Source organism: Ochotona princeps, chromosome 6, assembly GCF_030435755.1.
Source record: "Ochotona princeps isolate mOchPri1 chromosome 6, mOchPri1.hap1, whole genome shotgun sequence".
Taxonomy (NCBI): domain Eukaryota; kingdom Metazoa; phylum Chordata; class Mammalia; order Lagomorpha; family Ochotonidae; genus Ochotona; species Ochotona princeps.
The window spans coordinates 32,423,571-32,567,749 of NC_080837.1; the positions used below are offsets into that span (position 1 = coordinate 32,423,571).

The 144,179-nt window shown below is 39.4% G+C and overlaps 1 protein-coding gene and 1 pseudogene across 1 annotated transcript; both read left to right on the plus strand.

Moving 5' to 3' along the window:
- The first annotated feature begins 17,284 nt into the window (after positions 1–17,284).
- On the plus strand, positions 17,285–39,507 carry LOC101516884 (large ribosomal subunit protein eL8-like; annotated as a pseudogene).
- A 266-nt stretch (positions 39,508–39,773) lies between these two features.
- LOC131480443 (basic salivary proline-rich protein 1-like) lies at positions 39,774–103,475 on the plus strand. The gene is made up of 3 exons (XM_058665285.1): positions 39,774–39,916; positions 101,624–102,783; positions 103,414–103,475. Exons 1-3 carry the CDS (start codon positions 39,774–39,776, stop codon positions 103,473–103,475), a joined length of 1,365 nt encoding a protein of 454 aa, XP_058521268.1.
- Positions 103,476–144,179: the final 40,704 nt, after the last annotated feature.

The window sequence follows — 144,179 nt, forward strand, 5'->3', positions numbered from 1 at the left end:
AACATTTGGGGATTGTGTGCAGAAAAAGCCAGTGAGTGACCAGAGGAAGAGCAAGCAAACATATTCCTTCAACTTCTCTAAAAAATGAATCCATAATTTCCACATTCGCATTCACTTCTCACTGATTAATAAAGTAAAATCTGCAGGTGTCAGCAGCAGTAAAAGACATCCTCTGAAAAGTCAACTCTGTTATGTTAAAGAAGCACCGACACAAGAAGAAAAAGAAAGGCTGTAGCGTACAAGCATGTGTACAGTTCACTGGCAGATTGTGCTTTATTCAAAATTTCACTTTTTCTTTTTGTCATCGCATGCCTCCCCAGATACCCACCAGCACGCAGTACTGTGAAGCACACATAACAGGGCACTCAATAAATGTTTTAGCTTGACGAATTCTTTTATACCTACCTAAAATAAGCAAAACTCTCAATTTCCTTTGCACATAATTTTTCAAGTGTGCCAGGTTCACATGGCACTATAGACAATGCAAGTACAATCAGCCAAGAATGGAATGCCCAAAAGATTGGAAAAGCAGACATTAGCAACACCTGCTCGAGGAACGCCTCCACCACAGCAGTGGGCCAGTGCTATAGCTGAGTGGCGGAGGGCACCAGCGAGGCAGAACACATCTGCTCCCATGGGTCTGATGGTCCCACTGTTCTCCAAGTTGGCACAGATTAATCAAAACCTCCAAATCTGCTGAGGCCCCCTAACACTCAACTAATTGCTACATCAAGGATGAAATTTTGCTAATCTGTTCATGTGTACAGCCACAGTCATTAGTGGAGGAGACCGGCTCCTCTGTACAACTGCTAAGAGTGTCTTACACAGAGAACGGACGGATGTGCCTCTATAATTCTCCACACTCACTCTGCTGCTTTTAGTGCTCACATGTGTGTGCCTGCAATTTTTCATCACCTATCAACAATCTTATTATTCTGCAAGTTGGTTTCTGGTAGAAAGTCATTTTAAGGGGAGAAACAGCATTTTGATGGATGTAGATTACTCAAGAGTATTTAACAGATTCCACAGAGTGTAATTTGTCATAAACATAACAATACAAATATTTTGATTTATGTTGTGCTCATTAATTATTTCCTTGCCAGGCCATATTTGGAGAGGCTTCATGTCTGCTAACTTTATTCTTTAACTTTTCTGAAAGCCCTCCTGTGGTCCCAGATGAAACAACTGTTCAGTGGCCATGCAGATTAGCTTTATTTTCCCTGCCAAAGGTAAATATCCAAAAGGAATCCAAATTCACACTGAGCGAAAATTTGGAAGAGTACCATTAGTGTTTTAATGTGAGTAAAAATAGTCTTCAAAGGTTACTTAGTGTGAGAGAGCTTTGACTAATTAAGTAGGCTGGATATTCCCAACAAAACAGAGCTATTCCAAGCAGTCTGGGTTTCATCTCAAACTGGAAATTTAAGTGGTTAGGTGGAAAACAATGTTGTACCGGGCTTGTTTAATCTACATGAATCATATGATTTCCTTATTACTATAAGTGCCATGGTGGCTAGACTGTCTCATTCACTTGAAACATACCCAACAAGTAAGCATTTTGACACCTGCCACCCCAACCATCCCCGTGCACCTTCCATGAACCTGAGGGCTCCACACAGCCATAGGATGGATGACAGGCACTGCAGTCCTTTTCTGACACTGGCCTGTGTATGTGCTGAGTCCATCCCTGTGAAGCACCTCCCATCCCCTGTCTCTTCTCTGGACTTCCATGTTTCCTTATCTATGCTATCTAACTACTTTGTCCATGGACAAGTCACAACCTCACTGATAAAACAGAGCACTGCATTGACATAATGCACCATTTTACCACTGGGCAAATAAGAACACAATGACTCCTATGAAAGGGTGAATCTACTATCAGGTGGATACAGTCCAGTTCCTCTGGCTACACTGCTGGGCACTCTGCATCCCATCTTATCCTACATCAAAGAGTCATTTCCTGTAGGTGGACTCATGCTGCAAGCTGTCCTAAATGATTTTGGTATATTTAACTCCCCTTTTATTGGTGTTTCAAGTACATATGCCCAGTGAGAAGAGAAACAGAAACACACACACACACACACACACACACACACACACACACTCTCTCTCTCTCTCTCTCTCTCTCTCTCTCTCTCTCTCTCTCTCTGTGTGTGTGAAGCTAAGTTTTGGAAGCTGCAGCTCTATCCCTGAAGCCTACAAGCCTGAGGGCTCCACACAGGCATGGGATGGAAGACCACCACTACAGGCTTCCTCTTCCTGGCCCCCATGGGAGCTGAATCCATCCTAATTCTCCTTAAAGATCGATGTGGCCTTACCCATGAACTGATCCTCTTTTTATAAGATTTATTTTATTTTTATTTGAGTCAGATATACAGAGAGGAGGAGAGACAGAAAGGAGGATTTGTCCATTGATTCACTCCCCAAGTGGCTGCAACAGTCTAAGCTAATCCAAAGCCAGGAGCCAGGGGCATGTTCCAGGTCTCACATGCGAGTGCAGGGACCCAAGGCCTTAGGTCATCCTTGACTGCTTTCTCAGGCCACAAGCAGAGAGCTGGATGGGAAGCGAAGCTGCCAGGACTAGCACCAGTGCCCGTATGGGATCCTGCCATATTCGAGGTGAGGACTTTGGCCACTAAGCCACCGTGCCAGGCCCTGATCCTTTTTTTAACATTTATTTTTTGTTTTAGCAAAAAGCAGCAAATTCCTCCATTGAGGAATCATCCACTCACTGGTTCACTCTCTGAATGCTCACAATAGCCAAGGCAGGACAGAAGCCTAGAATTCAATCTGAATCTCTATATGGGTGGCTGGGACCCAAGTATCTGCTACCTCCAGGGTATGCAATAGCAGGAAGTTGGATCAAAAGCAGAGATGTCTGAACTTCAACCAGGTACTCTGATCAGGAAACAGCTTCCCAAACAATATCTGCACTGCTATGCCAAAAACCCATCCCTAACTGTTCCTCTTTAAAGTGATGTTAGAGCATACATTATATCAGGTTAATTTTCTTACAGAGAACCACTATTAAGAATTAAGCCTGACATTTCTTTTAGCAACTACAAATATCAGTGATCTGATGCTCCTTCACATCTCTAAGCTCACCTAATACTTCTCCTTCCATTCCCTCCAGTGATGTATCTTTTGTTCTTGCAACCTGCCAGCCTCTTTCCTATCACAGGTACACGGACTTCTTTCTTGGAGTAGAACTATCTCTACATCCCTTTCTCTGCTTCCAAACATCACCTTCTCAAGTGGTTCACTGTCTAACAGAATCCGTGGCTAAAATCCCTCACAGTCCTTGATCTTATCACTGTGTTTATTAACTTAAAAGCACTCCTCCCAATAGATATTCTTGTGTGTATTTTTCCATTTACTTTTTTGGTAATAATTGTAATTGCTTTTGAGGAAGAACCTATAAATCACTGCTGTAGCCGCAGCACCCAGGCCAATGCTTGGAATCTGGCGGGCACAAATTAGGTATGTAAGGAGGGACAAATTAATGCTTCCTTCACAACTTCACCTTTGATGCACAAGGGTATGACATGTTATAATTAGATTTACACTCTATTTAGGAAAATTTCTGGGGGATGAGGGCAGAAATGGTATCACACACATCAAAGTGAGATGAATTTTTTTAAAAAACAGGTTGTACAGAAAAGCCATGGAATGAATCATTTATTAGGTACAGCGATATCAACTGATGACAATGGCTTAAAACAAACTTTCTGGAATCACGGATAAGAAACAAAATGGAAAAGTAAAATTTATATTTGAAATGTTTGCTGTATAAAGCAATTGAGAAATCATAAACATGTCCTCTACCTTTAGGGCCAAAATATTTTCAACACATATATTTTTAAATATGTTATTTATTCCTTTGATAAAAACTTGATTCGGAAGTATTGCACTGCATAACACTAATAGTAATCTATTTGCCAAACTGTCTTGCAATAGGGAATTCTGGTTGAGATTTGTGTGCCCTTGAACAAGGTAAACTATACTCTTTCTGATGATTCATTTTGAAAATGGAAAGGAATTCTCAAAACATGAAAAGTGTTTGGAGCTGTCGGGCGGGGCGGAAAGGAGGAAAGACTGTGTTATAATTGCAGACATATTATTTTCCTTTTTTACAGAAAAAAATAATGATAATTTTTAGAATTCTATTTGCTTCTCTCCATTTCCACTCAGCCATGTGTCTACCAAGTCCCATTTCTGAACAGTATGCTTTAGAGGGACGCAGGTGGTAAAGCATATTCGTAAGGAAAATATTCCTCAAACAGGCCAAAATTATGCTTGGTGATAAATTGTGTGCATATTTAAGGAAGATTTCACTCAACCGTTAAAGGAAAAGGTATTTTTCCATTATAAGTCTTTGATCTTGATAAAACACTTAGTGTGTTACCTGTTAAAACAGTATATCTGATTCTTCATCTATGATTTGTTATAAAATATGCTTAAACACATGAGTTGCTTTTCAGTTGGCACTATGTCCTACTTTATTCTCTGGTTCACCTACACAGGCTTCAGTGAATAAGAAAATGTAAAAATGTCAGGTGGTTATCGGGACAGGCTCAATTGCACACACAGCCATAGGTTTTCATGACTATTTAATTTGCAGCACGCTAAAGTAAAACTGTATCTATTTTTCATAGTGTCATAAAGCAAATATCTGTTGAAAAGAGGGTACTATGATAGCAAGCACTATTTCTAAAGGCAGCCATAGCTTGGAGATGTTGGCCTAATTGCTGCGCATATATCCTCATACTCAGCTTTATATTTACCACTCTAAACATCTTTCTTGTCTGTAGCTACTGTCATCTTTCACACTAGATAACAAGTCTTCCTCTCCCTTAGCAGCCAGAAAATAAAAGCAGTCATCTCATGGTAGTCAGAGTAGGGGTGGTGCAGGGACGGAGCTACATTTGAAATGCAAGCCCTTCATTAAATCAGAAACACAATATGTGACTCCCACCTCTACCATTTTAAGGTAGATACTTGGTTCAATCAGAAAAGTAATGCCCATGCCCTTCGAGGGTCAAAGCTGTTTGGTGAAACCTACCCAAGGGTACGCACCACCAAACCCTGGCTATGAAGTCTGGCAGTGTGGCACATGAGTCAGAGTCTACAGGGTGGAGCTAAAGCAGAGCCCGTTTGTGTAGGTGTCCGAAAAGCTGAAAAAAAAAAAGTTTTCAATGAAATCAGCAGAAATAATGTGTCCCATCATTTGGTTTTACCCCAACTAAATGACTTACTATGGTTCAAAACACAAAGGAAGTTTAAGAAAATCAGGGAAAAGCAAATTTAAAAGGTAAATTTATTTTGGTGTAAAAACAAAGTATGAAATATACCCATTTTATTTTTTATATAATGGATTCTCTGTGAACTCTCTAAAGAACCCGTGTACGATAAATTTTCTGCAGAGACCAGAGCGTTTCCAGCTAGAATGAGTGACTGGGCCTTTAAATCCAATCTTCTATCTCCCAGTCTGCCTTCTCTCTGCATCTCTTGGCTTCCTCTACTTTACTAGCAGCCTAAAATAAGCTAAGGCTGAAAGGGCCTTAATGATTCCTTTCAGAGGTTGTAAAAGACAAAGGAACTTTTGCACAAGAGAATGCAATGTTCCAGATTTTGTTTCCATACTGGGAAGAAAAGAAGAATCAAACAACCTCAGATATTGAAATTGAAATACTAATATTGCTGCTTCCCATCCCTGGCTTTTTTTTCACGGTTGGCATAGCTGAGAAGCAAAGAACAAAAACATAAGGAAAACACAACTTCCCACCTATGAGGAGTCATTCAGCCAGAGGCAGAGAAAACCCAAGGCCTCTGCAAGCTCCCAGGGAACATCTTACAGCAGGAGACCCACAGGCGTTTTGCCAACAGTACACTGGGTTGATTTTTTCTTTTCCTTTCTTTTCTTTTCTTTTCCTTTTTTTTTCTGACCAAGAGAGAATCATTTCATTATTCATAAGAGTTTTTTTCCCCAGAAAATTAAAAATAACCCAGAAACTCATTTTGTAGGATTTCTAATTTCATTTCTTAATTTTGAGAAAAAGAGCTTTAGAAGGAACTAGCAATGCCACAAAATTGGGAGAAGGAGAAAGATTTCCCACAGTCCTTTGGTCCTTTAGAACCCTACTACAAGGTTTTTAACTTCTCCACTGGTGCAGGGCTCTGAAAAGCAATGTAAGAACACAGTTCCGACATTTCCTTTCAGCCAGCTCTTAAGAATGTTGGAATGTGAACCAAAGAAAGTTATTTCAAATGCTGTCTTCACAGCCTGCTGTTGGCCCGGAAGCACTGCTGATGCTGCAGAATAAATACTGGCACAAGTGACACCACAGTGACTCAAAACAAAAATTTTGTTTTGGACTGGAAGAGTGAACATTTTGCAAGGCTTAAGTGAATACATTCTTGACCAAAAGAAACAGCACAGTGGGCACAGGGCAATTGCCAATGAGCTGAATGCACCAAGCATGTTGACCACCAGTGGATGTCCTTAAAATGGTTGCTTGTAATATCTACAGATAATTGCTGTATTAAACCAGTCCAGAGTTTAGGATCAAAGTAAGCTAGATCTCCTACTCCTTGCAGTCATTGAAAGCTAAACAATTACTGGTAATTGATAAAACATCCAGGTGAAAAACAAACCATTGCTCCTCTCAAAGATACATGGCAGAGGCCCATATACGTCATGAGAATGATGTCACTATCCCTCATGGGAAGAAACAGAGTGCCACCAGCTCTATCAGTCTTGAGTCCAAAAGGCTAGCTCTCAGCAGAGCAAGGTCTTCTCACCAAAGCAGAATGTAAACTAAGGACAATTTGATCCCAGATGTGAAAAATCACAACTATAAGAGCAAAAAGCCCAATAAAGAATTTCTAGGATGCGTAAAGAATCAGGAAGATGAATCAAGGGTGGAAGCAAGGCCTAGGACCCTGGTATAGCCCAGTACGTGTTAGAGCATCTTCTGGAGGAGGCTGCTGGCTTTGCAAACAAAAGGACCAGCTGGGTAATGAAGCATCTGCTCTGCTCTCCCTAGAGACGCTTCCATGCAGCTTTGATCCTGTGACAGGAAAAGATCAGCCACCCCCACTCCCAAATTAGACCATCTTTTTTTTTTTCCTAAAAATTGAGTCATTCTACTCCATGATCACATCCAGTAATCTCAGAAAGAGATGCAAGAAAATCAATTTCCTGATAGAAGGGGGAAAATACAATCTTATCAAGCGTACTCTTGAGAGAGAGACTGCGGACCGAGGCAAAGGAGTTCCAATGCAGGGATGACAAAGACTGCCCGGCAACATGAAATGAAGAGCAAATATTTAAATGTGTTTACCTATTCACTCCTGAGATGATCAGAACTGATGATTAATATTTTCTCCATTTAAGTCATTGTTCATCCTGTACACAGGATCCAGGACCCAGACTCTGGGCTTGACGGGCCACTCTTCCCACAGCTCCACAGTGAGCACTGTGGTTCCACACGCAAGCAGTGCAAGGCTGACGTTATTTCCACATCTTTCTTTTTGTTAATTATCTGCATGGAAATTACAGACCGCATAGCACCTTCAGTATGTACACCAGCCCAGCTCAGATTTCAGATCTCAGGATTCAGCTCATCAAATCCATAGTTTAGCTAGCTTTTTTTTTTTTTTGAGTCTCTAAATGCAATCATTGTTTTTAAAAAACTCATTCACTTAAAATAAAAAAAAGAATGTATTGCCAGAAACTGCTTAAAGGAAAACAGAATTTCATTTGACTTTAAAAAAAAAACTTTACCCATCAGCTGCCATGTAAACTTATTAAGTCTTTGTTTTATGAGGAATCATGAAACTGGTCCAAAAGCAATTTTATATAGCCAGTAGGTACTAACCAAATACACTGCTGTTCACATTCACAGTTCTTTTTTCCTTTGTATTCCACTATAAACTCCTAAAACGAAAGTACCACCTACTTTTATTTTCCTTTAGTTTCTGTCACAAGGTTCTCTGAACCTTAGAGTCTTTCAACCAAAATGTCTAATCAATATTTCAAGGAATGAAATAGTGCATATTCTATTCACACATTTATTTTTCCCTCTTCTGAGTTATTTACCTATTTTAATGTGTTCTTCCTATTGAGATTAAAAAAATATTTCCTGAGAATCAAGAAACAGAAAATTCTGCATATCTGCCTTAATGCATGATATCTTTTACAAACACGTCAACAAGCGGAGCACAGTAACTTGATGCCTCAGACAACTACATCCCAAAAGTCTGCTTGTTGTTCCACACTTTGTTTTGATTCAACAGAGGAAGTCAGAGACAGAGAGTTAAAACAGCTAAAGACAGACGTGGCTGTTACAGACATATCAAACATAGCAAGAAGCCTGCTGGAGTGCTAAGACGTTATCAAAACTAATAATGATAAAAATAACTTTCTATAATACTACTAAATGAGTGAGTACGGAAGAAACATAATGAGAAGCCAGGAGAGCTCTACACAGCTGCGCGATAAGAAGGTAGCATGTGTAAGGTAGCCTGAAGAAATATTTCAGAGTAGTGGCAGGTGTTTGATGAAGTGGTTAAAACATCATGTGGGACACAAACATACAATATTAGAATGTCTGGGTTTGAGCCCCAGCTCCATTCCTGACCCCAGCTTCCTGCAATGCCAAGTGTTTAGATCCATGCCACCCACATGGGAGACACACACTCAGCTCCAGATTCACGTTAAGTCTGGTCAGTCCTGGCTCTGGGGGATATTTAGGGAGTGTCAAAGCAAACAGAAGATCTCTCTCTCTCAAAGAAATACAAATACAAATATAATTTTTAATTTTAAAAAGGTAATTAGTTGGGAGTAATGCTAATATCATTTTAAAAATGAGAAGTCTAGGGCCCAGTGCAGTATCCTAGGCAATAAACTCCTCGCCTTACACACACCGGGATCCCATATGGGTGCCGGTTCTAATCCTGGCAGCCCTGCTTCCCAATCAGCTCCTTGCCTGTGTCCTGGGAATGCTTTCCCAGGACATAAAAACAGAGATGAATTAGAAGTGGAGCAGCCAGGACTTGAGTCACCAACCATTTGGGATACCAGCACCTCAAATGGAAATTTTATCTGCTATGCCATAGTGCTGGTTCCAATTTTATTAAAAAAAAAAAAGGTGATTACCCTGACCTCATAGCATCTAGGACCTTCAAACATGATAATACAAATGTTCATGGTCCTTCAAACAGTTCTTACATTGGATTTGGGTCTTTCTCATTGATTCACAAGTAAAGGGTCCAAGTTAGGTACAAACAATATTATGATGTTGCAGTCCTGTCTTCCAAGGCTCTTAAGGAAGACCTGAAACACAGGAGCTTCTGGATAGACTGGGTATGCCTCACTGAAATATGGTATTTTCTAAAACAGAAAAATACATTATAAAGAAATGATACTATCTAAACAATTCTACATAAGAGGGCTATTTTCCCATCCTTACAAAGGATCCATGAAAATACAGTTCTCTTCATCTGGCTACAAATCTCTTAAAATAAGTCAACTCATACAACAGATGGGTTTTTTTTATCCTGTGAAAATGTGAACATGTGAACATGAAAGGTGTTGTTTCCTTGGACATGTGGATTGGGTGGATTGTATCAGAGAGAAGGCTACTAATGGAAAATACTAACTCATGAAGCTGTTGTCATTTTCCTTGCTATATCTTAATGCCTCAGTTATTGTCCAAATTACATGATACATGCATGGTAAGAAACTTATACAGTCCAAACTTAAATACATATGTGCCTCTATGTTAAATAAGTAGCTACTATCAGGGCTGCAGTGTAGCCATTAAAGCTGCCCTGTGCAACACTGGCATCCTCTATAGTGTCAGTTTTAGTCCTGGCTATTCCACTTGCAGTCTTGCTCCCTGCTAATGTGCCTGGGACAGCAATGAAAGATGTCCAAGTGCTCGGGCCCCAGCCATGTAGGAGGACCCAGAAGAAGTTGTTGGTCTTGCTTCACCCTGTCTCAGCCACGCCACTACAGTCACTCAGAGAACAAACCAGTAGATGGCTCTCCCTCCTTCTTGCTCTCTTTCCTTTTCTTTCTCGCTCTGTAACTCTGCCTTTCAAATAAATGAAACAAGTCTTTAAAAATCTTCTTGAAATAGGTATTATATTTGTATTAATTCAGTACAAATCATTTTCAGCATTTCCAACTGAGATTTAAGAATATTTCAATTACTAGTATTTCAATAAAAGACATTTGATGGCTACATTTCAGCCATTTCATTCTTCTGTTTCCAGAGAAGCAGGCAATTTTCAGTCTCCCAGTTTCTCAACCTCTTTCTTCCTTTTTCATTTTAGTTATATTCCCATGAAGCAAGCAGAATTTTTCCTTTCAGAATGTGGGGCTATGAGTTAAATGAAACATTCTCATCTTGTTTTCAGGAAAAAATAATGTTATATTGCCTTCAAATCTGGGTGTGCATTTGACAAGTCAATGGTGACATAATAACCATGGAAGGATTTGGGATTTTAGCTTTAGCTGAAATCTTTGCAGCAATTCCTGCAATTTCTGTTATGGATAGGTCTTATCCACAGACATGAATGTCCTCTTGTGTTTGTTAGGCAAAAAATACATCTGTCAAATAGGCCCTATGTTGAAGAAGTATTGCAGAACTCTAAAAGAAAGCTGTTTCAGATGCTGGATCACCTGGAGGTTTCTGTTATTGAATAGTGAAATTTCCCTCCCTTTTACATGTAGCCAGTGTACTGGAGAGAGGCCTTTCTTCCCCCAGCAAAGTCTTGGTCCTTCTAGATGATGCCATAGTGGTGTGGCACCTCCTGGTGACAGAATCAGCCACCACCAGGACAACGTGGGAAGAGTAGCACACTTAGAAAGCACAGGACTGGGGCTGGAGTCCACTCATTCTATCTCCTCTGATCTGCAATGTCTGTGTATAATCCTATGATATGTCCCCCCTGAGAATTTCTTTTTTTTTCTTTCTAAAACATTAGTTTTCCCATAAGGTTGCACCCCCTGCTTTGTACTTCTGAAGTTTCCACAGGATTGAATGCACTCAGTTGTTTAATCCACTTCTATTGAAACAACACAGTCTTCCCAGAGGATCGCTGCCATTTCATAACCACTCTTGCTTTCCCCGAAGACACACTTTTTCTCTTTCATTCAAAATCGAATCTCTTCAGCTCTTGCCATACTAATTTTTCAGGAGAAAAATCAGATTACATTAAGCATTTGAATACTGAAAACAAATGTTCTGAACTGAATTCAGCTCACCTTGCTCACATTCATTTTGTAATCATCTGTAGGTACCCTAAAAGAAATCCTCTCTGACATTTGATTCTCATTTAATCTTCACTTTGGTTGAAGGTTCTAGGCCTCCATCTCGCTCATGCCCGCCAACTCTGTGTTGCCCGGGCAACCTTAAACAGCTGGTTGCCCTAACAGGAACAGTCAATGGGATTAACTCTGGAGGAAACTAATTGAAGAAAGCATTAGTGGGCTCCCAATCAGAATTCTTTCAATACTAGCTGATTAAGTTATATCATGCTGTCCTAAGTGAGAGTGTGGACTGTGGTGTGTACAGGTGGAAAACCTGTCAGAAGCTTGAAGACTGAATATACACAGCAGTGGTGACAGCAGCTACCACACCCTGCTTACAGGAAGATGCAAACTCAAAACCGAAGTCTTTTGTACACTATTACTCAGGTCTTCACACAAGAAATCATGCATTCATTTACTCACTCCCTTAAACATTCCATAGGTATTCACTGAAAGACAACAGGTCATTACAGAAATTGCATTCTAAGATGAATGAGACTTTTAAACTCTAGCTTCTTAGCTCCAATAGTTCCTGGCTATATGTTACTGGAGTTTTCTTTAACTTTCTAAGTGTTAAATTCAACATTGGTGTAATCAGTTATCAAGGCCTACCATAAAGAGATGTGATGTTTAAGCAAGACAGAATATACAGAGAGACCTTCTGTTAACCCACTTCCCCTTCTATCACATTGGTGGATTCTGGCAAAAAAAAAAAAAAAAAAAAAAAAAAAAAAAGAAAACCTAGAGTTGAATCAGCAAACTTGAAACTTGTGATTAGACTTCTAACATGATCCAAGATGAAAACGAAGTTTTAACATTGGTAAAAAAGAAAGTGACAAACAATAGGTGAAAAAAAGAGTGGAGTGAATGATGAATCAGGAAACTCTCAAAAGTATCTCTGAGGTCTTGAACCTGAACGACCTCAGAGAGTGGAAAAGTCACTGAGGAATTAGCACCCACACAAAGGAAGGTACTTTGTAAGGGTAGTAGTGTACTTTACGTTTAAGTACTGGAGGAAGAGTTGATTCTAGGGTGTGACAATGAAGACTACACTGCATTTTCTTATTTCTACTGTGATCTCAGGTCCCACAGCTGAAATGAAGAAAAGGCAGGTGAAGAAATAAGTGTAACCAGCTGCAGTTATAAATCTAAACTAGGGGCAGGACTTTGGTGCAAAGGTTAGAATACCACTTGGGGCACCTAAACCCTGTATCAAAGTGCCTAGGACAATGACTAAGCTCTTCCCTCACCTTCCTGATACTGTATGTTTTGCAAGGCAGCAGATAATGTCACAGCCATTTCTGTCCCTATGAACCACAAAGGAGACCTGCACTGTGGCCCTGTCTCCCGGGTTTGACCTTGCCCAGCACTGGTAATTCTAGGCATTTGGGGAGTAAACCAGTGGATGGCCAATCTCAGTCTGTCTCTGCTTTTGTTTCTCTTTGTCTTTCATATAGTCTTAAAAAAAAAAAAAAAGAATTAGGCTGTTCACACGAGCTAGAAAGCTGATATCCAAACATCTAACACTGACATTTTATGTTTTTAAAAATACAAGCTATGCTTTACTGCGGTAACAAATTACCTATCATAGACCAAGGCTGTGGACTAAGAAAAAGTTACATCTTGCACTCACTATATACCTAGTACAGGTTGGGAAGCTCTGTCCAACATGACACTCAAAGATCCAAGTAATGAGGACTCCACCATCCTGAGACACAATCTTTTATTCTTCCCAGAATAGGAAAAAAAGACATTTGAACTTCCATTGCCTCAGTCCCAAATGTTTCCACGGAGCATTTTGATCAGATCAAGCCCACATGATTCAACCCACTATAAGAAAGCTAAGAACTACATTTATTCATGTTTGGAAGAGGGTATGAAACAGGCATCAAAGATCACTAGCAATCTTCTATAAAAAGATTTATTTATTTATTTCAAAGGCAGAGTTAGGGGGAGGGGAGAGACAAGGAGATTTCTTTCCCCAAATAGCTACAACAGAAAATTGGGCTGGTCCAAAGCCAGAAGCCAGGAGCTTTTCCAGGTTCAGGAATCCAAGTACTTTTCTAGTTCCATTAGTAGGGAGCTGGGTGGGAAGTACAGCAGCCAGGAGTTTAACCAGTGCCCTATCAGATGCCAGAATTATTGGCAGCAGCTTTACCCTTTGCCACAGCATCACTACCATGAGTAATCTTGCACTAAGCACCACGGTGTGTTTTGAAACGCTTCATTTCTGACAGAAGTGGTTTAACTCTATCAAGTTGTACTGGTTGAGTCGGAAAGTATGGCATCACTGCTCTTACTGGTTAGAACAGATAATTTATGAGGGGACTAAAAAAATGGAGAGGTAAATTGAATTGTTGAGAGACAGAGGCTATGTGCTTTAATAGCAGCCTCAAAGCATGGGTCAAGCACCATTGGAGAGCTCTAAGACCATATCATGACATACACAATGTCTTCCTTTTTCAAAATACAGCTGTGGGATGGGCCCGGCGGCGTGGCCTAGCGGCTAAAGTCCTCGCCTTGAACGCACCAGGATCCCATATGGGTGCCGGTTCTAATCCCGGCAGCTCCACTTCCCATCCAGCTCCCTGCTTGTGGCCTGGGAAAGCAGTCGAGGACGGCCCAAAGCTTTGGGACCCTGCACCTACGTGGGAGACCTGGAGGAAGTTTCTGGTTCCCGGCTTCGGATCGGCACAGCACTGGCCGTTGTGCTTACTTGGGGAGTGAATCATCGGACGGAAGATCTTCCTCTCTGTCTCTCCTCCTCTCTGTATATCTGACTTTGTAGTAAAATTAATAAATCTTTAAAAAAATACAGCTGTGGGAGATTAAATTTGTATATGGTGGCATTTGAATTGCAGAACTAGTCATGAGAATATACCAGTCTTCTGGTAGATATTAAAGATATTTCATTCAGATGTTTAAGATATCTGAAAAGAATATAAAATACTATCAACTCTTCACACCAAAAACCCTTTCTGAAAATACAGCGATTTTTCACAAGAGCTTGCTATTTTTAACACCAATATGCATTATTATTTTTAAAAAGTATTTAATAGAAAGGTAATATAACAAAAAGAAAGAGAGCATGGGGAGACAGAGACATACAGACATACAGGCCTTCCTTCCTCTGGTACACTCTCCAGAATCCAGGCAACAGCCTATCCCCAGCCAGGCTGCGAGCAGGGGCCAAGAACTACAACCAGATCTTCCCTGCGGGTGGCAGAAATTCAAGTATGTGGACTGTGATCGGCTGCCACCCAGCTGAATTAGCAGAAAGTTAGACCCTAAGTGCAGAGTAACTCAGGCTTAACCAAGCATTGTGCCATGGGATGCAAGAGTCTCAAGCAGTAGCCAACTTGGGGCACCACATGTCTTCCCCATTATCATCTATAAATGAACAAATATTTTCATTTCATCAATTTTGGTGTCTAGTGTACTAAGCTTTGTAGACAAAACTTTTTTTAATATATTTTCTTAAGAACCTAAAAACATATTGAGAATAAATACTTAGGAATCTCTTTACACCAATTTTGAGGGTCATACACTTTTAACCACTTCTGTCAACCGAGCAAATGCATGTGAGGGGTTGGGGAGCTACAAAATTTCTATACTCCCTTACAGGTCAGACCAAGGAATTCAGGGACTGAGTCTTCAGGAAAGCTCCACTGCTCGACTGCTGAGTTCTCAAATTCAGAAGAATCTTCCTAGCGATCTACGTTTTGGATGAGCCATAGAACCAATGTCTGAAAGGGAATGCTTTGGCTGGTGAATAAGCCTTGTTTGTTCTTTGTTCATTCTATCTCATAAAATTGATCATAACATCTTTGCTTTAAAAATTGGTCATCCAGTATGCTACAACATGTTAGTAAAAGTTCAAGAGGCTGCTAACAGAAGACAGACTAGAAATGAGATTGAAGAAGAAAGCGGAAGCCTGGACCATAATTTTCTCATTTGCAAACCTGGAGATGCTTGAAGGACTTCTGAAAGTGTGCTAAGGCATTACAGGAGCAGCCGTCTGGCAATTTCATTCCTCAGATGAATGATGCTTTTTACAATTCTCCTTCCTTTATTTGCCCTTCACGAATGCCCTTGTTCAGTCCATCCCCATTGAATCTGAATAATAATTGTATAACAGCGCAATTAGAAGAAGTGATAAAGACAATACATAGCATGGCTTTTGAGGGATCAGCACAGTTGTGGTCTTGAGGTAGGGTACCACATTACTTTCCCTCCTTTTTCTTCTTTATTTCCATGTCTGTATTCTCCCAACTGCTTTCTTCTATCAGGGAAACACACACACACACACACACACACACACACAAACTCCTCTGTTATAAGGTATATCTTCTTACTTTTCATTTCTCCAAGAAAGAGCCCATTTTTATAATCAATCCTAAATGGATAGTCTATATTTCTTCCATTCTGATTTTAGATTTTCGTCACTAGAAAGGTTAACAAAAAGGGAGGGGAGTATGGGGGAAGGTAGAAAATAAGAATGTTTAAACTCTACAGGATAAATAAATAATTCAGTGATATTAACCTCTCAACTACCTGCATTCTTTGTAACTCAAATGGCGAGCTGGCCTTGTGGGAGAAATGGTGTTTATCATTTATTTAATACACATGGCTGCAGCCTAAGGAAGAAAAGTTTAAAAGTAATGTCAACAGGCAAAGGATCACACTGGGAGTCACCGAGCTCACCTTGCGTTTCTCCCAGAGGCCAAGCTGACGTGAATTCATTCAGGGGCATTCTATTATTCATGCAAGGAACTGTCTATCACAAATGCAATAAGAAAAGGAGGCGCGCCCCATGTGAGGCATGAAATATCATCTCTAATAACTGGCAGTTTAATTTCGAGATTTCAGGACTGCTCATTTAAAAGTACCTCAAGCAAAGTTCTAAAGCACAGAATGATAAAGGAAATCATTGTTACACTTTAAGAAATCTTGTACCATTTCTGCTTGAAAGTACAAGAAACCGGGTCAAAAAGAAGATATGAAAAATAATACAAAAATTGACGATAGAATGTCATGACAGTGCCTCAGAACTTTTCATGACTCCTTAGTGCATTCACTATGACATAGTTTTGTATTTACCTTTGAAAACTGGTACCATTCTTTTCTAAGAAAATGAGAAGAAATTTCACAAAATTTACTGTAGAATCTCAAGTTAACAGGGAATCTAGATCCTAAGCCACAATCCTTTTTTTTTGGGGGGGGGGGGTCTGTGGATAAGCTGTTGTAATTGCTCGTTATAACAGACTTAAATAAGTGACTAAAACTTGAGACCAGAAGCAGACACAGAACCAGTCACAGACTGTAACCCAGTAATTTCACCTGCATCTTTTGGCAGGTGCTCACATCACATCTATAAAACTATATGCTCTGCTTGGTAGTGCTTTTACTCCAAAATTCCATGCATTGTGCAGATGGATGGTGGTTTGCTGGCAACTGATAGCTTAATGGTACTCCTAGGGTCTAAGCTCCACAAAAGCACCAAAACGAGAAGAGTGGGACTAGAGGGGCTGGCATCCCATGACGTAGCAACTAAAGGAGCTGCCTGTGGCACCAGAATCCCAAATGGGCACTAGTTCAAATTCTATCTACTCCACCTCCAGTACAACTTCCTGCTAAGGTGTGTGGGAAAGCAATAATGCTTGGGCCTGTGCACCTGAGACCCAGAAGAGACTCCTGGCTTTGGCTTGGCACAGCCCCAAGCATTGTTGCCATTTAGGCAGCAAACCTGAAGATAAAGAGTGTCTCTCTCTTTCTCTTTCTCTCTCTCTCTCTCTCGCTCTCGCTCTCGCTCTCACTCTCTCTCCCCCCATCTCTTCCCCTTCCTCATATCATTCCTAACTCTACCTTTAAAATAAATAAAACTAATCTAAAAAATTAAAAATGGAGTTGATGCCCATTCAATCAAGAAAGGGAGGTAAAAGAGGGCAAATACAGATAGCGATAATGGGCCCAGCACAGGATGCCCCAGGGAGGAGAGCTGCAGTTGCAATCAGTATTCTGTCTGAGGCATGGTCTAGAGCAAAAGTTGTTTGTGAACAATCTGCCTGTGCCAGCTGTGGCAGGGTGAGTAGGTGGGGTGGCTATGATTATACACAGGCCTGAGATGGACTCACACATACGGGAAGTGTAAAGCTGCTTGTCCTATTTATTTCTGGTCTAACCCTGAATTAACTCCAGCTGGGCTCTTATCCTTCTAGCATGTGGGGAAGTAGAATAACCAGAGCCTCTACCCAGCACATACTGACAAGGTTTGGCTGTCTTCTTAGGGTCGTGCAGTCCCAAGTACTCCTCTGGCCAATTCCAGTACAATGTGGAAGTCATGAAAGTAAGGGATTTGTAGGCAAAGAAAATGGGAATATGGGAAGAAAAGTGGCATGGACTGTAAGTAAACAAGAAAGCTTCCAACTGAAAGTCAAAGAAAAATTAAAGCAATTAATCAGTCTTGGCCTAGATGCCACAGTGCCAAACAGATGACATTCTTGGTGTAAAGTCTCCATGGGTATTCAATTCAGTTGTTCCAGTCAAGTCATGTTCTTAAATGAGAAAGCTGGCCAGACATGCACACACAAACACATGCAAACATACACACGTACAGTTTTCTCTCTGCTAGTTCTGCTCAGGGCATTACCCAACCAATCACACTCTAGTTCCTACACCATCTCAGGATTTGGAGAGTTTCAGAATTCAAGAAATACAAAACAGAGATGAGCTAGAAGAAGGAATACTGCTGTGCCTAAACTGAGAGAAAAGCAATGACTATGCATGATTTTCTAACAGTTTGGTCTCTGAAAAACCAGGAATAAGCATTTCTTCAGAGTCTTGGGTCTTGAAATCCCAGGTCTCATTATGCTCAATATCAGGCATTCACAGTGAAAAACTAGAGATGACAGAAAAGATGTAGAAGGTATGAAATCTACTGGAAAGAGGAAACAGAGAAATGAGTGAAACTGTATGAGTGGCTGGGAGAAAGATGACGAAACATTGGATATATTGTGAAAATTTAAAGAAACAACAAATAAGTACAGTGACCGTTAATCATACCAACCTTATAGTGAATTTCTCCATCTGCTTATTTTGTCATTCTGATGTGATAACTGTCTTTTTTATGATTATGTCATCCCGTGATCACACATGCACACGCCCAAACACAGAGCATACATGTAAGTAATTCTTCAACTAAATATGATACCTGCCTCTGCAATGCAAAATTTGTGTTATTTCCTCTCACTGGGCAATCTCTGCCACTGTTTCTGAGTTGGATGTCGATAGATTCTGTTTCCTTTGCCTATTCCAGCATTTGTAGCCTTCTTCATTCTCGTTCTCTGCAAAGCATACCTCCGTCCCTCATAAATCTAAATTTCAATTTCAGTGCGGGTGGCTAGAACACATTGCAAGCCTATAGTCAGACATGCTCCCTGCCAGAAATTAGGTATAGTTCATGTAACCAATGATTCCTTGTCTTCGTAGAAAAAGTCACCTGCTGGAAGACTGAACATCTTCAAATTTCCTGATTGACATCAATGCCCCTGGAAACGGAGGGGGAAAAGCTCTGGGGAGGGTGTGATGAGCCCTGAGGATACTGCAGAGTAGATGAGGCAGGGCGGAAAGGGGAAGGCACAGACTGAGACCAACAACCAACCTCTGATGGTTTACATTCCATTTCCAAAATATATACCGCAGTTCCATTCCCGACTTGTTTATCTGTGTTCTTTTCCCACGTTTTACATACTGTCCCTGCCTAATTCTCCTGCTTCTTTACAATTTTTCTCAGTTTCCTGTTTCTATTTCTCTGTCAATCCAGATTTGTTATTATGTATTTATTAAGCTTATAAATAGAACCATGCCATGGAGGAACATCCTGAAAAATTAAATACATTGTGCTCAATTTATTTTGAAATTAATACTACAGCAAGTGAACCAAAATTCCATTTCTTTATATACTGATTAATGAACCTACATTTTGGCAGACATAAAAGCTTCTTTCAGAGCTTCCCCTACCCCTTCTTTTAAGCTCTTTTGAAAAAGTAGCTTTACAGACAAGTTTCCGTGTGTGTTGGTGGGAGGTGGGGGGGTGCTGCAAGTTTGATCATTCAAGCCTTCCCTTTTCTCTCAAATCTCAAGCTTCCCTTCTTTTACTGAGCATCTTAAACAAGCAGGCGGATGTTTTTCCTCTTTTATTTTTTAATTGCTTATGTTGATGTGCAAGACAACATTTTCAATGAGACGCAAAGGGAGCTGCCCACACAGCCATAAAGGGGGCTTTGTGGAGTGCTCAGCGTGTGCTGTGTCTCTCTGAAGCCTGTAGGTCCCTTCCCCAGCTCCACAAAGGGGTCAGTACATTTCAGTCTCTCTCTTGCCCATACCAAAGAGATGCTCTGACTGTGAGAAAAGCAGCAGGTAGAATAGCCAGACAGAAGCTTCCTCTTCCCCTCACGGCCCGTATCCCTGCTTTTTACTCACAGTTGATTATTACACTTTAAGTAACATTTGTGTTTTATGAGGCTTTAATAAAATGCTGGCAGGATGTGGGAGACCAGAGCTATCGCGCTCAAAGATTTTGCTATTCAATTAGCTCTCTCTGTTAATACAGTCTGACAGCAACTCTGATTAGAAAAAACAACATACACTGATTTACACCTGAATGACATGAGAAAGGTTGCTAAGTGCTTGGGAAGTAGACTTCTTTTTGATGTAGTCAGTAATGCAGTTTTGGCAAAGATGGAATTCTAGCTGAAGTCCACAGACACATAGAAAATACCTATGCTGATATAGACTCATTCTCAAGAGGAACTGTTCATTTAAGTAAAGATTTTCCAGGCTTCAATATATCTATTAGCATGCTCAAAGGCCTTAATTCAACAAGAGTAGCAGAGACTATTGATTCCTATCTTTTTTCAGGTCCTCTTATCATGAGTTGTAAGCATCCAAACCCAGATAGTCTCCATTAAGATGAATGCTGTCTGGAAGGAACAGAGATGATGATGTCTGTACTTACAGGAGAACTGTGGTCCTCCTCTTTTAAAGCGAGACAACAGAAGATGCCCACTTCACATGGTGAGCTCACTGTTGAGGCATAAAATTGAAAACAATGAGTGACACTGCAGCACATACTGAATTTTGTAGGACTGGTGCATCCTCCAAATATTGGACACATAATGATACAGATAACAACCAACTTGGATGCTTCCCAACCTTACAGATGAATGAGGAAGGGTATAGCATGGAAGACCAATTGAACATAGGACATTGTGGCAGACATGAGGAGAAAGGAAGTTACCTCAATTTATAAGTATTACAAAAGTCAGGCCGTGAGTTCTTACATTGACCTTCTACACGTCAAACACTTAAAAGCTCAATCAGAGATTCCTAATTAAAATCTCCAGAAAACAAAATGTTATAAACTAGAATTGAGTAAACCAGAATAAACCAGGCATGAGTAATAAACCAGAATTCTTGCTGCAACTATGTAAGCCATTCAGGCCAAATATAATGTGATCAGTATTATTTTGTGATCAACAATAACTGTTCTTTGAAATTCTCTTTGATCAAAAGAAATACCATTGTAGGGCCAGGCACGAAGGCTCAATGGTTAAATCCTCACCTTTCAAGTGCCAGGATCTCGTATGGGCATCAGTTTATGTCCTAGTTGCTCTACTTCCCATCCAGCTCCTTGCTCACAGCCCGGGAAAGCAGTAAAGCATGGCCAAATGCCAAGAAACCCTGCACCCGCCTGGGGGACCTGGCAGAAGCTCCTGGCTCCTGACTGGATCAGCACAGCCATTGTGGCCATTTGGGGAGTGAACCACTGGACAGATTTTTGTCTCCTTCTCTCCATAAAACATCTTTGTCTTTGCAATAAAATAAATAAGTCATTTTTAAATGAAGCAATAAGTTAAAACTCATAATAAACTCTTCAAATAAATGTCTAGAGAATAATGCTTTATTTCATTTTGAAAAGCTTTATTTATTCACTTATACATTTCAATAGCAGAGCGAAAAAGAGAGTAGGAGATGGAAAAGAAGACACAGGTTCTACTTACATGTTCACGCCCCAAGTGTCCAAAACAGCAGGACTGATAGGATGAAATCAGAAACCAGGAACTCTACCTGGGTTTCCCATGTGGGTGTCAGAAACTTAAGTATGTGTGCCATCATTTGCTGCCTCCAAGGGTGTATTTGCAGGAAGCTGGATCAGAAGCAGTGTAGCCAGAACACAAACAAGAGCTCCAATGGGATGGCAGACATCCCAAGAGGAGGCTTAGTCCACTGCATCAAAGTGCATCACTGCATCACCAGCCCCCAGTCCTTTATGTCAGTGAAAACCCATGCATCGTTATTACACTGTTACGGGAGTTTAGCCCTGTTCAAAATCTTTGAGGTAATTTGCATCTTCTTTAAGTTGCAGGCAATTGCTAAATTTGCAGAGTCCATCTTGTGTGATAGTGATTTAATTGTCCTTCACTACAGAAAAAGAAAAATTCATTTCGTTTGTACATTACTTGTATTACTGAACAAATTAACAAACCACTCAAGATTTTCAATCCTATTTCCTTAAATATCTGACTACAATTATCCAATTTTTTTCACATTTTTTTCTCCTTCCTGGTTGACTCAACATCAAAGAGACCTAAAATCAAACTGCTCAGATGCCTAAATTCTCTTTTTCATTTCAAGCATTCATCATTTGAAATGCCTGATCTCTAGAAGTATTAATCAACTGACCTTTGCCACCAACTCTCTGAAGATGGGAAGGTGGTTTAACTGATGGCATGGGAACAAAGGCAACAAGAGTCCTTGACAGACTATTCCTTAAGTCCTTCTCTGCCTTACTCAGGATACTTACTTTTTTTCGGTTGCACAGCAACAGGTGACTGTCTTTTTAAAGAACTGATAACTCTGAAATTTACCTAAGCCCAGACCTCCAAAATGCAGAGATATTTAAGAAATCATTCTACACTTTATTTTATATGGAATCCTCTAACCGTCTACGGCTATTCAGCCCTTACATATTCTGGATAAAATGCATCTCTACACTTTCTTGTGACTCCAATTAGACTGATAATTCCTTTAATTACCCACCTTTGTAAAATCCTAGGACAGCCATCTTTCCTTTCAAATGTGCCTCATTAGTTAAGGCTGTCCCTATTGCAATAGTCTGAATAAAGTCATCTCCTCAATCATCCCATGAAATTTATCTTTCAGAAAAGGGATTGGGATACAAAAATATATGCAGTTGTCAAAAAATGATAAGATGATGCCCATTGGGATTATGTATTACATTAGATATAACTTCCACCTCAAAAAATAGGTAACATGAATAAGTAATTAATTATGGTTAATGATGTTTAGGGGTAAAGTACATGGGTGTTTGCAATACACAGGTGAGATGTGTATTGAATAAATTGAAGAATGGATGACTAAATAGCCAAAATAATCCACAAGGCTTAGTGGAATGAAGGAGAAATAGATCATTGGACAATGGGTAGAGATTCAATACATAGTGTTCAGTAATAAATAGGAGCTAAGCATAGAAGTTCAGCTGCCTGTAGCTGCAGGTTCTCACATGGACACCAGTTCATCCCCAGCTGTTCCACTTCTGATCCACCTCCCTGCTGACGCTGCAGGAGAGCAGCGGAGGATGGCCAAGTATTACGGCCCTTGTACCCACGTAGGAGACCCAAAAGAAACCCCTGTTTCCTGGCTCCGCATAGGGCTTGCTCCAGTCATCACAGCCTTTTGGGGAATGAACCAGTGGACACACTCTGTGGGTCTCTGCTTTTCTCTGTTGTAACTCAGCTTTCTGACCAAAAATAAATAAATCTTTTGAAAAGGAATAAGCAGCTAAAATATCAATGAAAAATTAGAAGGAATGATTAACACAACATGCCAATTATGCATATTGACATCCACAGAACTTTCTCAACTACACACAGTGTTTTCCAATACATAGCATACACAGGAGTGTAAAGCAAATATCAACATTTTAAAAGGTAAAAATCATAGAAAGTATATTCCCTAACAACAAAGGAATAGAATTAAAAATAAATAACAAATAAATCTTATAAATATGTGAAAAATAAGGGAAATACTGTTTAAGCACCAACAGATCAGAGAAGAAATCAAAATGGAAAGACTAATGGCATGCAGTTAAGGCAAGGATGAGAAGTAAGTTTAAAGTTGTAAAATTTGTGTTAAAATGAGAAAGACCTAAAATCCATAATCTATATTTCCTCTTTAAAGCAAGGAGGGGGGATAGAAAATTAAACCTAAAACAAGTAGCTGTCAGAGCAAAAACTGTAAAACTCCCAGAAGGAAACACTGGGATGAATCTTTAACACCATGTATTTGGCAACATTTTCTTATATGACAACATAAATATAAGCCACAAGTGAGAAAACAACACATTAGACTTCCACAAAAATTAAACTCTGTGTGCTTCATGGCTCACCATTAAGAGTGAAAAGATAACCTCGCTGATGGGAGAATGCTTTCCAAATAATATATATGACAAGAACTTGTACATATCTAGAACATATATTTTTTCAATTCTTAGAATCCCATAACAAAATAATGCACAACTCAAGGTATAGAAACAGGCATTTCTCCAAAACAAGTAAACAGTAAACAATGGAATTGTGTCATGTGGCATGAGCCACTGGAGAAATCTAAGTCAAAACAGCAGTGGGGGCCGTCATTATCGTCCCAAGGCTACAGCATCACCTGGGATGCCAACACCTCAGATCAACCTGCTTGGGTTTGATTCCAAAATGTGCTTCTCATCCAGCTTCCTACATACTCTGAGAGGCACCAGGTGACAGCTAAAGCACATGGATCCCTGCCATCCATGTGGGAGCCCCACACTGATTTCCATGTGGCCCAGCCCTGAATTTAGTGGGCATCTGAGAAGTGAATTAGAAGATGGAAGATCATTCTCTTTCTCTTTCTGTTGCCCTGTGTTACAAATGAGTAAAACTGAATAAATACAACTTAAAAGACAAAGATGTAGCACTTGCTAGCATGGCTATGATAGAATACACACTTAATAAATCTTGAAAAGGTTGCACAGAGGTCAAATCCTCATACATCATTCATGGAAATGGAAGGTGGTACTTTGAGAATCATTCTTTTAGCTTTTCAATGGTTAAAGACAGTTTGCCTATAACTCAGAAATTCCATTCTCAAGTATATACCCGGGAGAAATGAAAACATATGTTCACAAAATGTATACAAGAGTCTTTGAAACAGTATTATTCAGAACAGAAAAGTGATGAAAAATCTCAAATGTCTATTAATTAATAAAATGACAAAATACCAAAATGTGGTAAATACATACAAGGAAATATTCAGACACGAAAATGAATAAGGTGTTGCTAACATACTTCATCATGGATTAACTTCAAAAGCATCAAGTAAAACAAGCTCACCAGAAAAATTACTATTATCTGATTTTGCTCATAACAAATACCAAACGGGGTAAATCTATAGAGGCAGGATGCTAGTTCGGGTTTCTTAGAACTGGGCAGTAGGAGACAAGAGCTAGACAGGCAACAGCCAAACAGTGACGGATCTCTTTCTGGAGGTGATGAAACTGTTCTAAAATTGATCGCAGTGATAGTTGAGTTGTTAAAAGTTAAAAAGAAATGAAGCTGAAACCAAATACATTAAAATCACAAAAAAATCAAAAATAATTCAGAAAAATCCGTTTCTGAAGAAAGTTAAAGACGAAAAACTGATGCAAGACTTTTAAATAGGGAGTAAGAAGAACAAACCAGGAGAAAAGCCAGTAGAGAGTTTTGTAGAATGAGATTTACTTCACCTGCCATGCAGTGTTGCATGTGCTACCAAAGCAACAGCAAAGTAGACTTTGTTCCCCCAGTTCAGGTTTTCATGAAATTGGGGGGAGTCACAGAACAAGTAATCAAATACACCAATAAAAAAAGACCAAAAAAAATCAAAAATAAAATGAGCCAGGCAGCAAATTAAATATAGCACTGTAGATTTCTGGCTTAGACACATCTCTCCCTGTTCCTCTCTACTATAGACTCTGAAAATAAAATAAAAGGTCACCAAAGGACAGCTCTGAAAACCTGTGAAGGCAACCAACACACGGGGGACACTAACACGGAAAGCAAAGCCAAGTCAGAGGGTATCTCAGGTTCCCTCTTTCAGAAGCAGAAACATATTCAAGCCCAGCATTTCCCAACACCAAGTCTGAACCAGAAGGCAGCCAGCTCAGCTCATTCCTACAATGGATCGGACAGGCGTCACTTGAACAACACCAGGTTGGTAAGATTGGCAGAACTGGGAAGAGGTATCTGTCAGGAGCCATCCTAATCGTGCCCAGAGGAAGAACCAGCTTTCTCTCCTGGGTTTGGATTTCTCACAGTTCCACCCCAGTCACAAGTGAACACAAACAAGTACATTTCTACCAGGAGCAAATAGTATCCACTGGTCATCAGGGGTCTCAGGTCGCTCTCCTCTGAACAGCGATTCTGTGATGACAGAACAACACAGGTAAGTGGATTCCACCACATCAAACATTCAGCAGAGAAAATCTCTTCATCTCCCCAGACCTGAGACTTCTGCACAATGGGAGGCATCAGAATGTCTGGAGGGGAAAGAACATCCTCCTCCTCAAGCAGGACCAGCACATATAAGTGAAAAATATAAGCTACATATGCCTCGATTAGATGTCGCTGGAACCCAATCCGCAATAGTAAGCAAGGACCTAAACCGGCCAAATGTCTGCTAAATAAATAAAAATTAAATAAAATACAGAGACTTCTAACACTGAAGAGAAAACATCCAGGACACACTAGAATACCACTCATCATGCTAAGGACTAGGAAATTCCAGTCCAAATGAGAGACAATCACCAATAAAACATCGACAGGAATCAGATGTTGGGATCACCTGACAATGATTTTAAAGCAGCTACCATGACACAGTTCTAAAGATCAATTATCTTGAAACAAACAAAAGATGGCAAATTTTAGCAAAGAAATAGAAGCTTTGGGCCCAGCATCAGTAGCCTATGGCTAAAATTTCACCTTGCAATGCACCAGTTTCCCATATGGGCACCAGTTTGTGTCCTAGCTGTTCCACTTCCCATCCAGCTCCCTACCTGGGGCCTGGGAAATCAGTAAAGGATGGCCCAAAGATTGGGACTCTGCACCCACATGGGAGACCCAGAAGAAGCTGCTGGTTCCTGGCTTCACCTCGGCTCAGCTCTGGCCATTGCAGATACTTGGGGAATGAACCAGCAGACAGATCTTTCTCTCTGTATTTCCTTCTCTCTGTAAATTTGACTTTCCAATAAAAATAACTAAAATCTTTTTACAAAAAAGTAACAGAAGCTTTATAAAAAGAACCAAATACAAATTACAGAACTGAAAGAAGAACATGTTGGATGGGCTCAGCACTACTACAGAAACAACAAAGTAGAATCAGTAAGATTGAGGACAGAACAATATAATTTACCCAATGTGAGAAACAACGAAATCTATAGAAAAAAAAAGGCGATGCAATCACAGTTTCTTAGACCCAATGGACAATCAAAAAGAGTTAACATTCATATGACCAGTGTCACAGAAAAGAATGAAAGCCTGAAAAAATATTTACATAAATGATGGCTGAAAGCTTCCTAAATGTGAGTAAAGAAACCAGTCTGCACATTCATGATTCTGTCAAACTGTAAATATGGTAAAGAGACACATCTCAAAAAATATTATTAAGCTTCTGAAACTAAAGAAATAGGATGACTTTTGGAAGCAGTAAGGAAGAACTGAATAAATTATCTATAGGTGAAAAACATTCTGAATGACACTGAGCTTTCTAATCATAAAACACAGAAGCCAAAATAAGTGAAACATTTTTTAAATGCTAGAAGAAGACAACGCTCAACTGTGAATTTTATAACCAGCAAAATTATCCCTTAGAAATACATCCTTGGACATTAAAGACAACTATAGGGGAAAAAAAAATCCACCTGTCATGATCAGGCATACCCTTAAAGACAGCTACAGGAACCTCTTTAAACAAGAGGAAACCATTAGGAAATCTTAAAACAGAGGTCTGGAAGGTAGAATGAACAATGGAAAGAACAGAAATATGGAAACATTCAATAAATAATCTCTCATTGCTTTTATGAATTGTATTTGAAGATCATAACTCCATCTGAATTGCAAGTAACTGATATTAAAGTGCAAAACCAAATGTAAAAATGTAATGTAAAAAACAAAATGAAAGCTCATCCCTACATTTCACTTAAAAGCCGTAAGATGCTGATGTCTTTACAGTGGAACAAATAACACCTAGAATTATAATACTTATTGCTGCCCCTATAGCTATTTATACAAGCCAATGTATCAAATAAATACAGATGGACTCCTAAAACATGCTAAGTAACGTACAGGAAGATAGCAAAAGAGAAAGAAGAATGGTAAGTTGAAACAAACAGAAAACAAAGAACAAAGCTTCTAAGTCTATAAATACAGGCATCCAGAAAAAAAAAAGAATCAGTAGGATAGGATAGGATAGGATAGGATAGGATAGGATAGGATAGGATAGGATAGATAGATAGATTTAGATTTTGCTTTAAATATAAAGTAAACATACATATTACATACATATCTTAAAGACATAAACATATACATATGTCTTCAAAGAGTTAACAGAAAATGTTCTTTATGTATTAAAAAACTATGCAGGAATTTTAAAAAGATTTGTACCAAAATAAGCTTATCTGTCAATTCCATCTTTCCACAAACTTTTTGGATTACCAAACATTTATTATGGGACTTGGCTCACACAGTTATGGAGGCTGAAAAAATCCCACCATCTGTCATCTATAAACTGGAGAACCAGTAAATCTTGATGGTACAACTCAGTCCAAGTCTAAAAGACTGAGAATCCCAGGAGTCTAAAATTCTTAGAAACCAGAGATGTGGGAGCTGGTGGTGGTCTAGTAGAAATCCAAACATCCAAGTTCTACAGATCAGGAGATCTGAGGTCAGGGCATGAGAAGATAGCCATCCTAGCATAAGAACAGGATGAAAATCCACCCTTTTATTCCATCCATCAACAGACTGGATGAAAGCTGACCATATTGGTGAGAATCGGCTTTATTTTATTCATGAAGTCCACTGGTCAAAATGCTAACTTCTTTACAAAAACCTTCAAGGTCTCAATATGATACATAATGTTTACCAAATACCTTGGCATTCCTTCCCGCAAGTCCAGTTGACACACACAAAAAATAATCACCATAATATCCTAAGAGTTCTCAAAAACTTGATGGAAAAATAGAATTAAAAGAGTTTGGGGCCAACATTCTGGTTTAACAACTGTCCTCAACAATGACATCCCATATGGTCACTGGTCTGATCCCAGATGCTCCACTTCCCATTCAGCTCCTTGTATATGCCTGTGAAAGAGTGGATGATGGTACAAGTGCTTGAGCCCCTGCAACACACATGGGAGACGAGATGAAGCTCCTGTGTTGCAGGGTTTTGGCTTTGGCTTGGCCTAGCCCAAACACTGCAGCCATTTGAGTATGAAACTTCAAACTAATATTCCTATGAAAGTCATATAGAATAGCCCAGTACTTGAGTTCTTACCAACCATTGGGAAACCAGGATGCAGCTTTGTGATTCCAAGTTTGGTCATTTCAGGGAGTTAATTAGTGAATGGAAGATTCTCTCTCTCTCTCTCTCTCTCTCTTTTTCTCTCTCTCTCCCTCTCTCCCTCTTTCTCAATCTTTCTCTTTCAATGTCTCTAACAATGACCCCCCTCCCCACGTTTCAATGAACAAACAAATCTTAAAAAAAAAACAGTGGATTACAAGTCAGACATACTCACTTCAATATAGGATGTAGTTATACTAAATGTTCTGCCAAACACATGCTCTTGAACAGCACAAACATGAGGTCAAGGAAGTTGAGGAAAATGTTACACAGAAAATAGCAACATTGAAATGATATCAAACTGAATTGTTAGAAATGAAAAATTTAAAACAGAAAATTAAAAATTCAGTGGAAAGACTAAATAATAGCATGAGTGAGGCAGAAGAAAGAATATCAGAATTGAGACATCTCCTCCAATAATGCTAAAAAATCAAAAAGCCGAAACAGGAGCTGAATAAAACTAAAGCAAAAAGCGCCCAAAACTTAAGGGACACCATCAACAGGCAAAATATGAGTTATAGGAGTTTCTAATGGCATAGAAAAAGATTTGCAGCTAAAAGAGGTGTTCAATGAAATAATCATTGAGAACTTCCTTAACATGAAGAAAGAATTGGGAAACAAAATAAAGGAGCAGCACAGAACTCCAAATCAAGCGATCCTTTCCACAATACAGTATAATCAAGCTCTTCTCAATTGAAAATAAAAATATTTAACTATGCTCGTGAAAAGTCAGCTAAACTTACAGAGGAACCCAAATCAGCCTCATAGTTACCTCTCAGACAATACCCTAAGGCTAGGAGAGAATGGAGTGATACATTCCAGGCCTAAAATTAACAAAAAAAAAAAAAAAGTCATCCCAGAATAACATACCCAACAAAGTTTTCTTTTGCATTAGCAAAAAAGGAATAAAATACTTCTAAAGCACACACACAAAAAAAAACACTAAAAGACTTCGCCTGTGTCAAACCAGCCGTCATACCAGCCCAACAAATGCTGATTAAAGATGTGCTACAGAGAGCAAGAATAGCACCTGTCAATTCTGAAGCCAAAACATGGAAAACATCTCAATAAAACAATAGAAGAAACCTAAATCAACCAAGGAGAAACCCATTTCTAAAATGACAGGACACCCCCTGCAACCATCTGCTATACACACTGCCTAGGTTCTTTGTACCTAGGCAAGTGTTACACTACTGGAAGAAAAGGGCAGGCACAGTGGGCTGTGCTAATTACAGCAGTGTGCCCGCATAATTGCCTATTATACTTTTCCCTTTCTTTTTAAGACAGGTGTGGGAGTAGGCACTGGCATGCCAGGAGACAAGGTCTAGGGATCTACGTTGAGCATATGTGAGCCCCAGAGCAGGTGAGCAGGGCTCCAGGGAAGCATGACATACCAACAGAGGACTGGGCTTGGGGTTCTGCACACTGGCAGGCATGGAATGCTGTGGAAATGGGGTCTGGAGACATGTGGGAGCAAAAACTGCTGAGTGACTTCTGGGGGACTTACACTAACTAGGCTATTGCACTTGCAATTAAGTGAGGAGGCTGTGATCAGGTGACATGGAGGTAGGGAACTGGAGGACCTTTCAGGGAAAAATCATTACACCTGTCCACAGGGGAGACCTGAGCTGGGCTTATTGGTATCAAACATCATCTACCAGTGCACACAAAAGCCATGGCTGGGGGCCTGCCAGGCAAGGCTTGAACATGGTACGTGCCAGTGACTGCTGGGGCAAGGGGTGGACCACATCAAACTGGGCCATGACACCAATCAGCATGTGTTTTGTCAGCACATGGAAACTTCTCCAGGATTGATCCTCAAAACAAGCTTCAGCAAATTAAAAAAACAAAAATCATATCTTCTCAGATTATCAAGGAATGGAACTGGTGACCAACAAGCTAAAGTATTCCAGAAAACAAGCAAATGCCTGGAAACTGAATAATGTACTAAATGAACAATGGGTCACAGAAGAAATCAAAGAGGAAATAAAAGTAAAACAGAAATGAATGAAGGCATTAACACAACATGTCAAAATTTGTGGGACACAGTCAAGGCAATGCTAACAGGAAAGTTTATTGCAATTAGTGCTTATGCCAAGAAACTAGAACGCCACCAGGCAAACAGACTAACCATATGTCTGAAGGAGCTAGAAAAACAACAGCAAAATAATCCCATGATTAGCAAAAAACAAGAAAAAATCAAAATAAGGGAGAAAATAAACCAAATAGATACCAAAAGAACCAAACATAAGATCAACAAAGAGCTGATTCATTGAGAAAGTCAATAAAATAGATTCCCTACTAGTGCAACTAATCAATGAAAGGATTGAGAAGATACAAGTCAATAGAATCAGACAAAAAAAGGAAATATATCAACAGACACCTCAGACATACATAGAATAATCAGGAACGTTGACAAGCAACTGTATGCCAACAAATCATAAGCTCTAGAAGAAATTAATAGATAGCTTCACACATTCCATTTACAAAAACTAAATCATGAGATAACTGAAAACCCAAATAGACTTATAACCAGGACAGAGACTCAATAATTAAATTCCTCCCATCAAAGAAAAGCCCACAAATAACTCCATGACTGAGAAAGAATTCGTAAATACAGTCCCCTTTAACATAGCAAAGAGGCTTAAATACCTTGGAATAAAACTAACCAAAGATGCATAAGAACTCTACAAAGAAAACTATATAACATTTTAAAAAAGAAATAGAAGACATTCAAGGATAGAGCAATTTACCAAGTTCCTGAATTGACAGATTCAACAACATCAAAAAGTCCATATTAATGTAAATAATATACAGAATCGATGTGATTATCAAAATCCCAAGGACATTCTTCTCAGAACTGGAAAGGATGATTAAAATATTCATCTGGGAACACAAGAGACCACGAACAACTAAAGCTATCCTGAAGAATAAAAATCAAGCTGGAAGAATCACAAGTCCAGACCTCATGGTATACTACAGGACAGTGGTAACCAAAACAGTCTAGTACTGGTGCACAAACAGAGAGAAAGAACAATGGGACAGAATAGAAAGCTCAGAAGTGAACCCACACATGTACAATCAACTATTCCTTGACAAGAGAACTGAAAATAATCTCGGCATAATTTGGTCTCTTCAACAAAAGCTGTTGGGACAACTGGACAGCAGCCTGCAGAAATAAGAAACAAGACCCCACCTAACACCTTACACAAACATCAGTCCAAATGGATCAAGGATCTAAATCTGAACCCAGAAAACATCAAACTATAAGAAAAAAGCAAAGAAGTACTGTATAAGATACAGGCTTTGGTAAAAACTTCTTAGAAAAATCACTAAAAGCATAGGCAGTCAAAGCCAAATAAACAAATGGGACTATGTCAAACTAAGAAGCTTCTGTAGAGCTAAGGAAACCATTAACAAAGTGTAGAAGCAACTAACAGAATGGGCAAATAAATAAATAAATCTTTGCACACTCTACAACCAATAGGGGACTAACATCCAGGCTATACAAAGAGATTCTGCATTAGTGATTCAGCCATATTTGTTTTTTTTTTTTTTCTAGACCAGAAAAAGGAATCTCCACAGATCACTTTCCCGCCTCTTTAAAAACTGCAAAATTTCTAAGGCAAAAACTGGCATCCATTCACTCTAAAGTTCTGAAGCTGTATGCAGTAGCACCTGGCATATGACAAGAGACAGCCTGCACCATGGCGTTCACCCCTATAACCTCAGGTTTCGCCTGGATCAGTTCACACTACATTCTATAGTCTGTAGCAGATCTTTAGGTCATGAGGAAACGTTCCTTAAAGAGAACATTCAAACTGAGGGGTGATGAGAGCAGTTACTATTCAAAGGAACTGTCACTCATTTTCACTCATTTTACAAAATTTCCAAAAGGTTTGTGAATTTATGCAAAGAAAGTTTTGAAACAAATATGTATATAAGATGGCCATTCCTCCACAGCAGCATTAGAAAGTATTTTCTGTAAGTTTCTGGGTAAGTTTTTTTTTTTTTCTGTTGTACTATTTACAGACATCTTGTTTAGTTAGGCATTCTGGGTTATCCGTGTAATCCACTTCTGTGCTGCTAGTGTGTCCTGTATATGCTTTGACTCATATGCAAGTCATATTGTACATTCATTTACCTGTAAAACAAAGGAAGTAATTCCTATCCTGCAAGCTTATGGTGCACATTAGCAAAACTGCCCGTAAAAAGTCTGATAGAATGAACTGCCTCATTTTACAGTAGTTATCTTTCTAGAGTGTAGGCTTATTTAGGGCAAAATCCATGTCCTCCTCATTTGTAATTAACCTAACTCTCCAGTCCACAAAATATGACTTTGTTAATGTTTTAACATCCAATTAAATCTTGTTGCAAACCTACACTACCTGCCTGCCACCGACGGAATACCGTTCCATAGACCCTGAATGATTAGATGGCCCAGAAACATGTGGCAGGATCTGTTTCACTATTTGAACTTGTGCAGAGACTTGTTGAGTCAATTTCAGGTGGTCCCGAAAGGCAAGAACACCCTCTCTGCTGGCAGAAATCTTGCCTTGTGTTTCATTTGGCTGAGGACCTCCAGCACTGGTGTCTCTCCCATGAACAGCTCCCCCAAACCCCTTTTCCCAGAAGCTGTTTTCCTGTTTTCCCACTCTAGGAGCACAGATGCCGTAGACTGTGTGGCTTCGAAGCCACACCCTCTAAACCTTCATCTCTCTGAATCTAAAGTTTCTAAATCCTAAGTCTTTTTAACCCTTTCCTAGAATAAAGGAAGGTCTAGAACCCAGGGATCGCCACCCAACCTACCCACCTCCTCGGAGTACTCATTGGTGGAAAGGGTAGCTTGTAAGGATCCCAAGAAAGAATAAAATAGTTTTTTAAGTCCCACCATACACTCTATATTTCCAGTGCCTAATACACAGCCTGACATAAAATAAGCACTTATGAATATTAATGACCATGCAAATGAAAACTGGACATTGCTAACTCTCATGAATATCTATTTAATAAATATGGAAATGAAACACAGGCAACACTGCTGAATTGTCACTTGGTGTGTCAAATGTAAGGTCTTAGAACACATTCCACTGTTAACAGAAGGTTTAGAACTTATTGATTATTATTAAGCACACATGAGAAACTTGCCAAATTCCTCGGCAGTGCCATTTGAGTCCCATGCCTTAAAGCTAAGCTTACACAAACTTCTCCAAGCAAGATACCCTGCCAACCAGAACTTGGAGGCCATGATTATTTTATACTCCACTCTTTAAATACACACCTGCTGGAGAGTCAGATGATTATATGTGATATACTATGATGAATTAATGACAATAATATAATAAAATTTCAGCTATCTGAAAGCTAAGCTTCCCAAACAACACTTGAAATATCACAATGCCATTATAACCTTGACCATTTTGAATAGATAACATTTGAGAATATATTGCACATATCCCTGCTGTCTTGAGAAAATTACAGTAAACATAATTTAACCTTTCTGTGACAATTTAATATGATCATAATAAACATCCATTATTCTAGCCCACATAAACAGTGGTGGCTTCAGGGCATGTTGGGGTGAACTTGGCTTTTTGTTTGACAGGAAATGACCCTGGCTACAGAGTTTTCCTAAACCCACAAACATCTGTCTCTAATTTCTTTCATGTTTTCTTTGAAAACATGATCCTCACTCATTCCTTGATAATAGTGCATAATGCATTATGGGATTTTAGCTGCTGTTTTCCATAGTACTACTTTTTGCTTCTAAATTGCTATCATTTACAATATGGGAAATTTAACTTCTTTTTTTATTTATGAAGAAATAGGAACAAATAGGATCCGATGATTTTTGGATTGGCATTTTGACATCTAATATTGGTAAAAACAAATTATGATGCTTAACTAAATTTTTCCTCCTGTGAAATCTGTGGTCGTGCTGAGGCCATGATCCTTGAGCCACCTGACTAACATGCTTTTACATGCCATTCTGTCATTTTCAGGCAAGGTGACAACTTTGAACCATTTGCTTTTCATATCAATTCAATATCTTTTTGTTTTGTTTTTGCATGAAGATTGTCTTCTATCAGGGAGAATGTATGAGAGCTGTCTTTCTGGGATTGGCTTGTTTCACTGAACATAATGATTTCTAATTGGGACCATTTTGTTGTAAATGGTGGAATTTCATTCTTTTTATTGGCTGAATACTAGATGCACCACAGTATCCAATCCTCTTTGGATGGACATGTAGTTTTTTCCATGTCTTTGCTATTGTGGATTGAGCTGCTGTCAATACAGGGATGCAGGTTGCTTTTTCATATATAGATTTCACTTCTTTTGGATATACTCCCAGAGTGGGATTGCTGGGTCATATGGTAGACCAATTTTAAGTTGCCTAAGAACTCTCCATACTGATTTCCATAGTGGCTGCGTAATTCCACAATCCCATCAGCAATGGAGTATAGTACATTTTCCCCAACATCATTACCAGCAGGTGTTATTTGTGTATGTAGGCCATTCTCATTTGAATTAAGTGTAACCTCAATATGGTTTTTATTTGTATTTTCCTTATTGCTGGGGAGCTTAAGCATCTGTTAAGCATGAGCTCATTATATTTCTAATGTCAGCTGAAGTAAATATTAAACATAATTCCTCAGGAATTAAGTTAAAACAATGAACCCAACGATACTTTGCAGACACTACATATTTATATGGATTTGACTTCATCTTCTGAGTGACATTCCTTTTTCATTCTTGGTAGCCAGGAGGAATTATATATACATATATACCCTATTTTCATCCTAGCTTTCCTTTTCCTTATTGTTGGAATGCTTCTCCTTTTTAAAAACTGATTCCTGGGCCCGGTGCCATAGCCTAATGGCTAAAGTCCTCACCTTGCATGTGCCGGGATCCTTGGGTTCTGATAATACTAGTCCTCTTCAGTCCTTTACCCTAAAAGGAACCAGAACATCTCTATCCCTTTATAATACTATTCCTCGCCTGCGTTTTACCCTTAAAAATAGCAAAAATCTCTCTCCTTTTTTAATACTGCCCCCATCTCTACTAACAATCCTCTAACATACATCTTTCATCCAAATAGTCTGGAGTAAATTCCTGTTCCACCCAAACTGGGGCAGTGTTGCTTCCTTAAAGCATTATGAAATATTATTAAAAGTTCATATATACTTGTGAACAGAATTTACAGAAGAGAGAGATGCAAGAAGGGTTATGAAAAACCAAAGGATCACCAAAATCAACTTGTTTCTATGAGTTTTTCATTATCACAGGCTTTCAGTAATTTTTTCCTTACTCTGTAACATACCTCTGGCCTTGCATCTCAACTCTCGCCACCAGCTTCTGCCATCTATACACAAATAGTCCTTCTTGATGGATATTTGCCTTCTGTGTTTGTAATTCTTACGCTTAGAATTTTCTTTCACCTTTCTGTGTATAATGTGCAGAAACACAAACATCCCTGAAAACAAGGGGATCAAGTTCTCAGATTAAGTATCACAAAGACCACATTTATCTAAGCCAATCTACATTCCGTGTTCAGCACAGGCAAAGTTGACACAGTCACAAAGAAAAGACGGTGAGTAAAATGATGAGCATGTACAAGAAGGGTGTCTTCCTCAACACAACAGACATCAAAGTGCTCCACCTGGGCCAGAAGCTGAAATTGTCACACAAGCATATTCTGGCCTCATCCACCTCCTTCCTCAGACAAGACCTCCTTACTCACCACACATACTGATAACAGAATACAAGAATGAATGACGACAGTGTTCATCAACTCCTGCTCCCTTACTTCGTAAAGGAGGATATTAAGGACATAAAATGCTGTGGTAGCTAGGTAGGTGGCCGGTGTAGTGCCTAAGAATTTGACTCAAGGAGTCAGGTTTCTTGGGACTTTGAAATCTGATCTCATCTTTAGCTATACTAACTTGGGACTGTTACTTTACTTCTCTCTTCACATATGTATCATGAGGGTGATACCGCTACCTACCACAAGGTGAGGGCTGTGACAAAGATACGAGGTAATATTGGTGTGTTTTATAGAAACTGATGTAATATCTGTAAATTGCCTTATAAAACATGCCTCAATCAAGAAAGTGGTTAAGGATATTATAATAAAAAATATGGCCATACATTTTCTTACAACAACCCTGGATATACGAACTTTTATTGCAGCTGATGAAATTCACAGAATTAATAACCTGACCAATGCCACAGTGTTTTTCCTCATGGGAAAGAGTTAAACCATATCTTTCTGATTCTAAATCTTAAGCTCTTCATAGTCTCCCATATATTATTTCTTTGCTCTGAAGAGTGATATTGACATTACTACTAATGTTGAAATGTTACTAATATTCATTTTTCCTTGAGTTACTACTGACTTCTCTTTGCCCATTATTTGAAACTTGTTGTTTATACTAGCACACCTGATAACATTTATATCTTTATTCATATAAAGATCCACTGCTGAATCCGTAGCATATAGGATGCATCCTTGAACGTAAGTATTCAAAAATATTTTTGATAAAATTACATGAATGAATAAATATAGGAATTAATGGATACATGAGTGAATGAAATTCTCTTTCTCAACAAGTATTGGATAAATGCACCCAACAAAAATATTTAGTTATATTGCTTTTCTTCTCCTTCATCCAGTTACAACTATGTCCTAATATACCTGAGACTAACCCTTTATTCTGCTACCATTTGATGTCACTTTCCACACTGAGATATTTACTTAAAGCAGTAACATCACTTTATGCCACTTTCATCACAATCCACTCCTATGTAACAATGTATTGTGCTTCACGTAAATTTATTTATTCCTAATCTTGGTTCTTCTCACAGTAATTTTGAAATTAATGGTTTTTGTGAAGAGGAGCATTAGTGCCTTGGGAGCTGTTGTCAACACCAATACTGCCAGCCCTAATTTTGTGATATACAACACATTTGGTTTCCGAGCCTATACCGCTTTACATTTAATGGCAAAAAAAATAATTTGTCAAATTGTTCTAAATATTAAATGTTAATATTAAATATGAATGCTTTTCCATATGTATTAACAGGGAACTAGATTAAAAGTGGAGCAGTCATGACTCAAACTCATGTCTCCATGGGATGCTAACATCTCCGGTGGTTGCTTAGCTGGCCAGCCCTGTCACAATATTATTCCTTGGATTAATTTTCAACTTAGAATAATATATGCTACACATGTCTTTTATATTGTCTAATAAATTGTATTTGGCAAAAAAATTGTATTGTGCTTGACACTGCTAGCACTTCTAAATCTCAGCTGCCAACTGTGCATTCTCATCCTACCTAGCAATCTCACTTTGTTTCAAAACTAACTCTTCTCTATTTCTGTTACGTGTCAAATTCTCATTATTATCTTTTATATTGAACATAATCATAATGACTCCAATTTACCTAATGGAACTTTCTTCCTATCCCATAACTATTCAAATTAAAATTAATTCTTCCCCAAAAAGCTGAGTCCTAATCAAGTCATTAGTGTGTTCTACTATTTCTGGACAGTACTGCGAAAAGAAAAGACAGTTGTCCTAGATCTTGTCTTTCAGGTTTTTAAAATTTAACATAAAGTAGGAAATTAGTAGGGGTCTGTGCTGTGGCCCAGTATGTTCAGTCCACTAGAAATACTTGATCAAGATCTAATTGTTCTTGCCCTCGGCAACCCAAGGCACTAAAAGTGAAGAAAGCTAAGGGGAAGAAGGTGGCCCTGGGTCCCTGCTTTGGTGAAGAAGCTGGAGGCCAAGAAGGTGTTAAACCCACTGTTCGAGAAGTGGCCTAAGAACTTCGTCTTCTGCCAAAACATGCAGCCCAGGAGGGGTCTCACCTGCTTCATCAAATGGGCACACTATATCCAGCAGCAGCAGGCCATCCTGTGCAAGGAGCTTAAGGTGCCCCCAGCCATTAACCAGTTCATCAAGGCCCTGGATCAGCAGATAGCCACGCAGCTGCTTGAGCTGCCCCACAATTACTGGCCTGAGAAAAGGCAGCAGTTGCTGGCCCAGGCTGAAAAGAAGGCCACTGGAAAGCGGGACATCCCCACCAAATGACTGCCTTCCTTGCAGGCAGGTGTCAACACTGGACCAAACTGATGGAGAACAAGATGGCTTAGCTGGTGGTGATGGCACACGATGTGAACCTCATCTAGCTGGTAGTGTCCCTACCCTCCTTGTGTCACAAGAAGGGGGTCACTTACTGCATCATCAAGGGCAAAACCCTCCTGGGACTCCAGTGCACAGGAAGAGCTGCACCACAGTAGCCTTCACGCAGGTGAACTCAAAGGATAAGGGGTTCTGGCCAGGCCTTCAGGATCAACTACATAACCAATATGACGAGATCCACTGTCACTGGGGAGGCAATATCCTGAGCCCCACGTACATGGTCCTTATTACCAAGCTGGTGAAGCCAAGACCTAGGAGTGCCACCAAGCTGGAATGAAGGCATGGCTGAGATCCTTGCACACAATAATAACAACAATAATAGTAACTGTTAGGCATTTTCGCTATTACTCCAAGAGACCAGAGCAGTGAGTCACACAGGAGGTCTTTATTTCAGCAGGAGAGGTGGCTGTAGGGAAGGACTTTATTCCAGCGGGAGAGGCAGCCACAGGGAAATGAGAGAAAGCAGAGCAGAGGAAAATGGTCTCTGGAAGAGAGAGAAGGCAGAAAGCAGAGAGGGAGAAGCTAAGAGAGAGGTTTCCTGCCATGGTAACAGGAGGGGGCTGTGAGGGAGACCAGTGGGAGAGCAGAGGGCTGAGAGCCAAGAACCTTGAGTGGGGAAGGCCGAGGACCAAGAACGGGGAGAATGAGGACCTAGGGCTTTTATCTGCACAGAGGGAGATGACTGCGTATGGAGAAGCAGGAACAGAGTGGGGAGAGCCCAGAGCCAAAGGCTGGCAGAGCTGAGAAAGCACAGGGAATAAAGCAGAGAGCTGGGAGGGCAGAGGACCAAGAGAGAGGAAGGGAGTGTGCTTTTACAACACAGGGCGGGGTGGGTACTAGCAGTACAGGTTGGCGGGGGGGATTGGTAGGTGGGGCAGTACGCAGGGCCCAGGTATACCTGGCTTCAAGGGGTAGTTGGATAGGGCATAGGGCTGTCAGGGAACAAAACTGGGCATGGAACTAAAGAGCCTGAAACTAAAACTTAAAGGAGCCAAAGTCTAAGGGAAGCAACTATTTAAATGGGTGTCGGGTCTAAACTGGTAGCTGGCTCATCAATCTTCGGGGCTGATGTTCAAGTCACTCCTCAAAATAATGATAAAAAGTCTCCGTAAAAAAAACAAAAGACCCAAATGCTCTGTTTCCAGCTCCCTGTCAGTGCACTTGGGAAAACAAGTGAAGATGGCCCCAAGTACTTGGTCCTTTGTCCCTACATGAAAGACATGGATGCTGTTCCTGACTACAGGTGGCAGGAAGGGAGCTGCCAGGAGCATCAAGTTTCCCTGTAGTGAATTAATCTAAAATAGCACAGTAGGAGGCATGAGGGGCGGGGTCACAGAGCCTCAGGAACCATTTCTGCACTGCCCATTAACTTGAATGGCACAGGAGGCAGGAGAGGCGAGGCACGCACTTGCGAGGAGCCTCCCAGCTGGTTCCACCTTTCAGTTAACTTGAACAGGTTGCGAACAGGTGGGAAAGGTGGGGTGCGTGGAGACTGGCTGTGCTGTCAACTGACCTAACAAGCAGGTGCTAGCCATCTATAGCTGCACCCCATCACAATTCGACTTTCTCAGTTCAGAAAGCAAGGGTGCTGAGTACCGCTTTAAAAGTGTGTGATAGGTGGCTGTTCATGTATATGAAGTTCACATTGTTAGGAATGGGAATGTGGATAATATATTCAAATAGATGATGAGCTAAAAGGCAGAATATTGTCTTGTTAATGATGTTATCTCTACTTGTCCAAACTTCACAGCTTTTTACAAAAGTCAGGGATCACACTTATACCTCTTAATAGTATTATTTAAAAGGAGATGTATTTCAAAACTAGCATACAATTGACTTCTAGGAACATAAATAGCAAGCTCATCTTCTTCAACAACTACCTCTGAGCAAACTATCATTAGTTTGTAATTTAACTCAATATCTGTTTTTTTAAGATTTAACATAATTTAAAACCTGACCCTCAAAGTTTGCATCCATCTGCACTTAGCCTAGAGCCCTCTTCAATAACATGCCAACTCTAGGTCAAGAACAAGAAGCCTTCCTTGACTGAGCTGGACCCAGGCCTATATGGCACTACACAGAACACAAAATAACAACTGGAAGAAAATTCTGATTAAGCAGCTTAGCTTTGAGAAGCCCATAGCTCTTTTGCTGATAATAACCTTGATAAAAAAAATGAAAAAATAATATTATATCACCAGGTCTTCATGGGTTGATTCTCCAAACCATACAAGTCTACCTTCTTTTATAATATTAATGTTTTGTAATTACTAAATAGGTAATCTGCAATAGACCATAATTTGGGCCATTTGACAGGTTATCCCAACAGCACTGTGAAGGCACTATATATTTTATCCCATTTATAACGATGAGTTCAGGGTTTCACTATGACTTAGAGGTACCTTTCACTGCACAAGTGGTGACTACTTGTACATAGCTGTTTACACATCTGCATTTCTCCTTTTGTTATTTCAGTTATTTCCTGTGAAATACAAAGGATGGACACTGATTTCCAATGCTCTTTGTATATTTAGTAATCTTTAGTTCTTTAACACTTTCTAGTGTCAAATAAGAATGAAGGTTTGAAGAATAAGAGGGAAAATACACTCAAACAGAATAATCTTTTAACTTGGGCAATATTTTTTTTAAATACACATTTTGGACTGCACATTGTTTTTCTTAAGTCTAGGCAACAGTGCCATTTGCATTCTAATACTGGTTCTGTACTTGCTTTGCTATGAGACAGATGAATCTTATTCTTTGGTGTTTTAATTTCCTCTGTGGTTAAGCAAGGATGATACACCCAGTCTACCTTTCAGAATTTCTGAATGCATTATAAGTAAATCCTTTCCTAGCATTTGGCTTAAAAGACTTCTCTCTGTATCACTTTTATGTTTCCTATTCTAATTTCCCCATTCAACAACTGCAGTTGCAAAAGAAATATAACCAAAGATTTCCTTGGGTTATGTCAAGATGTTGGGTCATGCCTAATTAAATTTTTGGCAAATGGCATTCATGATGTGTCATATATCTTCCCATTTCTTCATAGGGAAATCTGGCTTAACTAATTATGAGAACATAAGTGTTAATACTAAAAAAAAAGCATCAGAGCACAATACTTTGTTGGACTAAAATTTCCCTTATGACTTGAGAAATAAAAATGCAAAAATTCCACTTAGATACCAAAGCATGAGGTATATCACAGTTTACAGTATCATACACAGACTGAACACTGAAGCTGCAAATGATCTTTAGAAAGAAAGCTGACAGAAAAACTCAGTGTTATAGATAAGGAGAAGGATAGAAAAACAAAACATTCTAAGCAACCAGAGGTAGTGTACAAGCTGCACTGCACTAGTGCATTCTATCCCATCACAGTTTTCCACATTCCATTTGAATAACCTGAAAGCCAAGGAGATAAAATGATTTACTAACAGTCAATGATATAAACATCATTAAACCCAGAAGCAAGACCACAGTTCAAGGAGAAGCCAAGAACTTGTAAGCATACTTCAGCAGGAAAACATTAGCAAAGCTAACGCATTTCCCTTTCTAAAATAATTCATGGTAGACCATTCAACAGAGACAATGGGTAACAACAGAACTGCTTGTGTGCCTCTCTTTGGGGATAATAAACCTCTGTAAATAGAAGAACTCTGGGCTTATTCCAATTCACATCACATCAGTGTCATCAAAATTTAAAACAATCATGCAATAAAAAAACACCAATTTTTATGTAATTTTACATAGTTTCAAGTATTTCAAACATGTTATCCCAAACTTTCATTTTAAGAGATAAATATCACAATCTCATTTTATTGCTGAAGTAATCACTGCCCAGAAGGGTGAACAAAAAATAATAATAGAAAATAACTGTACTGAATTTAAAATGGTTTCAGTGTTAAATTCTTGACAAGATATTATTAATATACAATAATTACAGCATCTAATTTTCATGGCAAAAATATAAGGCTATGTTAATTAGTATCATATCCAAGTATCACAGGAAGAATTTAGATACAGAGAGGTTAAATAACTTCAGAATCACATAGTTCCCAGGGAATGGACAACAGATTTCAGATCCAAGTAGTCTGATTACACTTGCATGGCTCTCATACACTGCTCTGTATTTGATATTACACGGAGAACATGTAGAACTATAAGAATCTAAACCTAAGACTTGAGCCCCCAAGCCAGCATTCTTTCTAGGCATTTGTGTTTCTCGATGATAGCTGCATGTTAGAATAATATAGGAAGTATTTGCTTAAGTAAAGCCTCCATGGAAGAGAACTTAAATCGTTTTAAAATCATGCATGTACACCGAAGAAAATTTCAATGGAGTCATCTATGTTCTAACCATCAGTTAAACCCCAAAAGAGAAGAGGAGAATCTTCTCTTGCCAAAGATGAGAAGTTCTCATCTTGATTCATCAGTTGACTTACAGGTAGGCTCTCAGGCATGGTCTGGGCCCTCAGCTACTGGTCCCAGCCTGAGGAATGCAGCCAGTAATCCCAGACCAGAAATCCTGCAAAGGTTTTGCAGAAACACTTTTAAGCTCTAAAATGAAGTTTTGATCTATAACTCTCTTTTCCCTCTGACAAACATGCACTGAATTTCAAATATGGGAAAATACTATAGCAAGCACTTTGGGGGATGCAGATTCCTTGCCCTCAAGGAAAGAGCAATCTATTGGGGGACATAAAAATATTAGCAGCTAAGTATAATTCACAGGATAGCACAAGGAGCTTTTTTGGCTCTGTATCCAAGTTCAGATTTCTGCTATGTATGAGAAAACTATAACAGACTCAGACACACTCCTGGGGGTCAAATAAAAGCACACAATGGTAAGGGATGGGGCCTTAGAATGTGTTTCACTCTCATAAAAGAATTTAGGCAACCCCATGTGTTGGCAATGTACCCTAGAGAATTAGGTAGATCATTATTACTGTTATTTCTGTTTTATTCTCCAACTACAAGCTTACAGCATCTTCTTTTCAGCAGTTTGTGCCCCTAAGAGCAAAATAAATTCAACATTTTCTTTCTGCAACTTCTCATGAATATTTATGCTGTCTTTATTTATTGTTTGGCAAACTATGACAAAAATAAAAATGCACTACAGCAAAAAACAACATGCATACGCCAAAAATATCTAGTCACTGTCAGAATACTTATGTCATCATCATGATCAAATAATGCTACCTTGACGAGCATGTTCCCTATACCACACCATCCCACAATTCCTTTAACTGTTGACCTTCCTAAAAGGTGCTGCTGGCTCCTTGGTTGCTACCTATGGCACTATTAATTTTAAAATTGTTCAGTCGTGTTGTGCTGGAACTAGAAGTTTAAGAACAACAGAAAAGGGAAACTTGTAAGAGCAGTCTTTCAGAAAAAAAAAAAATCTCTCAAGGTTTCAATAGTTTTCCCTAAAGGATTTTTCTTTAAGATTTATTTTATTTTTATGGGAAAGTCATATTTACAGAGAGGAGGAGAGACAGAGAGGAAGAGCTTCCATCCATTGATTCCCTCACCAAATGGCCACAGCAGTCGGAGCTGCGCCTATACAAAGCCAGGAGATTAGAGCCTCCTCCGCATCTCCCATGCGGGTACAAGGTCCCAAAGCCTTAGGCTATCCTCAAATGCTTTCCCAGGCCACAAGCAGAGAGCTGGATGGGTAGCAGGGCTGAATGGATTAGAACTGTCACCCATATGGGATCCTAGCAGGTGCAAGGCGAGGACTTTAGCCACTAGGCTACCGTGCCGGGTCCCCCAAAGGGTTTTGTACCCAGAAGCTCAAATAACTAAAAGAAAGAGAATCAGAACTAAGACGCTTGGACAAGAATACTAATGCAGCCCACCTGTGCTGACCAATCCCACAGCCTAGACAGCCTGGAGCAATCCCTGTGGCGGATTCTGCATATCACACTTGGAAAGCCACAGATTCAATACCTTTTACATATGAAGGTACACAGTGCCAACTCAGTTAAAATAGCTAAGGTCTCAGAGACAAAGTTGATATCAGTATTTCTATCCTTTCAATATGAATTGAATGATCCTTTCATACTTTCCCTGATTCCTAACAGTACAATTAGAGTGAAGGCCAAGTGGGGGCAATTTACTAGAAGTATTTATTTTTCATTATGTTTTACAAACTTGGCAATACAACATTTTCCTGACATTTGTAAGATACTCCTGCAATCACACTCTGTTCATGTAATGGAAAAACTATTGCCTATTGGACCAACAGAATGGAATGGACACCACCAAGACACCGACCCTGTGTTCTTTAAGCTCTGGCAGACAAAAGCGACTTTGGTCACATTCAGAATTTGACTATCATTCGAAATAGTACCCCGTAAAGTTTTCTCTACTTCAAACTTATTCCTAGGAGCGGTGCTGAATTCTAGCTAACACCATGGATCAACTCTGATGTATCGTTCAAAGTCAGAAAGATTTCTGAAAGATAATGGTGTATTCCAAATAAGTATCCATTTGATTCAACAGAAAATAAATACACCTATAAGAAATGATTCAATGACATTGTCACTCGTTCATAACTTGGAGCAAAACAAATCCCTCTGTTACTGCACTTGTCAAATAAGTACAGAAATATTTTAAAGATTAAAAAAAATTCTGTAGTTGGTACGCAATATGGAAACACAAACCCATTCAGATATTCTTTATTGCATTTAAAAAACTGTTTATATAAATTTGTGATATGGTTATTAATTACATTATTACTGATACCGGTTATGTAGAATATTATGAATTATAACAATACATATTTAGAACTGTATTACATGTTACATCATAAAAACCATAGCAGTATAGTATATTAGAGAGAACTCCACATAAATTCCCTCTCTTCTGGTAAAATTAAACATACCCCATGGATGTGAAACATTTCCAAAGTTCCTCAGGCAAGATCAAATCTTGTCTCCACAAAAATGATGCAAAATGTGGAAAAACTGTTGGAATGAACTTTTTCAGAGTGCTGAAATCTAACCAAAAACTTGCAGGAATCCAAATGATGTTTACTAAAACAAACAAGTAAATCAGAACACTGACTATTTCTCTGCAAGAAGTTGTATTTATATCTCCATTTACCCTAGTCCCACTGCCTGCTGCTCAGACATCAACCTTGAAAATAGTAGTTCACATTTCAGGTATTAATACCTGGGAGGACAGAAGGTAACCCACTAGCAAACTGTGTTGGTTTTTCTCATGGCTCCTTAGAAAATTTGCTCAGAAGACCAGACTATTGACCCAAACCCCACCTCACTGGGCATTTGTGCAGTACCAACAGTGTTACCCCAGGGCATACTGTCACAAACATTTACAGACAAATGTTTTACTGTCTGCTTTAGATTTGACTTCTTGGATTCACAGAATTGAGAGGTGAGCCAGGCCTTCTCGGGTTCCCCTTGAGCTCACCCACAGGGTCTAGCCTACCTTTGATACTGAAAATATCCAGAATTCAGTCAAAATTTCTCAAATCCCTGATTCTAATTTCCATCTTAATTTCAGACTTGCCTCCAAAATGTTTTGGTTAGCTCAGTACTTGTCTCAATTGGTATCCATTTTCTCAGGTATCAGGGACCTAATTAGGTCCACATGCTTTCAGGACCAAGGCAAGCATGTGCACTCTTACAGTATCTATTCAACATTGTACTGAACTTCCAGGTAATGCAGTAAGATTAAAATAAAAAAGAAAGGGAGGAAGGAAGCAAAGAGAAAGAATGAAAAAGAGAAACAGAGAAAGAAAGAGAGAGATAGAGAGGGAGGGAGGGTGAGAGGGAGGAAGGAAGGAAGGAAGGAAGGAAGGAAAGACAAAAGAAAAGACGAAAGAAAAAACAAAACATTCAAACTACAAAGGAAGAAATAAATCCTTCACTGTGGATCACTTAATTTTACATATGGAAAACCACCAAAAAAAAAGCCACGAAAAGTGAATTCAGTGAAGTTGCAGGATACAAAAACAACATACAAAACTCTATTGCATATCTATACATTAACAAGCTCTTATACAAAAAAGGAAATTAGGGAAACGGCCACATTTACAGCAGTATCAAAAAGGAAAAAGGATCACATTACTCCCAAGTTGACACTCAGATTCAATGAAGAATTGGGCAAGTTAATACTAAACTACGTATGGAAGCTCAAAAGATATCAAGTATTCAAAAATGTTTTGTAAAGGAAAAACCAAGGTTAGAAGATTTGCATTTCCTGATTTCAAAATTTACTACAAAACTATAAAAAAAATTGTTTAGAAAGTCTGGTAAAGGCATGATAGACATGGAGACAAATGGACTTGAGTCCCAGAGTAAACTCACGTATCTATAACTATTTACAATTTTCAATGCCAAGACCATTCAACTGGAAAATTGTCATCTTTTCATCAAATAATGCTGAAACAAACTGGAAATCCACATGAAAAGCGTGAGTTTAGGCTTTTCCAATTCAAGTCATCTACAGGAACAAATTCAAAATGGATTAGATCCTAAACGCAATGAACAAAAGAAAAACAAAATCCCTAGAATAGGCTATAAATTCTGAATTCAAATCAGGCAATGGGTTTTTAAATGCTGATGTTAAAAACACAAGCAACAAACAAACAAAAAAATAACAAATTTGACTTCCTCATACCTAAATTTTGTGTGTGTGTCCAAGATCACCATGAAAAAGGTGAAAAGAAAACCCTTAGACTAGGAGAAAATGTGCATGTCACACGCATGAAAAGGAACTAGTATTCATAATATGTAAGAAGCTTGCCAACAATATACACATGAGTAAGCCAACTGTAAGACATGAAAATAATTTTAATAGTTATTTTCAAACAAGACACGTAAATAGAAAATAAACAAAAAAGAGGTCAAGATCATTATTTGCTAGAGAAAAGCAAATAAAAAGCGTAATAAGAGACTACTTCATGCTCATTAGATTAGGTCAAACAAAACACATACATTCCAAATGAGACAAAATACCAGTCATTAGCAATGATGTGGAGGTATTAAGCTCTTCTGTTGCGAATGGGAATATCAACTGGTATAACTACTGTGACAGTTACTCAGAATTTTCCAACACAGAGTACGATATGTCCCAGCAATCCCACTCCCTGATATATAAATAATGGAATTATTTACAAAATACTTAAACCCAAATGGTTACAGCAACACCACTCGTGATAGCCAGTAATGGAAACAAATCTAGATAGTCATTAGCTAATAAATTAATTAACATTAAACGGCATATCTCAAGAGTGGACATATTCTACAGCAATAAAAGACTAAAGTATTGGGCCTGGTGCAGTAGCCTAGTGGCTAAAGTCCTTGTCTTGCACCTGCCAGGATCCCACATGGGTGCCAGTTCTAATCCTGGCAGCCCTGCTTCCCAATCAACTCCCTGCCTGTGGCCTGGAAAGCAGTCAAGGATGGCCAAAGACCTTGAGACCCTGCACCCACGTTGGAGATCCAGAAGTAGCTCCTGGCTCCTAGCTTCGGATTAGCTCAGCTCTGGCCATTGCAGCTACTTGGCGAGTGAAGCAACAGATGGAAGATGTTCCTTTTCTGTCTCTGCTTCTCTGTGCAAATCTGACTTTCCAACAAAAATAAATAAATCTTAAAAAAAAAAGGTATTGATACATGACACAACACAGATCAACTTTCGAAATACTATATTAAATAAAGCCAGCAGGCACAAAAGGACATACATGGTGTGGTTACTTTTAAACTAAGTGTCCAGGGAAAGCCAATTTATAGGGACACAGATTAGTAGTTTCCAGGGACTGGAAGAAGCAAGAAATTGTGATCGACTGCCAACAGGTAGGAAGTTTCTTTTGGGGGTGACAAAATGCTTCAGAATTACATAGTAGTGGTGTTTGCACAATATTTTGAACATATTTTTTAAACCCACTGAATTATATGTGCAACCTAAACACATATTTTAACTTGTTTGAAAAGCAGAGACATAGAAATAGAAAGATATCTTTGATCCCTTGGTTCACTCCCAGAATGGATACAAAAGCCAACACTGAGCCAGGCCAAAGCCAGGAGCCAGGACATCTGTCTGAGGCTTCCAGAGCGTGGCAGCAACCCCAGTATTTGAGCTATGATCTGCTACCTCCCAGAGTGAACATTAGAACAAACTGGGGCTCTGGACTGAAGCCAGGACTTGAATCTGGGCACTTCAAGCTGGAATGCGGGCATCTTGAGCAGTGTGTTAACTGCTGTACAAAATTCATGTCCTTCAGTTACATATTTCTAAGTGATTAAAATGGTGGATTTTATGCAAAAAAATCACTTACAAAGGGAGGTTCTAATTTCTATCTAGCTTATGGTTTACTGTCAGGAAATGTCTTAGGTGAAAAACAAAATGGGGTAAGAATTAAAAAAAATACTTGTTGCTCTAATTGACAACATCTGAAGGAATAAACTGTTGGGGCACAATGGGATGAAACAGAAGTAATTATGAATCAGAGATCCAGGATCTTAGGAAACGGTCAATCCTAGAAGATATCTGCACTCAATTTCATTTCCTCAAGTAGGTGGAAGGCATCCCGGCCTGGAAAGAGTAGGAGTGTCTACGATGAGAGGATAGTATGCATGCATCAAGTGGGCAGTGGCAGACAAGTAGCAGAAATCTGAAGGATGAAGAAAGAGCACTGTGCTAAACCGAACAGCCTTTAGACGCCAGAGAACTAGGAAGGAGTAGATGCAAAGTCAGCCCCGAGCGGTCAGCTCAAGTGTGCTGGGAAGGGGGTGTTAAGCTAAAATCAAGAAGTCCAAGTTCATTTGCATGAGTAAAAGACAATGGAAGAAATACCAGGCTCACATCCCAACCAAATAAAATAGAGAAAAAGGGGAAAAGAGAGGAAAGTGGAAGGATGAGGAGCAAGGACAAGGAGACGGGAGACAGAGAGGAATGACCAGAATTGTTCTTTTCAATACAGAGGCTTTTGTGAGATAGAAAACCATAGAGGTTGGGTTTCGGGAGTGGGAAGGAGTAAGAGAGAAAAAGCCAGATTAAGTCTGACTAGTGGGTTAGAATTGACTCGAAGTACATTTAAACAGTGTGATACTTACATATCAATTATCTGCATTTTATATAGAAACAGGAAACAATTAGATTGCCTAGTGATATTCAGGAATGCATCAGAACCATCTGGGGGTGGTTGTTAAAAATCTACATCATTGGCTCCACACCGAGTTTCTCTACCAGAAGTAAGATGTGGGCAAAGAATGTGTATTTTTACCAAGTTCTCAGGTGTAATCCACAGCTGTGGGCCCACAGAACAACCAGAATTTGAGAAACAATGATTAGCAAAGCAAGAAATGATTTTAGCCTGTGACTGCAATGCCTGTAGAAAGCTAGGTTGAGTATCTAAGACACTGCATGAGCCAAGTGTTCACAAAACACCAGACACTTGGGTTAGGTACTGGAAAAAGAGAACAGTGCTACACAAATTTTGCCCTCATAAAGTTGACAATAAACTAATGTTTATTCATTAATATGTAAATGATTGGTAGTATCTAATTGCTGTAATTGTACATGTTATTTGTTCTCCTTTGTAACCATGGAAATATGAGATTAGTAAAAATAATTATATATCCAAGAAACAAACTTTGAATATGACAGATTGTGTATGCAAAAACAGCTTTACAATACTCTATTAAATTAGAATTAACAGCTACACAGGCAAGAGCTGGAGTATACAAATCAACACATCTTGGTAGACTTGTGTTCTAGGGCTATAACAAAAGAGTTCAGTTGACTGTTTAACTCCAAATATACTCCAAAGGAAAATTTCTGTCAGAGGTCCAAAGGGGCTTAGGGCAGTGGATCAACAGGCAAATCCTCCACGTATAAATGCCAATATCCCATACAGGCTCTGGTTTCTGTCTCAGCTGCTACACTTCTCATCCAGCTTCTTACTCATGGTATGCAAAAGCAGCAGAGGATGGCCCAAGTATTGGGATCCTGCACTTATGTGGGAGACCTGGAATAATCTGGCTTTGGAATGGCTCAGCTCTGGACACTGTGCTATTTGGGGAGTGAGCCAGTGAATGGAAGCTGTTTCTCTCTGTCTCTCCTTCTCTCTGTAAATCTCCCTTAAAAATTAAGAAAATAGGGCCCAGCGGTGTGGCCCAGTGGTTAAAGTCCTCGCCTTGGACATGCCAGGATCCCATATGGGCACCGGTTCTAATTCCGGCAGCTCCACTTCCCATCCAACTCCCTGCTTGTGGCCTGGGAAAGCAGTCGAGGATGGCCCAAGGCTTTGGGATCCTGCACCTGTGTGGGAGACCTGGAGGAGGTTCCTGGCTCCTGGCTTGGGATTGGCACAGCACCAGCCATTGCACTCACTTGGGGAGTGAATCATCAGACGGAAGATCTTCCTCTCTATCTCTCCTCCTCTCTATATATCTAACTTTATAATAAAAATAAATAAATGTTTAAAATAAATAAATAAATAAATATTGGGCCAGGCATAGTAGCCTAGCAGCTAAAGTGCTCATCTTGCACATGCCAGGATCCCATGTGAGCACCTGTTCTAATTCTGGTGGCCCCACTTCCCATCCAGCTCCCTGCTTGGGGCCTGAGAAAGCAGTCTAGGATGGCCAAAATCCTTGGGACCCTGCACCCACATGGGAGACTCTGAGGAGGTTCCTGGCTCCTGCCTTCAGATTGGCTCAACTCCTGCCAATTGGGGAGTAAAATCAGCAGATGGAGGATCTTTCTCTCTGTCTCTCCTCCTCTTTGTATTTCTAACTTTCCAATAAAAATAAACAAATCATTTTTAATTAAATAAATGAATCTTAAAAGAAAAAAGAGAGAGCAAGATAGGCCCAAAGTAGAAACACATCTATTAGAGTTGTCTGAATTAACACAAAGAAATACAAGCTTTTCAATTAAATCTGAACCTCAGATTTTAAAATATGAATTTGTCTCAATATAAGAAAGGTTGGAGATCTAGCATGATAGTCTAGTGGCTAAAGACCTCATCTTGCATGCACTGGGATCCCATATAGATATTTGTACCAGCTGCTTCACTTCCCTTCCGACTTCCTTCCTGTGGCCTGGCAACGCAGTCGAGGACAGGCTCAGCTTGGGGAATGAACCAAAGATGGAAGATCTTTCTATCTCTCCTTCTCTCTGTAAATCTGCCTTTCCAATAAAAAATAAATAAATTTTAAATCAAATTTTAAATTTTTTAAAAGATTGGAAATAGACTTATTCCAAAAGTTTTCCATTATTTGTGTGAAATTCAAATTTAACTGGCTGTCCAGTATTTTATTCAGCAACTGTAATATAAGTGGATTTTGACCAAACGTTTAGTTCAACTGAATGTTCTATATGCTGTCAGGTTTTTGGTTTGTTTTTGCTTTTGCTTTATTGAAAGGCAGACATACAAAGAGGAGCAGAGAAAGAGAAGATGATCTTCTGTTTGTTGAATCACTTTCCAAGCGGCCACAATGGCAAGGGCTCAGCCTATCTGAAGCCAGGAGCCAAGAGCCTCTTCTGGGTCTCCCATGTGGGTGCAGGGTCCCAAGGCTTTGGGCCATTCTAGACTGCTTTCCCAGGCCACAAACAGGGAGGTGAATGGGAAGCAGGGCTGCCGGGATTAGAACCAGCACCCATATAAAATCCCAGTGCATTCAAGGTGAGGACTTCGGATGCTAGGTCACTGTGCTGGGCCCATGTGTCAGTTTTATAGTGCAGATTCAACCTTAGAATATATTCTACCCCACACATAACACAATGAAGAATCAAAGTGTGATCTACCTGCTAAGGCTCCAAATATGCAGGGAAGAGGGAAGCTCTGTGACTGTTAGAGTTAAGGAGGACCTGTTCTGTCGAGCATGCAACTTCAACTGTTCCTGAAAGCTGCATGGGACTTGATTAGCCAAAAGCTGTCACCTAGGGCTTGCAAAAGTGGTGCCTATCATGGATGTGAAGCACAGAGGCTTGAGCCAAGTCAGCAGGCAAGTGGCCGAGGAAGAAAAATCATCTTTAACCAACCCTACTGACTCCTGCACACTGGGTACCCCCTCACAAGCTGTACCATGTAAGGCAAGTTGGGGCACAGCTACTGGCTCTCATCAGTATTTCCAGATATATCCATATCAAGACACTACACTTATCTTTTTCAGCATCATGAAAAATCACACGGAGAGTGTGAAAACACTGCACACCACAGGGTACCTGAACACCGAGCCCTGAAGACAAAGAAATAGCAGCTGATGCTTGGGGTGCTTTTAATTAGAAAATAAATAGATCTTTAGTCCCCATGCCAAGAAAAAGATAGTTGGGAATTTGCACCTATGGAGAGAGTAAAAGCCAGCAGCTGGAAGACGTCAAATCTCACTCAATTCTAGTCTGAATGGGGGTAGTGCAGTACCTGCTTATCCAATGCTCTGCCATCAAGCCTCACCTTGGAGTCAGTACAACTGCCTCCTCATCTCTGGAGTGTGCTCTTAAATGAGGGCCTGAGCAGCCCAGTTGTAAAGTAACAAGTTTGGGATCACATGATCCAGGATCCTTCCAACATGACATTCAGTGATTAATGAAATATTATCTATTTCCTGTCAGAAAGGCTGCCACCTGAAGAGCAGCTTTCAGGAGCCAGTATGGATACACAGAAAGGAAATCACTGACAAAACTAAGAAGCAAGCATTTGGCCCCATCTCTCCATTTTTCCTTCATGGATCCCCTTGGGCCTGCCACAGAGAACAGGCCTTCGGCCCTGTGAACGCAGAAGATAGGTCTGGTTACTGTCGGTCTCCTGTTTTATCACTGTTCAACTTCCTTTCCTAAATCTCCTCAGGAAAACTCCACCTGGGGATCTGTACTGTGCACCTCGAATTAAGCCCCTGGAACACTGACATGCCATATCAACAGCACCTATTTGAGTCCTGCTTGCTCCACTTACAATCCATACTTCTTACTAGTACACCTGGGAAAGCAGAGAACATTCCAAGTGTTTGGCCCCTGACACCCAAGCAGAAGATATGAATGGAATTCTAGATTGCAAAATGCACCTTGCACAAATCCTGGCTTATGTGACCATCTGGGAAGTAAAAATCCACCAAGGGATGATATTCTCTCTCTCTCTCTGTCTCCCTACTTTCCTCAGTGTGTGTGTTCCTCCCACTGTCACTTTTATCAAGAAATATTTTTAAAAGGGAATATAAAATCTAACCCCCAAAAATCTAAACAAAACAAAAAAAAGAATAGAAAGAGAACTTTATCACTCTCCATTTCACTCCCTAGGGGATCTTGTCTGTTTTCTAGGGTGAAAATTAATTCATCTGGTAGACTCAAATGTGTCAAAGCACTAAACAAAAAAATGGAGGAGGAAGGTACATCTGCCTTACATACAAGGTCATGGGGAATGTCAATATTTTCTGTCAACATATCAGTGACTTCAACTAGGAATGAAATCAAATAAAACAAAGCAAAGGAAGAGAGAGAGAGAGAGAAAAAAAATTAATGAAGTGGTGGGACATGTGTCTTATTTGATTGGCAAAACCACCTTGTGACAAATTCATTATTCTCACAGACGAAGGTAAAGCCAACAATTATCAGTACACCTGTCTTAGTCCAAAAACACCAGGGCCAGAAATAACCTATATTTGTCTTAAGACAAAACCAATGCTTTTCCTTGGTAAACTGGCCAACCCACAGGTATGGTAATCAGCTGCCACCAAGTTTCACCAAATAATAGCTGAAGTAACAAAGAATTTCTTAAAGAACCATATAGATTATTTACTTATAGTAACAGTGATTTAAGTAGCTTCATTCCAGTATACTTTATTGCTGTTATTAGAAGAAACAACATTCAGTCAGAGTACAAGCAGAAATTCTTGTCAAAGAAGCATTTGTTTATACAATCGCTGATGTCATTTGCACTATAGCCAAAAAATGTTTTCAATGTGTGGAATAACAGCCAGACGAATACTATGGGGCTTCTTTGGCACAGGTGAGTTTCATTTTAGTCCTAAAACCGCATAACCAGATATCTACCCTTTTTGCATGTTCTTTCACCTACATATTGTTTAATGAAGATGTGGTGGGTGGAGGAAGACAGACAGAGGAGGAGGAGGACAGAAAGGGATTAGACAGGCAAGGAAGAGGCAGAATAAGAAAGGAGAGGGAGGAGGGGAGAACCAACAGATCAGGAAACAGCTCTCCAATACTGATGTGGAATTAATTTGAACCACTGCAACTGTGAGGTGCTCAAGAATTTCAAAAAGAAAAGTAGAAATATTCTATACTGTATTATTACACACAAAGCTATTTTCTTAACACTTTCAAGACTCAGGCTCACTGTGGTAACCATACAGACTTTTGTACAATATGATAATGCCTTTGAGGATAAACCTATGATAAATGATACATAACTGGATGCTCACGATAATTTTGCTTCTTGTGGTTTTGAGTGCTTTAACAAATGAACCCTGCACCTTTCCCTGGTCGGAGGCAAGATAGATGCAAAAGATTGTTTGGATATTGTTTTCAATATTAAACAGTCTTACCTGTTGAGAAACAGAGAACAGAGAGCAGAGTTGAATCATAAAAGACAATCAGAACAATAAAAATAGACACTAACTAGCACAGTGCTTGATAGGAACCGAAGCAAAGGTGTGTAAGGAGATGAAAAAAACAGAAAGACTTCAAGGCTCTGCATGGATAATGAGCTAGCTTCTGCTCGTCCAGTTCATCTTCCGGCCTCGTCACCAGCAGCTGCACTACCTGGCTGTCTTTACACCACACTGGCAGTATTGTATCTCCCCAAAAGATGCAGACGTCCTAATCCCTTATACCTCTGAAGTGAACTGATCTGGAAATATGGTCTCGATAGATCAACAAGTTTGAATGAGATCATTGGAATGGGACCTACTCCAGGATGCCTAGTGTTCTTACAGAGACACAGGATAGGGAGAGTACCACGTGAAAAGGAAGGCAGAAACTGGGGTGAAGCACTTGTAACATGAGGAATGTCACAAATCCTAAGTAAACTATCAGAAGTGAGAACACCACCGAGTAGAAATTTCCTGATACACACAAAGGAATGGATCTTGTCAACACCTTCATCTGAGACTTGCAACAGTCTAAAATGCAACAATAAATGTGTATTGTATAATGCACCCAATTGGTGCTACTTCATTTTAACAGACCTAGGGAAGTACTAGAATTATGTATGCAAACTTACCTATCTTCTCATCTAAACTATGGCTAAAATGCCAGCCATAAACCAGGAAGGAGTTTGAGCAGCAACAACAGGTTATTGAAAACACAGACTCAAATGCCAGTACTTTGTCACCCCAAGCTGTCACTCAGATCCGGCTAAATTCCTTTAAATTCAGAATTTTATCTGCTGCAATCTAACAAGGAACCAGAGCAGTTCCCACACACCTTACGATACAAACTCCCAAAGGAGGAGTCAGAACTGGGGGGTGTCACTAGACACACACAAAGAGTAGTTCAAATAAAGACATGTGATATTTGCAAATCTAGAATTTTTTTTTTGTAGGCCAATGTGCTGTCCTAAGATATCTGCAGTTGTATCTGTCAGAATTTGAGCTGCACAGTAAAGTTAATGGCCACACAAAAAGAAAGAGGCACATGATCTATTTTATTTATCAATAGTTAAAAAAATGCAATCTTCAGTCTTCCTCCGCAAAGCTGAAGGGAAACTGAAAGCCATCTGACAGAGACGACAACACACAAATTTGATGTCGGAACACTGGCCAAGGGAAGCACAGTTCAAAACACTGGCTTCAATATCAAACTCCTTAAAAGGTGTTGCCACAGGTGACAAAAATGAAAATCAAAGGGGGAAAGCTGGATAGAACTCCAACTTCAGAAAAACTGTTAAAAAGCTCTGGGGGAAAGAGACTATAAATCTCTTTGGAAAAAAAAATTTAGGCTTAAGACAGAGAGAATACATGAAAAGCAGGAAATAGTCCTCAAAGGGAATCGCTTCTCTGAGATGAAAATTAAGCTTGTAGAAGATACAAATAATTTGCAAATTAAAGCACTATGCATGAGTCTTAGTGCTTTAATAAGATAATTTTAAAACAGAATATTTGATACGTTAAACAAAAATTTGGGTTAGGAGGAAGGGAGAGGATACTTAACCAAGAGGAAAAGCATTCATAATATTTATATATAAGTTTGAATGCATTACTAAATATGACATGCAAGAAAAGTAGGTTCCAAAGAATTATTATTTGGAAGTTTAGTTCTTACCATGCTGATAGATAAGTACTAGCACTGAGAGGTTTTAGCACTGAGGTTGATGAGACTAAAAATATTAAAGTAGACAGTCATGATTCTTGCAAAGAGTTTTGTCAATTGCTGCAAAAGCATCCTACAGCACTTAGAGAGAATGGTCAACACTGTGGTTTATCTTCCCAGAAGGTAACTATGCTAACTGGTCCTGCTGCTGAGAAATAAGGAATGGAATCTGGAATCAAGGTCCAATCAGAAAGCATCTGACATAACTCATGTGGTCCTTCATGGGTCTAATAATGCATAAAATATGAGTGTTAACCTTAACTTCCTCTAGTACAGTTTTGCAATCACTAAAATTGTTGATAAAGCAAATCCTCTTTGCCCGGGCTTAAATTTGCATCTCATTTATTCATGCAATAAGCACAAAAGAGCTCTGGAATTAAGACCTGAGAATCCCAAAATAAATAGAAAGGAAACACCACTCTCAAAGAGCACAATTAATGAAGGGGGCTGTGCATTTGTTACATCATTATAGTGGCTATCTCCAGCTCTTTGTGGTAAATTTGTGGGGAATCAGAGATAAATAAGAAAAAAATGTGTAAGAACAATTTGACTATCCTGCTGAGACCAGAGCATTTCTTCAGTGCAAAGGTAGAGGAACTGAGAGATGCCCCAGGTGGAGAATGAATACTGGACCTTCTTGGTGCTATGGAAACACCAGTTTGGGCATGTGGCTATGCCTAATACTTTACTCATGGTGTGTTCTCATCATGGGAAGGAAATAGAGTGTTTATAAAATAGGGGTTAGGCCATGGGAGTTTCCATCAGGTATTGTTAGGGTGAGTAAATGTGGCAGAAAAGTGTTGGAGAAGCTCAAGTCATGGCCCCAGTGGGAATGAGTGGGTAGTATTCCCCTTGTGAGCAGGCATCTTCATCACTGCCCCCATTTCTGCAAATCTCCAATGCTGAGTCATTCCTATAGGATATTTTTTCCTATGTAAAAACTCATCCATAAACATGAAAAGCATATTTTCTGATCAAATCAGTTGGGGAGCTTGTGTTATGTCAATCATGGCCCTTCAGGAAAAATGATTTGCTCATACGGTTCAGGAAGTTTTAATCAGATGTGTTTGCATCTGTGATATTGTATTATGAAACTCTTCCAGAGCCTGGTGAAGTCCATGGAGCTCAACTCAAAAGAATTTCATAAAAGAAAATACTTTAACTACCACCAAGAATGCCAGTGAGACTAAAATTCAACTAGCAAAATATTTTCAGAAACAAATTTTTAGTACAGCAATAAATATGGATCTATTTTTAAATATTTATTTTATTTTTTAATTGGAAAGGAAGATATACAGAGAGAAGGAGAGACAAAGAGAAAGATCCTCCATCCATTGGTTCTCTCCCCAAGTGGTTGCAATGACCAGAGCTGAGTCAATCCAAAGCCAGGAGCCAGAAGCCTCCTAAGGGTCTCTCATGAGGCTGTAGGGTCCCAAGGCCTTTGGGCTATCTTCTACTGCCTTCCCTGGCCACAAGCAGGGATCTGGATGGGAAGCAGGGTAGCCACGACATGAACCAGCACCCATATGGGATCCTGATGCAAGGCAAGGCCAGGATTTAGTCACTAGGCTATCACACTGAGCCCAGTGTGCATCTTCATTAACTTATTAAATATAACCTAGAATCAGGTTTCAGAACTAACATAGTGATAAACAATATTTCAGGATATGTGCAAAACCCTTAATGTAATATGGAAACATTCATGCTGCACATTGATCACAAAAAAACAGTACTGTGAGTGCTTTTTGTCTGTATTCATAACTAAAGGGAGTGCTAGATTTCATTGAAATGTTGGTAAACATAAAGTAATTTTTTTTCTACTATGCAAGTTTGTCACTTTTCTTTCCTATCTAAATTTATCAGCTCTTATTCTCCATCTTTAATGCCACTGAGGACCTCGGGACCCAGCAGTAAGAGCCTCTAGGAACATATTTTAATGAAGGAACTAAAGCAGCCCAAAGCCTGGAAAGAAAAATCCACTTTCCTTTTCCTCATTTCCCTTCTGCATGGGCCTTCCACTGGATAAGCCCAGTGGGTGGAGTGGCACACTCAGGGAGAGCTGTTTCACAGGAGCTGGTCCTCACAAGCCCTGAAGTATGGCACAGAAGTGGGAAAGAGAGGATCCTAGCACAGGTGTAGGGAAGAACAGGTGAAAACTAGCTCATTCTGTAGCTATGTTTCTTGAGGGCAGATTTTTCTACATACTTTGGTGCATTAACATGCATTGTGGTTATTCAAGCCAAGCATTAATGATTTATTTAATAAGGAGTGTTTATCAGGCTTATCACATAATCAGTTTTTCGAGGAATAACAAAGAGGATGAATATTTAGAACAAAAATTTGCAGGTGCTGCTTTAGGATTTTCTGTAGATGTGTATCTTTTGTCTTCATGACATAATCTAGCTGCCCACTGGAGTAACACAGCATACAACAGAAACCATTAGAGACCGGAAAGACCTAATTTCTGGAGCAACTACAATCATTTGGAAACCGTGAGTATTGAGAATAAGCTTATGGAGGAAAAATGCCTATACCAGCTTGATGATTCCTCTTAGCTCTTTTTTTCCTTTAAGATTTTTTTTAACTTGGAAAGTCAGATATAGAGAGAGGAACAGAGACAAAGACAAGGGTCTTTGTCCACGGATTTACTCCCCAAGTGTCCAAACAGGCCAGTGCTGAGCCAGTCTGAAGTCAGGAGCCAGGAGCCTCTTCCAGGTCCCCACATGGGTGAAGGGTCCCAAGACCCTGGGCCATCCTCGCCTGCTTTTCCAAGCCACAAATTGGAAGTTGGATGGGAAGTGAGCTGCCGAGATTAGAACCAGTGCCCATCTGGGATCTCAGCGGATGCAGGGCAAGGACTTTAGCCACTAGACTACCACGCCAGGCCCAGTTCCTCTCAGTTCTTATCAGAGGTGGTTTAGGAGGTATCTAATTCGTTACAGCACTAGAACTCTGAACTACTCCTCTGGCAAGCAGGTAACACATACCAAGTAGGCAGTCTGGGTTCTGAGCAAAGAAGCATGTTTTCGCCTCAGCCTTTCCATAGAAGAAATCTCTGTGTGGTAAATCCTCTAATCCAAGCTCTTTCACAACGCACCTTTTAAAGCAGCACAAATAACCTACAGATACCTGTCTCTATAGTTACTTAGTTTACCAGGACAGCATGAATATCACCAAGGGCTAAAAGTTACTTGGCAGGAGAGAGAAATACTCAAAAGATAGCTTTAGTTGACGCTTGCGCAAAGATTTTGAATCATCCAGTCCTGATGGTCCACCTTAGAGTCTCTATTCACTCACATTAGTAATGTGGCTTTCCAATTGCCTCCTAGAAAATGACAGTCTATTTTCCCCCAACTTGTATCTAGGACGTTGCAACTTGTTTTGACCAACAGATTATAGTGGAGATGGCAATGCACCATTTTTGAACAGAGGCTTTCGGAGACCTTGCCACAACTGTTTACCATCTTCAAATGCTGCTCAGCAGCAGCCAGTTCACACATTAGGGCCAGGACTGAGAGCAGCCCATGCTGGGCTAGGCTGCAGCACCCACCAGCATGAGCTGGAACTGGCGACAGGCTAGGCCAGGCCAGGCTACTGCATGCCAAGGTGAGGCAAGACGTGCCAGACTGGGAAGCATGCATAAGACCCCGAGTGTGGGAAGTGAGCCCAGTGGGGTGGACGGCGGGGGCAGCGAGGACTCCTGTGCTGGGCCACTGCTCCCGCTGGTGAGCAAGAGAATTGGGACCAGGGGCAGCCCAGGCTAGGTGTTATAGGCAGGGCTACAATACTTGTTGGCCTGCATGTGAGCTGGGTAAGGGATAGAGCCAGGTTGGGCTCACCAACTGTACCTACTGGTGCATGCAGAGCCAGATTAAGGGCAGGCTAGTCAGGTTTTCACACAGCATCAGCTGGCAAGTGCTGGCGTCTGGGGCAAATCCTGTGAGGTTAGACTGTAGAACCACCTGAAAGGTGTAAGATACAGGGCTGAGAGTGGGCCCAGGACAGAAACTGTGGGCACCTCTCTGATGGGCTCAAGCAGTGAGCATGAGAAGCTGGGATGCTGGTGGGCCTGGCTGGACAGGTGGTAGCATCTGCAAGCATAAGTGTGGCTGGATATTTGGATTGGTTGGGCATGAACAAAGCTGCAGCATTCGTTGGTGTGTACAAAAGCTAAATGGGATGAGGGATGGACTGGACCAGTTGCTGCACATACAGTCATGCACAGGAACCAGGGCTGGGGGTGGGCCTGGTGAGGGTTAATGGGGGTCATTCCAACTAGGCTGCAGTTCCCACGGGTGTACATGAGGGCCAAGCGTGCGGTGGGCAGGGCTTAGCTAGGATGCAGCATCCATTGGTTTGCATAATATGTGGGGCTGAACACAGAAACGACCCAGCAACTGCAACCACCAAGTCTGTTTGTAGGCTTATGTGGGTGATGCACTGAGCTGGACCCTGTACTGCCTAACACACACAGGAGTCAGGTCTGAGGTAATCTCATATGAGGTTTCTTTGGGGACCATGCAACTGAACCACCAGACTATAAGGAGAATCACAGGATATGTGATCTGACCTTGGAATGCATGTCAGAACTTGGCATCCTTGGTGGCTAAGATGGAGCAGTGGACAACATACCCAGATGCACATGGTGCATGTGGTGGTCCATTGAAGCCTGCAGAGGACATCTAGTACCATAGCAGAGTATGGGGGCAGAACAAATCAGACAACTACCCCAACAAGTGTTCACGGCAAGTATCTGGGTGAACAGAGACTCTAAGTTTGACTATTTCAGCCCACAGACCTTGGAAGGATTTCCTCGTCCTTGGAGAAACAAAGTCAACAGCATTTCAGAACTATCAGCACCACTTGAGCAGGACCCTCGGAGCATGCTCCACTTTGGGGATCCTGGGACGAATCAGGTAGCCGTTCCCCATCGCCCACTTTCCCCTATTCCTCAACCCTTCCCACTTTGGACAGTGATCCGCGTGGCCATGCATCCTTCTCAACTATGTAAATAAAATTTTTTAAAAAGAAAACAAAATTTCAGGACATTTAATTTACACCTGAAAAAAAAAGGAAAGAAATGCTTCCTGGCTGCCAACTTTAGCCTGACTGCGATGGGACTCCGTGCATCAGCACCAGGCCAGAACACTTGTTTCAGCAAGACAAATTAGAGCTCCAATCAAGACCACTAAAACTGGTCCACAACTGACCTGAAGCTAACCACAAATTCACAAAGTCCAGTCAAGACCAGAAAAAACATCTGGCTATTTGAAACTTGTCATATTGCTGATCCATAATAATCATGAAGCAAATAAATGACTATTATTTCTACTCATTTCTTTTTGGTGTAGTTTCTTATCAGTAATAGTTAATCAAAATAGTGTAGTACAGAATATTTTTCTATCTAGCCCAGTATAGTTTTCCAAACTGAAAAAAGTGTGGGTAGTGGGCCCTGCGCAGTAGCCTAGTGGGTACAGTCCTCGCCTTGCACCTGCCAGGATCCCATATGTGTGCCACTTCCAATCCTGGCAGCCCTGCTTCCCATCCAGCTTCCTACTTGTGGCCTGGAAAAGCAGTCAAGGATGATCCAAAGCCTTGGGACCCTGCACCCGCATGGGAGACCTGGAAGTGGCTCCTGGCTGCTGGCTGTGAATCAACTCAGCTCTGGTCACTGCAGCCACTTAGGGAGTGAATCAGAGAACAGAAAATCTTCGTTTCTGTCTCTCCTCCTCTCTGTGTATTTCCAATAAAAATAGAATAAATCTTTAAAAAAAAAAGAATGTGGGTAGCATCAAACCATCAGGCTTTCCCACAATGAAAAGTGAGAGATATTGGTAGGAAGTACAGAATGAAATGAACACAAAAAAATCAACTCTGAACATGTCATATCGCATGTGGCATTAGCGGCACAAGAAAGGAGATAACTGAAGTTTATAAAGAGAAAAGATCAATAAGAAATACATTGCTAACAATTCTATACCACATTTCATAAAAACTTTTATTTAGCCACTCTAACAATACTTGTGACCCTCTGATCTCCTGGTGGAATCTTATTTTAAAAAAAGACTTATTTTATTTATTTGATAGTCAGGGAGAGGGCTTCCATCCTCCAGTTTAATCCCTAAAGGCTGCAACAGGCTTGGCAGGGCTAAAACATAGCATTGAGCCAACAGCTTCTTCTGGGCCTCACATGCGGGTGTTGAAGTCTAAGGACTAAGCCATTTTCTGCTGCTATGCCAGGCACATTAGCAGGGAGCTGGATTTGAAAGCAGAGCAGCTAGAACTAAAACCAGCCTATACCGGATGATAGCTGCAGGTGGCGGCTTAAACTGCTACATACTATGCCAACCCCATGAATCTTACTATATGTGTTTTTGTGAATAGGCTGGAATCTTCATATGGTGACCATTCTTGAGGCAACCAAGAATGGAGAGCTCCCTGATGCAGGATTCATACAGAAAGCCTGCTTTCCATCAGCAGCTCCAACAGGTGCAAAGCAACCACTCAAACTGTAACAACTCCTGTTAACCAATCATTTATCCCTGGCACAGTCACGGAAGAACTACTTCACCCAGGTTTTTAGAAGACCTATTTATTTAAGCAGCAAACTTTAGGCTGCATAGATCAGAGGTCTACTTACAAATACTGTTTAATGTTGGGAAGCCAATAACACCAGAAAAACATAAAGAACAGCTTTGGAAATAAGATACAAAACTCAAAGGAATTGTAAATCTCTGTTAGTGAGGCATCAACAGAAGGAGTATATGGGCTTTAGAATCACATGAACCTGAACTTGGACTTTGCTGCTGCTACTTCCAAGTTACTGCACGCTGTCCTTCTTGCAAATCTTTCTGAAACTATTTTCCATTTCACCAGCTAGAAAGAGTAATATATTTACCTCACAGGTTTATTGTAAGTAACATGAAAAGTAAGTAACATGAACAGTGTCCTGTTCAAAGCAAAAATCAATACACTTCCACATCTAGTAACCTATGTGGAAGGGAAAACATAATCTCCATGAATATGATGCGCTGGCTGTTGTAGTGTTGCAATTGAAAAGGTTTTTATCAAGAGCTCCATCACACTTTGATGGCTGTGACAAGCATGACTGAGTTGTAGATAATAAGCAAAATGGAGAAAGAATGCATCTTGTCTTGATGCTGTTAGTCACAGTCCAGGAACCCTCCAATTGTCAACAGATTGTGCACCAAAACTTAATTTGTGAGTCACTTTCTGAAAACAGTTTTATAGATGGTGGTTAGATCCTCAAGCCTTCTCAGAAGAATATATTTTGCCCATAACATGGTTGACTAACACACTTTAACTGCAATCCAGGAGCAGATCTTCAGCTATATAGCAGCAGAGTAAGTTTCAACGAAGACTGGGAGAGGGAACATGATGGATGCGAGAAAAAAAAAAAAAGATGACCAAATGAAAAACAACTGACACCTATAGGGCATCCTTAAGTTCCCGGGAATTATACTATGTGCATAGACACTTTATTAATTAACTCTTAGGGTATATTCAACAAAGGCATTTTATGTTTTATCAATGAATACACACAATAAACTAGAAGCTAACAGAGGTTAATTTATTCTTCATCTCCCAGGTCTTCTGCTTAGGTGCAGGGGACTAAGCACTTGGATCATCTTCCTTTGCACTCCCAGCCATATTACAAGGGATCCAGGATCAGAAAGTAGAGCAGTCGAGACTCCAACTGGCATCCATATGGAATACCAGCGTCACAGGGCAGTTTCACTCACTGCATCACAGCACTGCACTCACATGGCTCTCTCCTAAATTGGCTTGCAAGAGTATATTCTGGTGAAGATGTTAGGAATATCCTGGCATGGATAATAGTTGTATTTTCCTTATGGGATAATAAATTGCAGACTGATTTTAAACACACTATTCAGGATTATGTTTGTTTATGTGGTTATGTTTGTTTTTGAATATTTGTTCATTTGAGTTCTTGTTGAAAAATTGTTTCTGTTTTGGTGAGCCAAAACATCATGCTTGTGCCCCTGCCAAGCACAGCAATACTTGGGGACATGATTAAATCCACATCCACACTACCCTACAAGGTGGCTTCCTTCATCCCAGAAGGCCTCCTCTGACAATCCTCAAACTTGAAGTTTCTCCTTTTGTTGCAGCATTTATATTGCACTCTGGGCACCAAAAGAAGAAAAAAGACAGAACTTGCCATTTGCTGAGCTTTGTTGACCTGGGCAGCTCTTAACACTTACGGGGAAGATAGAGATGCTGCACTGGGTGGATGTGAGGCACCTGGAATACTGCACCTGTGAATTCTGAACCGCTCCTGAGATTCCTTGTAAAGATTCACATTTATTCATCTCAGTGACGGATTGTCAATGGCTACCATTGGTTACGTATTTTGCAGCTTAAAGCCGAAGGTCTGTCAAACAGCAAATGAATCCTCGTTTAATTTACAGACCCTAAAATTTTACTTAAATCCATGTTTGTGAAAAATCTATCACACTTAAAATAATTTTTTTGCTGATTTAACAAGAATATTTGTGTAAATAAGGAATATTAACACAATAACATTTTAAAGGATAGAAATGCCCATTAATAATACTAATTGTCGCTTTGGAACTGTGAACTAAATATCTATACTAATTTTATATAGAATATTAGGCTACTGTTAGGTCATCTACTTGAGCTCGTACAAATTTAGCATAGATTAAGTGTAGAGGAAACACCAGTTATGTGATTCCATAATTTTTGGGGAAAAAAAGCATTTCTAATGATTCATTTGTCTTTGATCACAACTTTATAGTTATCCTTAGGCACTGACTTTCCATCCCTCATTTACATGCTTCTCAGGTAAAAAGCACAAACATCCTTCACACACTTGGCAGTTTGTCAGTGCTCAGCTCCCACTATCTACCATATCGTCAAGTGTTTCAAAAGTAAGTGAGAGTTGTTTAAGAAAAAAACAAAGTATCCAAACCTGTGAGTTATAATTACTTCCTGTCTTGAACCCTTGAGAAATTGTACTTATACACCCACACATCAGTATTAACAAAAGGTGAACCCTTAAAAAGCTCACTGAAAATGAGTATTATAACATGCATGGACTCAAATTTTTTCCAAAAAAGATAAACCTGGTATTTTACATCAACACTTTGAAGTACTCTTGTATATCCATCTACCTTTAGATGAATATTACCACTTAAGACTGTTTCCTAAATATCAAGTTTAGCTACATATGAATTCCTATATGAATTGAATTAGTATATATGTATGAATTTAAATATATTTATGAATATTTATTAATCAAACTCTTTACCTAAGACAATACTGGAACAAAAGTACGTAAATAGCCATAGCATGTTTTCAGTCAAAATTTTATTTGAAAAATGCCCATCAATTTTAACAGCCTCTTTCTAGCAAAATAAGTTTGTGCCAACTTGCACAACCTCCTATAATACATTTGTGGATAAATGAAGCATCCTTCATGTTCAAGGGTCAACTACAATCTGGTTCCAATAATGAGGGTTTAGAAAATACTCTCTTTTCCCCTAAACTCTTCAGAGAACAAAGTTTTTCTAGCTACAGATCTCTAATAGCTTCTGTCTAGATTCAGGTAGATTGCACAATATAGAGTATAAACAGCAGATGTTAATTTAAATGTAAATGCAATTGAATTGTCCATCAAAAGGAATATCATTCCCATTTATAATTAGCCTCCAAATAAATGAAAACCTATTCCAGAATAAAATGAAGCTTAAGTCTGTTTATACAACAGTTATCGGATCATGTGCCTGCACTGCTTACAGACTGAATACACTCTTCCCTAATGGGCTTTTAAATCCACGTAGCTGGCAGCAAAGAAAGAACAAACTAAATGGGCAGATGATACTCCATTAGCTCTACTTCCCTCTTCCTCCAGCACTCTGAAGGTCTGATGTGGTCTTTGTGCCCATCTGCCATTCTCTAGGATGAACTCAGACTGTTTTGAGAAGACTGGGAAGTAGACATGTTCTGCTACAGTTTACTTTAACAACAAATAAATCAGAAGTGATTACAATTCTCCTCGAGATAAAGTTTTTTTGTAGACGGTCAGTTCTTTATCTCAGGGCAGAAAGATTACAGATCCAGCCAGAATTTCTGACACACTTTTGTGCTGCCTGTAATACAGGAGCCACACAAGAACAGACGTCAAATTCCCTCATTATGAGTATTCTGAACACAAGTGTCTTCAGAGTCTACAAACAAACCTGAACACATATAAGGACTCAGAGAACATTTGTCCACATGCTCATGAAATTAGATTACTTTCTGACCCTCAGACATGTCTTTGTATGAACTCTTCCTCCTTTTCCATTAAATGTTTAAACCCCTCTTTGCTTGTGAAGCCACCAGACTGTGCTTTTCAAACTTGTCCTAATCCTCCCAATACATCTCCTACAGCATTATCTTTCCCTTCTCGCTGTCAACAAGATGAATCTTTGACCTTGTTTCACCTTGACAACACACTCACTTAAGATAAACATCCTACACTTAAAATAGTCTAATTACTAAATAAATGCCATCCCTTTAATTTTTTATTAATCAAAATGCAAGCAGCAAGAAATGAAATGATCCTTCCTCCTGGCCAGCCATCAGTTTAATGCATTGCTTGACACTGTATCGCTTATGGTGCTTTTAGCAGTGTTCTCCATGGTGACACACATGGATGACATTCTGATCAATGACCCAATCTCACAAGGCAGCTGAGGTCTGAGAGCAACCACCAGAACGTCAGACACAACTCCATGATGCCTCTCTTTCCTAATCCACCAAGCATGCTGGATTGGAGATGAGTAAGATGGATACTGTTATCCCAGTGACCAGGGCTGTTTTAATTTCTGTAAATAAAAATGGAGATAATTTGCAAGTGTTGACACTTTATCAATAGCACCAAATTACTCACCACACAACTCAGGAATGATCACAGCACATCAGTGTGTTATGTCTCCGTGGTTAAGACTTCCTGCCACAGGCTATCATTTTCTTACATACTTTCTCTAAACCTTGTCATTCGTTGAACAATGTTAGGCATGCTACAGAAAAAACTCCTTTATTGATTTTGTAGCTAGGCTTAAGAGTCGGTGAAGCTAGTAAAATCTAATGGGACATATAAAAGTTCTCAAATTTAGAAACTGGAGACAGTTAAGTATGTAAAAACTTCAGAGAAAGAAACTGGAGACAGTTAAATATGTAAAAACTTCAGAGGTGGGCTGATTTTAACCTTGTAAATGGTGGATGGGATCGAACCAAAAACTTCACAAATACTTTGTTTGATATTGTCACCTACCCTGTCCTCAGAATGACCAGCATTAAATAAAATCTAGACATAACGATGAAAGATTGCAAGGCTATTCAGAGATACTTACCATATTCCAGAATGATGATGTCCAACATGCTAACCAGTGGCCACATGTGACCATGTAAGATCAAATGAATTAAAATCAACTAATGCAAAAAAAAAAAAAAATTCAGCTCTGCCATCAAACTAGGCACATTTGAAACCCATTGGTTTTGGCGCTATCCAAGAGAACTTTCAGCAGTGATGCGACTGCTCATATTTGTGCTTTCTACTACATGCAGCCACCAACCACAAGCCTACTGACCTTTGAGGAAGACATTTTAATGAAATTAAATACTTGCCATTTGATGCTGACTGAGTTATGCTGAAATAGCCATACACGGCCTGTGGCTCCCTTACACGTAGAACACTTCAATCGCTGTCAAGAATTCCATTGGACAGTGCTTCTCTAGAATTCAAGAGCCCCAAAAACTAGGTGCCAAAAAGCGGGAAGGAAAGAATGTAAGACGCAGGAGTGACGCTGAGTATCAGAAGCAATCTTTCCTGACTCCTCTGTGTCAGGTACTTTACTATGTGATTTACATAGGTAACTCCATCTACTCTTCAGCTACAGGAACAGTTATTCACCGACAGCTGAGCATCAAAAACCACACTTCCTGAATCTCATGTCACACTCCTTCCACTACTCCTCAAAAAACAAACAAACAAAAACCATTTATTTAGAAACTTGAAAGATAGAATAACAGAGACAGGCAGATAAAAAGATCTTCCATCCACTTTTTCACACCCAAATGGCCACACTAGCTGAGGTTGGGCCAGGGAAACTCAGGAACCTGCAGTTCTACCCAGGCTCCCCAGGTGCATCTGCAGGAAGCAGAATGGGGGCGCAAAGCAATTCGAACTTGAACTTGCACTGTAATACCAGATGCTTATGTTGCAAGTAGCAGCTTAACTCACTGCACCGTAATATTGACCTTTCCCATGGTCACTACAGACCCACCTAAAAACAAGGAAATTGAAGAATGAAGTGACAGCCGTGAAGACAAGGAAAAAATAAGGAATATAGTACTTCTTAAGTTGGGCAGTAGCCATATGAACCGTGTTACTTTGAGAAAAGCTGTAGACCTAAAACAAAATAGAATTACAGTAACTGAATGATTGATAGTTTGGGTATTAAGGCAAACTAGAACCCTTGAATTGCTCAATGTAAAATGGAAGTCATCGTGATCATCATAACAATAGCTATCATTTATTGAATTCTTCCTGTGTTCAGCACTTAATGCTCATAATCATCTACTCTTTGAATTCCAGGTGAGGTTGTCACTGTCAGAGCTAAAGTAGCAGCCTGAAAAGCAGAAAGGTCTGACTGATTAACCTCCTTCTTATCTTCTTAAGTGAAATTTTCCAAAGTCTGCTCATAAGTACAGACAACAAAGAGATGCAACAAGAGAAGGCAGCCAATATCTATCAGTGAAGAAACACTGCCACAGTTCTAAGTTCTCATTTACATAGAATTTGTTCTTAATTATCCTTAGACATGTCTTAACTTTTCTTGAACTCTGAATCTTACCTCCCCAATTATTTGTAATAGTGATACTAAAATTCCCCATGTTGTTAGATTTAGGTGAATAATTTACTTCACCCACCTTTTGATGCACTTTTTACATTTTTATGGAAAACACTCCAAGTTATTGCTGACTTTGGAGAGAATCACAGTCCATTTTAGCCTTCTTAACAGAGTTTCCTTAACAAGAGTTTTCATCACCAGCCATAGTTTATATGTTATACACACACACATAACCGTTATAGATGACGGAACATTTAAGGAAATAATAAAGGATCATGACAGCTTAACCACAGCCATCTCATCATGGCTGGAAATCACTTCAGAGGAGCTAATAAATAAATAAATAATAATAAATAATAAATAAATAATCGGTCACAAGACTCCTTTAAGTAAAGAGACTGTCCATGCAAACATCTAACCCAGTCCTTGGCACAGAAAACTCTAATAGCTTGATTCTGTTTTCCTCTTCCCTTTGCTTATCTAATAACAGATTACAGTATTAAATTAAAATTACTTGCAAATTTGAACAAATTACTTCTTTGATTCAAGGTCATGACAGAAAAACAAAATTTCAGTTCTAGAACTTGTCTGAAGATGGTTTTAGGAGAAAAGCTGTTAATTGTGGCTTTCAGACAGTATATCATTTTCATTTATGCCAAATACTTAGGTTACCCACATTTTAAAATATTGACAAAATAGAATCACATATCTAAAAAGGACATATGCTTATTTTAGTAGAAATAAATGTACTCAACAGACTCGAATCAGCATTAAACAATAGTTAAATGACAAAGACATACAGGGGGAATCAAGAGCAATTCCGACAACCTCTTAACAGGAGGTCACATGCACAGAGCAAGGGTGGACCCCCAGAGTGGAGCAGGTGGACAGGAGGAGGCTTGTATCCCAACCCTGAAGACTCGGATCCTCACCAAGGACTATCAGTATAGGCACCCAGGACTGCATCCCAACAGACAAGAACACGGGGAATTGGAGTGCCTTCAGAGGCCGAGAACTCCGAGATCACCCAGCCCCGTTTGGATCTACTACATGGGATGGAAGAAGCCCAAATTCTTCCTCGCAGGACCCAAGGTCATCGGAACAACAGCCAGGAGCCCTAAGAGATCTGCAGAAACAGAAGAACAGTAAACTTCCTTCGGGACTAGGGAGAGGAGCTTCTTCTGCTCTTTACTTAGCTCCAGCTTTGGATCCCCACCCTCGCTTGCAATGATCATCAGGATCACCCTGGAGCCCCCCTCCAAAAATAAATAAATAAACAAACAAACAAACAAACAAATAAATAAATAATAGGATAGACAGTCAGAGAAATACAAGGAAAGCTTAGAACCAAACAGGAAACAATCAGAGTGGATCCACATAAACCTCACTAGACAGGACACAAAGATTAGTTACTCCTCACTAGGGTATGGAAGATTTCTCTGCACACCCCTCCTAAAACTGTTCTGCACCTCAACTGCAGACAGAGGCCTGGTTAGATTTATAAGCCAGGTTAAGACTATCCTAAAATCTACCAAGTTCAGCAAAATTCTGCATCAACACAATGAACAGCTAAATACTAAAATGAAAACAGACACGAGACAGCTGAATAGTACCCTATAGCCACTTTAAGGTGTATAGCAGCCAGTGCTGAGTACAAACAAAAACTGAAGGGTCAATGAAGTAATCACAGGAGGTGGTAAAGAACTTGCACTGTTATAACATATTGATTACTCAATAATATGTCAATTAATTCTATAATGTAAATTGTTGTTGATGTTGTGCTGGGGCTTCTACTTGATCGGGATGATATTCTGCCAACTCTACCTTCAGACCAGAGAAGGTCTCCCTAAGAAACTGTTGAATTTATCTGGACAATAAGATGCTGAACTCTATGCTTGGTATATGATTGCAACGAAAGAATCTAGACTTAATTTGAACTGTAATACTGCAACTAGGTGGTGGAATCCACCAAGGTGGGTGGGCACGGGGAGGGGTAGGGTGAATCCCAGAGCCTATGAATCTGTGTCACACAATGCAACATAATTAATTAAAAAATAAAATAAATACATAAATAAAAAGAAATAAATGTACTCTTGGAAGTACACAACTTTCTTGTCAGTAGATTGAAACATCATCAGGAAAATATGGGGATATTTCAAAAGTTTGTAGGAAATGGTATTAAAAGGTAGGGTTTTTTTGGTGCAAAAAAATTAAATCTATGCATTATTTTTTTCATGATATGCTTTTCCCATTAACTTTTAAATTTTTCCTATGCTTTATAATTTCTCGTTCTTAATCACTGGGTTGAACAAATGGAAAACAGAATGTTTCACAATGAAGTGTGCTAATGAGAGCAGTGGCTGACTGGTCAACACCAGCACTCACTAACCAAAAGTTATCTAATGCTGAGAGGATCTTATGTGTTGTGTTGCCTTATTTAACTGGAAAATTCAATACAGGAAAGCCTCATATCCCTCATTCTTATTTTCCTTTTGAAAAAAAAAACTTACTTTTATTGCAAAGGTATTCAGAGAGAGAGAGAAAGATCTTCTACCTGCTGGTTCATTCCCTAAATGGCCACCAACAGCCACAACTGAGCCAGTCTAAAGCCAGGATCCAGAAGCCTCCTCCAGATCCCCCATGCAGGTGACAGGACACAAACTGGCACCCATATGGAATGCTGGCATTTGCAGGCTGAAGGTTAGCCAACTGAGTCATTATGCCAGCCCCTCATTTTTATTTTTCTAAGACCTTAAGCATAAACGTCCTTACTACAATGCTCATAATAATGATAGGTAACATTTCTTGGCATTCTTGTATCTCTGGTACTACTGTAAATGCTTTAAATATGTTAACTCATCTAATACTAATACTGATCCATGAGGTAGTTAGCATCACTCTTCTCATTAAAAATATGGAAACTAAAGACCAGTTAGATGTTTTAATTTTCCTCAAATCTCACAGCCCCATGTGGCAGAGATGGAATCTACACCCAGGAAGTCCAGGCCAATATTGCAAGTCTATCACACTGTAGAGACTCCGTGTGTGTTTCTGGACTGTATCTGTTTCCTCAATCACTCACTCCTGTCCAGCACAGGTGCCTCCACTGTTGATTTCTAAATTTAGTGAAATATCAGAATTTCCAAGATAGCATCCTTGCATCCTTCAAACAGACACTGTACTCCTCTCCGTAAGATACTCTGATCCAGTATCAATCAAGTAGCTCCAGAAACAACATAGTTATTCTAGAAGAACTGCTCACATAGTCATGTGCGGGGCCTACTAATTCAGAACTTTTTCACTTTATTCATCAACACTGGGTGCACAGCAGCCTTCAGAGGAGGAAGGATGCCAGGCCCAACGATCTGATCATCACCTGCATCCATCTCACATGATGAAATCCTTAAGGACAAGACCCCAGCCTTACTCAGATTCGAACTGCTTACACTTTGACTTGGCTCACAGTAATTGCTAAGTTAATGTTACTGCCTAGGTTCCCAAGCAATTATGGGGAAAGGGCCATGAATTAATGATTTCCAAAAGAAACTGAGTTTCTAAAGAACTGCCCACTGCTCTGATAACCAGAGAATCATAAATGTTCCCCAATATTGCAAATGCATGACACAGCTGGAGATCCAGCACTAAGAAAGAAATAAGAAGGTCAAGAACAAATACAGCTAAGGAAAAATCCATCTTTACATGAGGCATAGCTGGAAAAACTACACATCAAAGCACAAATTCAATAAAGTCATCCACATTCGTCTCACTGTATCAACTAAGCCAAATGACTGTACCTGTTTTTTCTTGAAGGCTGACTCCCTAAGACCCTAAATGATTTAATCTCACCCTCCCTTCCATGGTTGCCTAATTGATCCACCCCATGAAAATGGGCAACAAGTCTTCAGAAGCCATTTATCTTCTAAAAATTCTCCTGGGGCTCCCTTCAAGAGTAGCTGTGGGTTTTTTCCTTGAAGCTGTTTTTTTCTCTCTCTTATTTGTTTTTGAAGTAGTTTTAGAGAGCCTTCTTTGTTGTTTGTCTCCGAAGCGCATCAGGAACATTAATATGCCTTTGTTGGTTTTTGGAAGCTACCCCAGTGGGAGCAGCTTGCTGTGACCAGGATTTCTGCCTGAGGATGCTGGGCAAGCAGGATTCGGTAAGGCTGTATGACTGAAATGCAATTAGCCAAGAGAACATACTAAGATGGTGGAGTTGAGAAGCAGAATTACTGATTGACAGGGGATGTATCGAATGAGAACACAGAGAAGAGACCACACAGGACCCACACATCATAGCCTACATAACTGGGCATAGAGTACCAACAACCATTGAGGGTTGTGACTCCTGCTTCTTGTTGGTTGTTTTTTTCCCCTGAAACACAGGGATATAGAGCAGGATGTAGTGTAGTGTACTGTACAGGTAGAAAAAAAAACTATTCCTGTGTTGGAAGGGTGCTGACAGCTCATTTCAGGATGATGGGAAAAGAACTCAGATGAGAGGTGGATGAAGAACTGGAGTTCACTAAGAACATGCAGCTCTTAATCCCTATTTTTGTCATTAACTGGCACTCCATCCTTGCCCAAAGCATTTTAGCTCCCTGCTTCTCAGAGTCCCTCCATCTGCAACACAGACATGCAATCTGTTGAACAAATTTCTTTCCATTTTATTGTCCAGTCTTCAGATTAACAAGCAAACATATACAAGAAGCATCTCCAAAAGGGAGATTCATATTATAAAAAGATTATAAACAGATTTCAATAGTGCTTTGCACCAAAATAAACTTTACTTTGTAATTTTTTTTTACGCTTCCTTTGTATGTGTTAGCCTTTGGTGTTTTACCTTGAATTGGCTTGAAGGAAATCATACAAACAGTATTCTTTTTCAAATATTTATCTTTGGAACAATTAATTTACTGAATTGTTCACTTATTTTAATTTACTTGCATGCCAGAGAGAGAAAACAGCTAAGAGTTTCAAGCTCCTCAAAGACTACATTATCAGAATTTATGGCACAGATGTATCCACATTACCTATTTAAAACACTAAAGCGGGGTAAATTTAGACATGTATCAAATGACAATAGAAGATGAATAAATGAAATGCTTGCCACAATTTTTGAAAAATTACCTATCCTTTTGTAACTACTATTTTTATTTAAATCTATCAGCCTACAGACATACTGTATTTATACCATTGCAAGCTGGTATATATGTTCTTGATATTTGTACAAAATTATTTTTAATGGGCTTATAATATTAAACTGTGTTTTGTACCATTACCTATAAATTTGTTTCTGGGTTTCTCAGTTTATTCCTATTTTTTTCTATTGAAGGAAAAATCTTTATATTTAGCTTATTTTTTCTGTTTTCTTTTTTATCTTTTCATAAGAGAAGAATTTCTAAGCCAAAGATTATGAATGTGTCGGTGGCATTTGTAACAGATGGGCTCGTTACTTTCCACAGTTTTCACCAATGGGAAGTACCCATACTGCATAACAGACTTACCCTATTTGATAGGATTTATTATTATGATATAATATTTTGTGTTTTAGAACTTACAAGTAGCAATGGCAAGTTCAAAAGAGTGGACTTAACAAACATGTCTTTGGTTCGAATCTCAAAAACTCTGGGCGTAACTACTTTTTCATGTATTCATTATAATTCGTTAGATTGCTGGAAAACTTTCACAGCAGTGGACTGACAACTCATTAGGAACTGATTACAGAAGGCTATACTTTCCCCTGAGGTTTCGTTTTCTTAAGGAGAGAAATTTATAGAAACACATCCATAGTTGCTGCCTCAATCACAGATTGTTTCAAAGTGCCTAAGAACACAGAGGACTAGATAGCTCATTATTCTTAACAATAGCATCCCTTTAATGAAATTTTCTAGGTATCTGTAATTCTAAGAAATGGCTTTGTAATCCAGTCCACGAAGGAGGAAACTACATCTAAAGATATGATTCATGTTCTCACGGACAGAATGCTGCAAAGGAATTGAGAGGTACTGTAATTGGATAGATTGATTTTGATGCTCTCCTATAGCCTCTTCCATGGCTTTCTCTTATTCCATACGCCCACCACAGTGTCCAAAACAAACAAGGTACTTAACACATAAGTGGTTTTAAGAACTTCTGTCTCCTTAGGGTTTTTATATTTCCACCTGAAAAGTTCTATGGACACCCACATTCTCAAAGTTTTAACCATTGTCCAACAACAATCTTCTCTCAAAGCCTCAAACACTGCAATTGAGTGCTTATGATATGCTATGTATCATAGTAGATGATTTACATATATTGTCACCTTTAATTATCAGATAATCTTCTTCATCCCCATTTTCAGTGAAGTTCTGTAATCTCACTAAAGTCCAAAGCTAAAAGGTAAGAAAGTTGGAATTTGCATTGATTTAAGTACCCCCTCTCTTACTGATGCAATAGTGTAATCTAGTATTCCAAGACTAAGGAATGATCTAATGCCTGTGCATGGTAACTGCAGTGTTACATAGCTACATTAAGTCTTCCGGATAGTAGCAATGGACACAAAGTGGGAAAATATGTGTGGTAGACTCTCCCATGACAAAATAAAGTAAGTGTTCACATCTTATCAATTCAACTCAGATCTCAAATGACTAGGTAATTTAGAATGGTCATTATTAGTCACCAGTTCCACAGTGATTAACTTAATGGGATATTATTTGGAAGATACCACCACAGTTGTGACATAAAAAATAACCTCTGGCCACACTTTTTGCGATGACTCATTAATGATCCTTCACACAAGCAAATGGTCCGTAGTAAGAGAATTGGTTTCTTATTTATTTTGCCCAACAGAGTCTGTTCGAGACCTAACAGTGGCAATGCATCAAATCTCCATTGACACGACATGAGGAAGACTCAGGACTACAGTGGGTTACATTTTGCACTGAATTTGGCTTTAATGCTCATGAATATCTTAAGATGATCATTTCTGAAATGAAGCCAAAACTAAATAATGTTGGGAACTAAAGAGAAATTTCCTAACAAATCACCTCAAAAGACCCTTATTCCTCTGAGGGTTCATCAAGGTCCAATGGTCCAAAGTACCACTCCATTCTTGTCAGGTTGAAAGAAGATTGCTATTAATAGCCCTAGCTATGGCTGAATACTATACTACCAAGTCCTTTTTGTAGTATCCACTCCACAAATTTTTTTCTAAAAAAATTTGTAGTTAGAGCAGAAATACTACTACATGACATTACTTTACAGCAATTTCCAGTCTCTTCAGTAAGTAAAAATGTGTGAATTCTCATTAAAATTATATTTCATCAATAACTCTTTAAATACACAAAGTAAATTACTTTTTTAAAAAAAATTTTATAATGCTTCCATAGTTGATCAGGGTGGGAAGGATCGAGGATTAGGGGAAAGTGGCTAATACCATTACTTCTAAATTTTGTTTTTCTTCCTCCTAAATCTGGGGCAAGAGGGCAGACAAGGGGAGAAGCTGCATCCAGCCTCCCAACTACCTCAGTACCCAGGAATGGGGAACAATCATAAAATCACCCCAGGATCCACAATGTGGAGCATGCTCTGAGGGTTCTGCACAAGTGGTTTTGATAGTTCTGAAATTCTGTTGATCTTGCCAATCCAAGGATGAGGAAATCCTTCCAAAGTCCATTGACTGACATAATCCACCTTAGAGTCCCCATTTGTTGTGATCTCTGGGGTGATTGTCCAATTTTTTCTGCCCTCCTTCCTCTGCTACGGTAGCAGATATCCTCTGAAGGCCCCAGTGGACTACCACATCCTCCATGCATCTGGGCATGCCATCCACTGCTCTATCTAAGCCACTGAGGAGGCCCAGTTCTGATCCATGTACTCCACGGTCAGTTCACCAATCGTGAAATTCTCCCCATAGTAAGCACTATGAGTCTAGTGGTTCAGTGTGGGGGAATCCCAAAAGAAACCTCATCTGAAGTTACCCCAGACCTGACTCATGTGTGCTTGCCAATATGGGATCTGGCTCAGTCCATTATGCATATCAACCTATGAATTGGTAATTGAAATTGAAATTGCTGGGTCATTTCTGTGTCCAGACCCATCTCGTACACAAAACAATGGATGCTGTGGCTCAGACCAAGCCAGCCCACCACACACTAGGCCCTCTTGTACATCAGCAGAAACTGCAGCCTAGTTAGAGTAACCTCGAATAACTCCCACCAGGCTCACTTTCAGCTCTTGTTCCTGAACATGACAGTATTTGCAGCAGACTGATCCAGATTTTTCCATGTCCCATTCTCATACACATCAATGCATGTAGCATTCTATTTGAACCCAACTGACCCCACTATCCAGTCCACATTCATGCCAGTGGCTGCCACTGCCTGTCTAGCCAGGCCCTCTTGCTCATTGGTATTAGCTGCCTCCCATCAGAGAGGTGCCCATAGTTTCTCTATTGAGGCCACTCCCAATCCGAGGTCTTGCATTCCGCAGGTGGTTCTGAATCTAGCCAGACAGGATTTGCCCAAAGTGCCAGCACTTGCCAACCGATTCTGTGGCAAAGGCCAACCAGGCTCATGCATACACCAGTGGATACAGTCACTGAGCGCAGCTTCGCTCTTCCCCTAACCCACATGTAGGCCAACAGGTTTTATAGCCCTGTCTAGCCTGGTGTGCTCCCAATTCCAGTTCTCACATTCACCTGTGGGAGAGAACAGTGGCCCAGCAGGGGAGCCCGTGCTGCCCCCCAACCAGGCTCACACATCTTTTCTTGGGTGTCACATATACTAGTGGATGTTGTGGTCCTATCTTGCATAGCCTGATTTGCCTTGACATTTACCAACGGGAACTGTAACCTGGCCCTGCCCAATCTGCATCTGATTCCAGCTCATACTGATGGGTGCTGCAGCCCAGCCTGCCCCAGTCGTCCCCAGTTCTGGCACTAATGTGAAATGCCTTTTGTTGTGGCCAAATCTGGCCTGTTCTGCACCCCATCCTGGCTCTCAGATCTGCCAGTGGGTGTTATGAACTGGCCTACCCTGGCCAGGGCCAAGACAAGACCCTCAGATATGTTATCGGGTACCATAAAATGGACTGCTGCCAGCCTTGGCTCCTGCAGAGACTACATTCTGACAGAGGAGTTCCCCAAGCACCTTTGTTCATTCTCCTCCCAGTGACTGATCTCGCACACACCAGTAGGACCTTGGGCTCAGGCTGATTTAGTCCACCTCCTGTCCTGGCAGGAATAGTGGCCTTGCCCAACTGGCCTACACCCATTCCAGTTCATACTATTGGGTATTACAACCCAGCCATATCTAGTCCATGCCCTGACACAGCTCTCACACGGTTCAGCGGGAACAAAGACCTAACTCAGCCTGTCCTATGCCCATCCTGGCTCTCAGGCTCTCACAAGCACCAGTGGGTGCTAGTGCCTAGTCCAGTCTGGCACACCTGAGACACAGTCCAAACTCATGCCAAGGGACACTGCAGCCATGACCAGTCCAGATCACGGCCACCATTCTGGCTCTCATGGTGACCAGTGGAAACCCAACCCAGCCAGGGCATAGTCTTAGTTCCCCACGCAGGCCTGTTCCCAGCCACAGATCTTCCATGTAACAGTAGCTGTTCTGACCCAGCTCAGCATAGCCTATCCTCTCTATAGGCCTTTGCCAACAGATGCTGCAACCTGGCCTCTCCCGACCTGTCCCCAGTCCCAACTCTCACTGGTGGGTGCTATAGCCTAGCCCTGGCCAATCTGCTCCCATCCCTGGCTCATGCAAACCAGTAGGTGTGATAGCCTAGCCCGGCATGGTCCATACCCCAGTCTGGCTCCTGCATATGTTATTGCTGCTCAGGTTTGGTCTGAGCCTGCCCAATCCACCCCCTCCAGAACCAACACACTCCCTGATGGGTGGAGTTAGCTTGCCCTACCTGACAACACCCAGGCCTGAATCACATGCACACCAGCAGTAGCTATGACCTACAGGAGAGGTTCCCAAGTTCCCCCACCAGGTCCACTCTCAGACCCTGCCAGCAGATGCTAGGCCCTTACCCAACACAGATTGCCCCCTCCATCCAAGCCTATGTATGAGCTGGAAGAAGTTGCAGGCTGGCCCGACCCACATCCTATTCTTGGGTGTATCTATGGATGCTGCAGCCTGGATCAGCCCAGCCTATTTCTAACCCCAATACCCATGACTGTTGGAGGGCTCCATGGTCACACTTAACTCAGCCTGTCACTACCCCCATCTCTTAGGCAAAGCAGCAGAAGTTGCAGTTCCACAGGGTGAGCCCACATACTCCTCAAAGAATATGCCCCAAGACCTGATTCTCTCATGTCCTGTGTAATGCCTTGACCCAGGCTAACATTACCCATCCCCTGTTCCGACTCTCACTGGTGGGTACTGTGATGTAGCCCTGCCAATTAGGGCTGCATCCCTATCTTTATTGTGTGCTAGTGAGTGATGTTCAGCAGTGGTCGATATTAACTAGCCCAGCTCATGTCTTCCATGAGGGCTGGTACATCGGTCTGATCCTTAAAGGTCCTCCAAACTGCTGTTCCCCACTTAAATGGCTTGGTCTCTGCCCCCTTGCTTACCTGTAAGTACAGTGGCCTTGTTGATGGAAGTCCCTCAGTAGTCATTTCTTACCTATAACATACTCTCTCAGTGGTCCTCCCTCTCACACATCTCCTCACACACTTCCCTGGGAAATCTGCCTTCTATCCTCTGGTATAGCATCAGATGTACCCCTGTGAGCCCCAATGAACTACCATATCTTCTATGTGAATCTGAGTATGCCACCCACTGCTCTAAGCCTCTGAGGAGGCTCAGATCTTCTGAAACAGTAACCTTGTCAATTCAAGTCGCACACAGGTCATCTTCACCTGGACAGGAGTTCTCAGATCCCCCACCCGTCCATCTCCCAGGCCCCTGCAAGCCTACACTACCAAACCCCCATGAGTGTACCCCCTGGGCCCTACTGGGTCCCCCTCTGGGACTCACCATACTGACCCCACCATACATGTAGCCTAAAAAACCAAGGTCATACGACCCAGGCCCCACCTTGACCCTTCCATGGCTTACCTGCCCAACTCCCACTACTGAGCACCACAAATTACTTTTAATACTGAAGCATGTTCCCAACTAGGTCAGTTAAAATAAACAGATACAAAGGATTATGACAAAATTAGGATTTATTTTTTTTATTTGAAAGGCACAGCAACAGAAAAAGAGAATTAAACAGAGATAGATATTTCATCCACTGGCTCAATAACCAAGTGCCTGCAACAGCTGATGCTGGGCCAGGCCAAAGTGAGGATCCTGGAATCCCAACCAGTCTCCCACATGGGTGACAAAGTCCAAAGAATCTGAGCCATCATTTGGGACCTTGCAGCCACATAAGCAGGGAGCTGGATAGGAAGCAGAAAAGCTGAAGTGCAACTGACACTTGGATATGCTAAAAGGGCAGTGCAAGTAGTAGGTTAACTATGCACCAGAATAATCAGCCTTTTCTTAAACCCTAAAGAATATGACACGAATCTTTCTCACACTCAGTTGTTACTGCAAAGAGATGGCCAGGCTTATTAGAAGGAAATATCTTTGAGATGTATTTTACATATAATGGTGAATCAAGTTGACATCTTAGAAATTCTTCAGTTACACAATTCCCTACAGCTTGGCCACATTTTTCCCTCTTTAAAGTGTGCTGAAACTGGAAGTTCTCCCATGCCCAAAACACTAATTCCAGAAGCTGATGCTGCCAAGCTTCTATTCATATTGGGTAATGTCTATTTATTGAAACAGACCTTCTGATACCACTCATAATAGATAGATAATTGAAACTATAAGACAGAATCAGGGCCACAAGAAAGATTATTAATACATCTTTTATATTTATTGTTTCTATTTTTTCCTTTGAGTTGAAAGCATTATCACTCTATTTCTTAGATAAATAAGTGCCTGTGAATTCTGTAAATGAACTTGGTAAAACAGTCTCATTCAGACATATGGTAGAGATTTCTGTAATGCATGCCATTCATCCTTAATGCATTTTCTTTTGAAATTCTCTTTGTTGAGTGCAATGTTAGTTCATTTTACTTCATGAAACACTTGTGTAAGTATTGTTCTCTGCAAACAAAGCGGCATAATGTAGAAACAAATTATTTGGAAGTAAATTAGAAGACTGAATGTTCCAAAATGCAAACCGCACAAAATTTGTGCTAAGTAGAAGAGCTAGACAAGGCAAAAGATATTTTGCTTAGCTGTATCAAAGGAAAGATCACCTTTGAGCACTGCTCCTATTATGGTCCCTCACATTCTCCTACCCTTCTCCTCTCAGTTATGCATCCTCAGAGAAAGCTGACGATTCTAGAAAAACCAGAAATCATTAAGTCATCAGTGTATCTTTTTTTTTTTTTTTGCAAAACAATCAAGACTATTTTGTTAGGCATAGAAACCACTACACTTCAGGAGCAGTAGTCTAATTTTAGCATTTGGAAAATTCTTTCCCTTTATACTTACAAATGTGTAAAATATATTTGCATGATGTTTATAGGGCAATTAAAAAATACCCTGGATTGTAAATTCAATTTCAAAATGTCAGCACAAGTGAAATGTCAAAATTATATGTGCAATTTTATTTGAGTACCAAGTTGAAACTTTTAATGAGTTTACTCCTGAAATTTGGAGTTGGTTAGAATAGTGTATAACTACATTTCATATTTAATGTAATCATTCACTAGGATAAAATAGTTAATAATAACTAACGATGCTAAGAATTATATTTTAAAATAGCATTCTGGATTTACTCCAGGTTATTTTATGCTTTTGTGTAACTATTTGTTTCTAATATTCTGTAAACTTTGCAAAAAAAACATTTCAACAAGAGAGGTTTGCCAAATACTTCCCCAATACATAGTAGCTAAATTTGTGTAGTAGGTTGTGCTTTGTTTGTTTTACGCTTTTCAGAAGTGTGGTTGGTGGTTCAGCAACCCCAGTTGGTGCATCAGATACTCACATGAAGAAGTAGCCAGACCGGGCTTGGCAGCGTGGCCTAGTGGCTAAGGTCCTCGCCTTGATCCCATATGGCCGCTGGTTCTAATCCCGGCAGCTCCACTTCCTCTCTATCTCTCCTCCTCTCAGTATATCTGACTTTGTAATAAAAATAAAATAAATCTTTAAAAAAAAAAAAAAAAAAAAAAAAGAAGTAGCCAGACCAAAACCAGAGCTCCCTGCCTCCCTCCAGCCCTCCTGCCCTCACCAGAGCTCCCTCCCTCCAGCCCTCCTGCCCTCACCAGAGCCCCCTGCCTCCAGCCCTCCTGCCCTCACCAGAGCCCCCTGCCTCCAGCCCTCCTGCCCTCACCAGAGCTCCCTCCCTCCAGCCCTCCTGCCCTCACCAGAGCTCCCTGCCTCCCTCCAGCCCTCCTGCCCTCATCCCACGCGGCCTCTGAGCAGAAGACTCAGTGCACATTCCTTCAGGAGCTGTGCTTTTGGCTTGAGCAAACATTTTGCTCTCCTTCAGATCAGAACATAGTAAGCAAAAGTGTTTCTCTAACGTTGGCCTCAATTCCACCCCAACTAATTCCTTGACCCAACAAAGGTTCCATTTCTTCTTGTATCAAACAGTGTTAATAAAAGTGACTTTAACCATGAGAACTGAAATAACACATGTAACCAGCTAACCTAACACAGGCAGCACACCGAATGAACTTAGTCGATGATGGTTATTTTTATTTTCAGACCTTTCAGCTTACTTGCATGATCTGTCTCTCACACACCCCCAACAAAGATAGGCACACAACTCTAACACAAATCTTATATGTTGTTCCTAGAATACCTGGGGGTCGGGGGAGAGATCTACAGAAAAGACATGTTTCAGGAGTGCTTGACAAAGGTGAAATTGAGCACCGAACACAACGAGAAAATAATTTCTAGCTCTTTTGTATTAGATTTTCATATTGGCACTACACCATTTTCTTGAAGGAATTACTATAATATCATGCATATACATCCATGTGTGATTGGACACATGTACATACCCATTTTGATATGTAAATCTTCATTCTAGGATTTGTACATTCTATGAATACAGAATGATTCTGTGTTCCAATCAGAGATGTTTGTATTGGCAGTCAGGTGAGGAGAGGCACACACAAACATATGCTTTTCCTCTGGTACAGAGCTGTGAATGGCTTTGAAGTTCACCTTGTTTACACAGAACTCACTCTGCTCACCAAGGTTGTTTAGCAAAACACCTTGCTGGAAAGTTATTGTTAATTCACATTAATGTAAGTTCTCCAGGTGGTATAATTCATGACTGGTAATGAGAGCAGTTGAAACCATCTGGCTTCATAACTTTCTTCTCCACCTTAATATAAACCTCTTCATTAGCCAATAGGCTCAAGTAACTACACTAACAGATTTTGCTACTTCAAATATTTTTGTGGAAACATAAGAAACAAGAGATAAGGGCCCAGCCCAGTAGCTTAGTGGCTAACATGCTCACCTTGCATGCACCAGAATCCCATGTGGGTGCCTGTTCTAATTCTGGCAGCCCTGCTTCCCATCCAGCTCCCTGCTTGTGGCCTGGGAAGCAGTGGAGGATGCCTGAAGCCTTGGGACCCTGCACCCACATGAGAGACCCAGGAAAAGAAGCTCCTAGCTCCTGGCTTAGGATTGGCTCAGCTCCTGCCTTTGCAGCAACTTGGGAAGTGAATCAGCGGATGGAGGATCTTTCTCTCCACCTCTCTATAAATCTGACTTTCCAATAAAAATAAATAAATCTTTAAAAATAAACAAGAGACAAAAAGAAATAAATCCTTGAACTACACCAGGAAATTTTCAACGGCCTTTAGGGCCATTACCTAGTATGGGTGCTGAGGCACACATGGAAAACGACAAAGAGACATGTGAAAGATCTGTCGTCTTTATCATCATCCTGTTTTACGTTTAGTCCTCAGAATGATGTTTTTAAAGAAAACGGTTTCCCAGGAACAAGCTATACTCACTAAAATCTGTCTTGACGTACACTTTTTTTTTTAGATTATTTATATTTCTCCTCTCAGAGGAGAGACAAAGAGAAAGATCTTTCATTTGCTGGTTCATTCCCCAAATGGCCACAAAGACTGGAGTTGAACCAATCAAAAGACAGGAGCCAGGAACTTCTTCTGGGTCTCCCACGTGCATGCAGGGTCCCAAGGCACTGAGACATCCTCTACAGCTTTCCCAGGCCATAAGCACGGAGCAGCTGGAACACGAACCAGTGCCCATATGAGACCCAACGCAGCACAGGGTGAGGATTTAGCCAACTGAGCCATCGTACTGGGCCTCGATGTGTTTCTTGAAAGCATAGAAGCATTCCTAGGTATGGCTATGCTAACTTTTGTCACTGCATAATTCTGTTACACTTTGCTCCCTATAGAATATCAGGAATACAGGTGCCAAGGAAGCGAAATTAAAATTTGTAGCTCTGGGAAAAAATCAAACTTGCAATCCTGTTTCTACTGCTCATTAAAGCACTTCCCAACCCTCCCCAGACCAAAAACCAAAAATTTAACTCAATCATTAGTGTTCATCAAGGCCTTATTTGTACACCTTCAATGTTACAGCTTCACTTGAGACCACAACATGAGAGCCCACCTAACCAGAGGGACCAGGATTTTCTTATTCTCTCCTGTCTCATGTCTTAGAGCACTATCATCAAGGAGCAAGACTATAGGGTCCACATGCTTTGAATCAAATTTAATTTTAATACATAAATTGTATGTACTCATTTGTACAGCATGAAGCTCTAAAACATACAAGCTGACATTTAACTGACAAACATATAACTGACATTTTTTGTGAGAAGAACATTTAGAATTTACTCTCTTAGCACTTTCAAAAATACAAGAAAGTAGCCATATTCACCACATGATGCCACATATCTTATGGATTCCTTCCTCCAGTTTCACGAAGTCCTTCCAACTGGGCTGCGTCCTCCCAATCCCTGATAATCGTCACTATATTCTCTATTTCTAGGAATTAAACTTCTTTGTTGTTTGTCGTTGTTTTATTTTGATAGCTTCTCATTAATATAAGCAATACAGATTGAGAAACATAGTGATACTCCCTATCCAACCCTCCCTCCTGCCCACATACCCCGACCAACTTGGGAGTTAAACTTCGTTTTTTAAATTGCCCTTGTAAGTAAGTTCATGTGATATTTCTGTGCTTTAACTCATCATAATATCTGCCAGGCTAATCAATGTCATTGCTAATCACAGGATATCTTTTGTTCATAAGTAAATAGCACTCCACTATACCTATACGCACATTTATCAATTGATGGACATAGTCTGATTCCACATTTTGAAGTCTTATTTATTCAATTAATTTTACGTGATTTAATTATTTGAGACACAGAGAAAAGGAGATCCTCTGTCTACTGGTTTATTTCCCCAATGACTGTAACAGGCAAGTATGGGCCAGATCAGATCCAATAACTAGGCATTCACCTTGATCGCATATATGGGTTCTGGGGCTCATTCATTCAAGCCATTTCTATTGTTCTTCCAGATGCATCAACAGGGAGCTGGATCAGACACAAAGCAGCTGGGACTTGAACCACTACTCTGATACCTGATGACAATGCAGATGCCCACCCCAGCGTGCCAAAGATCCTCCCTGAAGTCTTCATTTAAAAAAAAGAATATCAAAGAGATTAGTGGGCACATCCAAAAACATATGCTTATTACTGTTTGGACGAGGATCTACTCAGGTTCATTTACGAGGTTGCCACTTGGAATGCCTGCATGCCGTATCAGAATCCTAGGTTCGATTTTTAGCTCTGGTCCTGATTCCAGCTTCCTGCCAATGTGCACCTTGGGAGGCAGCAGGTAACTGTAACAAGCGTTTCACATCCAGTTCTCACACTGGAGATGAAGACTGAGCTCTGAGTTTCCAGCTTTGTCCTGGCCTGGCTCTTAATATGGTCAGCTTTTAGATTAAATTAACAGATAAAATCTTCCATCTGTCTCTCTCTCCTTCTCCCTGTGTGTGTGTGTGTGTGTGTGTGTGTGTGTGTGTTCTCTTCTATGCCTACTTTTCTAATAAAATGAAAACAAATAAATTAACTTTAAAATTATTTATATTATAGGAGGGTTGCGTGGGGAAAGGAGTCAAAGACACTGCCTCTAGCTCAACTTGTAAATGTCTAAGGCAAATGGGATACCTAAGAAGGAGATTCCTGAGTCAAGCCAGGGTTCCTGTATATTTTTATAAACATGTGGGAAGCAAACAGAACAGACAGAATCAGAAGCCAGCTTGGGTCACAGTTAAAAAGTAACTGCTGCTGTAAAGGACTCAGCAGGAGAATGTAGGAGGGAGAAAAACATTTACTCATCCTTTCCTGAAATGTGAAAAGAACATATAGTTTCTTTATTTCTCTGTTTGATGCTTCTTTAAATTGAATTTTTTCTACTTGGGGCAGTTTCCTTCTATATAAATATTTGGTCCACTCAAAGGTAGCTCCTTAAGAGGGCTATTTATAAAGTTACTTTTAGAAGAACACAGTCTTTTCATAGTAAATTCTGTCTATGAAAATTTTTTCCTTTCTTCTCCAAAGTAATTTATAAAAGTAGGTTAGCTATGGGCTTTTCACAGTCAATACAAGATAGCTCTAATTCATAACTTTGGGATCCTTTCAGGTACCTGACCTAGAGGTGTAGGACTGCTGTACTTCCTATCTGGATAATTTGAAGCATTATTCAATACATTTAAGAATATGACATGGTATGAACTAAGCAGAGTGGATGTCCATCTAATAAAAATGATCTAATGATAGACATTAACTGCAAACAATGATGTCAGCATGCCATTGCAGGCCTGCTATATGTAAGTCCTAGGGGTAATTATTGAAAGTTGACAGGCCCATCCACTGATTTGGAAAGACCTCTGGTACCCTTACTAGGGCCCACAAACATGATTGTTTGTGTTCTTACAGCTCCATTCATAATAGGCAGATTCTTTGTTCAGATCTCTGATCTCCACCAGCCAACTGACTATCTTAAATTCTTTACACATTCTATCAGGTCATGACTTCTGGATGCCTCTTTGAAGGTTCATCAATCAAACAGGATATTTCTACTCTTTCCCATGTCATGTAGCTGTTCCTAAATTATCTAGGAACCATGTCACTAACATTTAAACACATTCTGTATATAGTCATGCTTTTTTTCTGACCTTGAGCTCAAAAATGCAAAGACAAGAATGTGTAACCTACCACCTGAATGCCAAATTCCACAATTATTTTAAATGATATAATTCTGTATGGTCAGAAAGTGCCCTTTTCACTTTCCAGCACAAGCTTCTTCTACCTACTGAGTTGCACTAAACTCTCCAATAGTTCCAACAGGCATGATTCTTGATTTGTCACTCAGTACTAACAGATCTTGAAAATTGTTTGGAGCCAGCATTGTGGTATAGGTAGTAAAACCAACACCTGCCTACCAGCATTCTATAGAGGCACCAGCTTCTGCTCCCTTCTAATGGCTTGCAAAAAGCAGCAGAAGATGATCTAGGTATCTGGGTCCCTGACACCCATGTGGGAGACCCACATGAAGCTCTGGCTTTTTAGCCTTTCTGGGGGTACAGCAGATGGAAAAACTGTTTCTCCTCTTCTGTAACTCTGACTTTCAAATCAGTCAATCATGAGTAAAAGAAAATGATTTTTCCTCAACAATACCTGATTTCGAGACCTTTATTTAGGTAAATAAGATATAAAGTTAAACTATGGAATGCAAAGTTGATGTTCTAGTTTTCTGTTTTATGTGGTACCAACTCTGCTCTTGTCCAGGATAATGTCTCTTGGTTCTAACAAACAGAAATGTTATAAGCACATCCAAAATTTACTCCTTTACAGATGAGTTAGCATCAACAATTTAAAAAATTTAAAACATTTTAATTGCAAAATTAAGAAATGTAAATAGTAATCAATACATATTTACATATGAGCATATTAATTAAGGGCATCATGGAAAGATAGATCTCTATATCAAAGAAGCAAATCAAACTTTTTGTGATCAATTATTCAATATAGTCAAAGAAAGAAAAACTGATAGCCTGGGGAAAGCCCTACAAGGAGGCACAGATCATCAGTGAGGACTCTGGGCTATTCTGTGATTCTGTATTCGTGTGTGTGTGTGTGTGTGTGTGTGTAGCTAAATCAAAGGCCATGAAATAAACCGTTATGGACTTAATTCAGCATGGTCTACCTCAGGACTCCTCACAATTCCTCACATATGTGTTCTTCCCAAAACACAATGTCGAGGATCCAATCTTTGGGATAAATTTAAACATTGCAAAGCAGGATAGAATAGCAGTCGCTGCAACACCTGCAGTCTAATCTAAAAATGGAATTTGAGGGCTGTCCTTACCGCCCTTCTGATTTTCTATTTTATGCAAAAGATTTCAAGAGACCAAACTCATTGCCTGAAAAAAAAAGTGCCAACGCATGAAGAACCAGTTGAGTTTGCTCTCTAAACAATCACCCCCCATACAGAACGCAACTTCAAATCATCACAGGTTACTTTAAGTGAATCTTCTGGGATGGAGAAGAAAATCTTGCAGTTTTAGAAAAGAACAATTGTTCTCAAAGGTATCAAAGTGATATAAAAGGATCTGCTGAAGAAGCTAGAAACCACTACCTAAAAGTCCCCCCCAGAGGCATGTAAATCTGAACCACAGCAAGCCACAGGCTTAGAGTCCCCATTTGGCTGTATAGATAAACAAACATTTCTTTTGAATTCATAAGTGATTTCTTTTTCTCTGCAGTGCTAAGATCTACCAGTATATCCTGTTGAAGACACCATTTTTCAGTATCTAAAATCTGGCATTTCTCCCAGTTAATAAAAATTCTAATGAGAAGATGCAGTCACACAAACTCAACCTGACAAGCTTAAGATCCTTTGTTGGTTGTCTTCTATAATTGATATAATGTGTATATTTAGAATCAGTGGAAACTGTAACCTTGTGCTAGTCCCTCATTCTAAGGTTTCACATTATCCTGAATTGTGTGCATCTTCAGAAACTTCCAATCATCTTACTTTTAAATACCTCGGCTTACAATATAAAAGGACTTACTGCTTATTTAAATTAAGACATTTCACATAGCTCTGTCTGCACTCTTCCAAAATACTCAATTAACATAAGCTACCTTCCAGAGGATTTACTTTAAGTCAGGTGGAAAGGAATATTATTTCAGAAGCCAATCAAAGATTAAAACAAAACAAAACAAATGAATGCAGAGCAAAGCAAACAATTGCAGTAACATTAAGACTTCAATTTCCCCATACTTGGGAGGCGGGGATGGGATGGAGGGGCATGTCTTCTTTTCCCCTTTAAGGCATTCAGTCAAACACGGCTCTCTGGGCACCAGAACTAATCCAGAAGGTCTCCAAAGAGATACAACGTCCAAAATATTGAAGTCCCTTCTATATCAGTAGCTCAGAAAGTCTTTCTGTAGCCTCCAAAATAATGCAGGCTCAATTACCCTGAGGGAGCAATGAGGGGGTCAGTACCATTAATCATTCCCAGGACACTAAACGCCCTGAGAACAGTTCCAAGTCTGGCAACATTTCCAAGAGCTGAGCTCATCTCTGACAGCAGGCCATGCTGCCACCTGGAGGACAACAAGAAAGCACAGTTTCGCAGATGCCAGGCAGTACCCTCCAGGCCTGGAGCTGCACTGTGTGGCCCAGGCTGGATGAATACTCCCTTCTTCTTGAGCAGTTAACCCCGTTACCTCCTCCCGAATGTTAAGTTGCTTGTGGAACAAGCAGGTCCAATGGTAGTGGGACAAGGCACGTGCCTGGTGGTCTGTGCCTTCCCTGCTTTCCTTCATGCCCAACCTTACCTAGCTTGAAGCTCCATCTCTGAATGTACCTGTTTGTTCCCTTTATTCACCCATCTGGCAGGCTACTCTGGGATGTATCACACTCTGTCCTAGAAACAAATACATGGCTCTACACTCTCTATGGCATAACTGAAAATGTGTAAAAAAAAAAAAGTAAAAGATTGTATCCAATCATGGTGAGTACGAGGGAGCAACAGATCCTGTGGAATCCAGTGGAGAGATACTGAACCCGCCAGGTCAACAACGAAAGGTCACTGGAAGCATCTCCAGCATAAGGAGTTATTTAGCGGTACTGCAGAAGTAACAAGCTTACAGTTATGCAGACTGACAGGTTTGTGGTCAAATAGGCTATCAAAACCAGAAATCATATAATCTTTCCAATTTTCAATTTCCTCACTTGTACATTTTGTTAGTAATATTTAAACTATAGAATTATCAGAAGGGAGAGAAATTTTATGTTTCAAAGAGCTGGGAGAGACAGCTTGATACCAAACACCAATTTTTTGGTTTTAAATATCATAGCCCTAGCAGAGCAAGCTGTATTTAACATAGCCGAGAAAAGGGGACCGGCTAGGATGACACAGGCTACGCCAGGTGAGAAAGCAGTGTTCAGAGGCATCACAGCATCACAGCACACTTCCTTTCTTACTTCTCCATGTCCATGTATCCTCTTATTTTGTTTTGTTTTTCCCACTGCCCCTACTCAACACTCACAGGAATGTTAAGAGACCCATTTGCTTACAGGATGTGACACACATTTTTAAGGTTCAGTTTGCCCAGCTGGTTTGGAGGGCAAATAGGACCTGGAAGTAGCACCCTCCCCTTTTTTGTTCAATTGAATTCACCTCTTGGGTAATTGGTAGAGAAGGTAGCAAGCAGACAGTGACACTGATTAAATGCTGGCACTCTGCTGGCACAGAAAGTTTGAGTGAGCTACAGTGACATCTCCTGGTAAGACAAAGGGAGTAGCATTTGTCACAAAGTTTCCATGCTTTTATAACTTCATGATCAAAAGCAATAAATATATGAACATATATTTTTCCACATGAAGTGTTCACCTCATTGGGAAAGAAGTTTGTGGAGACAGACACATACATACATCCATTTTAAAAAAACAGCTGAATCAAAGGTGAAATGTTTTGTTTTTATTTCATGACATCAAATAACTACTTTGAGTCTTAAAAAAATCTTTCATTAATCTATTTCAGACTTTCATATATAAAGCCATAGACAAAACTATTCTAAGAAATAGACTATAAGGTGAGTAGCTTTAGGTACTATTTCCCACCAGATTTCTCTGTGAAATGCTAGACATACTTCCCACCTTATTGAATACCCTAATATTCTCACTTTAACTCCACTAACTCCTTATTTTCAACAGCAGTTTCCACAGACCTTCCCTTGTCCAAAGAAGTTTAAATTCTAGAGTCCTCTAATCCATCTGTTAACCTTTTCTCCATCTTAAACCTGCCTCTTTCGAAAGTCTTTATTTTGAAAAGCATTTTTAAGGCCCTATCAACTATAGCTAAAATGATGACTGTTAATGACCTATATATCTAATTAGTGGCATAGAGCTTGCAAATATGAACTTAGATCCTCTGTAAATCCAACTCCACGAATGTAATAGAATCTTAGTCATCCAACCATCATACATTCATCTACTAATCCATCTACCAATCCATTATTTAGCTGTCCTCTACGTGCAAGGCTCTCTGAGTGTTATTTGGGAAAATAAGTAATTGCTTCATAGACATGATCCCTGTTTTACAGACTTTAAATGTTAGAAATCACATGGAGAGAAAAAAAATAACCAACCAATCAACCAAAAAATAATAATAAAGAAGAAAAGAAAATAGAAACATTCAAAGACCTGAAGGAGAAGAAAAAGCTATGGAATCAGCTAAGAGTATTCTAACCCAAGAGAAAGGCACACAGAAAGACCCTCTGACAAAACAGGGATTGTTTTCACATGGAAATAGTGAAGAACATCTTCACTATTAGTGAAGAGTGGCAAGAGTTAAAGATGATGGGCGTGACCTTGATCATTCTACTCAAAGCAAATGAGAAGCCCTTGAGTGTTTTTAAACAAAGACTGTAATACAACTTGTCTTGACGAACAGTAATGCATAACAGTACTTCATTCTAGATACTCACTTGATCTTCCTAACAACTTTGCAAGATAGGCATTCATATCCTCAGTTTTACTGCTGATAAAGTGGAGGAGAAGCAACCCACCCTCACTCTCACACCTAGTAAATTTGCAGTGCTGGAACTCTATTCAGGCAGACTCTCCATGGTGTCCATGCTTCACACCATGCAATATGCCCTCCCAGGTGATTATTTCTGCAACTGCAAGAATGGAAAGAGTCTGGGTAGGAACGATGGCATGTTGGGTCAGACAACAGCAGTGAAGATGGTGAAAACTGCAAGGATTTGTGGGGTGGGTATCTGTCTCAGCAGCAAAATGACAACTGAGATGTGCATATCCCACATCAGAGTGCCTGACTGCAATATCCACCTTTAACTCTTGTCTTCAGCTTCCAGCCAGTGAAGAACCTGGGAGACAGAAAGGAAAGCTCAAGTTGTTGGGTTCTTGCCACCTGCCTTGAAAGCTTGCACAGAGTTCCTGGCTCCAAGGTGATGCCTCAGTTCTGCTCCAGCCATTGCAGGTATCTGAGGATCAGACTGGTAGATGTCTTTGTTTATGTCCCTCAAATAGACGGATGAAATGTAATACATGGATTTCTAATGCATTTTGGAGTAAATTATTTGGGATTTGGTGGACTGGAGGTGCTAACTAGGAGGAAGGCCAGCTGAGAGCGAGTCTTCTGTAACAGCTCAACCACACTTTTGAGATGGATTTCTGCACTATGTTTATCCTATGGATATTTTTCTGTTACCAAATCTTCCCACCAAGTTTTCTTTTACCAAGCCATGCATCTATTCAGAGAATTTGCTATATGGAGTACTTACCACTTCACTGTCTCCTGGCATACCCTTTTAACAAGCTTTGTTTTTCCATAAGTCTTACACACATACATACACAAAATTATACCATATATTGTAGTTTTATTTTAATACCACATCATCTATTTTCAATTTATCAATAACTACTACTTGAAAAAATGCTTTTTATGTGATGCTAGACATTCTGTCTTCTTAAGAATATATTATACTTTATTGGGTTCCCCCCTCTATGTTAAGGCAGGTGTGTTATTTGTGATTTTTCACTATTCTAAGTAATTTCTTTTACATAAACACTTGACTGAAGTCCTGATTATTTCCCAAGGCTAAACAACTAAAATTGGAAATTCTAGACCTAATAGAATAGTCTTATCCATTGATAGATTACATTAACATATTTCTGCACTGCATTATACTAAGACGCAACCTTTGAAATCCCACCAGCGCTATGCGAAAAGAAACTTGGAAAAAGACAGATGACTGGAACAAATGCTGGCAGACAGGTGTGTCAAGGGGGTATCCAAGAAAGTTCTTTTCTCATGGCTTCAGTGTCATCAGTGACTAGAAAACAAGGTCTTCAACTGAGAGCGAGGATGAAAACACAATACTTCTGTGTTTAAGGATCGAGGAGAACATATAGCCCTCTAGGAGACTGAATGGACTCAGGCAGCACAGTAAGATTACCTGATACCTTCAAAGACCTATTTAAGAGAAAGCAGCAGATTGAGAAACTGGCTTCCCAGATGAGCACTGGATTGAGCCCCCAGAGGCTCACTTTTGATCGACCTCCCTGCTATTGTGCTTGGGAAAGCAGCAGAAGATGACCAAAACACATGGGCCCATGCACCCACGTGGAAAACCTAGAAGTTCCTGGCTCTGGCTTCACACTGCTCCAAACCCAGCCACTGCAGCCATCTGAATAACCTCTTCTCTTTGTAATTCTGTTTTTCAAATAAATAAGTAAATAAATAAATATGTAAGACCCATTTAAGATGATGGACTATAAATCATATTCAAATAACTGCATTTTTCCTCAGATGTCATTGGCTCATACATGCAAAGTGCATGAGTTGGGTTGGAGGTAGCTCTCTAGTACACTGGCTGAATTGCCTGCCTCCCACATCGGAGTTCCTGGGCTGCCCCCAAATGCAGCTTCCTGCTGATGCACATCATAGGATGCAGCATGTTGTGGCTCTAGCGGGCAGCCCCTGCTGCCCACTCAAGAGACTTGAACTCAGTATCTGGCTCCAGACTTCAGTCTAGCCCTGCTCCAGCTATTTGAGTATGTAGGAATTGCACAGTGGATGAGAGATCTCCAGGCCTGTCTGACTGTATTTCTCTTCGTCTCTCTTTCAAATAAAATGAGGGCTGGGGGCGGGGGAATCATTTTAAAAGAGACAGTTGGATTTAATCAGGTTTAAACTTCCAGCTCTTTATCTCTAGCCAAGATTGTTAGGCTGATCTTCAGACCACTATATAGTGCTTCCGGCTGAACTTCCTGGATTCGACAAGGGCGCCCTCCTTTTCTGCCCGTCCCCAGCCCCTTTGTGCCAGAAACCACAGTGCATTCTTCCTTTACCTGCTAAGTTTTTTATTTTAACTTGGGTTTTCCTATTACGCTTTCCTATATCACCCCCTCATTCCGAATTGAGACAAAAGCCCGTTCTCACAGCTCTTCAAATACCCCATGTTAAAATTTATCATTTCATTGACTATGCTTATGCAATATCTTTATTCCTCATTTTATTCTAAATTCCTTCATGGCACAACCTTTCAATTTCTTTTTGATGCACATTTCTTTTTTCAATACCTGGTAAATAGCAAGCCTTCATCCAACTTTTTTCTTCCCAATTAAGGTATAAATTTGCTTAAAGATTTCATTATTTGCTTTAGTCATACCTGTACTATGGCCTCATAAAAACAGGCCTAATCATAAATTACTGAATTATTAGTCAAATGAATAAAATTTGACACAAGGATTCACTTCCACATATTGTTTGCACCTAAAACTTATTCTTATCTATTTTGTCTTAGATCCACAGTAATAATTAAAATGCATGCCACATTTGTGTAAAATTCATTTTAATTTTCTCAACATTTTCATACCTCAATATGACTATAATACTTTTTCTTCAAAAATAAATGTCAAGTTAAATTATAACTTAGGGGATGTCTTCAAGCAGAAAAGTATCTTTCTGTTAAATCTATGAGAAAAGATGAACATTTGATCAATTCATTGGGAAAAGTAAGATTGTTCATGCTGGATATAACATGACACAAACATATAAAAAGCTACCAAATCACAGTATAATAAGTTTGATTTTAATAAGCAGGAATTTATAGTTCATATATCTTTGCCTTGTGAGATTATCTACAGAATACATACTGAAAAAAATGCACAGAATAGTTTGGACTTAACTCTTTCATTTTTATTTGGTCATTCTACCTGTAGGCATAGAAATGCAAAAGAAAAAAGACAAATTTGAACAGAATAACAAACCATGGGAATTGCAGATACACTACAATTCTCTCACTGCATTCCTCACTTATAAACTGTAACGGGAAAGTAAAGATGAAAGAACCTTCAATTGTCCTTAGAGAATAACATAGATTTCCTCTTAGATCTATACAGGCAGCTACTCTTAAAAATTAATTCACTTGGTAAATGTTCAAATATTTTCCTCACTTTTCCTTGTACATTTATTTTCTATGCTCTAAAGGAAATTGATATTATTCAGTTCGTGAGCTCACCTTCATGTCCCCCAAGAGTTAATGCATACCTGAACAAGTTGATGAGGGATAGTAAACTGGCTTCTAAATCTCACAGGGATAATTTGAAGACAAATTCTCTGCCCATATATTATTAATTATATATTTAGGACCTTAGCTAGCTTATTTCTGAGGGGCTTTAGAGATCAAAAGGAACATGGAAAAAAAAGTGTAGAGAATCAAAGCTGAAACATCCATTGGAATTGAACTGCACAATCAGAATTTACTCCAGCACTCTGTGGCAATGTAATCTATAAATAATCCTCTGAGCTTCACTTGCCAATTAGGAATCATCACAAGACAGGCACCTTAGATGTCAGTAGTTAATTTCATGTCAGTGAAACATTAATTTGATGAAAATTTCAAAGCTTTATGAACCATTTCTATCGTTTGAAGTACAGTAAACGTACTAATTCACTGATTTATATTGTAGGCAATGTACTTTCTAAAACACCAAGTTTAAATAATCAGTATTTATCATGGTTCTTTCAGTTAAGAACAGCAAACCCTTAAGTAAGGTATTCAAATATTAAAAGCAACTGAGAAAAAAAATGTCCATTCGGGACATAGAGTGGGAGGGCAATCAGATTTATATGAAAAGGTAGCTGGTCAGATTTTGAAGCTAAATTCATAGTTTGTGGCCCTAGGTATAAATAAACATGTCACCCTGGGTTAAGAGTGTAATTCTACTCTTTTCAAATTTTTTTCTTATTTTTTTCCTCTCTGAGTCAAAAAGAACAGTTTTGTGGGTGGTTTCTTTTAAAAGCTGAAAATGATTGTTGATTCAAGTACAAAGGGAAACAACCAGTGGGCACTTAAACTTAACTACTGTATTTAAGTGCAGTACTTAGAACAAATACTGTATTTACATAGCCAGAAATTTCAAAAGCTGCTAGCCTGGTGGGACTGGACTGCCATCAGAATTGCCACACCTGTCAATCAGACCCAGTACAGCAAGCTGAAAAGCCAAGGAGAGAAGCTGAGGGGAACTAAAAAGAGAAGTGTCTGCAAGTTTCTGCTACCGTGATGCCATCATTACCTTTTCCAGAACGTGTTTTAGTCCTTGCATCCTCAGACCACTTGAGGGTACCTAGGGGGGAGTTCTTTCTAATGAAAAGATTTGAAGATTTGATTTCTTTGCTTAACTCTTAGTGATGTAACAGGTGTTCATACTCACTTTGAGGGTCTGTGTCATCCCATACAAAAACAAACAAAACAAAACAAATGTATCCTGACAGAGAAAATACATATACACGTAGAATATGATAAGGTCATTGGGACAGCACACGTATGCATTGCATAAAGAACTGTACAATGAACAGATGAGAGCTCTGATTGGTTCTGTGTTTTCTTGTTTTCAAAGAGATTACTTAAGAAATTATTTTATCTATGACATGAAAGTAGTAATTTCTCAGGGAAAAAGGCATATGCCAATACACAATCATTATCACTGTGTTACAACTTCATTTCCATTACAAATGAGTTTCTGGCTACATCTAGTTTGAAAACTGAATGTCAAACATCATCTTCCTTAGTAAGCACCAAACTCATAGAAGAAACTAAGCTTTGGAAATAAAATGTTCCCCAGCTAAACACTGAGAGTTTTCATTTTTACAGAACCACCACAGTTATCCTCAGACCCGCTGAAGAAATAAAAAAGCCTAAGAATGCCAACAGTAGGTAATTTTCAGTAGGTAGAAGAAAAAGTTAATGGTATTAAAGCCAACATTTAAATGCAACAAAGCATAAACACCATGAAGCTCTATCATTTTGCCTTACGATTTTGAAATTCATGCCTGAATTACTCACATGGACATTACACATTACATGGCTTGGACATTAGAGATCAAGGAAGGATTTTATTCAATGAAACCTGCCTTTCTGTTTACAAGCTGCTTTGACAGTTTCCAATTTTAATGAAAGTTATTCTTTCTTTATCACTCACCCCATTAATTCCCCTGTGTTTTAAGGGGAGCTTTCCTGACTAGATTATGGGAAAGATATTTATTTATAAATATATGGCATGGAAGGAAAAATACCAAGAGTCAGATCTAACTGAGTATTCATTTAAAATGGAATCATTTTGAGAAAGAAAAAGGTTCAACATAAATTCAATGAGGAAACGAATGATGGTATATAGCACAAATAATTCTCTATTTGGGGGTCCTGAGAAATTTCAGCAAGTGGTTGTGGAGTCATGAATGTTTGTAATTCATTAGCTACTATGTTAAAATGCAAAGCACACCATGACATCAATGATGTTCTTTTAAATCTCAACAAACAGGCTATTACAATTAAAGCACTCGTGAAAGACAGTATACTTAATGTAGAACTTGAGGGGACTTCAGTGTTTTCATAACAATACTTTAATAGTATTTCATAATTCTATGGAAAGATGAAAACATCTTGACACTGACTCCAAATTGCATGTTTATATAAACCAACCTTTTACAAATACTTAGTAATAGCCAGCATTTCTATCTGAAAAAATCTTTTCCTCAGGATCTCTTAATAAGATTTTAGTGTATCTTTAATAACCACTGTCAGCTTAAAGAACATTGTTTTTCAAATAGTGAAAATAATCACACTTTATTGAAGTGCATTTGAAATGAAGTGCTTTATTTCCCTTCCTCACTTTCCATCTTCCTTCAGCTCCCAGACAACAAAACAATGGTTCTTTCTTCAAGGGGCAGAGTAAACTCAAGAAACACAAATGGTCAGGGGCCTCACAGCAGAAACATTATGGCTTCATAGGGTCCTCTTTTTTTCTTTGTTTCTTTAGGATGACACAAGTCTAGAAGGACCTTTTACAACATACGTTAAAGTAATCCAGATTTCAATGATTTAATTGTCTTGGCAACCCCTAAACATTGCTCACTGATCAAGAAGACCAAAATAATTAAGTTCTGTTCTTTGTACAAACATGATTTAGTGCAGGAACCAATCTGGGTAAGAACTGAGAGTCTGAAGAACTGAGAAGGTGAAGAAGCTACTATCTGCAGTGGGTCACGTGGGGAGGCGGGTAACTGCGCACACAGTTGACACACAGTGGTGGATACGTTTCATGTCTTAATCTTCCCTAGCATCCGGATGCTTTATGGTTCATGTTGATCCTGTGGTAAGCTGGACACAGTACACAACAGACAAACAAAAGGACGATTCAGGAGAATGCACTGCATTTGAAGAACACGACAGATACTGGAAATAAAAAGTAATGACAGAGTGAAACCATGAAAGTTTTTCCAAAGCCCCCACACCCCCCAAAAAAGAAGAAATACAAATGTTCTATGAAAAGCACTGAGGTTATGGACATTAAGAATGGTGAGCAAAGGGAGAAGGGAACACCATATACTTTTTAGTACATATGTTTCAGGAGCTGTGAGTGTGGCTTGGATGCCTACCCACGTTTCCATGTTTATGTATTAGCTACCAACTCTCTGTTACCTGCTTAGAATAAATCATGTCGCTTTCCATACCCTAGATAGCACTCTCACTACATGTTGTGGTCAGCGAGAAGTACTCATATCAGGTATTTCTCCTGGGGGCTGGAACTCCAGGCTTCAGCAAACTCATAGCTTAGCAGGTCTATGCAGCACATCAAAGTAAAATATGGCCAGGGCAGTTTCAGTTGGGTGTGAAAGTAACTACCAGGATTTACAAACAGCTACAATGCAATTAATACAAAACACACATAACATTACGAGCTACAAATACACATATAAATATCACATGCACACATAATTTCAAACCTCTCTAGCCAAGCGTTTATTTCGACGACTACCCACAGACCTTAGGAAAAGCAGAAACATGTCTCTGTGCAAAATGAATCTTTCTTTGCAGTGGGCTAAAGAACGGGCACCAAAGACAGGTGACACCATTGTAATATAAGGAATCGAAAAAGTCAAGAAAGGCTATCTACCGTCAGGCGAAAACAATGTACAGGCGGGGCCTTTCTGCTTCCCCTGCTTAGGGCTTCCAAGTCCCTGTGTACTGGGGTACACAAGCCTACCCTGGGGATGGGAGAATGTTAGCATGCAACCACAGCAAGCGTCCTGGATGCCTGCTGAGGGGCTTGGCCATGGGTAGAACGGAGACTGCACTTTATTTTGTAAAGCGCAGTCTTAGTCCAGAACCATAGAATTTAACTAGCTGCAGGCATTTATATTAGTGGGGGGAAAAACTAGTGGGAGGAGGTGAAAAAGAATCCCCACCCAGGAACCCTGAAGGGAAACAGGTGCTAGCTCCAGAGAACAGCCAGCTGCCAGTAACACTTAAACTCCATCTTCGTTACTCTGAAAACAATCTCAGTGCGGGGGGCGGGGGGGAACGATGCCTGGGTTCTGAAGGTTTCCTTCAACCGGCTGTCTCAGTGAATTAGAGTCAGATCTAAGTTTCGCACTCCGGAGAGGTTTTCGCTGTGGACTACTATTGCCCTTCCGGCTAATAGAACTCTGTTCCCAAAAAGGCCAGGCCCCTTTCCTCTCGCCAGCCTCGACCCTCACTCCTCCAAGTAGTCACTTTTATTGACAGCTTCAGGAACAGTGTCCGTGTCGCTCAGCCCGGCACCAAGCCCGGTCACCGGGAACAATGAAACAGACACGGGACCCACCCAACGAACGCCTTTCCGCACGCCGCGCGCAAACCTGCCGGCGCGGGACGCTGGGGGCCTCGGGTCCTCGGGACCCTGGACGCTTCCCCTCCAAGCCCTCGGGGACGGCCGGAAGGCAGGTCGTTTTCTGCGCCCCAGACATCCGAGTTCACCCCGTCAGCCCTGCCTCGCAACACCCACCAGTCAAAGCTGTTGTTATCTAAAAAAGAAAATCCCGAGAAGGGGGCGGCGCAGGGTCCAGCCGGCTGCCCACCGGGTCCAACTCGCCCTGCTGGGAGGATTCGGCGCTCACTGGCTCTGGTGCCCGCGGCTTCTGGAAACCCCGACGGATTTGAGGTGGGGGTAAGAGGTGGGGCCAGGAGCCATAAAGTGGCTTCCGCTCCGTCTTCTCCGCACACCCCTACGCACACACCCCTCGGCCAGGAGAAGCTCTGGGATCCGGCAAGACACACACAAAAGAAGGGTAGCATCAGTGCCAAGAACTCTGCCGCCGCCTCCATACGCGCGGCGCACAGGCACCGGGCAGCCGGGCCTCCGGGCCGGGTCCCCGCACCGCCCGGGGCGCGCCAGGGAGCCAAGAGCATCCCTGGACGCCTCCGGAGCTTCCAGGCGCGCGTCTCGCCCCCTTCAGGTGCTCCTCAGCCCGCAGATAAAGACGCTGAGGCGGCGGAAGGGAAAGGAAGAGCGAAGGAGAGACTTACTTTGGGGGGCCGAAGGCTCTGCCGGACTCCCGCGTCGGACTCGGCAGGTGTCTGGCGCGGCGGGCCCAGGCGGAAGGCTCTGGCACAGCTCCGCGCAGGGGCTCCACTTGGCGAGCACCGGGAACTCCCCGCGCCACCGGGCCCCGCGCCGCGCGCTCCTCGCTGTCGCCGAGCCACGCAGCCTCGCTCCCCCGCCGCCGCCTCGGCCGGGGCGGGTCTCTACCCTCCTCGCGCGCGGCTCCACCGCTCCCGGCACAGACCACACCCTGTCACCTCGCAGCCCTCCGCTCCTTCCTCTGTGACACTTCCCCCCCGTTACTCGGCGGTCTGCGTCTCCCACCCCCCTCAGCCCACGTGCTCCTGCCGCTCCCTGGGCTCGCAACTTCCCCTGCCGGGAGCCCCCACCCGCACGCTGAAAACCCCGCGGTCACCAGGCCGGGCAAAAGGTGGCGGGGTCCTGGTCCGCCGGGCCGCGTGTCGGCGCAGGGGCGCGCTTTTTTTTTTTTTTTTTTTTTTTTTTACTGCGAAGGTCGAGGGCTATTGCGTGGTATTATGTAAGGATAGATGTCTTAATCAGTCATGTATACTTTCCATATTGTAAAAATTCGTTCCCGGTGCTACTTAGAGTGAGATTCTTATCAGCTGTTCACTGGGCTTTGGGGTTAGACTGTCAGCCCAGCTTTTCCCATAGGCACAAAACCAGGAAAGTTAAGAATATCCCCCTTCAACCCCATCCAAAACAAACATGCCATTTCCTAGTGACTCCTGTCTGGTTGTCGTCGTCCTCCGCTAACGCTAGCTGGGTGTTTACATTTCCCTGTTCCTATAGACAAAGTTGGAAGGTCCCTCCCAAGGCTCGCTTCAGCACTGGGTTTCATGATAGCGCCAACTGCCCAAATGGGATTTTTCTCTTTGCATCACGGCCTCTAGAAGTTTCTCTAGGCAGAGCTTCACACCCCTAACAGTATCAGCAGCTCCTACAATAGTCCTTGCCACACAGTGCTCCGGAAACGTTCAGGAACTGAAATCCTTTCAATGATGAAGCAAGCTTTGATGATTTTATGTCTTTTTTACAGAAGTGAGGATTTCAGTCGCCAGCTTCCATGGATCCCAAATGATTGTCCCTGTACACAACTAAGGCGTGTTGCCTTTAGCCAGATGGTTTTTCACACATTTCCTTCGGTTTTCCTTGCAGGCATTACTTACTTTTTCTAACAGGAAGCTCAGGATGTAGGTAACTTTTTGACTATTCAATGTAAAGCTGCTGGCCTCTGAGCTGGGACTCCTAATCACCTTACAGTACCACAAGCTGAGCCTGGCTGGTTTTGCCTGGTAAGATTCCTGATTGCCCACCTGCCCAGCCCCTGGCTGCAGCTGCCGCACAGCAGAAACTTGCCCAACCATCTTCCCTTCAGTGCCAGCATTTAATTTCCTTTCTTCCCCTTATGTTATTCTTGACCCCCTTAAGTCAGAGTTCTGAAAAACAAAATATCTCTTTAAGATCGTACCTTGTGGTACAATCTTAATTCTTCAACCTAAAGAAAGAAAGAAGGGGTGGTGGGGGAAGACAAGGACAGGAAAGAAAAAGAAGGGAAAGAAAAGCAGAGTAGACATGACATTGGAGGAGGGTGGTGTTACAAGGGTGTCTGCTCTCCGCCGTCCCGGTGTAGCCCTGGGATTCTTATCTCTGATTTCTCCTTGAAAACAAAACACAGCTCACCTTTATTAAGTTACGAACTCATGTAACAGGCACTTACTGCTCCAAGCACATTCACTTGTGGCTCTTTGAGGTCATAGGCACTACCTGTGGTCAGAAATAGAAGCAGACACACTCCAGGCTCCTGACTTCAGGGCTGTCATCTTGGATGGCCCTGGGCTGGCAGAGAGCACAATTACCTGTCTTTAAAAGGGGCAAGGGGCAGGTGGTGGAGCCAATCAGTTACAGGAGAAAGAGGGGCATTTGGTTCTCAGCATAATAAGAAAAAACATAACAATTCATATTTGTCATTGTCCTTAAATAATACAGTAATTAAGATACACCTATAGAACTTATAACTGATTTGAAATTCTCAATTTGTTACTCATTACCCAGCCATACTAGTGAAAATGCATGGTGATTTTATTTTCAATTTTGCTCTTGTTTAGGACATTAGCATTTTGCTTAATCATACATCAATAAACTAATTAGCAGAAACAGGAGTTATTCTTCAACAGGCATACATGTTTCAGGTAACCAAGGACATCAGGCTGTAGAGGTTGGCTGTACAGCATCACATCTGACAACATAGTCAACATTGATACCACTGACACACTATAAAATTGAAGAGTAGATCTCGGTTAAGTGTGCTTAAAAACTACGTTTAAGAAGTAATACTTGGAACACTTTTAAACATCTATTATGCAGCAATATAGTGAATTTGAAAAAAAAAATTTTTTTGGAATACTAATTTGTAAAATGAGAAAATGTTTAAACTCTTCCAAAATGTGATCCAAGATCTTTGGCCTCTTAGGGGTTCTTGTTACTGAAATTAAGAAGCTGAATAAACACATTTAACCTTTATTTTTTTTTTCTGAAGTCTAAGGCCGCCTGAAAAAAATATCTCTTAAAGATCAGACCTTGTGTTACAATCTTAATTCTTCAACCTAAAGAAAAAAAGAAGGGTTAACATTCTTTTTTTTTTTAACATGATTAACATTCAGTTGCAGATAATTAACAATGCTGCAATATTTAGACCAATAAATTGTCCATGCTTTGCAACCTGTTCTTAACCATGTAATAGTTGAGATTTGCAGACATTGCTGTACCAAAAGTTATTCATTGTTCATCTGAAATCAAGTTTAAAGGGGTGCTCTATTTTAATTTGATGAATCTGACAGCCCTTTTTTTGACAGCCTTTTACAAAATCCTTTAATTCCTCCTGCATTTTCTCATTTTATCCACTTTCCTCCAGTCTCCTTAAAGCAGTGCTGAAATGAAATCTGACCTATCACCACTGTCAGAGAAAAGAATGTGATTCCACCAATGAGGTATCTCCCACTGGATTACACTGTTTACTACGCTATTTATATTGAAATAATAACTCTTATAATTAATAGTTTAAATATAGGAGTCATATATATCATTTATTTTGTATTATATCATCGATTTCATAAGTATGTAGATGATATATTACTGTTTATAATAAATTTACTATAGTATGATTGTATTATAGGATGATTTTATTACTTTCACTCTGCTTACAATACATGATGAAATTACATGCTATGACATTTCTGATTATGTTTTAGTATATAATTATATGATAGTTGAATGATATGTTATTATATATGATATCCTATGAATTATATATAAATGAAAACTTGTTTTTCCTTTTGAACTACTTTACTCTCTTTCACTGATTTTGGATTTGGAAAAAATATTACTGGCCAGCATTAGGTGGATATTTTTGCCCTTTTTACATTCTTTCTACCATGCTTTCTGGCAACAAGATATACAGTTGATTGTACTAAAGACTAGATATACAGAGGACAATAGTTTATGTAGCCTTCACTGATAACAGGAAAAAGACAAAGCATAAAAATCACTAAACTGTAGAAGATTCCTCTTTTGTATTTTTTTTAAAGATTTATTTATTTTATTACAAAGTCAGATATACAGAGAGGAGGAGAGACAGAGAGGAAGATCTTCCATCTGATGATTCACTCCCCAAGTGAGCCGCAACAGCCAGTGCTGCACCCGTGTGGGAACCTGGAACCTCTTCCGGGTCTCCCACACGGGTGCAGGGTCCCAAGGATTTGGGCCATCCTCGACTGCTTTCCCAGGCCACAAGCAGGGAGCTGGATGGAAAGTGGAGCTTCCGGGATTAGAACCGGTGCCCATATGGGATCCCGGTGCGTTCAAGGCTAGGACTTTAGCTGCTAGGCCACGCTGCCGGGCCCGAAATTCCTCTTTTGTAGAAAAGAACACAAATGCTGATTCTATGGACTTTATATCTCTAAACTCTTTTTTTTTTTTAAAGATTTATTTGTTCTTAGTGCAAAGTCAGATATACAGAAAGAAGGCGAGACAGAGAGGAAGATCTTCACTCTGATAATTCACTCCCCAAGTGACTTCAAACAGCCAGAGCTGAGCTCGATCTGAAACCAGAGCTTCCTCCGGGTCTCCCATGCAGATGCAGGGTCCCAAGGATTTGGGCCGTCCTCAACTGCTTTCCCAGGTCAGAAGCAGGGAGCTGGATGGAAAAAAGGGCTGCCGAGCTTAGAAACAGCACCAATATGGGACCCTGGCGTGATAAAGGCGAGGACTTTAGCCAGTAGGCCACCACACTGAGCCCTGTGTCTCTAAACTCTTACTAATGTCATTGTTATCTCTTTTCACACACCTAGCATTCACTGGAAATAAAATTGCTTGCAGGCATGAGGAAAACACAGTTCCTGATTTCGATCCCAATGCCTTTTCTCTGTGTGTGTGTGTTTTAAGATTTATTTATTTTTATTGGAAAGGCAAATATACAGAAAGAAAGAAACAAAGAAAGATCTTTTGTCCTTTGGTTCACTGCCCAAGTGGCTGCAATGGCTGGAGTTGAGCGGACCTGCAGCTGGAAACCTGCCTGCTTCTTCTGTGTCTTCCAAGCAGGTGCTGGGTTCCAAGGCCTTGGGCCATCCTTGACTGCTTTCACTATAAACAGGAAGCTGGGTGGGAAGTGGAGCAGCCGGGACATGAACAGATGTCCATATGGGATCCAAGTATGTGCAATGTGATGATTTAGCCACTAAGCTGCTGCACACACTACTGCCCCCATCCTGCCCATGCCTTTTCTTAATAGTTGCGTGAACTTGGGAACTTTTCCTCTCTGAGTATCAATAATATGGTTAAAGTTTGGGTAAGCCGCACATTCTTGAATTGCTGCAAAATGATACTATCTCTTTAACTGTCAATTTGCTACACCTGTCTTCCCAGGAGTCATCTGCTGTATGTGCAAACCCTACCCCGGATGTGTAGCTGATATCTCTTTAACTGTCAATTTGCTACACCTGTCTTCCCAGGATTCATCTGCTGTATGCGCAAATCCCACCCCGGATGTGTGGCTGCTTGGGGTGGGGCCCCTCCCTGACTTATAAAAAGAGGCAGCTGGCCAAAGACTGTTCTCTTTGCAACGTGAGATGCTGTTTGCAAGATTGCTGCTGTTTTCTCTCTCTTCCGTGGATGGCTTTTAGATTTCTACAGTTCTGGCTTACAGGTACTATTTTTTGTTGGTTTTTCCCTCTCATGTACAGGCAACCTTTTGGCATACTCACATTGGTATATTTCTGTGTGGGGCAGCACATATGCACATGAATGCGTGTTGAACCTTCCATTGCTAACATCTGTTCCTGTTTGCACGAAGTACTTGTCTCTCTGTATCTCTGAGGGAGGCAGGAACCTGTATTGGAAACTAATATAGTCATTGCTCATATCATCAAGACTAATCCCATAACAGAGAGTGGAAATCACCCCGCAAAGTTATGAAGAAGATGGTTCAAGATGGTTCTGTCTACCGTATCTGTCAATACATGTAAGATACAGAGCGGCAAAGTTTTAGTTCTTAGTTTGCTTGGCTTTGTTTTTCCTTACCAGGTGTGAAGATTTCCACAGTGTCATTCCCCAGGCTTACCTACTACATTGGTTTGTCTGTAGTAAGCCTTCAAAGCATACTGGTGGAATAATGGATATAATTTCTATGCAAGTACTGCAAAATTGGCAAAGTTCTGTAGAATTTGGGGAGGTTAGTACTAATAACAATAATTAATAAGTAGTAGTAGGCAGCACAGCTGAGCCTTTGATTTTGCCTCTGCTTTGGAGAGCTGCCCTACAGAAAATGTTTGATGCTTTGCCTTTTTCATCTAAAAATTCAATTGAGAAAGACACTGTCTACAGAACAGCAACATCTATTGATCAGTGTAAAATGTTTCATTCATCCTGCTTTGCTCAGTAGAAATTCCCGTTCATCCTTCAAACACCTTTTACTGTATTTCATTTGCCGTATCTGTAGCAATGAACTAGTCTCTGCTAAATTTTATGGACACCTTCCCCATCTTCTTAAAATGGCTTTAATTTGTCTCCTGTATATGAAATGTTGAGCTCAGCCAGCCACAGTCAAGGCTTTGCCTCCACACCCGGTAGGAATACAAACTCCAACATCTCAGCACTGTTTTTTAACCAGATACCTTCTCAGACTTTCATAATCACTGCTTGTGCAATGGAAATAGAAGGGAAAGGTCAAAGGTCAACATGGTGAAAGCTGAGCTTTTTCAGGTGAATCTCCTTTGTTTAAGGAGTCTTTCCAAGCTCCTCCTCAATGAGTTTCACCTGCACCGCGTGCAAAGTTACAAACCACCACCACCTTTATCAGCACACTGCCTTGTGAATACACTGGGGGTTCAGTTTTCTCAAGAGAATGGAGAGAAGGTATTAGGCAAAAAACTAGTAGTTTTTATGGCAATATCTTCACATTTCCCTTTCATCTTCTAAGTTCTGATTTGTTACCCAGTTGTCATCTTTAATGTTTTGTAAATTGAATAATTTCCTCATCTCTTTTTGAATTATTTTCTCTACTGACTCCTTTATTATTCCTTCCTATTTGTTTGTTACTTAATTCTTCATTGCTTATATATTTCACTTTAAATTGCATTTGTATGTTTTTTTGGCTTCATTCAAATCTGAACTGCCCAAACTGTTCATAGTTTCCTGTCAGCCATCTCCGGTTCTTGCTGTTGGGCCTTACAACCACTGACTTTAAATGTTTTCTCTACTCAATCTCGATGCTTTCAGGATGTTTGATATCTTGTAAAACTGGGAAAGATTAGATTGTGATAGATCTGGCATTTGCTTCAAAATCACCCAGTGTTGGAAGGAAGGCAAAATTCAGTGGTGTGCAAAGCATAAGATTAGCTATGAAATTATTGACCCTTGGTGATGCATGTGTGGAAGTTTATTATATTTCTGACTTTATATATATTTTGATATTTATGTAATGGAATATGATAAAATTAATGTTTGGCTTGATTCTCTGTTTTGCATTTTGCTGAAGTATAATGCTTTTTCCCTGAAGTCTCTTTGAAGGCCTGGGAAGCTTTAGACTCTGTCTTGGCCACCTTCTTGCTGGGTGTCTTTTTTCACAGTGATATCATTCTTCCACATTCTTCCCACATCTGACTCTCAGTCATTTAACCACATTGCAAGCACAGGATGGGGTGAGGGTGGGCCCTTTCTGTCCTCTCCCTCTTCCCATGAGCGAGTTTTCAGGAAAGGCTATTTTAGCACTTAGTGAGATACCAGGAACCTAATCTGTATCTTGGGTTTCTCAGCCTCCAAAACCCCTCTCTCACACACGTGCTCCTTTTGCAAGAATAATTTGAATAAAGCGGTCTTGAAAAGCTGTCAGTCATGGGCAGTGCTCATATCACATATTACACATCAATATAAAAGATGACATTTCTCTCCATTCCTTAGGTTTGGCCTTTGCCTTTGTTCGTTGTATGAGCTGTAAACAGAAGTTTTGTCATTTTGTTTTTGTTTTCTTCCTCTAAGTCTGTTCCTGGCTGGTTGGTATAGGTCTGATTACAGACTGTGACTAGCTATTATAAACCATGAGGCCATGCCATTCGAGGTATCTGAAGAGGAGCTTGGGTCCTGGAAGTTACAGACGACCACAGCAGCTCTGGACCATCTTACTCTAGTTTTCCTTAGGAACACAGGGGAAATCAAATCTGTCTGGTCTCTGTTACTGTAAAGTGTTATTTTCCTGTTACTGCATGCTGCCAAAGGTATCACACTTGTTATACTTACTAACAAATACAACTCAATCAAATAGAAATTCTGTAAAATATTAGCAATTTTTCCCTCACTTCATTGCGCCTAATTTCCATGCCTTAAGTCTTGATAGACCTTGCTTCTCTCCTTGACTTGTTACTGTGCAAAACAATTCACACACACACACAATTGCACAGGTCAAATTAAGAGGTTTAAATATTTTAATAAAAGAGATTGACATAAATTATCAATTGTTCATAGGAAATAATTTCAACATTTTGTAGTTGTAAGCAGCAGTGATTTTTTTTAAATTTTATCACTGCTTAAGATTTACTGGGATCAACTGTATAGCACTATTCCACGTGCTATAATTGAAATCACTCTAATACCAGCATTCAGCTGGCAAACCTGTTGGGATGGAACATGAAGGACAATCTCCCTTCATCTAGAATTTCCCTGCGTCTGCTCTCATTTTGTTGTCTAACCTTAGTGTGCACAAGGGAGGTTACCTTCCATGAGGGTGTGTCCCAGGAAGATAAGCCTTCAAGCCAGCACTTGATGAGTTCCTCTTTGCATTAGGTTGCTTTCAGTTGGCCAAAGTGAGTCCCATGGCTAAGCCAGGTTTTAAAGCAGGAATGAAATGCATAGGAATATGACTATAAAGAAATCGTATCACCAGAGTTTATCATTTTCTTCCACACTGAGTAAAAAATACAGCACACTATCTTTTATAGGCTAAGTATTTTTGTTCCTTAGTAAATCCATAACCCTAACCCCTGTAGAGGTGGTATTTTAGGTTAGGCCCTTTAAAACGTAATTAAGTTTAGATGAAACCATGAGATATTGGCAGCCTCATGAAGGGATTTAGTCCTCTCTGGTGAACAGGATGGGGTGAGGGGTGGGCTCGTTTTGTCCTCTCCCTCTTCCCATGGACGAGTTTTCAGGAAAGGCTATTTTAGCACTTAGTGAGATACCAGGAACCTAATCTGCTGGCACCTGTATCTTGGATTTCTCAGCCTCCAAAACCATGAGAAAATAATCTTTAAAAAAAAAAAATAAAGCCACTCAGTCCATGTTTTTCTTTCATAATAGCCAAAGCGAACACATTACCTGAACTGCATTTTTGCACTGTGTTTGCCTGCCATCCCTCAGCAGTCAGTAGGTAAGGAAATGATTTCATTCACGTAGGGATAGTTCCCACAAATAGTAAATGCAACTCAAAAATGGAATGTTAGTTTTTTTTTTCCCCACACTATTGCCATATGCATTTTTAATTTCAGGTTTGGTTTTTATCCCTGATTCATATATTCCCATAGTTTAGAACTGGTATTGTTCTAAAGGAAAATGATACGTCAGATTTATTATAGCTAAAACATCTAGACTTCTTTTGAGGGAAACTGCTTTCTTCTTACGACACCCATAGATAGGAACCACGGAGAGCAGTATTGTTGACTGCAACATTTATTGTCCTACATCCTGGTGCAAGCTTTGCTATCATTGTTGCACTTCATCCTCAGACCAGAAAGGTATCACAGACTTGCAGATGAAGAGCCTGAGGCATCATCAAGACTTTCATTCCTCTAATCCTGGAAGTAGTGAGTGGTGAAGTCAAGATTCAAACCTAGTTAGGCAGACACCACCCCCTGACAATGAGATGGTAGCTGGGGCTGGATGCTTTGGAACCTGATTGTTCCCTATTCTATTTATTTAGATTTGTTTTTCCAGTTAATGTCCAGTGAGAAAAAAATAACCCATGCATCCTTTCTAGATAAAAGTTGCTTGTCTTGATATTTAAAAAATGCCAAGATTATGAGAATTATCTTTGTGTATTGTCCACAGCACGGAAGTGATGGACTCCCTGTGTTGTGACATGCTTACAGCACACACGGTGACTGGATGCTACCCAGCTGGAACTGGGACAGCGCTGTCCTGTGTCCTCTTCGCCCGCTGAGTCTGTCTCCGTGACAGGTAAGACCCACTTTTCTGGCAACACATACAGCTAGCTGTACCCGACCATTGGGTTGCTGTAGAGTTCATGTGAATTCATCTTCTCATCTCACCACTCCTCGCAGAAACGTCAGCAGTGTGCATGAGGCACCTTTAGCATTTTTGATGATATGTTTTCAGTTCCTATCATTCTGCCAAGAATACAGTGAGCTCAAATCAATTGTTTCAGGCAGTAAATGGAGCCCAAAATGCAGTGTAATGTAATTTCTTTTGCAGAAATATCACAAAATACTTCACAAGTAATTATGTTTGATGTTGGGAAACACAAACTGAATGTAAAATTTTGCTATGCAGGTTGAATTGTGAAATGTGGTGGGCAGGGGTTAGGCAGTTTGAGAAGTTAGGATATTTCACGAATAGGATTCTGTTTTTTTATATGTACATTACATAAGTGATGGGGAAAATTTTAAAAACTTGGAAATGAGATTCCTCAGGGGAGCAAGGTTTTTATTACTCATTGATTTGAACCTTTCTAAATCAAGTGCATGAGTCAGGTTACCATTTGCTCTTTGTTACTTTTATGCAACATTTTGGTTGTACAAAGTGGCATGTGCTGAGCTACTTGTCCCTTCCCTCCTCTCTTCTGCCACCTTCTGCTATTGCTCTTCCCAGTCATCCCTGCTCCAACCCTGCTGGTATTCTGGCTGTTCCTTGAACACACCATTCCTGATTGAAGATCTTTGTCCTCAGTCTTCTCTCTGCCTGGAAAAACTCTCTGCGATGTACACAAATTGTCACATGTTGCCTTATCCATTAGGCTCACAGCTGCATCCCACTCCCATTCTCAGAACTCCCTGTGTCCTTTATCTGGCCTGCTGTGTCCCAGAGCAAAACTTGTCCTTTAATTTGCAATACAAATTACTGTCCTCCCAATTGCTTATCTCCCTGTCTGTTATCTTCAATGAGAAAGTTCTGCAGTGTTCTGAAATATTTCTGTGTCTTAAATGATGCATGCTTCTCTTGAGACTACCACTTTGCCTGATGCATAGAAAACACACTGCACATATTACTGAATGAGTTAAAACTCTTGCCTTTGTGTAATGTCTAGTCTTAAATAATTCTTGATGTTCAGATTGTCCATTGTTATACTGTAGGAGGACCCATGGCCTAATAGAATGACAAATGAAGAGAGTAATATATATAATATATATTATATATACTAGATATATAGTATCATATTATATACTATATTATACACAATATATATTATATACTATATAATATATAATTAATATATTAATAACATATATAATTTTTTAAAGGAGACTCTTGGCCAAAATAATAAAAATGTATTTTGACAATATATTTTACAAACAGTTGTAGTTTAAGAGCTTTAAACAGTGTTAGAAATTATCAAATATGAATAAATAGGGCTGGAACAAGTAATATGACAGTTTTGATTTAATTCACTTTAAAGTGAATTTTTCAATCTGCAGAATTTTTATTCAGGGGGATTCTTTCAAATAGGACCTACTAATTATCTGTGTTTTTAGGCTTTCATTGGAAAATTCCATATTCTAAAATGAGAATTTGGTCAAATAGACTTCATCTCATATTCAGAAGCTTCTGCTGATTAGTACAAATTACAATGCTGTGATAAGAACAGGAATGATTTCTAGGCTATTTCCAGCTTTAAAATGAAAAAATACTAAGGCTGATTGGCAGTGCCTTCCATGGGCACAGGAGGTGGGAAAGTAGCATTGGTGTGTGTATTTAACATCCTGGGGTTTGATAATCTGCAAGATCCCTTTCAGCTGTCTCATTCTTTATGGAATACAAGCTATTAAGTAATAGCAAAAATTCTAGGACAGGGAAACTTAAATATATTAAGGATTATAGCTCATCAGAACATTGGCAATGAAAATAAAGCATTGTTACAGATAAATTTTATCTACAACTTCCATTTTAAATATACAGACTTAGGAGCAGTAGCAAATATGTCTCCTCCCAACTTACTAAAATACCTCTAAAAAGTAACTTTAAAAAGGTGGGGTGTGTTTGTGTGTCCTTGCTTACATCCTTATTGACTTGTTCAGACTAGCCTCTGTGTTCTATTATGGCAAAAATCCTGCATGACTTTTTCAACATGCTAACCAGGCAATATGATTCATTGAATTTATTTTTTCTAAAAAAATATTTCCGAAATATTTATTACATACAGAGACAGCGAGAAAGAGGAAGAGTGGGAAGACATGGAGGCAGGTGAGGAGCCAGGCAGACAGGGAGGGAAATTGATTTCCATGTGCTGGTCCACTCTTCAAATGGCAGCAATAGTCGGAGCTGGCTGAGTCCAGAGCCAGGAGCTTTTGCCATCTCCCATATGGATGCAGTGGCCAAGCATTTGGTCCATCTTTTGCTGTTTTCCCAGGCTCATTCGCAGACAGCTGGATTGGAATTGGAGCAGCTATGACTTGAACTGGTCCCCATGTAGGATGTTGGTAGCACAGTTGGCAGCTTTACCCACTTTTCAGGCCCCTGAATGTAATTTAAAAGACTACCTTATGTTTTATTCAGTGATTGAGATGCTGTGTAGGAGGCCAGCATCTATATCCAATTATCTGCGTTCAAATCCTGACTCCAATCCAAATTCGACCTTCTTGCTAATACAGACCCTGGGAGGCAACAAGTGATGGGTCAACCATCGGCATCTCTGCCACCCACAAGACAGACCTGCCACAGTTAGAGCTGTTATAGGCCTCTGGAATGGGAACCAGTAGGTGAAGCTCTGCCCTTGTCTGCCCTTATCTCGCTGTCTCTGTAAGTTGGAAAAATTCATGTGTTGAAACAAAACTGGTGCTTTTATACTATGATCATAAGCAGAATGTTGTAATATTTTGTTGGAAAGTGGTGGCAAGAAATTATTTTGATTCATTCTTTGCCTAAGAATTCTAACAGTGACAGTAATAAAATTGTTTTAATAAACCATATACTTATTTTCAAAATAATTGTATTTTTTAGTATTTTTATTGACATATAATAGATGTAGGATATATTATGCTGTACATATGTTAGAATTTGTTCTTGGTTTAAATAAATACACTTAAAATGCACATTACAAAAGTATGCCATAAGATACATGCTTAAGTATTTGAATGACAACTTGTAGTAAAACCAAAAATGGGGTTTTGACTTGAGAAATATAGGAAAAAAATGAAGGAAATAGTCTAGACAGCAATGCACACACACGGAGAAATACGAAGAAACTGTGAAGTGGAAAATAAGGTATAATGTAACAGAACTAAGCTTATATAAGTAAGTCACTTATTTGTGATTTAAACTCAGCAACAAATGAAAAAGGAAAGAAATGGGACAAAAGTCACAGTAATACTGAAAGATACTTAAGGGGAGGACATTTTTTTGAGACATTGGATAATTTTATTACATAAACCCATTATAACTGGGTAATAGTAACAAATCTTCACATATGCAAATATTGCAGCAAAAACAGAAATAATTTGACACGAATAATAATGATACACAGACGTAAAACAGCTCTCAGGACAGAAAAATAACCCTGGAGACAATGTTGTTAGGTGTATGTCATTATAAATTTGTTCAAACCCCCAAAATGTACAACCTTCAGGTGGATTTTAGATCATTATTATGCTCAATGTTCATCAGTTAAATCAAAATGCATTCTGTGCTCGAAAGATTAGGGAGGTTGTGAATGTGTGGACAGAGGAGATTTAGAAAACCCTCTGCCTACTGTTCAATTCTGTGAACTTAAAACTGCACTAAAAAAGTTAAGTCTTAAAAAGTTGCTGAAAGGGACAGAAGGCAATTTAATGAGGAAAGACTTATAGTGCAGGGGCTAAACATCCACTTACCACGAATCAGAAAGTGACCTGATAAACATAAAGAATTAAGAGTAATATCAATTTATATCCCAAATAGAAAAGATACAATTTGACAAATGCTTATAAAATATTTATAAAATTGGGACATGTCCAAGTCATGCTAAGACCTCAATTTCTTAGATATTGAACAAACCAGTTTACTTTGGTCAACTAAAAATTAAGATTCCAATAAAAGCAATTTAGTTAGAATAAAAATGCAATAAAAATGTCTTTAGAAATTAAGGCATTATCAAATTTTGAAAGTCTAAAATGTACACTCAAAGGTGAATTTATGTCATTAGGAATTATTTAGGAAACGCATAACCATTTAACTAGAAGTTGGTAAGGGAGTATATAGAAAGCATTAAATGAAAGTCAATTAGCAAACAGAAAAATGATAAAAAATTACAAGCATTTTTTAAAAAGTGCTTTCCTTATTAAATAAGGAGAAATTTATGAAAAGCTCAGCTCTGGCTGTTGCAGTCACTTGGGGAGCGAATCAGTGAAGGAAAGATCTTCCCTTCTGACTCCTCCTCTGTGCATCTGACTTGCCAATAAAATCAAATACATTTTTAAAAAATTAAAAATAATTCATTGGATAAATGAATAAAAATATTTCCAATGAAATGGTAGCTAAGTGATTAATAAAACCATACATCACTTAAATTGATAGGAGCTTTAATACTGTGTCATACTATAAGGTAATATCATAAAATGTAAGTTTTCTAATAGTTACAAAGCTAGATCAGAATGCAAAATTTTGACATATTAAATGGGTATGAAAGCATAGATTCAAAAATTGAATGGAAATAGAACAATATATAAGAAAACGGAACTATAGAAATAGGTGTTTTGTCTTTACAAATTTCAATATTAATCAAAAGTCTTGGCACAAATTAATTCTATAATTAAACTAGATAATTTTAAAATACAAAGGCAGTATAAAGAAATTTAACTGCCATGTGACCTCAAATATAAATGCAGTTATTGAAAAATGATGAAAGATACTATTGAACATTTTAGCATGATTTCCCCTGGATAATTCAACTGTTTTTCTTATGATCAGTTACTACTTGCATAATCACAAAAAGTGGGTTACAATTTGGAATACCAATAGCAATGAAGTTGATTCAGTTGTAATAATATGCTTTACAAATTTGAGCATGATATTTTACATAATTTGAGATGTATATACTTATAGCACTTTTTTCTGTTAAGGAAATTAACAAGAACTATTTTAGGATTATGCAAGCATGAATGACATTTAAGAGGCTTGATTTAATGGTCATCACTTACCTGTCTAATAAAACAGTAATTAAATAATTACACTGATTAAACTTAATGCTAAAATAAAATTATACAATAATATTTTCATGCATGTTAAATTTGCTCAACCAATACAAGGTTCACTATTTTTTTGTCAGTTTGCTCATGTAAATCCGTGTAGAATTTTCATCTCAGTTCTAGTATGTTTACTGTGAAATTGGTCTGCTTCCACATGGAAGTGCTGGGAAAAGTCCAAAGCAGAGGAGGGGGAAACGAGTCACTGGAGGGAACATTCTATAATTGTGATGCTGTGAAATCAAATAATAACTGTGTAATAGGAGGGTATATGGGAAAGAATGGACCGTTAAAGTTTCATTACCTTTATTTGTAGGATTTCTCTGCCTCTACTTGAATCATTTCTACTCACAAGTTATTATTGAATTATTATTGCCGCAATTATGATTAAAAACCAGGGCCTGAAGTATGAGTGCAGTTAAAAAGATTTAGATTCTTTGCAGTGAATGTACTTTTGGATGTATCCGAGGGAATGCCCTCTCACTTTGACGTTGGATTGATCGGTTTATTTATTGGATTATAAGGATTTTGTAAAGGCTTTTTTTTTTCTTAGAAGGATTGTAAAATTTGGGAACAAGTCCTTTGTAAAGCGTAGGTGTGACAAATATTTTCCAGAGTCAAGGTTTATCTCTCAGTATCACTTCAGGATAAGATGCTAATGTTAGTGAATATTCTTCCTCTTTCCCCATGATTGATATGTCTTACCTCTTATGTAATAAATCTTTGCCTAACTTAAAATTATAAAGTTTTTGTTTTTTTCTAAAAGTTCCAGTGTTTCCATTCCTATGTACAGTTCGTTTCTTTTCTGTTTTGCATTTTATTTAAAATTAAATTTTGTTTACAATATATCAGATTGAAGTTTATTCATGTCAGTAGGGTTTCCCAGTTTTAGACTATTGGAGAGGCAATTTCCCTCACTGATTTAGGTAAATAGCATTATCATAAATTATTTGTACATGCTATTTTTAAGGCACCTACACATTTTAAAAAAAATTCTTGAGATAACATTTTCAATTTACCTGATAAATAATTAATGTTTCACTGAATGAAGAATTCAACAGAGAAAAAGCAAAAAAAAAAAAAGCCTCAGGAATGCAAGAAAGTGTAATAAAGAGTAACATGGATCAACTTTATTGATATATAAGAAGCTTCTATATAGTTCTATATCTAAACTAAAGTAGTGTGTAACATTCAACAGTTTGACAGTGGAGGTAAGATGGAAGTAGTATGGTTGTTAGAATTGTACTTGTAAAATATATGAAATTTATTCTCTATATTAATAAAATATAAAAAATGTATTCTCTATGTGACTAATTACATAACAGGTATAGGAGTTACAACTTTTTTTAATGCCTTATTATACTGGTTAAGATCTGTGATACAAGTTTGATTGGAAGTTTGAGAGTTGCCTTTTTTTTTCCCCAGCCTTAAGGAAGGGATCAATAATCTTTCACCATAGAGTGGATGAGTATTAGATATATAGCTTTGTGACAATAATTATATATTATGAAAATAATATGGACTCTTGGTCAGGGAGGCAAATGACTTATATATATCAATACTTATTTGAGTGCCAATTTTAAAATATTGCTATCAGTAGAAATATTGGACTGTGAGCCTTTAGCAGATTAAGACATCAAGACCAGATTTAAGGAAAGATGTGGTAGTAAGAGTACCAGGAGGAAGTGATTCCCAAGATATATGGATGTTACTCTTTAAATAAAAACTAACAACTAACTGAATAAAAGTTTAAATAGGAAAGAATAACATTTTTCCTTATCAGAAGAAAGACTGATAAAACAAATTTTAATACGATAATCCCAGCGCATATCACATCAGTCCCTTGAGGTCCTTGATAAACTTGTCTCCCAAATACATATCACTTACAAGATTTGGGGGCATCCTACACAGTGTATCAGATTTTGACAACTTCATTTGCTGCAAACAAGATCAAAACTTGTTTCTATCTTCATGTTTCACATGCCTTCAAGCCTCACTCATGTGAAGGGTCAGGTGTCAATTTTGACACAGTACCAATGGTCCCTAAAGATTTATATGTCCCTGTGTGTCTCATAAGTTTCATTATTTTTCCTGCTCCAGCTCTGAATGAAATGATTAGAACCTGTGAGAGGCGCCTTTCATTTCTGTTTTTCACGTTGCTTATTAATGACAGTGGAGAGGGTGCAATGAGTGGAATCTAAACTCACACTGTTTACTATAGCCATAGCGGAAATACAACTTACATTTTATAGAACTGGTTTTGGTTTTATGTTGTGTATCCTCAGAACTCTAAAAACAGAGCAGAGGGCAATTGGTTCTGTGCAGGAGTCGGGAGAGCATTAGGCATAGCTCCATGAGAGATTCTTCCCACATCCGTGGAGCTGGCAAGCTCAGGCTCTAGTCCTATATTTGAGTAGAAAGCACGCAAATCCTTTTATAAAGTTAAGGATCACTTTGTTAACAAAATAATCACATCCTATTTTATCTATTTTGTAAGTTTGTGTTTCTGTATACTGGGTCTGGTTAAAGCCAAGCACACCCATGGTAAAAACAAAAGTACACTGCTTTGTGGCAGAGCACTTTCAAGCCTGCTGTTTTGTGTGATCAAACTACAGTGCAGCATACAAATGTGTTCAGTGTATGTAGAAACTGTTAATGTTTGTTGGGGAAACTGGCTCTTCTCCAGGCTCCTCTCAGTTCAGCTACTCCATTGCTCCGACTGGTCCTCACATACTTGCCTTTGCTGTCTGCTGTAATTGTGTTTTAACTACCACAAAATTTTCATCTCTCCTACCGTCTTGGAGATCTGTGTTCTGTTGCGTTAGCTGTTTCGGCCAGCTGTAATGTCTTCTCTCTCTTATCACTGTCTGCCCTCGCCCCAGCCGCTTAAATCAAAACCCATTCCTAAGATCCGATGCGATGTTTTCTCTCCTTTGAAGACTTCATTGAATGGTTTGTCATTATTGGGAGGCCCCATTGCACTCCGTACCCATTTTCATTAAAGCATTTATGAAAGGAGAGCTTGCCTTTTTCTGTTGTTCAAAGATGTCAACTAGACTAAGCAGGGCCATGTCTAATTGGTCTTTAGATTCTGAGTGTCAGGGACAAAGCAGATACCGAGGAATTACTGAGTGAAAGAATGGATTTTAAAAAAATCTTCTCTTTCCTTGAATTCGTTTTCTTTCCTCTTTATACTCTTCCATAAAACTTAATACATTCTAACATTGTGTTTGTTGTGTCCTCCTGTTAAGTCAGATTTTTTATAGTATGCATTTATTTAAGGAATGGAAAAACTAAGTCCTGTTATATATTTTGCATTCTCATGTCTATTTTGTTAGAAAGAGGGGTGAGTTTATGTATTATTGCCATTCTTAGTTGTGCTCCATGAATTTATTACCAATACCATGTCCATTTCCCTGAATATATGTACTTCCCATACAGAGTTTTAAAGCCAGTTTATTCCTCACTCTCCAGCCTTCCCCAGAGATGTGTGAGCCTAGTTTACATAGCCCTCTTCCTCCACAAGGGGCTCTATCCCATCTTAGTTGCTACTCATTCTCTTTCTCCAGTGCCCCTTCCTAGTGGCTTCCAAATGTGAATCAAGTTTCATTCTCTTTGTAATGGAGAGTCACCTTTCATTCCTTTTCATAGCAACAACTTTCTAATTCTCATTGGTGGTAGTTTTATTTATTTGAGAAGTTACAAACTTGTGAACTAGTAGATAATTTGCAAGCGTATTTACGATAGCTTGGGGACATATGGACTGTGAATCATTACATATGTTTAATAAGGGATATTCCTAAAATCTAAAAACTCAAATCTTTGAAAGTCAAGGAACAAAATAATGTTATAGGGGGTTCAAAGCAAAATACAACTGATTAGCTATTTTATTGTGCTATTTTTATTGGTGGATATGCTCAAGAATATTAAAAGCAGGACTGGCCACAGGAAAATGAATAAAAAACTGGGGTAATTTTGTAATGAACACTATATGCATCAACATAGATGAATGTCAGGAATATGTATATATTATCTGAGAAGAAGTAAAACCAAGTACACAAGGTAATTGATATGCAAAATGAGCACTATTAATTAAGGGTATGTGTGTGGCTGAATTGCAAGCAAATGCTAAATAGATCATTAATTCCTACTAATTGGAACTCACCTGAGAGTTGGGTGGATACAGGAAAGATGAACTCTGGGAAGGACTCTGGGCTTCAAAGTATTGACGAAATCCCATTTGTACAGCTGAGTTTGGGAACTGTATGTGTGCAATTTATGATTCTTCATACCTTTATAATATTACAAATATAATCTTGCATGTATTTAAAAATCAATCAAACTAACATTCTAAAACACCATAGAGAAAAGAGATGATAAATTATTAGGTTTTGGGTATGTCTTAATATGATGCCTGGGCTAGAACTTCATTTATGAGCAACTTTGGCTGCAGAAATTAATAGACCTTGGCAACTAGACTTCATGGGAACCATCATGAGGCTTTCTTACCTCAAGTTCTGTTAAGGACACAATAGTGAAGTATAACAGGTTCATAAATGATTAAACACACCTAATGTTGAAATTTGCTTAATAATCCCCTGTGCAATGAATACATACAACATATTTTAAGAGGCATATAATCTTGTGTGTCCAATTTCTTTAAGATTTAGAGGTGCAGGAATTCAGGAGTCAGCCAGAACTCCCCAGTCTCCTATCTTTCATTACTTTTCATCCTGGATAACATTTGAATTCACTTTCCGCTGCATTCTCATTGTCTGTCTCAGCTCAGATTCTCATTATTTGCGTTTGCTTAATAGCTTTATAAATGGTTTCCCTGCCTTGTGTCTTCCTCTGCCAATTCAATTGCTACAGAACCTGGAACTAGACTGATCTTTCTAAAACACTAGCCCTGCCCTGGTACACTCAAGTTACCTAATGTTCTACAAAATAAAAGCAAAATGCCCTGGCATAATAGAAAAATTCTTAAACTTCCATTCACAGCCTATTCTTCTAGACTTACACATATCTCATTCTTCCTGTTTATGAAGCTCCATTTTCTGTTATGGCCCATGTACACTCCCTGTCTTGCATGGAGATCAATGTTTATACCCTTCCCTCTCAGCAATTAACTGCCACTTGTAGCTTTTTAAAAAAGATTTATTTGACAGATTGATCTTTATTTCCTTGGTTCACTCTTCAGATGCTTGCAACAGCTGGAGCAGAGCCAGGCCAAAGCCAGGAGCCAAGTACTCCATGCAAGCCTACCACATGGATGGCAGAGCCTGGGTATTTGGGCTATCCTCTGCTGCTTTGCCAGGCACATTAGCAGGGAGTTGGATTGAAAGTCAAGCAGCTGGGACGGATACTCTGGTATGAACGCCAGCAATGCAGGTGGCAGCTTAGGTCACTATGCTTCACACCAGCCCCCATTTGTAGCTTCTTAATCAGACTTTATTGGCTGTCTAAAATTGCACTGCATTGTTTCTTTTCTCATACTTATATTCCCTAGTCTATTTAGGCATTTTTCAACATCTGTATCTCTTTAATATGTAGAACATATCACAAGAGGACTTCAAAAGGTTCATTTAAAATAGAATTAAGAGAGAAGCTTATTTTTGAAATGCATTTATTTTTTCATAATACACATTTTACACAAACTTTATGAAGACTTCTGTAACAGAATTTTTCATACTACAATTAAATCATTAGTACTTTTCCAGTCTCTTTTTCCAGACTGTATACACCTTGAAAAAGGGAGTTTTTCTTTGTGTTTATGGGTTTAAACATGAAAAATTAGCTTTGCTGAATAAATAATAGATTCAAAATTATGAGACCATGAAGTATATGGATATAAATGGAAGAATTTGGGCTTGAACACAGAAGATGAAAACAAATAATGAGTTTCAAGCTATGAAGTTGGGAAATTAAATAACGTGCTGAAAAGATATATTTTAATTTTTCCAAGTGTGAAATAGTCCTTATCATTGACTTTAATACAATAGAAAATTAAAATGTATGAACCCATGACAGTAGGTCTGGATAATTCATGTTTGGCAAACAAAAATATAAACATTTTATTTTCTTGTGACTTCAGCCTGTTTCCGGAAAGTGCCCAGTAAATATTTTGAGAAAGAGAAAACCAGTACACATGGGTACAGAAGCATCTTTGTGGGCAAACACAATCTATGTGATGAAATGTTTGGTCAAAATGTTTGTTTGAAATGTTGGTGTTCTGCTTGACTGAAGAAAGGTTTCAATGCCAAACATTTGTTTTTTTGTCATCGTGAAGCCAGTTCAGTGAATCCAATTAACTGTGCAGCAAAGACTACCCAAGGCTGAGTACTTGCTTTGACTTCTTTCCAGGGGGCCAAAATACAGTTTAAACTTACTGGATCACTCCAGTATTAAACTGGGCTTCTGGAAAGTTGATCAGAGCCTAAGCACTTTTCTAATGGAAGTAAAATAAAGGGAGCAGTTATGACCTGCATTGGTCTTTGTAACCCCCTAGAAGACTAAACTTGTGGGCAACTTGCTGACAGCATGTGGAATTGCCAACTAACATGGGCCTGCTCTGTGCCAGTAACTATGCGCATCACTTTACATATATTTATGGTCATATCTGTCAGAACAGCCAAGCAAGAGACATGGTTATGCCAAACTCACACAAGAGGAAATAGTCTCAAGGAACTTAACTCAGTTGAAGTGATGTAATTCTGAAGCCCAGGATTCTGTGAAGTTGCTGAGGGAGGCTTGAGTACATCAAAAAATATTTTTTAAAATTAATTTTTTTTATTGGAAAGTCAGATCTACAGAGAGACCAAGATCTGGGGCCACCTTTTGCTGCTTTCCTGGGAACATCAGCAGGAAACTTGGTTAGAAGTGGAGCAGCCAGTACTTGAATGGGCTCTCACATGGGATGCTTACACTGCAGATAGAAGTGTAAAGGATTGTGCCATAGCACCAATGCCTACATTTAAGCTTTTAAACATTATTAAGAACTTGATCATCTACACTGTTGCACAGATTATGTACATGAGAATTTCCTTTATGCCTTGTTTTCTATATGAGAAGAGAATCGGTGCATTTATTTGACATTGTAATGTTAGTTATAAAGGACAAGGAGCTATGGATAGCACCTTTTCATTTTTTTGTCATGGTAGAATTGGAAGGTAATCCCAGAATTTGTCTGGATAGAGTTATTATCTAAGCTGTTGTATCTCAATATATCTATTATAATTGTATTTATATTGCATTACAAAGGGACTGCCCCATCTCTTCATAAGTTAATAGATTGTTTGGAGACCTTATCTTCTTCCTGGTTACTTAGGATAAAGCACCATGTGAAATGGACTGTGGGCCTATTTCTCATGCAGTTAATTATTTTCTTGCTTATTGGTATAATTACATGTTTTGCCTGTCCTGGAGAAAGGGCACTCAAATCAATAGTAGTGAGATTGGAGAGACAGGGTAGCAAGCAAGGCTGAGAATGCTTGATGTCATATGTAATAGGTAACCATGAGCCTATTACAAAAATAAAACTCTACACAGAAAATATTGAAGGAGTCACAGAACCACAAATATTGCAATATGATATTATCAAGCAATATCCTAAAAGGACATGTAGGGAAAATTTTTAGAATTTGATTTTAAACTACATTCAATTGGTTTTTGTCTTTTCAACAAAATAGTCAGAAACCTAACCAATTATTTTATCTGTTTTCATTCTTTGACAGATGTTTGTATAAAAGTATAGTGCATTTTAAAATACAGGAAGGCATAAAATAAAATTCAATTATTCTTAGCCACTAATATTTTATTCATGTATTGTCTTCCAGTACTTTCACAAACACAATGTACACATAAGCTTTTTTTAAAGCATAATTGAGATTATACAGTCTATAAAACTTACCGTAATTTTAAAGACATCTCTTGTGCAATGTGTCTGCTAGGACTAAAGCAATAGGAGTGTATTTGTCTTGCAAGGTACTGTCAGTTAGCTCATTAATTAGCTTCGCATTCTTCCATGTATTGTGAATTGTAATCCCTTGCTTGAATTTCTATGTCTAATGGTTGTTTTTATATAGGATTACCTATCATTAAAAGAAAATATTGGTATGTTGCACAAGCATACTTACATTCACGTTTTAAAATTTTCTTAGATTAGGCTTAATTGGAACTATTGTTTCCATGAAGTTGTGTTCAGAGGGTAAATTCTTAGCCAGCTGATAAACAACTGCAACTATCTGTCATTTCATGGGCAAACTAGAGCCATAGGAAATGTTATAATTTTGCTTTTCTGCTTCAGATTATCAGTGTTCATTCATATATCTAAAGTACCAGAAAAAACAGTTACGGAATTTAGAAAGGTCTGAAAATTGTTCAACACTGAGAGTGAACTTATAAGCTGGTATAGTAGCCACACACACACACACACACACACACAACTTTACTTTCTTTATAAAAATTCATGATTTGACAGCAGAGAGACAAATGGAGGAATGGAGACAGTGAGAGCTTCCATCCACTGACTTACTCCCCCAATACCTGCAATAGCCGGGACCAGACCAGAATAGAATCAAGAGGAAGGAGCTCAAGCCACATTGCCTAGGGTGGCAGGGACTTACGTACTTGGAGTTATCTGCTAGGTAGCTAGAACTGAGAACTAAGGTGGATCTTGAACCCAGGTACTCTGATATGTGATGTAGGTATCCTAAGTGGCCTACCCCAGAATGGTCCACCCCATAGCCATCTTTAAAACTTATCATAACATAAAGTCTGGAACTTCCTAACACTTTGATAAGTCTGCAAAACGAACTCAGTGCTCTATGCTAAGTATCTAAGTCTTTAAATCTATGTAATTTTAGGCAATAAGTTCCACAGTTTCCTTAGTAAAAGACAAAACATTATTTCTTTACACCTCAACACATGTAGATTAGAAGAGATTTTTGAACTTAGAGGAAAGTAGAAGGTTGACTATGTAGTTCTCTCTACATTGCTGTTTCAAGCGATGGTTGCCCTGCTATTATTATTTCTGTCAGCAGTTCTGCTAACTGACCCAGTCAGAGACCAACCACTGTGTTATCATGGGTCGATATGCTATTAGCTTACAGAATAGCATTGACACTCAAAACAAAATATATAGAACATCAATCTCCTGCTTTTCTGATAGACATGTGAAAACTGTACATAATAATGTGACAAACAAGATAAACTACATGTTTTGTAACAATATCAAGAGAACAAAGTTGAGTCTTCCATTTAAATAGGTAGAATGTGGGTAAATGTATTTTTAATTATTTTTGATTATTTTGGAAAACACAGATTTTCCATCTGTTTGAAAAAAGTAAAGCCTGAGCTAATGATTTATATTTTAGTTCCACCATCTTCCTATATTTTAAGCACTAAACCTTAAATAAAAAAAGAACTTAGGTGACCAGTATATTTCATATATGCAATGGGGTTATTGAAAAAGTTATAAACTGTAAAGGAAACAAAAGAAGTTTGTTTTATAGTTAAGGAATGTGGACCACAAATTTACTTTAAATTGGACTCTGCACATATTACCTGCCATACAAAAAGAAGATTCACAAAATCTTTTAATGTACATTATGACTTATATTCTACAATAAAATTTAAATTATTAATGATCATCAATATTTTCTAGTACAATGGTTCTGAAGATCATCTACATCCTCTCTTGTGTTGTCTAAACATTGTGCATCTAAATCTATGATCTATTTTGAGTTGTTTTTGTTATGGACTTAGATCTGTGTTAAATTCATTTTTAAAAAAGATTTGTTGAAAGAGGAGGAGGGAGAGATGTTATTTATTCATTGGTTCATTCCTCAGATGGCCACAATGGCTAGAGCTGCTTCCATGTCTCCCACATTGTGCAGGGGCCCAAGCACCTTGGCTGTCCTCCAGTGCTCTTCCAGGCTTGTTACCAGGGATCTTGATCTAAAGTTGAGCTGGCAGGACTGAGATTGCTGCTCACATGGGATGCCAGGGACATACCTGCTGCAACACGGTGCCAGCTCTGTTTTGTGCATACAGATATCCAATTACTTCAGTGTCATTTGTTTCAAAGAATTCTGTTTTGCCATTTTGTTGACTCCTCTTTCTTCAAGATCGGTCTTCTACACTTTTATGGGTCTGTTTGCAGTCTCTCTGTTCTGCCATTGATCTGTTTGTTTGTTGTTTTCCCTGTCATGATTACCACAGCTCTAAGCAAACTTTGAAGTTGGGTAATGTCAAACCTCTGGCTTTGTCCTCTCTTGCTATTGAGCTGATTATTCTGGTCTTTTTATTCTCTACACACACTTCAGAATCGATTTGTGGATATACACAATACATCTTTCTGGTATTTCAACAGAAATGAACTCAAACTGCAAATGAAATTTGGAAGAAGTGACAGCAATAATGAGTATCTAAGATTATGGACTGTATCTAATTCTTTGATTTCTTTCATTATTTTGTAGCTTTCCTCATAGATATGGTACATACTTTGTTGGATTTATAGCTATTTAATTTTCTGGGTATGAATACAAGGAGCCATGCATTTTTGACTCAAATTCCATTTGTTTATTACTGATATAAGGGAAGTAATTGACTTTCATAGTACAATCTTATACATATTAACTTTGCTATAGTCACTTTTTAGTTACTAATCACTCTTATTAATTCAAGCTTTCTACAACCATGTCATCTGCAAGCAATGACAGTTTTATTTGTTCCCAAAATATACGTTTTCTTTCTTAGTGCACCATGTAGACCTTCTGATAGGATATTGTGAATGGGAATCCTTGTCTCATTCTTTAGCAGGCAAACTGATTTTTTTCACCATTGACTATAATGTTTGATATAGATGTTTGCATACATTTTTTATTAAGTTGAGAAAGTACCCCTGTATTTCCAGCTTGCAAAAAGTTATATAATAAACGTAAATAAATGTGTGTCCATTAAGGAACTGGTCCATTTCAATAAAGATATTGAATTTGCAGGCATAGGGCTGTTCATAGTATTGTTATAGTTTTATTTGTTATTTTTTAGGAACTACATTTTCACCGTTCCATTTAAATATTGGTTCATTGTACTCTTATTCTAGTAGCTTGTGTGCTTCAGAGATGTTGACCAAGAAACAATTTTTGATTGTTCTTTGTTCATCGATTTCCTGTTCTTTGATTTCCTGTTTTCAATTTCATTGATTTCTGCATTAGCTTTTATTACTCACATTCTGTAGCTTATGTGGAGCTTAGTAATATTCTCCTTTTCTAGTCTCTTTGGCAGATTAAATGATTGTTTTAAACATTTCTTCTGAGAGCTATATTCAGTGCTATAAATTTCCCTGTAAGCAAGTACTATGTTCACTGCAGATTTTGATGGTTTATTTTCCCTTTTGTTTAGTTCAAAATAATTTTTAAATTTCTCTTGAATTCCTTTTTGGCTTGCTGTTATAATTTTTTTTCGCTTGAATTATTTGGTAATTTCTGTTATCTTTTGCTATTGATTTCTAGTTTAATTCCATTGTCCAAATGCAGATATGGTATGATTCAGTTTGTTTTAAATTTGTTAGTGTGTTTCATGACCCAGAACATGCTATATTATTGTGAATCTCTGTCTCTTGGGGGAATTTTAGCAGGAATTTGCAGTTACATTCTCTGTTCCATCTTTACTTAGGTGGGATATGGCAGCTAGAGGAATCAGAATTCGCATCTGCTTCCCCCAGGAAGGAGGCTAGTGCTGCCTAGAGTTAGGTAATCCCCTTTCCTCAGGTGGATTAGACTCTGATAAAACTCTTCATTTATTACCTTTCATATGTAAATTAATTTTTAATAAACTGATAAATTATGGTTTTATATATTAGGTACAAAGTGATGTTACGGTTACTAATGATAGGAAATAATGTATCTATTACCTCAACTACTTGCTTTTTATTTTGTAAGAACATTTGAAATGCATTCTGTACATTTTGATATATACAGTGTGCTGTGAATAACCATATTCATCACACTATGAAATAGGCAGTAGAAATGAATATATTTAGACCTCACAGATTTTAACCTTATAACTATAATCTTTTCCTTCCTGCCATACTCAAGCCTCTGGTTTCCATTCATTCAAAGAAATGAATTCTTTGCTTTCATTTGTTATTTTATATCCCACACATAATTGTGAAATTGTTTTGCCTTTCATGCTTGGCTTATTTCACTTGGAATAATCCATTTTGGAATATGTGTCACTGTATTCATATATGTATGTCATTCTGTGTGTATGATATATCAATCACAGTCCATTTTTCCATCAAGGACCTTTAATCTTGCCCTAAAATTTGACTGTTGTGAGCAGTGTGGCAATGAACATGACAGTGCAGACTTCTCTTTATTGTACTGACTTCAGATTTTTTGAATAAAGATCCGGAAGTGGGATTGCAGATCATATGTAATTTTGCTTTTAGTGTTTTGAGGACTGTCTGAATAGATATCCATAATGACTACACTAAGTTTTAGGCCTGCCAACAGTGTGCAAGCATTGGTTTTACTTTTCTATCTTTGGCAACACTTGTCATCATTTATCTTTTTGTTGATATTCTGACAAGGATGATGTGAGATCTCTGGTTTCAATTTGAAGTTCCTTATTTATTGCTTATGTTAGTTTTGATTTACTTGTTGGACATCCGTATGTCTTGTTTTGAGAAATTTTCTTGAGAAATTTTCTTTCAGATCCCTTTTTTTTTTTTGAAATGTAGTTATTTAAAAGAGGCAGAGAGAAAAGAAGAGGAGGCCAACGGGGGAGAGGGAAGGAGAAAGATAGATCTCATCGACAAAGCCAATCTCAGTAGCTGGAAACTCAGTTCAGGTTTCTCATGTGGGTGGCAGGGAGCTAATCACTTCAGTCATCAACCAAACTTTCCCAGGGTGCATACTATCTTCCTCTATTTAAAATCGGATTATTAACTTCATAGAGTTGCTTGGATTCCTCACATTTTAGATATTAACTTCTTATTAGATATATGGATTAAAATATTTTCAAGTGTAAGATCTTTACTCTGTTTAATTGTTAAGCATGAACATTTTAGCTTAAAATCCCGTTTTCTGTTTTTTTTTTGTTTTCTTTTTCATGCTAAAAATCATGGCTTAGAGTTTACCCCTCTATTTAAGTAGTTGTGTACTTTTAGATTTTATATTCATAGAATTGGTTTTTATATGCCATTAAAAATGTTGAAATATGTTTAACAAAGGTAATTTGTTGATTCTTTATACTTTTTTTATTATTATTTTTAATTCATTAATTACATTGTATTATGTAACACAGTTTCATAGGTACTTGGGTTCTCCCCACCCCTCCCCAAACCCTCCCACCATGGTGGATTCCTCCACCTTGTTGCATAACCACAGTTCAAGTTCAGTTGAGATTCCCCCATTGCAAGCATATACCAAACATAGTCCATCATCTTATACTGGTTTTTAATTTTTGTTTATTTCTGCCCTGATTTTGTTGTTTTCCTTCTCATATATTAAGAGTAAATAGTTGTTCTTATTTTTTGCTTTGGGTGTAAAAGCAGATTCAGATCTGCTTTGTTCATGTAGATGTTTATTGGTATAGACATTTTACCTAAGCCTGAAACTCAGGATCTCCTACATGGGTGGCAGGACCTAAGCAGCTGACCTCTTTTGCTCTTCATTTTCTGATGCTTTCACAGGCAGCTGGTGCAGAAGCAGAGTAGCCAGGACTCCGCTCGTTATAAGACAGCATGTGGACATTGCAAGAGGGGCTAGCCTCATCCCCCTGGAATTTTAAATTCTCAGAATTATCCACACTGAACCTCCAGTGGATGTCAATTATAGTTTAGGTTTTCTTACCCAGGTACTTGTTCCTGTCAAGATTCTGTTCCTGTGAGTTGTGTTTCTGTGTATCTACCTGTCAGGTTCTATAGTTTTTTTTTGTATAGTTTTGATGATCAACTTCAGCTGAAAAAACTGAAAAATAATGATCCTTAACTCCATACAAAAAAAAAAAATCACTGGGCAAAGCCCCCACTATAGAAACTTCAGTTTTTTATTTATCAGGAGGGATTGGCAGATTCTAAGGTGTTTACATGTTAAACTGGAAACTGGAAGTCCTCAAGTTGTCCTTAAATAATTCAGTCCTGAGCTAATCTTATTCCCATTAAATGGTGTATGACTTCACTTTTTTTTTTGAAATCTCAAAATATTGACAATATGTATGTCTCAGAATGGCTTTGGGGAAGCATGTAGCTTTCAGATCATGTAATTCAGTAGATGTATAAAGGTGCATAGGTCCCCAGCTGTAGCTAATCCCTAGCTCAGCCTAGGTTGCCTTGTACTTGGGCAAGTATTACACTGCAGGGAGAAAAGCATCCAATAATCAGTGGGCATTCTGGGTATAGTTCAATGCCAATTTTTGGTTAACTGTACTAGTTGCCAGCATAGTTGCTAATTATTATTATTGTTTTTTAAAATAAGGGAAGATGGGAAACCTAGGGCCAGGACATACCACCCTGGCCCCCAGGCTTGGGTGGAGGTAGTGTGGAGGGCTGAAGATTGCCCTGGAAAGGGAGTCTGGAGATCTATTGGAGTGGGAGTAACTGAGGGTATGTCTGTCAGGGAAAGTGATTCTGAAGTTTTCCACTGCATGTGAGGTAGATGAGGGAACTGAGATGGAGTGCTTTAGAGAGGGGAAAATGGAGGGAATGTCTGGGTCAGGCCAAAGAACATGCCCATGTAGGGGACCTGGGCTGGGCTAAGTAACATTGCCTGCCTGCTGGTGCATGGAAAAGGTGGGACTGGGTGCATGCCAGGCTTGGCTAGGCCACAGAACCTACCTGCAAGTGTAGGGGTCGAGGGTGGGTCATGTCAGGCTGGGGTGTAGCACATTCCAGAATGTGAGAGAACCAGATCTGGATACAGATTCTGTAGGAGACTTGTGGATTCTCCTCTGTGGGTTTGCAGAACCCATCAGTTTGTGCAGAGATCTGGGGGTGGTGCAGAGAGCCAGACTGGACCATGGGACTCACCTGACACTCTCAGAAGCTAGGGATTGGAGGGGTTTGGGCTGGGCTAGGCTGCAGCACCTGCTAGACTGAGGGCATACCACACCAGAAGGGCCATGACTCCAAGCAGTGGCACATATGAGTTCCAGGACTCGAAATGGGCCTGTAATGGAACTTAGAGAAATCTGCTAGGTCACACCTTGCACTGGGGAGCATAATAACTGAGACTAGGCCAGGCTGCATCACACACTGGCATGCACCAGAGTCAGGACAGGGAGTGGGCTGCACTCAGCTGGGCTAGGCTACAACATGCACTGGTGAGAGCTGAGACTGAGTGGGTCATGTCAGGATAAATCGAAGCACCTCCCAGCACATGCAACATCTGGATATATATGTTAGGTTTACTTGGGGACTCCTCTGCTAAGCTGCAGCTCCCACTGGTGAATGTGAGAGCTAGAGTTGGGGGCTGATGGGGCTGAGCAAGGCTTCAGCACCAGTTGGCCAATGTGTGGGCTGCATTTAGGGCAGGACAGGCTGGGCTAGGCTTCAGCTACTGGCAGCTCACATGAAAGCTGGGTTTGGGGGTGTGCTAAGTTGTAGCACCTGCTAGCAAGTGCTGGAACTGGGTGCAAGTCATGTCAGGCTGGTCTGTAGTATGCCTGGCAGGCACAAGATCAGGGGCTGGGAACAGGCTTGTTAGGGGACCTGTGGATACTCCTCTGCTGAGCTGCAGCTTCTGCTGGTGAGCATGAGAGCTAGGACTGGGGGCAGGCCAGGCTGGTCAAGGCAGAAACACCAATAGGCATATGTGTGTGTGCTGGGTCTGGGGATAGGGCAGGCTGAGCTAAGCTGCAGCCCCTGTGGGTGTGTACAAGAGTCACACGGAATGTAGATGGACTGGGCTAGGCCACAGCATGTGCTGGCATACACAAAAACCAAGGCTCAGGTTGGGCCTACTAGAGGTTATTGGGGATCGCTCTAAGTCATGGTACTCACTGGTGTGCATGAAGAGCAGGCCCATGGCAGGTTGGGCTGGGCTAGGATGCAGCATGCATCAGTTCACATGGGATATGGGGCTAGAGGCAAAGCTGCCTGGGCAGCTGCGTCTACCAGGTTTGTGCATTGACTGGTGCAGGGGATGGGTTGTAGCTGACCCTGCATTGGCTGGTGTACACAAGAATTACGTTTGGAGTTACTTCAGCTGAGGTTTCTTGGATTCCCTAACTAGATGGCTGGACGCAAACCCCAGCCACATGGAAAAATCACAATATATGTGGTGTGCATGGAGTGCATGTGGACCTTGGAGTGCATGTATTGGGACTGGGCCTCCTCAGTTGCTTGATGCTTGTATAGTGGACAGCATACTCACATGGACATGAGGGACATGATGACGAGATCCCCTAGGCCAGCAGAAGACATCAAGAATGGAATGCAGTATAGGCTGGACCATTTTTCTGGCCAAGCTTTGCAACATGTTGCTGGACCTGTGGATGTACTAAGGTCAACTTGGTTAGTCAGTTGACCTTGGAAAGATTCCTCAGCCCTAATGGTGTCTCAGCACTATTAAAAGCACTCAAGTAACACCCTTGGAAAACTCTTCTGCATGTTGGAGTATCTAAGGCATCATAAATGACTGTCTCCCTATCCCTGAGTGCTGATGGACTTTGACAGCAAGGAGCAACCCTATCCTTTCCCCTACTGTGGAAACAGGAGAAAGAAAATTTGAAATATTTGTCCTGCCCACCTTATTCTATACCTCCACCTTCTCTACTATAATCAGAAACCCACATGGGAATGCATCCCTCTCAACTATGTAAACAACATTAAAAATGAAATTAAAAATAAATTATAAAATACTTAAGTACACCCCTAAAATGTAAAACATGGGATTGTAAACTACTAGGAAGATAACAGTGGGGAATATCTTCAGGACCTTCGGTTTACTGAAAAGTTTGTAGTCCTTATGCCAATAGCACAAAGCATGAAGGGGGAAAATCAATAAATTGGACTTCATCACATGTTAAAAAAAAGTAACAGGAAAAAATCTGTTGTAGATAATTAGCTTTACATTTTTTCAGTGATTTTTTCTTTTTAAAATATGTTTTTATTTCATAAGTGATTTTAAAGAGATGGAAAGACAGAGTGGTCTTCCATCCACTTGTTTACTCCTCAGATGGCTGCCATGGCCAGAGCTGAACCCATCTGGAACCAGGGTCTTCTTCTGGATGTTTCATCTGAGTCCAAGGACTTGAGCCATCCTCTACTGCTTTGCCAGGCCATAATCAGGGAGCTGGATCTTATGGGTAGAGTAGCCAGGATGAATCTGGCACCGCATGTGCAGGATTAGCCTAATATTGCCACTGTACTGATCCCACCTTAGTATCCTCATACTGGAATATTTTTTTCCTCTGAGGATCCAGTAAGGATTTAGAGTAGGCAATCTGGCAAGAATAATTGCTTCCAAATCCAACTGCCAAATATGATTTCTAAATTTGATTTGCTTGACAATTTTCTACTAACTACAAAGAGGGAGGGAGGAATGAAAGGAGGGAGGGAGGGAAAAAGACAGAGAATGTTCCATCTGTTGGTTCACTCCCCAAATGGACCAGGCTGAATCAAGGCTGAATCAAGGAGTTTCTTCTGGGTCTCCCAATGTGGGTTCAGGGGCTCAAGTATTTGGGCCACTTCTCACTATTTTCCCAAGCCACTAACAAAGAGCTACGTGTGTCCATATGGGATGCTGGCATAGCAGGTGGTGGCTTTACTTGCAGTGCCACAGTGCCAGCCCTGCCATTGTCTCACTTTACAAAAAGAAGTCAAAGATTTCTTTTTTTTTTAAAGATTTATTTATTTTATTACAGCCAGATATACAGAGAGGAGGAGAGACAGAGAGGAAGATCTTCCATCCGACGATTCACTCCCCAAGTAAGCCGCAACGGCCGGTGCTGCACCGATCCGAAGCCGGGAACCTGGAACCTCTTCCGGGTCTCCCATGCGGGTGCAGGGTCCCAATGCATTGGGCCGTCCTCGACTGCTTTCCCAGGCACAAGCAGGGAGCTGGATGGGAAGTGGAGCTTCTGGGATTAGAAACGGTGCCCATATGGGATCCCGGCCCGTTCAAGGTGAGGACTTTAGCCACTAGGCCACGCTGCCGGGCCCTAAGTCAAAGATTTCTAACAGAAGGAATCTTGCATTACCTGTGAGGGCCTAATCAAACAAATATTTTAAATGACAGCAATAACTGGGAAGTAATTTCTCTTGCAAGCCAGGTAGGTTCTAATTCATTGCTTCCAATGAAATTTAATGAAGAACTAATTTTGCAGTCAGATCATTATAGATGTGTTTTTAAGGAGAGATCAATATGTGATTTTTTTGGCTTCTAATATGGGAAGTGTTCAATAAATTGAGTTTCATGGTTTTAAAACAACATTTTCCATTCTAATCTGTTTACATATCAGAATAAAACACCTGTATGTGTATGCCCATTAAAAAAAATAGAATTGATTCTAAACTTTGCTTAATTTCAAAAGGGTGGGTGCAAAAATAAGACCATCTTCTCTGTCATGAAACATTTTTACTTTTTAAATTTTATCAAAATGTATAATGATTTTTGCTTTGGTTAGCACAGATTATCATAAAAATTATATTGTGTTCATATTGTTGCTGCTAAGTATTAAATAACTAGAAAAATGTTACAAAGTATGTTTCATAAGGATAAAATTATATACAGAGGTATAATGGAAAAATCAAGAAATAAAAAGTAGTGTAAGATTGCTAAGGAATTGCATATTCACTTTTTTTCTTTAATGGGTGCTTCTGGATATCAAATCATAATGATAATAGCATTTTGCTGAAAACACTTGAAATTGTGATCCAATGGTTTTCCTTAAATGTCAATATTTTATTAAACCAGCTCTTACATGCTATCTGAAGCTTTTTAAATATTTGCAAACTTTGTATTTTAGCTGAAAATGTACAAGATGATTCTTAGTTTTAAAAATGATTTATGGAATATACTTACATGGTAAAGTGTTAGAAATCCCCCATTTTTATGTTTCATACGTAAAGCATCGTTACTTCAACCAGGCTTTTGATGAAAGAAAGGTGGAAGGAAGCATGAAAGTCCTTTTATCTAAAGAGAAACAGGAGTGCTGGAATTGTGTGATCCTGACAAACCTACCATGCTTGAAAAACCCAATCAGGGCTAGAATACAAGTCACTATAATTTGGTATAAAATAAGCAAAGGTTTTTCCAAGTATCAGATCCTCTCCCAAACAACAAAGTGATTTGAGAAAAAAATAAAAAGAACAAAAACAAGACCTTTCATATGTTTGTTTTGTGATAGGACACATCAAGTCCTTTTTGTTTTTCCAATAAAATATTATTGCAGAGCCAACACAATTCTAGCTATCACATTTTCTTGAATGAACAAACTGCTTTAATTTAAATATACTGTACTTTGGAAGCACTACAGAAATTTCTGAACTCCAGTGGTAAAGAAAATGTTGTAGGCACTGCTCTGTTGTTCACGGGTCCTAGATCCTATGTGTTGTCTGTCTTCCCTCCCTTCCTCTCTCCCTCACTTGCCTCCTTCTTTCTTGTTTGAGAGCAAGAAGAGCAAGCTCCTATTCCCTAAGTCACTCCCCAACTTCCTGCACTGGCTGCATCAAAGTTGAGAGCCAGAGACTCCATCCATGGGTCCCCTGAGTGTGACAAGTATTGAGCCCTTGAGCTCTTGCAGCTGCCTCCCCTTTACCTTCCAATGTGCCAAAGCAGATATTTGAGCCCTTTGAAAGAAGTTTGAGTTTTGACAGACTTTTAACGCTGCTGGGGTGAGTGTAGACCATTTTCTGGACCTCAAAGAATCATGATGTTCTTGTTTATTAGCTAAGGAAATTGTATGCCACAAAATTTTCTTCCAAGCTTAACCTCTGCTATTCTGGGAACTTTTTAGTTGAAGGAAATGTTCTATTTCATGACTATGTTCATGGTAATGCTGCTTCTTTAAGTACATTTTGCAAATTGATCTTTAATGATTATGGAGAGTTTCTTTACTGGTAAAGAAATTTTACATTTTGAAATTGGCAATTTTTAAAAGACCTAAACAATAACCTAAAATATATGTTTAAATAAATGGCAGGTTGTCTTTTCTTAGGGTGGGAGGTAAACTCTCCAGAATCAGTAAAGATTAATTTGCAAAAGATGAGTTTGGTAAGAACTCATTGTTGATTACTCTCAACACAACTGACAGAAGTATATAACCTTCAAAAGTAATTGTACCTTATAGTGATATTTAATGGGTTTCTATAAGCTCCTAGTTTTTAAATTTATTATTTTATCAACTTATCCTAGATACTCTCAGAAGTTGATATGATTTGTGTGTCTGATCTATAGAAGTTGTCACTGAGATCTGAACATGTTAGTGACGTGCCCAGTGTCACACACCTATTGAGAGACAAAGCCAGAACTCAAATTCCAAAGCCTGTGAATGATTTTTTTTTTATTATGGAGACAATCTGGAGAGTGATGTACATATGCTGAGTTATTCTCTCCTAAATATACATTTGGAGAACAGAACAAAGAACAGCTTTTTAAATTCCTACCAAGGCTGAATAAGGGTTTCTAGGATTATCCTGATTCCAATAACAGACCTGTAGTTTCCATTCATTTCTTTACAGATGACAGCAATGCTAGGAGTCAGTATCGTGGAACAGTAAGTTAAACCCATAAGATGCAGGTTAGAGTTTTGGTTTCTGCACTTCAGGTGCAGGTAGGTCCCTGCCAACATAGCTGGGAAAACAGCAAACAATGACTCAAGTGTTTGGGCCCCTTAACTCACACAATGGAGTCCCATGTCTTATGCTTCAGCCTGGCTCAGTTTTGGCTGTTGCATCGGCTTAAGGAGTGAACCAGCTATTTGAAGAGCCAACTTTGTGCGTATGTCTCAGCGTTTCAAAATCAATCAGTGTTTTAGAAAATGTCAAGGAAAATCACAAGGGAAAAAAATCCCACGGGTCATACAAACAATAATTTACAACACAGAAATTTATGGTTTTTTGTGACTGTTGATACATATGCATTTTAATGTGAGAGGTACTTAACTCTGAATTATGTACACATAGTCGTAAGGGAACACTAAGCCTTGCATCTACCTAACCTCAACTGTTTGTCACATACCTCAATAAATCGATCCTATAATGTGTGCTTTGTGTAGAGTATGTGGTCTATCAGGTCTGCTTTTAGAGGCAAAGAATGTTCATAATCAGTAAGAATATTGGTGACTGTACTTTACATAACAATAAACAAACCTGTGAGATAATCTACAAAACAATGCTTGGATAAAAAAATTGGGAGAAAAATGTAAGTGATCATTAGTTTCTTTGGAACTGCTTAGAGCAACTTGGACTGCTCTAGTTGTCACTAAATGCCTTTTAAAGAAATACGTAATCATCATGCTCTAGTGACATAGTGTGAACTAATGACTCCTTATACTGTGGCTATTTATTGCATGCGATACAGGCTGTTTGAGGTTGAAATAATGTTACAATTTACAGGTACTATTTTTCAGATTGACATCATTTGATCTTAAATTAAGACAAATATGTGGCATCTATCCTTTTGGGATTGGCTCATTTCCCTTAGCATAATGGTTTCCAATTGGGCCCATTTGACCCCAAAGAACTGCATTTTGGTTTTTTTTTGTTTTGTTTTGTTTTATTTTGTTTTGTGAATATCTGAGTAGTTTTCCATGGAGTAAATGAACCATAGCTTTCTTATCCAGTCTTCTGCTGATGGGCATTTCGGTTGCTTCCATGTTTTTGCAGTTACTGATTGTGCTGCTATGAACATAGGAGTGTATGTTGGTTTCTCGTGTAACAGATATTTTGAATATATTCCTAGGAGTGCTATTGCTGGATCATATGGTATATGGATTTTCAGTTGTTTGGGTGTTCTCCATACTGATTTCCATAGAGGCTGTACCAGTCTGCAGTCCCACCAGCAGTGGAGTAGGGTTCCCTTTCCCCAAATCCTCGCCAGCAAGTGTTGGTGGTGATTTTTTTGTATGCGAGTCATTCTTACTGGCGTTAGGTGGTACCTCATTGAGGAGCAGACAAAAGGAAACTAGAATATACCTACAAAGTCATGATTGATCCAGAGGGATTTTAGTCTTAGAATATTAATGGAGGTCTAGAAGTCCCACCTGAAGTAATTTTGTATGAGAAATTATCATTGGTTTACTTGAGTAATTCTATTAATGTACAAATAGTACTTGCTTTGGTGGTTGAAATCTGGTTATACTCATTTCTTGGAATCAAAAGTAAGCAGTTATTTTTCCATGCATAAACTTCTTAAATACATCTTTAAATTGGCTATTTTTAAAAGACCTAAACAATAACCTAAAATATATGTTTAAATAAATTGTAGGTTGTCTTTTCTTAGGGTGGGAGGTAAAGAAACTCTCCAGAATCAGTAAAGATTAAATTACAAAATGTACTTAAAGGAAAAATAAAAGCCTGCTGCCATGACATTTTTCAAAATTTGGTGTCATTTATGTTAAAACTGGCCAGCAAGATGTACAAAGCACAATCCCATCCAAGGCTTGCTTTTGAATTGAGCTTTATTTTTGTGTGCAGAAGCAGAATGCATTATAAATGATTATAGCATTTAAATTCTAGGTTTATTTTCAAGTGTAGTCGATTTGACTTAAATGGGAATTCTGTAGCTATTTAGTAATTAGGAATGATAGTTCTCTGCAATTCGTAATTGGACCCAAAACAGGTGTTTTTTCTTTTTCTTTTTTTTTTTTTTAATTAGAAATGTTTCCGGCACTGGCAGAAGAATAGATTTGCAAATAGCTCTAAAGCGAACAAAAATTTAGTTGAAAGTAAAGGAAAGGAAGTTTATATTTTACATTACATTTTTAGAAATATGTGTTGAGCAAATCAGAGGAATCTTCATCACTAAAGTGGGTGAAACATCGGAGGTTTTAAAACCAGTTAGAATCAATGGCTTAAATGAACATTAGAACATAAAAGCAAAACAGAAGTAAATCAAATTAACTGACATACTCGTATCTTGGAATGACATACTCATTATTTTGGAACAAACCTAGTTATGAACCTACCACTAGTATAGAATGAAAGGCACATCTTATTTCACCATTAGAATAAAAATAATGATAGCTTATAACTTATTTGGTACCATTAATCGTAACCATATGTGTCTGAAATTATGTAACCCTAATAGCATAAGAGGTTATTAAATGACCCAGAACAATTTCCCAACCAAAAAGAACAAATTAAAATTGGTTTGGCCAAAGTATTTCTGGTTGGACACCTAAAATAGTGTATGTTCAAAATGGTTTATAGACCACAAAACACAATTAAAAGGAAGGTTATCGCAATCTAGGCCTATCAAGAAGATAGTGCCATCTCATTAGCATATACTATCTCATGTTAATACCAGTTGGCTCATGGGGTTGTTCCCAAGAATGACCACAAAAGCAAAGAAAGTGTGCAACAAACAGCATTACAAATTGAGATCTGTATTTTTTGTTTTCTAAGGGATGTGAAGAGCAGGAACTATGATTTATATCATAGAGTGAATTAGCAATCAGTGACCTACACTGCAGATGTTTACAGGAAGGCAGTGGTAATTAATCAGATCATATAGGTCATTCTTCTTCCTACTTGGCTTTGCTATGGTATAGCATATGCATAATGTCTGTTTAAGATTTCCCTTGATTAGCTACTTTGCCAGTTTTATATCTTCATTAATCTACAAATGTACTGAAGGCTAACATCTTCCCAATATTTTATTTAAGCCTTTCCACTATGAAAAATGAATGCAGACTTACAGACTTCAATGTGATCATGTAAATATAAATTTATGTCTACAACTTAAATAACCACAATATTGAAGAGAAGAATAAGTCATGCAGTCTATGTGTACTGAGATGGAGGAGACAGCTCTGTGACTCACCTTAGATATTACCATCTTCCTAAATGGAAGACACTCAAGCAGAAAAATATGATTTTGGAATATTCATGGTCCTTCTTAAACTCACATGATTTTTCTAGAGAAAAATGTTTTCTTAGTGTACTCCATTCCAGTGGTTTTAGAATTCCTTTTGCACGTGTTCAGCATTTAGATTTTAGCTCACTAAAGATCTTAGAATTTCTTACACTCTTTCTCCTCCATGTTGATAAATGATATTAAACTAAGGACTGAAGAAATAGACATAATGGCTCAAGAATCATACAGAAAATTATGCCATCATAATAATAAAATTTATCATGATATACCATTAGTACTTCCTTCTTTCTTCAGTTGCCTCTATTAATGTATTTTAGGTGTGAAAAAATGTAGCCATCACAGAAAAACACTGAATATAAAAACCAAGATAAGGTTCATTTGGGAACTCCAAGGTGATTTTTTTTTTCCAGAACAACAGATAGTTTTGTAATGCATGCAAGTCGTTCTTATAGAATGTTCATTATTAAAATTGAAGGGCACCATGTACTAATCTATATTTAAAAAGATAGACCTATAGCAATAACAGGCCATAATATAATTACTGGAGTTCTACATGTTCATATGTACGTGGAATTTTTAAAAGACTTATTTATTTTTATTGGAAAGTCATATACAGAGAGTGGGAGACATTGAAAGATCTTCTGTCTGTCTGCTGATTCACTCTCCAACTGGCTGCAACAGTCAGAGATGAGCTGATCTGAAGCCAGGAGCCAGGTGCTTCTTCGGGGTGTCCCACACTGGTGTAGGATCCCAGGGCTTTGGGTCGTCCTTGACTGCTTTCCCAGTCCACAAGCAGGGAACTGGATGGGATTGGTGGCGGCCAAGATTAGTACCGGTGCCCATGTGGGATCCTGGTGCACGCAAGGCAAGGAGTTTATCCACTAGGCTACTGTGCCGGCTCTGTACATGGAATTTTTTAGTGTGAAAACCTCAAGCAGATAATACAGTGTTTTAATGCTTTGTTACCAGTATATTGTTAAATGCCCAGAACTAGGCGAAAGAAAAGTTTTTTTTTTCTGTTAATGTCATACAATAAACTAAAAGCATGTAAAAATCATGATCATGTTGACCTGTATTTATGTGCATGATTTTATCATCGTAGCTTATAAAAGTTGACCTTCTCCCCTTTGTAAGCCCTCCAAGCTATCTTGTCCACCTCTACCCCACCCTCTAACAACTTTTACTCTACTTTCTGTCACTGTTGAATAACATTTTCTAGAATAAATAAAAATCACATGATTGTGTACTTTTTGACTAGTTTCTTCCACTCAACATCATTTTAAAAACCATTTACAATATTGTCTAAATTGGTCATTTACTTTTTAAAATTACTGAGTAGCATTCCATGGTGTATCTAACAAAATATGTGCATTTATTCAGCTATTGAATGATTAAGCTGTTTCTCATGTTTGATCAGTACAAATAGATTGCTAAATCTCAACAAATTAAAAAAATTAAAATCATCCTTTACATCTAACCACATTAAAGTTAGAAATTTAAAATATAAGAAATTAGAAAAATGCACAAACATATAGAGACTGAACAATATTCACTAGCAATTTTATTACAACATTATTGACAATAACCAAGATAGGAAGTCAACCTTGGTGTAAATCAACTTAGCTGTGGATAAATAAAATGCAACATAGGTATACAGTGGAATATCCCATTATCAATTGAATAAAATTTTGTCATTTGTAGCAACATAGATGCAACTGGAATGCATTATGTTAATTACAAAAGCAGGCACAGTTATGTACAGAGAAAGACAAATACCACATGTTCTCACTTGCATGTAAAAGCAAAAAGCTTGATCTCATAGAAGTGGAGAACTGAGTTCCCAAAGCCTGCGAGGAATGGTGGGAGGGCAGTGGAGAGCATTTGAACATGAAGAAGTTCTAGGAATATTTCATTTTGAAGAACATCATTGACAACTTAAAAAAAATATATTGGATCCATAGGTTACCAAGATTACTCTTGCCATTTTATCAGTATTTGCTTGAAGCCATACATATGGGATGTCTTTCCTTTTTATGTGTGTCCTTCAATTCCTTTCATCAGTGTTTTATACTTTTCATTGCATATGTCATTCATTTCCTTGGTTAAATCTAAGTCTAAATATTTTTGTGAGTAAAGTAAGTTTTTTTCTCAGTAATTTAATGATTGAAAAGGAAAACAAAAGTGGTTTCTGTGCACTTATCTTGTGTGCTACAAACTTACTGAAGTTGCTTATAATAAGTTTTTGGTGCAGTCTATGGGTCATGCTGCAGGTAGTCATTGTTCACCAACAGGAATAATATGACCTCCTTTCCTATTGGATTGTCTTAGGCTCCTTCTCCTGTATTTTTCTATGTCTTCTAATACTATACTGAATAAAAAATATTGAAAGTAGACTTGTGATCTGAGAAAATGATTTCAGCATTTTCCAACTTGCTATGGTTTTGGGTGTGTTTTTGTTATGTTCCTTTATCTGTCATTTGGCTTTGAAGTGATACTGAACTTCTCTGAATGCTTGGTTCCAGTTTAAATGATTATATTATTTTTCTCCATTCTCTTGATGGGATTCTTTGTTTATTGCTTTGTGCATATTAAACCGTATCTATATCCCTGGGTTAAGTCCCATGTGATCATGTTTTATAGGAATTTTTATGTGCCACTGACTTTTATTTGATATTCTGTTAAGAACTTTTGCATCATGGTCATTAGGGGCATTTGTCTGTAGGTTTTGTTATCATTATCTCAGTATGTTATCAGTATGATGCTGGTCTTACAACAAGAGTTTGCTATGGTTTCCTCCCATCCAACCTTAGGAATAGTTA

What these genes read in the sequence shown, in the direction of transcription:
- LOC131480443 (XM_058665285.1), top strand. Translation starts at nt 39,774, where the DNA reads ATGGTAACAGGAGGGGGCTGTGAGGGAGACCAGTGGGAGAGCAGAGGG. An exon ending in GCACAGAGGGAGATGACTGC is followed by an intron (nt 39,917 to 101,623) that starts GTATGGAGAAGC and finishes ACAATGAAACAG; the next exon opens with ACACGGGACCCACCCAACGA. An exon ending in GTCACCAGGCCGGGCAAAAG is followed by an intron (nt 102,784 to 103,413) that starts GTGGCGGGGTCC and finishes TCTTTTTTACAG; the next exon opens with AAGTGAGGATTTCAGTCGCC.